Source organism: Mastigoproctus giganteus, chromosome 12 (assembly GCF_048544385.1).
Source record: "Mastigoproctus giganteus isolate SK-2022 chromosome 12, ASM4854438v1, whole genome shotgun sequence".
Classification (NCBI taxonomy): Eukaryota; Metazoa; Arthropoda; class Arachnida; order Uropygi; family Thelyphonidae; genus Mastigoproctus; species Mastigoproctus giganteus.
In genome coordinates, this window is record NC_143586.1 from 29,830,992 (window position 1) to 29,975,170 (window position 144,179).

The 144,179-nt window shown below is 36.5% G+C and overlaps 2 protein-coding genes and 1 non-coding gene across 3 annotated transcripts in view; 1 reads left to right on the forward strand and 2 right to left on the reverse strand.

Moving 5' to 3' along the window:
- DNAlig1 (DNA ligase 1) overlaps nucleotides 1-25,145 on the reverse strand; it is a 75,643-nt gene extending 50,498 nt beyond the window's left edge. Inside the window, exons 1-5 of the mRNA XM_090385696.1 lie at nucleotides 25,004-25,145; nucleotides 19,494-19,589; nucleotides 11,370-11,514; nucleotides 8,999-9,182; nucleotides 82-315 (exon numbers count right to left, since the gene is read on the reverse strand). Coding sequence (XP_090241822.1) covers nucleotides 82-315; nucleotides 8,999-9,182; nucleotides 11,370-11,514; nucleotides 19,494-19,589; nucleotides 25,004-25,122 — 778 coding nt within the window. The 5' untranslated portion in view covers nucleotides 25,123-25,145. The remainder of the gene's footprint in view (nucleotides 1-81; nucleotides 316-8,998; nucleotides 9,183-11,369; nucleotides 11,515-19,493; nucleotides 19,590-25,003) is intronic.
- Nucleotides 25,146-46,113: 20,968 nt separating this feature from the next.
- On the reverse strand, nucleotides 46,114-108,208 carry ENGase (cytosolic endo-beta-N-acetylglucosaminidase). Its single transcript, XM_090385697.1, has 13 exons — nucleotides 108,089-108,208; nucleotides 101,652-101,831; nucleotides 96,782-96,930; nucleotides 93,862-94,016; nucleotides 89,158-89,306; nucleotides 83,024-83,189; nucleotides 79,984-80,087; nucleotides 66,814-66,922; nucleotides 62,562-62,743; nucleotides 62,177-62,464; nucleotides 56,448-56,645; nucleotides 50,642-50,759; nucleotides 46,114-46,422 (listed from the first exon to the last, which is right to left on the reverse strand). The coding sequence occupies exons 2-13, from the start codon at nucleotides 101,816-101,818 to the stop codon at nucleotides 46,114-46,116; spliced, it is 2,094 nt and encodes a 697-aa protein (XP_090241823.1). The 5' UTR covers nucleotides 101,819-101,831; nucleotides 108,089-108,208.
- A 264-nt stretch (nucleotides 108,209-108,472) lies between these two features.
- Nucleotides 108,473-108,554, forward strand: TRNAS-AGA (transfer RNA serine (anticodon AGA)). Its single transcript has one exon. It is a non-coding gene; the product is annotated as a tRNA-Ser (tRNA).
- The last annotated feature ends 35,625 nt before the right edge of the window (nucleotides 108,555-144,179 follow it).

The window sequence follows — 144,179 nt, forward strand, 5'->3', positions numbered from 1 at the left end:
TACAGATAATGTCATACTGTATTTAAATGTTTATTAATTAAAAATTACGTAGTTTATTCTTTTAGAACATTCCAGACTTACCAAAGAAATCATGTGTGGATTCCTTTCTTTCATTTCCATTCTTTGTATCCTCATTTGACACACTGGAATTTTTGGCCACATCCACATTCTGCTCATCATTTTCATTAATTTCCATTTTAGAATTACTCTCCTCTTCTGTATTTTCACATGCAGACTCTAATTTAATTTTCTTTGGGTCACTTGATTCAGCTCTGGGTATTTCTGGACTAATAATTCTTTTCATGTGTTTCCTTGCTAAAAAATAAAATAAAAATGTTTCAAATTTAAATGTAGATCATTCTTAACAGCCAAAGAATTACATCAAAATTGGTTAAAAGAGGAGGGAAAAGGGGAAAAATATTAAAATATTAGAGGTTTACTAAGTTACAGAATACAACATCACTAAAGTAACTAGCCTAGTGTATTTGGAATTGATGAAAATACTGGTGATGCTTGTTGTTATGTTTGTTATTTGGTTTTTAGGAGCATTAGCAACTAAGGCCATTTTGCTCCGGGGATATGCGGTGGTCATTCCCTGAACTTTCCGCATCCTCTGTATTTGGTAGTCACGGGCTCGAACTCCGGTCTAATCAAGAAGCGTGTGCTACGCACTGCTGCTCCTGCCCACCTGGCTACGGAAGTGCCCACTGGTGATGCACACATATACTTAAATCTTGTAAAAACTTATTTAATAAGTTTTGTTATGCTCTTATAAATAAGAAATGCTACAAATGAATACAATCTTTGGCTTAAAGGTCACTACATACAGTTAATCGAGCAGTTACACTTAAATTTATATTACATTTTATCAACAAATTCCACATGTATACATATGCAAACACAACATAAATTTGCAGACTTTGCTAATCTGCTCAGTCAATTACACCAAGTCTGATAACTAAAAGTTGTATAAAAGTAAATTTCAAAGGAGCCATTCACAAATTACATAACATTTTGAACCTTCCCTATAGCATTTTATAATAATAGTTGACATTTGAACTATTATTATGTAACAACATAATAAAATAGCGCATCATTTTTAAACAGAAATAGGAAGAATTAGCAATACAGGTTACACACAAAAATACTGCAAGTGTTTAACTTACCAGTAAACATCAAATAATGCTTATTTACTCCTGTAAATAATGTTAGAAACTGCAGCAGGATGAAAACATCAATTTTTCTGTCCTCAGGTATATCTTGATATAACAAATGGTTGATTTATTTACACCATCTTAAGTGCAACTGAAGTAGCACTATTTTCACTCTTTTGATGATCTTTCTCTTAATGCCATAAATTTTTACTATTTATTACCAGGAGAACCACATGACAGATTTCCTTATATATTGGTAACTTAACCTACTAGTGGCAACAAAAACAGAGAAATGAAATGACAAACAGTTGAAATTATATGTATGCAACTGCTGCAGTCAACCAAATGTTATGAGAAAGTATATATTTACATGCCCATTTAGCTTTGCTATTCACACACACACGCACGCACGATTTTTATATATATTTGTTATTTATCTATATATTGAATATTACTTTTATTCATTTATGAAAGGTATTCCTTTAATGTATGTGGATATAATCCACAAACATAATGAAGCTGTAACTGAATGATTTCATATATACTCACATGCAAACTTTTAACACTTAATGCTAAATTATTTAGTAATCTGAAAAACATTTTAGGCATTTTTCTCATTTTAATTCTTCAACCTACCTACTCTATCCCTCACACTACATCTAAATTTAAAAAAAAAAAAATGCTTTCAGATGCAGACAATGGTATTAACATCAGGAAAACATACAACAAGCAGGTGTAGCAGTCTGTTCAGTGGCTAATCACTCTGGATGAAAGAAAACTTCTTGATATACAGTTTACAGTTACTCTTACTAAGAGTAAGATGACTAGCCTTTCAAGTATATCCTTTCTAGGATGCAGCTTCCAAACCTCTATACAAGAGATAAACAAACCCACCTACCCATTTTCATGTAGTGCTCAGTAATCTGCTGAAAATATTGGTGTTAATCCTTTCCTATTTCAGAATAAAATTGCTGTGTATACTTTCTGTGGCTCATATGACATCTGGCAGATTGCATTGTGATATCCTCCCACATAACTTTTTCTAATTAATCTCGAAAATATGCCTAATTAGGAACACAAGCAGTTGCCACGTTACGATTTCCCGAGGCCCCTCCCCCCAAGTATCAAGGGTCAACAAAATCGAAAATATGAACAATAATTACAAAAATGAATGTTAAGCATTCATAAATACTGCATTTCAAACCACACTCATAGCTATATGATATAGTGTACCCCCACTTTACGATACTAATCGGTTCCAGAGACAACATTGTATCATCAAAATATCATAAATGAACCCAATAACACATTGGGTACCAATTCAAATCTGTTATACGAACCGAATTTGAACACCTTTGTGATATTTTTCTAAAGTACATTTTTGGAGGTCACGACAATAAAACAAGTAAAACAATTTGCACTTTCCAGTTTATTGGGCTTTTCTTTTACTGCAAGCAATTATAAACGGGAGTAAACTCAATGTTATTGCATTTGGTGAAATGTGTTTCCCCTTTACTGAAATCTTCAATCGTATAAAAAACAAATAAATTTTTAGAATCTTCTCTTCATTCCTATTTTTTTAAGCTTAGTAAACTTGTTACTCCATGCAAATCATGTTAGTTGCAATTTGTGCGTTCCATTAAAAAATGCTTATGAATGCTATTGAAATTTATAAAGAAAAGAGAAGATTATCTTGGAAATAAACACCTCTTGAAGCATTTCTGAAGAAGATGACTCCTTGTGGCGAGCCAATAATGAGTGATCAACGAGTGTGCATTTAGTCGATGATGACGAAGAATAAACATTCTTTGTTAACAGTTGTAAGTCATAAATAATTTCTTTATTATTATAATTTGCTTTATTTTACAGGCTAAGTTTTCATTTCTTTGGATAAATCAATCATTGTTTAAACACAAACTAATTAGCTAACTAATTTCATCGTTGATAACGTAACCCCTATTTTTAACATTATGTCTACGGGAAATAAATTTCTGCTTTATGAGTTTTCATATTACGAGCATGCGCTAGGAACGAATTAACTCGTAAAGTCGGGAACTACCTGTACTCACAAAAGTATGCAGCTGTTTTCTAAAAACAAAATCAAGCCTTACACAATGTAAGCATCAAAATAACTTATGAATAATTGTGACAAGCATTCCACTAACACTGACACTCATGCGAAAGATATTTATACTAAAAATTTGTTAAGTTAGTGAACATCCATTTCCATTGTTAGTCACGATAGTGAATAATGGATATTCACTATCATGACTCAACGGTTAGAAATTACCTGTTATTTTATTTAAAAAATCCATGTAAAAAGAATTATAAGGAAAAAAAAACCTAACAATACTGTCGTCAACAGCCACCAGATAAGATGTGTGGCTTAAAAAATTTAAAGTAACAAAATAAAGTCCACTTATATAGAAAAATAAAAGGATAACAAGGAAAGAAAGAAACTGCCAAAACCAGAGAAATGGTATATTTCTTTGTAAGTTTAGGGTTTTAAAACTAGAATGAATGGAAGGAAAAAAAAAAAAAAAAAAAACAGGGGAATGCCACTGAGATATGCCTCTCTGAATGGCTAAAGCTGCCACAAACTGAAATTATAATATAGAGAAAGTAAACTGAATAAAATGAAAGTTGCCTAATGAATAATAAATGAATTAGAAAAAAATAGAAGAGGAATTCAGCCATTAATGCTTCACCTTTTCAAGGGGAAGTTAAAAGCCATTCCAGCAGACTAGGGGCAAATGTATTGTTTACACTAAGTCTGATAACTAAAAGTTGTATAAAAATAACCCCTCGACCTTGTAGCTTCCCCCTGAAAAGACGAGGCATCGGCAGCCAAATTTTTTCTATTATTTTTTAAAGTATTTATATTTATTTTTCACATGACAAGACAACCAATGTAAGAGGGATTTATAAGGATAAAAAATTTGAAATACTGATTACATTCATTGCAATTTTTGAATTTATGCTTTATTTTTCTAATCTGAAGTAATGAATGAAATGTTTAGACGGTTAAATAATGCAAGAAAACAGGCTTCTAAAAAGAAGGGGAAAAAAATATATGAAGGAAAAAATTATAAAATCTCAAACATATTTTTAGACATCTTTAAAGGCATGCTTCAAAATGTATGAGATACATATAAATTATCAGGTGATAGAGAGTCCTATGGAAGATATAAACTAGCCTGCAACCAAGTACCAAAGGTGATTAAGGAAAATTAAGCAAGATTATGAGTAGTTTCTGGCAAAGTATGCAAAAAAACCCAGCAAAGACTTCTTTACTTATGCAAACACTAGAGGGAAGGGCATGACCAACACTGGGTCACTTGACATAAATGGTTTGATTGTTGATGATCCTGCTCGGTTGCTGACAAGGGATACCAGCAGTTTATCAAACTCTAACAGGGAGCAAGATGATTTTCTGATAACTGAAAGGAAAGTGGAACAAAAATTGTTGAAGCTAAACATAAAAAAAAAAAAAAAAAACAGTAGTGGATGGGATCTATCCAATTATATTAAGAGAGGCAACACGGAGGTAAGTAAACCCTTAGCCATAATTATGAGAGCATCTTTCAATTCAACGGTGGTCCATGTGGACTACAGATACATAAATTTATCCCCCAATTCACAAAGGGTGATATGAGTAATTACAGACCTGTTAGCTTAAATTCTGTTCCAGGGGAATAACAGGGTCGTCGATTAAAGAAATAATACAGGACCATCTAGAGATGAGTGCAGTTATACTTGTCACTACATGCATTACAGTTAAGGGGTGACACATCCAAGCAATTTGATTGGATACTATTATGCAGTAACAAAGGAACTGACTGCAAAAATTAATTTCGATACCATATACAGGAGCTCCCCGACTTACGCAAATTCGACTTTACATACGTTTTTGCCAGCTAATACAAACTGAAAAAAATATGGAAATGCATTTTGCATCTGTAGGGATAAATGAAAGTATTGTGAAAATATTGTAATGTGAACCCAATAACAGTTTTTTTTTTTGTAATTCGTTCCAAGACCCCAGAAGTTGAAAATTTCGCTATATTACCGAGCTATTTATCTCTCTAAAAGGTCATATTTATAATAGAAATTGCAATAAACTTTCATCGTTATCATATGTTCCATTATAAGAATAAATTTTGAATGCCTTTGTGATATTTTTCTAAAGCACATTTCTGTAGGTCACAACCAAAAAACAATAAAAACAATTTGCACTTTCCAGTTTATTGGGCTTTTCTGTTATTGCAATCTATTATAAACAGGTAGTAAACTCGATCTTATTGCATTTACGATAATTCTGATAACTGGGAATGTGTGGGTTTTTACGTTAAGGTATTATGGTGAAATGTGTTCCCCTTCACTGAAATCTTCAATTATATAAAAAACAAATAAATTTTTAGAATCTTCTCTTCATTCCTATTTACTTATTATAATGGTGAAGGGAAAGGGACCAACGGAAAGTGCAAGCACTAGGAAACAAAACAAAATTGATTTAGAAATGAAGATGATTAATTAAGAAGTATGAAGCAGGACAAAGTTTGTCATCTATTGCACGGATTTAGGTCTTGCTGCTTCAACAGTGAATACTATTTTAAAGGATAGTGCATGTATAAAAGAACATGTCAAAGGATCAAAACAGCGTTCAGATGCTATATCGAACATGGAAAATCTATTAATAATATGGATGGAAAATCGGATTCAGAAGCAAGTGCCCCCAAGTTCAATGGCCATTCAAGAAAAAGCAAGAAGTATTTATGAATATATTAAGGATAAGTATGGCAAACCCTAAGCCAAGTTCATGGCAAGCAACGGGTGGTTTAATAAGTTCAAGCATTGTGCTGATTTCCAAAACAGTGAAGTATGCGGTGAAGTCGCCAGTGTTGATTCTGCAGCTGCAGAGAAATTTTGTGATATGTTCGAAAAAATTATTGGTGAAGGTGGCTATTCAACGCAGCAAATTTTTAGCGTTGACAAGATTGCTCTGTATTGGAAAAAAATGCCGGATCAACATACATTTCCAAAGAGAAAAATACAATGCCAGGTTTCAAGGCGTCAAAAGATAGAGCCACGCTCTCTTGCTTGAGGCTAATGCAGTGGGAGATTACAGATTAAAACCACTGCTTGTGTACCATTCAGGAAATCCTTGTGCATTTAAGGGCATCAATAACGCCATCCTGCCCGTGCATTTCCAATCAAACCAGAGAGCACGGGTAACAATATCTCTCTTTGAGGATTGGTTTAAATCTTCATTAAATGCTGTTTCATTCCAAAGGTTTAAAAATATTGTAAAGATAACAGCGTTCCTTTCAAGATTTTGCTTCTATTAGATAATGGTCCTGGATATCCTACACATCTAGATGATTTCAATTTGAACATGAGTCATATTTCTACCGCCAAACACGACTTTACTCATCCAACCTATGGATCAGGACGTTATTTTGAATTTAAAAGCATACTATTTACACACAACGTTTGCTCAGGCATTGTCTGCAGTAGATGTTGAGAAAATTTTTACGTTAAGAGTCTTTTGGAAATCTTACAATATTTACCATACCAATTTAAACATTAATAAGTCCTGGGCGGAAATTATTAAAAGTGTTTTAAATGGCGCATGGAAGAAAATATGCCCACGGCACGTAAAAGGCTTCGAAGGGTTTGAAAAAGACGAATCACATGAAGAGATTACAGATAAGATTGTAAAGGTTGCAGAGCTACTTCAGTTGGAGGTTGTTGCCAAAGACATGGAGGAGTTAATAGAGGAAGAAGAGAAGGAATCATCTAAAGAAGAACTTATTGACTTGAGGGAAGCGATAGTGAAAGAAGAAAATGCTAACGAAGCTCAAGATGAACCAAACAAGGAGTCAAGATGCATCACCACCAGAGAGACGGCAATGGCATTTTGTGAAATTGCATTGGCAATGGTGAGGTTTCAGAAGATGGATTCTGACAGCGAATGATTCTTAGAAGTTAACAGAGGGGTGAATGATATGCTTGCTTGCTATAAAGAAATGTACGATGAAAAGAAAAAGCCATCATCCACTCACCCATTAATATGTTCTTTCGTAAGGTCGAGCGGCCTACCCCTTCTATATCTCCACAGCTCTCAACCTCCGCAGCGGCATACTTATCAGCTGAAGACGTCGATTCTGGCAACGATGCTCGAGAGGTAAAACTTACTGACATTATACCCGTCTCCTCTCTTTTTTGGAATTTTATAATTTTGAAATTTTTCCTGCTATGAGATCGCAACCCTTACATTAATTGGGGAGTGGACGTACTTGGATTTCAGGAAAGGTTTTGACACTGTTGCACATAAAATACTTAACACAGATTGAAGTTGTGTGGCATTAAGGGCAAGTTACTACTATGGATAAATGGATGGTTGAGTGTGAGAAGACAGAGTATCAATGGACACGGCTCTTCGTGGCCTAATGTTATTAGTGGAGTCCCCAAGGGTTCAGTGCTGGATCCATTGTTGTTTTCTGTATTTATTAATGATGATGAAGGTTTATTGGGCTTAACGTCTAAGTCTGCAGATGCTACAAAGGTTGACAGGGTGGTTAGACAGTGATCAAGGTATGCTAGTGCAACAAGATCTAGAAAAATTAGGCAGATGGGCTGAGAAATGCCAAATGAAGTTTTAACAATGACAAATGCAAAGTACTACATTATGAATAGCAGTAATCCCAGATTAACATACTGTATGGTACTACATTCAAGGTAGAGGAAAATGAAGGACTGCACTACACAAAGGACTTCAGATATGAAGTCCTTTGTGTAGTGCAGACAGGCTACCAGGGCAGCCCACAGGAAGTTGAAGATGTTATTCAAGAATTTTTCCAGTAGGGATAGGAAGTGATTATCCCATTATATAAAGCAATGGTGAGGCTTCATCTTGAGTACTACAGACAGGTCTGGGGGCCTTATTTTAGGAAGGATGTAGAGCTGCTGGAATGGGGACAGATAAGGGGAACAAATGGAAGTTCTTTACCCCTTTTCAGTTCTGCAAATTTTATCATCTGGAGACTAGGCACCTATGAGGACTAGGTACCTATGGTGATTGAGGACTGAATGGATTGAGAAAACTTGATGATAGCATTCTTTCTCTTGTTCAGACTTCACATGAGGGGACACAAATTCAAATTGGCGATGGATGATTGCAGAATAGATGTGTGTAAGTTCACCGTCATCCAGCATGTGACTGATTGCTGGAACAAACTTTCATCTGTTGTTGTGGATAGTTTGAATAAATTCAAAGAAGGACTAGACAAACTATTGGAGGGGGGATGGACCGGCAATGTGGGAAGTTTTTTTTTGCTGATGCTGTATAAGCTTGCTTTCTTGCCACTACTAATACTGATACTAAATGATTGCATTTGATTCCACAACATACCTGCTCCACCCTTAATTAATCTGAATATGCAATGACTTAATAGACTTAAGGAGTGATGTCTCTCTGTTGTGATAAATGTGGCATTTAACTTATAGTCAATGTGTGTACAACAGGTGCCATTCCAAAGTTTTTCTGTTTTTGTTGTGAAATTGTAGAATGCATGTCTGCTTAGTGGATGAAAACAGTCTTGAAAATTTGTCTGAGATTTCCTCCAGCTGTAGAATTGCCAATGGCAGTAGCATGTAGCAACAGAAGGGAGTATTCTGTAAAACTATTTTTTGATTAAAAATATTAAAGTATAGCTTGAAGTTTAGTTAGTGTCCGATTTTGTAAAGTAAATTCAATACAAATTATACAGTCAAACTCTAATAAAAATCTTTCCTTACATAAAGTATATGTACAAAAAAAAAAAAAAAAAAACCCACAATACCTGTTTTGCGCCTTGGTATAGAAAGCAAAGCATGATTCCGCTCGTTAACTTTCGAATCACCTTTTTCTTCTTCTTCTTTTTCTGCTTTGACATTTTTTGTTGTTTCTTTAACCTCTTTTTTGCAAATTTTACCATTTTTTTGTTCTTCCTGTAATTCTTTGTCTACTGGCTCAGATTTTATTTCCTAATATAAATAAAATTTTAAAATAATAAAAATAAAAGAAAAACTTGGTAGCTTCTAACTCAGAATAGAATATAATAGGTTTCATGCAATTACATTTCCCACATGCACAGCAACTTGGGCCAACCTAAAAGCACCAGCCAAGTAGGCATGTTAATATAACTGCAGAAAGATTCCTACTGATAAACAGAATCAAATATTATTCTTCAAATAACGTAAGAGCAAAATTGTTACTTCATATTGTAAATATATATATGGGAGTAAAACAGGTTTACTATTTGTTGCTCATTTGGATAAATCTGTGTTCAAATTATGTTGGGGACTGGAAGAATTCTTAAGGACCCTTCCATCAAGGCTATAGTTAGCCAATCTCAGGCAGGTGTAGGGGGGGAGAATCCTCCATGCCCCTGCCTGAGTTCTTTTGCATTTTTTCAGCTAGCAGCATGTAAAAAATCACCCTGTGAAACACATTTGTACAGACATAATAATGATAAACCATATGTACTGGAGCACTACAACCAAAACAGTTGATAGTAAAAATTACCAAAATAACACATTGATAGGAGTGACAGTATCATTTCTATGCAGCAACAATTCACTAAGACGTGCACAAATTTAACACACACACTGAGATAATTTCTGTGAACTGCTGCAGCCGAGTCTGTTATAACAGACTCGGCAGCAGTATTCACAGAGAGTTGAGTGCATTAGTATACCCTTGGAATGTATATATCTCAAAAGCTATGCTATGTTTCTCGCATCTTGATAATCATTACAACACAAAGGGGGAAAATGAACAACAGAATCAGCTCCTTTATAAGAGCACATCACATTTTAAACTGCAGTTTAAAAACATGAGTGACAACCCTTGTGATTAACCATTTTTAATTCATTTGTCTCCCAAGGTTTCCAAAAAAAAAAAAAAAAAAAAAAGAAGAAGTCTGTATTTTTAATGCTAAAGAATTAACACACTGACTTTAAATTATATTTTTCCAAAGTACCTTTCTTTCTCTGATAATTAGAATTTGTGTGAAGGTAGACAAAAGATGAATACCACAAATATTGAGAAAAATGAACAAAAGCAAATCTGACTGCAGTAATAAATAGAATTTTCATAATTGTTTCAAAAACCCTGAAAATTTCCCCCCAAAAGTTATGTTGTTGTTTTTGGTTTTTAGGAGCATTAGCAACTAAGGCCATATTGCTCCGGGATATGTGGTGGTCATTCCCCGACCTTTCTGCATCTTCCGTATTTGGTGGTGACGGGCTCGAACCCCGGTCTAATCAAGAAACATGTGCTATGCACTGCTGCTCCTTCCCACCTGGCTACGGAGGCACCACCCAAAAGTTATAATTAGAGGCACATGTGCTGGAAGGTTCTAGGAGGGGGAAGACTCACGCAAGCCCCTTGTTAAATTTTTGAAGATTATCTGAGTCCCTTGTTCAAAAAAAAAAAAAAAAAATTGTTTGATGAAATTTAATATCAACATTACAATACAATGTTTAAAAAAACATCTGCATGTCACTTTGATCCACAACCAACAAAATATGGTTTCCTGTGCTGTGCAAGATGAAGTAAAACAGGAAATATTTTATCTTCATTATTGCATTGAATCTTTCACACACACACACACACACACACACACACACACACACACACACACACACACACACACACACACACACACACACACACACACACACACACACACACACACACGCACGAAATGTAAATGGTAAAATCATTGTTTAAACAAACTAATTAGCTAACTAATTTCATTGACGTCTATGGGAAATAAATTCCCGCTTTATGAGCGTGCACTAGGAATGAATTAACTCGTAAAGTCGGGAACTACCTGTACTCATAAAAGTATGCAGCTGTTTTCCAAAAACAAAATCAAGCCTTACACAACATAAGCTTCAAAATAACTTATGAATAGTTATGACAAGCATTCCACTAAACACTGACATTCATGCGAAAAATATTTATACTAAAGTTTTTTATTTCTTAAATTATTATGTAATAATTTGTTTAGTCATGCTAGTGAACATCCATTTCCATTGTTAGCTAATGGATATTCACTATCATGACTCAACGGTTAGAAATTACCTTTGTTATTTAAAAAATTCCACATAAAAAGAATTATAAGGGGAAAAAAAAAAAAAAAAAAAAAACACACAAAGGTTTACCTTCTCCGATGAGCACTTTTGTTCTTCAGGTTCAGAATCACAACATTCTTCATCACTATCAAGAATGCGGTTTATTCGCTTCTTAGAAAGACTTTTCACCGGAGAACTATCACAAGTTTCTGCTACTCCACTTGTATCTAATTGGCTAAGATAAAAAATATAGCTTATTCAAAAATTCTAAAAATAAATAAAAAAAATAAGGAAAATAACAATGTATTTGGATTTTAATATTTTTAAAATGACATTACTCCAAATTGCAAAATATTATACAGAAAAATAAATAAAATAATAAAAATGAACAATTCTGCTCACTTTGGAGTACATTATCCTCCAAAAACATACCTAGACATTTGAACAAGGCCCTCCTACAAGATCCCAATGTTTACGAGCCTGTAAGTGACCCACCCATTAAATTCTTAGGGCGACTGGAATCAAACATTAACAAGTTGATTTAAAAGTGGTTCAAATCGGGCAAGATCTCAATGTTGAAAACATGGCAGTTGCATGCCACGGGCTGCCAGCTCCCGCAATTCTATGGCCTGCCAAATGTTCATAGTTCTCCCTTCATCCAGTTCACTTTACAGTTGGAAGCGAACGGTCCCTTCCTTTCCTGGATGTTTTGGTGAAACAAGTGGGCCCACACCTGGAAACCTTAGTATACCAAAAGCCAATGTGATGCGGGCAATTCACTAACTACAGATCAGCCCATGCCCCTTGTCATCTAAACAGCACCGCATGCTCTCTACTCTCTTGAGTTTGGAAACATTCCAGCTCAGAGGGAGCCAGACACACTGAGGTTTCCGGAGTAAAAGCTGACCTATCCAACCTGTGTGTTAGACAGGTGCCTGCTACAAGCACAAGAGCTTGCAACTCGCCTGAGGACCTCGTTCCCCGCGACAGTGTGCCTACTGCCTATATTCCTTATTATCCGGGCACCTCAGACCAGATTTCTAAGATCCTGCATGAGAACCACATGAAACACATACAACTCCCTGGTAGGAGTTTACGATCTCTGGTCTCAAGCGTAAAACACCCATCTCTTATGCAGCGGAATTGTATACTGTATAACTTGCCACGATTGCGGCAGTTGCTAAATAGGGGAGAGCTCCAGACGTCTTCAGGATTGCCTCGTGGAACATGATAGATCGATCCACCTGGGTGACACTGATCACTCCGCAATCGCAGAACATTTTTGGTCAACTCATCACGACCTCAAACCCAGACACGATTGTGAGGTGATCGACGAATCTTGGCATTATCGTCACTGCCTATAGTTAGGATCGTTAAATATATCCAGCTATCCAAAAGTCATAAATCGCTGCAGAGGTACAAGGCTACACCCTATTTTAGAGTTAATAGTTTTGAAGCATGACAAACGCTGGCAGAAATCCCATATATGCCCTGTGCACCAACAATAAGCACCCAATCTAGTTAATGAATGTCTGTACAATCTCGCTCACCAAGTCATCTGAGCACGCACAGCCTATTTAGTATTCATTCTATTCTTAACATTTATATTATGTTTGCATTTCTGTATGTATGTATGTATATTTTTACTTTCACTTGTTGAGGAAGGGGTTCGTCACCCTGAAAGCTTCTTGTATTCATTTTAACTTATTAAATTATCTTAGGTACTGCCTCCACTGGCCATGCTGTATTATTTTTCACTTATCCAGACATTTGTTTTTATAGTTAACTCAACCTTCTTGGATAAACATACAACTCAGACTGGTCAATAGGGAAGGCATATGAGCTACGTGATTTCTGTTCTCATTTTGGCATGTACAACTAAGCTGAATGATTTCAAGAGGGATATTATTGTCAGATTTCACGCTGCTGATAGCCTACATAGAAAGTTGTGGATGTAGGTTGTCAGCAATGGTGTTCTTATGGAATGGAAGTGTGGCAGTACCATCACTGTCCAGCACTGCATAGAAAATCTACTGAAGCTCACTACATAGGACCAAAACATAGTCAGAAGGATAACACGTGCTCGTGCTCTCATTAGCATCCCCACAAAACAGGAATTTAAGGCATCAACAGTAGTTGAGATCTATATGAACAAATGACAAAGGGCTCTACAGCCTCAGTTTTCACGGGAAACAAGTGTATAAAGCAGTGTATCACCAACCACATTGCACCACGCAAGGTGGCAGTCTCACTTTGAATGATGCAACGAACACTAACTGAGTTATAGAGCAGTGGAAATCTGTTCTATGCAGTGACAAGTCTTGTTACACCTACACCCTAATCTGATCGGATTGGGGGGGAGTGGATATGAAGGAAATTCGAAAAATGTTTGCTGTAGGGTGCATTATTCCACCAATGAAATTCAGAGGGGGTAGAGTTATGATGCACTACTCATTTTCAAGGTATGGCTTAAGACCTTACTTGTACAAAGAATCATGAATGCTGATGCCCACCTTAACATTTTGGACAAATTCATGCTCTTTACAGGTGTGACAGTTGTTTGGTACAGACCCATGTTTGTTTCAATGTGATAATTGCCCATGTCATAACAGCCAGTGCTGTGTGAAAATGGTTCCTGGACACAACAACTGTACAAAAGTTGGAAAGGACAATGCAGAGTACTAATTCAAACCTTATAGGATGAACTGGAATGTTGGGCAAGGATGACTGGTCACTGAACAGCAAATCAATGTAAAATTGATGTATCAAGATACTTTATGAAGGGCAGTGCAACTGATATTCTTTCCAAGATAATTTTTTGCACAGTTTTTCTATTAAAAATTCAGTCTTCACTGAACAAGGGAAAAAATTTATTTGAATAAAACTGAAATTTACCAAAATTTTCCCCCTGATATAGCATGATGGAGTGAAGAGCATAATAAGCAAATTCAGGAAACAGTTATGAAAAATTTAGTATGTAGAACAAAAGTCTACAAGTCAGTAAAGCTAATGCTTAGAGGGTAATGAATCTGTACTTTTAGATGGATGATGAGTGCATAACAATGATTCCTTGAATATGGGCTCTGTGGAATTGATCTTCATATAGCAGTTCACTGCTGGCTTCTGCAGAGTTAAAGAGACTTGAGAGCACTGCAAGGGAATACAGCACGCATACAGCATGCCATAAGTTCTTAAGGTATGAAATCTTGAATGTATTGAGGCTGAAGGTCTATAAGAATACTTTTTAAGCTGTGATAAGATAATTTGGACGCTGAAGCTAAGTGTATCTAGTTTTCTAGCCAGGAGATTTTCAAGCATCAGGATATTTCTTGTGTCAAGTGTGCTGCCAAGGCATAATTCTGAGAAGGGATACCTCAGGATATAGTGAAAAGATTTCTTGCTGTTTTATCTTATTTTTATATTAGGCTGATAAAGTTGACATGACAGGGGTGCTGATGCCTAGTTAAAAGTTAGCAATACAGGCACTCCTCTACTTATGTACAAACGATTTATGTACAACTCGCAGATACATACAAAGCACAAAGCTGTGCTATGTTTGGTTATAAGAATCAATTTTGAACACCTTTGTGATATTTTTCTAAAGTAGATTTCTGGAGGTCACTATCATAAAACAATAAAAACAATTCTGGTTTATTAGGCTTTTCTGTTAGTGCAATGTAATTATAAATGGGTAGTAAACTCGATCTTATTGCATATGCGATGTTACTGATAGCTGGAATTCTGTGGAATTTTACGTTATTATGGTGAAATGTGCTACCCCTTCACTGAAATCTTCAATCATATAAAAAATATAAATAAATTTTCAGAATCTTCCTTCTTCATTTCTATTTTTTCAGCTTAGTAAAATTGTTACTTCCTAACTCAACTGCATGCATTGTGTTAGTTGTAATTTGTGTGTTCCATATTCTTTGTTACTGATTGCTTATTTTCTTACTGTTTTAAATTTTACGGCAAAAAAAAAAAAAAAAAAAGTCAGTGAACAGAAATATCAATTAGTTACACTATTAATTAAGCTATGTACATAAGGGTAAATTTATTTTTATTTTGCTAACCTGTGGGAAATATTCTTCCGATTTTCACGCCTCATTTAATTTTGTTAATTAAAGGATGTAAAGTGTAAATTTGCACTCTATATCTTTACTTTTATAGCCTGTGGATTATATTTCTCCTATTTTCACTTATTAGAATACAATTAAAATTCAGTTCGCAAACATGATCACAATGACCGGCCCCAACTACATATTGTATCGTATAGTGAACAGCATTTTATTTTGGAGAGTCCATCGTAAAATTATTTGATCGTAGATTAAATTAGTTTTGAATAAATACTGTAGTACTCTACATTATTATTCATTATATGTTTTTTCAGCCTCATTTAACTCGGTTACAAATCATAAAATGCTGTACATGATGAAGTTGAATGAGATTAGCTTGGTGCAGGCAAAGTTTTTATGGATCCAGCAAATAGAAAAGTTTTTCTTAAATTTTTACCATTTTATTGACTAAATTGGCATATTAATTTATTTTCTAGAAGTAGCTTTATATTCCTAGTTACAATACTTAGTTTATTTTGAACTTAGATAGAGATTTTGTGGGTTATTACTTAGTATCAGTAAAACTTGTACCATTCGAAACTTGCCGCCACCGTGTAGTAGATGGCCGGGCTAGCCAGGTGGGTAAAGTGCCTGCCTGACAACCCAAATGTCATGGGTTCGAATCCCACCTCAGGTTTGGATCACAGTAAAATGCAAAAACTTTTATATGATCTCAAGGTTAAAAGGAGCTTGTTCTATAATTCTATAAGTCATATATTAAAAGTGTCAAGCAAATTTATTATTCTTCAGTTAAACAAAAGTAACAAAATATACTGTTTTGGGTACAGCTCCTTATTTAATTAATTTTTTTTTTTAAATTTACCAATAAAGGAATTTAGTTATGTATATATAAAAGGTGCATTTTTCATAGTTCCTTTTGATTTGAATATAAAAGGGGTATATGTAAAATCAGAGCAGTAACTGGGTATGTGCCACCTCTTATCTGCCAAATCATCAGAACATTCCATGTTTCTACCATTAAATTAAATATTCTGCTGAAGCCTGTTCTAGCATCTCATCAGTTACACATGGCTTCCTGGACTGTTTTTCATATTCTTTTAAGGGCTTGAAAAGATGACAGTAGTTCTCCACTCAATGTCAGATGTATAGGATGATTTTTTTTCCCCAATTTTTCTTCCTTTACTTTTTTATTTATTACTTATTTAATTAAAGTTAATTAATTTATATATATATATTCACATTACAGTCTGAGTGTCTGAAGACAGTAAATTACATTGATGGTTCCAGTCACTGCAAGAATAATGATGCAGACTATGTAGCTGGCTGAATGGTGCTATAATGGGCTTCTAAAACAATAGGATATTTAATTAATAAACCTTAATTAAAAACAACAGGATTGTTTTTAATTAAGGTTTTCTCCATACCGGAGAAAATCTTAATTAAAAACTTTGGTGGCACTGGAGTGCAGTGTTGAATTAGTGCAGAGAAACTGGAATGACTTTGGTATGTATTCTATTGAATGAATTTGTTTTGGCGAAGATAAAGAAAGCCAACACGAGAACCACGGTAAACTCACCGGACAAACTTGTTTCCTGCCACTGCAGTTTCTCCCTGCATTCTCAGTAAACAGATGATGATGGTAGTGGCAGCAGAAGTTGATAACAAAGTATTGATTAGTTTTTTCTCGTTATTAAAAGAAGATTAGAGTTCATGAGTGTCAACTACAAATACTTTGCAGCTGAAATTTACTCATGGGTACATCCTCTAGACTGCCTCAGTCTTGGGGTGTTTATCCCCCTTCATGCTGTTTTAAAATAGGAAAATGACTTCTACAAACAATGAGTGCTATCGGTAGTGGCAGTAGAAGTCGTTTTCCTATTTCAAAACATTGGGAAGGGGGCTTAAACACCATAAGACTGACTGAGGCAGTCTGGAGGGTGTGCCATAAGTAAATTTCAACCCACCCACGAACTCCAATAATCTGCTTTTAATAACGAGAAAAAACTAATCAATACATCGTTATTGACTTCTACTGCCACTACTGATAAAGCACCACCTGTTTACTGAGAATGCAGGGAGAAATTGCAGTAGCAGGAAACAAGTTTGTCCAGTAAATTTCCCAAAGATTGCCATGGTTCTCGCATTATCTTTCTTTACCCTAGCCTTTCCTTTTTTCTAAAGGAAAAATAGAAGCCTATAGAAGCCTCGGTTGAATGCTAGGATTCTTGAGAGTTATGATATAATATTCATTTAACACCTGTTAAATTAATATTATACTACAGAAACATTGATTTTAAAACTTTCACTGCCTTTACACATATAAACAAACAGAACTAGAAGTGATGTGACAATTTTCAGAATGCTGAAGATGTTGGAATGTTGATGTTTTTCAAAATTCTGAAAACTACGGCACACTGGATGCACTCTTTCAAATATAGGGTGGCAGCAAACATGTTAGTAACCCAACACTTACTTTACTTACTTTAAACTATATGTAGATTATAAATAATTAAATTTTATTATAAAATTGAATTTATCCACATCATATAATTTTTCAGTCTCTTTCTGAGAAGAAAATTAAAAAGAAAAAGCATTATTTCTGCGCTACTTTTCAACATTTAAGGAATATCATTTAAATTAGAATGAAATCATGCTAGAAAGCTAAATGAAGACTTCAGCTTAATTATCTTGAATTTTGTTCCTGGCTTCATTACCATATACAGATAACCAACCTTTTCTAATTTTTTACTAATTTTATTTGACAAAAGTTTATTATAATGCTAACCAGCATCATATAGTTGGTGGTAGCAGCAGCTGGCAGTGGAAGTGGCACATTAGTACCACCTCCACAGCCAGCCTGTGTTGTAATTTTATATCTAACAACTTTTAGAAATCGAAATTTTTAAAACTTTTTTTTTTTTTTGGCTGATGCTCTATAAGCTTGCTTTCTTGCATCATATGCCTCAACTAATGCTAATGATGGGAAAATCATGTTACTATGAAATGCAATGACTTAAAATGAGTTGTTTCTTCCACAGGTTAAATGCTATTTAAGGCAATTAAGTATTCCATTATAATTACCATTATTAACAAAGTAAAACATGTAACCTCTGTACATTTGTTGAAATCTGCAGAGGTTATATAATGTACACTAAACACAATGAACTGAATATCAAACTGAACATGGAGAAGGCTGACGAAATCAAGAGCAACTGATCATTCAATGGATAAGCAGACAGGTCAAACATAAGCTCAACAGTAACAACTGAAAACTAGTAGTGTTATATTTAATTTTATTAACTTCGACCGAATGTACCTGAGACTGGCTTTATTATTCTAAGTGTTTTGTTTGTTTCGTTATTTGGTTTTTAGGAGCATTAGCAACTAAGGCCATATTGCTCCGGGATATGCGGTGGTCATTCCCTGACCTTTCCGCATCCTCCGTATTTGGTGGTGACGGGCTCGAATCCCAGTCTAATCAAGAAGCGTGTGCTACGCACTGCTGCTCCTTCCCACCTGGCTATGGAGGCGCCTTATTATTCTAAGTGGAGAGAGAGTTATCATCCTTCACTCAAGTGGAGGAAAAAATATATATATTTATGATTTTTCTTCTTCTAAATATTTAAAGAATAGCCCATAAGTTATCCTTTAAAAACGAAAGGTATATCTTCCACAAAACTTCACATTTAGCTTAAAACTTTTTTTCCTTGTTGTACTTACAGTTTATAGTTATGAAAATATTCAATATCCATATTATGAAAATATTCAAAATATGGTTATAAACTTCAATTTATAAATGCAATTTCCATTATAAACTTGTTTGTTATTTCGTTTTTGGTTTTTAGGAGCATTAGCAACTAAGGCCATATTGCTCAGAGATATGCGGTGGTCATTCCCTGACCTTTCCGCATCTTCCGTATTTGGTGGTGACGGGCTCGAACCCCGGTCTAATCAAGAAGTGGGTGCTACGCACTGCTGCTCCTTCCCACCTGGCTACGGAGGCGCCTTTATAAACTTGTATTTGTAGTCCTGAAAAGTTTAATACACAATTAAAATCATAAAATGAACAGAAAAAAAAAAAAAAAAAACAACAACAAATATTTTCATTCTTTTAATATATTATGATTATATAACTTGCCTTTTTGAACTTGGAGCATCCTCATTACTACTGCGTAATGATTTTACACTGGTTATCTTATTTATTTTTGGTGAAGACGCACGGCTAAAAAATGCTCTGTAAAAAAATATACTATTGTTAAATGATTAATCTTATCTTAAATAAATATTCTTTCTGTTTATCCTCTAGACAGCAAAGTTTACAAATTCATCATGACTGTATACATACTGATTATAAATGGCAGCCATATTTTCATTGCCACAGCTATAATGGGCTGTGGTACTGAAAATATGGCTGTATGTATTTTTTGTGGAAGCATATGGGCTTGAACTTGAAACTCCTTACTTGTCGCTGGGAATTCTGACCACTGGGCCATGGCCGACACCTTAAACATTCTGTTTATACTCTAGCACAACCACTAGGTCAGAGGAGTTTACAATCAATCATTTTGATATTGAATTATTAACCGTATATTGAGAAGTTGTGGGTTGAACCATAGTCCATGCATATGCATGTGCTCTGCACTCTCATGCTTGACTACTCTGCCAGGATGAGCCAAAATGCATACCTAATTATTCCATTAATCATAAAGGCATCAAATCCTTCACACAAAATAAAGACAAAAGAAAATGTAAAAAAGAAAAAAAAAAAACTTTCATACCTTTCATTCTGTGCTCTGGAGTTGTTGATTTAGCAGATCACTTATCTTTTATGCTGATGTAAAAATTTGAACACTGAAACATACTGTTGCCTACCAGGGTATAAACAGAAAATTTTTCTGTTTGCACTCTGGGAGTCAACATAGGGACAGGGGAGTTTACAACTACAGTGAATTACAATATTCACATGGATCTGAACATTGAATGTAAAGACTTCTGTCATTGCATGGCTACTTGGGTATGCTTACACATTCTAAAATTATGTATTGGCACTTTTTATATCAGAGTAAATACCAAATAACTCAAACAGAAATAAATCAAATATCTCATTGGAACAAAGACAATTTTTTATTATTTAGTATTAAATCTGGTGGTTTAAGACAGTGTAATGTTCTCCTCCAGGATTCTTTCAATTTCTCTCAAATACAGCCCACTGTTTGATATGCTGAGCCAGCAGCAAGTACTTTCCACTTTCTAACGAGCGGGCAAGTGGAATAATGGCACTGTCATCCTTTAAAAACTTTAGAGGGTACAGTAATTTATAAATATTTCTCATTAACGTACCTGATCAATCAATGTTCTCTTGCAATAATGCATATTGGTTTGCATACTGTGAGACTGAGTTGACATATTGTCCCAAAAATTCATAGCAAATTGTTAACTATCACTCTAATACACTGTCTGCAATAAAAGTGTTACAGTGAAGTTATAAATTCCTTTGGCCACAGAAGAATTTAAGTAATGACTCAAAGAATTTTTATTCTGTGAGTCATTACTTCTTGTTCTAAATTAGTATGGGAATTTCAATATTCCTAAAGGAATATTGAAATTCCTTTAGGAATCTAGTTATCACATATTTTCCACTCAAATAGAATTCATTAATAGTGTGTCCCTGTAACTAGCCAACCAATCCAATATATTTGAAAAATACTGAAAGGTTTAATATCACAGGCAATTTGGTTTCTACACGAGAATTTCTCTTGGCATCAAGAGATTTTTGGCAATAATATTTTATATATCTGCTAGGTTAAACATAATTACAGGTGGCATCACAAAGATTGCTAAAATACAGTGGTTCTTCTAAACTCCTCTGACCTATGTGATCATCCCAGAGTATAAAAAGAAAACTTATTTAAATGGCAGTATCTGCCATGACAGCACAGATATAAGGGTTATTCAATAAAGAATGATCATAATTTTTCATGAACTGTACTGCTTGCTATTTCTAGCTGAGATGAGAATTTAAGACCAAACCGATTTGCATCACACAGCAAATGCAAAGTTGACTCATGTGCATGGCGTGACCTTGGCGGTAGGTCAAGTTCATGCCTGTTCAGTTTCACCTGGCTCAGCTGGACAGGTATTTCGAATGAACAGAGGGGTGAAGTGGAAGTGGTTTTTTTTTTTTTGTTTGTTTTTTTGGCTGATGCTGCATAAGCTTGCTTTCTTGCATCAAATGCCTCTACTAATGCTAACCTACATAACAATGGACATAACATGCAAGGAACAATATGCTGTGCTCAAATTTTATTTCTGTCTCAAGAAAACATCAACTGAAACATATGAAATGTTAAAAGGGGCTTATGGTGGATCTACACTTCCATATAGCACAGCTCACAAGTGGTTTAGAATGTTTAAAGATGGATGTGATTCAATCACAAAAAATCAGCAGTAAAGCAACTGGCAGAGATGTTGTGGATATCAATAGGAAGCACACTTGGTATTCCCCATGATGATTTGCATATGACATGTTCGTGTACACTGGGTTCATGACCACTTGCACATGAGCAACAGCAAGTTCACATGAAGGTCTGTCAGGAGCTTCAACAGATGGTTACTAAAGATGGTGAGGTTCAGCACAAGGTGATAATGGCAGATGAGACATAGCTTCATCATTTTGACCCAAAGAGTATGCAACAAGGCTCTGTTTGGAAGTCTACGTCATTGCCAACATTGAAAAAACCAAAAGTTGTCGTTTCTGCAGGAAAGGTTATGGTCGTCACTTTTTTTGACATTCAAGATGGTTTAAGCATGTGCCACATCACACAACTATCATGAGACCTTACTACAGAACCATACTGCACACTTTGCATGATCACATTTGTGGCAAACCACCACAACTGCAGACAACACAGGTGGGTGGATGCTCATGACAATGCAAGACCTCACAATGATCATAGTATCATTGAGTACTTAGCCAGCATTAATGCCAAATGTGTTCCTCATCTGCCCTAGAGCCCTGACCTTATATTCTGTGATTTTTTTTATTTTATTTAAAGGAGGAGCTGCGAGGAAAATGTTTCCAACAGTCAGAAGTTGTAAAGAAATTAGAGACAATTCTCAAATGCACGTCAAAAATTGGCTTCTATTGTGTTTTGAAGAATGGCAGAAATGTCGGAGTAAGTGCATTTCATCAAATGGGGACTACTCTGAAAAGGTCTCAAAATATGGATGATTAATTAAAGGTATGATTTTAAAAAAACATTATGATCATTCTTTACTGAACAGCCTCGTACATTATGTTAATTGGAACTTAATTGGAATACAAGTATGATATGATACAATAAAGCTGAACTAAATGAAGAATTAAACAAAATACTACATTAGGTACATGTCAAATTTTAATGTTCCATTTCAAGAATTATAATACAAATTCTCACCATAAAGAACCACTGATCATAATAAACATCAGAATAGAAATTTGTATTGCAATTCTTGAAATGTCAATACATTAAATTTTATGTACTCAACTATGCTCAGCTTTCTCATTTATAAATACATAACAGCAAAGAAAAACTTGGTTACCAAGGATAAAGTGGATGTGATCCACCTGGGTATGTGTTCAAATTTGAACTACAGCTTGATTTTTTTACAGAAACCACAACTGACTGACTTGGGGTGGGGTGGGGGGGATGTGTAATGTGTCAATTCTTATTTTAAGATAATTACATTAATCAAGACTGTTTTGGGATGGAAGTGACAACATCCAACTGGCAAAATGAATGATATCAGTGTTTTTTTTTTACATGAAAACCCCTAGAACAAGAGGTATCAGAACCATAGTACTTAAGTACTATTATGTATGGGTTGAAGGTTGAAAAGATTAAAGAAAATACTCTTTGATGTTAGACTTGAATTTCTGTAGATTATAATCTTCATGAAATATGTACGAAGCAAGGTTGTTACAGAAACAAGAAGTTGAATGAATAAATAAGGAAGAAGAAGAGCTGATTCTGTGAGTTTGAAGTTGGACAGTAAAAGGCTATTGACTGTTTGTAGCACATGTTTGGACTGCTTTGGAAGAGAGAGCAGAAATTATAGAAGCCAATCCAGAAGAACAGTGCCCATATAGAAAAGGCATACAGCAGAAATGGAACATCTATGAGACAGAGAGTAGAGGGACTTTGTTAGAGATGAGTCAATAATTAACCTAACTGCCCTCTTTTGAATGGAACCTAGAAGTCCTAGAGAGGTTTGGTGGAACTGCCCCAAGTACATTTTCAATGTACTTGGGGCGGTTCTAACCGGTGGGTGGGGGGGCAACCTTTAACAGGGCATTTTCACGTAGTGGCACTTTCTTGACGATGTTAGCATACAATGCAATTATTATCATTCTATTTATGTAAACCCACTCTATCTTGATCGTACTGGGGTACTGTCCTTTACTGGACGGCAATAAATGATTATATATATATATATATATATATATATAAATATTTTAAAATAAAATATATAAAAAAATATTTTATACCCATGCATATATACACTGGTAACCCACTGACAGTCTTTTCTGTCAGTCTGGCCTGCAGCAGTAAGTTCTTGTCATTCGGATTTTCCTTGCCTTTGTCTTTGCTTTTTTCTACTTTCATAGCGTTACGCTTACTTCTGTAAGGTCATCCATGTTCTGTATGCAATACCTTATTAACACATTATGTAATTGCAAACCTGGTATGATATTATTAAAATTTTTATTCAAAATTTAAAATTGATTTTACCACGTGGACTTTCACACATGTACTTTGACCTACAGAACATGTCGGAAACAGAAGTAAGGGCATTGCTGGCTTTTTCGTGATTTTGGTGGATGACCTCTGACAAAGACACAAAAATTATGAAAGACTCTGCAATGCTATCTCTACCTAGGTCGTCTCTTCAAAAAATTCTTTTGGTTTACTTTTCTATAGTTACAATTATTTTTTCTGGTTCCTTTCTTTCCCCCTTCATTCACAACGTATATCACTCCCAGGGTACACCGTATTTTCATTAGTTCATTTCTATGCATATAAACATCTACTTAGTGTATTTTATACTAATAATATTTTTTATATATACATTATGGCTGTAGGGTACTTTTTGTGATAGCAGTGACCCTGATCCATAATTCATGTTATTGTAATTCAGTCATATCTAATCTTATTTAATCTAATTCTTAATTTTTCTTCCCCCCTATAGCATATAACTTCTCTATTGTATTCTTGATGATTATATATATATATATATATATATATATATACGGGTATTAAGTGAAAACAATTCGGGGGAATTTCTGAAAAACCGTAGGTCATCACCCTGGACAATGCAGTTAAATTAATCTTAAGGGGAAAGTTCGATTAACCAGCCGATCGCCTCCTGATGCTATCTGTGTATCAACATCATTATTAAAAATGTCGGGCGATACTCGACATTTTGAAAGATAAAGAGTGCTAATTTTTGCTAAAATATCTGTAGGAAGGAACTAAACTTCTCAGAAGTGTCTCATATTAAAACAAGAATTTGGTCTTATGTAAGTGAATCTATCATGGGAACATATGTCAACATCAGGATGTTTACATAAATAAAAAAACCACGCGTTTTTTTTTTTTTTTTTTTTACCTGCATATATGATGGAGGGAAAGTCGAGCGGTGATTATCCGCTGTATATCCACACCACTTTTACATATTAACACAGATCTAACAAAAATAAGGTTAGAAGGCATGAAAAGTTTAAACATTTCGACTTCATAATGCGCAATCAAACGTGTACAACCTGTGCTTTCTATGTTGCACTTGCGAAAGCATTTTCGCGCCAATTTTAATACACGAAACAATATTTGGCCCACTTACGTTAAGGTTACTTGTGGCATATTCTTTACAGGATATAGCTGATACAAAACACTCTAAAACGAATTATATGTTCATATATATAGAATACGCTAGCAACAATAGCATTACACACTAATCGTTATTTCTCAAACGACCACACGTAGAGAACTCTTTTCCAATGACTAGTGAAGGAGGATGACAGTTGCGCCACTCAAGGTTGTTACAGGATTAACATTAAGAGAGGATTAGCATTTCATGCAAGAAAGCAAGCTTAGACAGCATCAACCAAAAAAAAAAAAAAAAAAAACCACCCTTCCCATTTTAGCCATCCATTCGCTCCAAAAGTTTGTCCAGTTCTTCCTTGAATCTATTTAAACTATCAACTTCCATAATGACAGATGGAAATTTGTCCCAGCAATCAACTACCCTTTTGCTAAAGGCAAATTTCCGCACATCTATTCTGGAACTGTCTTATCTCAATTTCAATTTATGTTTGGTCAGCTGCATAATCTGAGCAAGAGGGAGAATCTCATCAGCATTGAGCTTGCCGAAACAGTTCAAGGCCTTATACACCTCAATCAGATCGTCTCCAGAACTTAAGCCTTTCTTGGTAAGAGCAACCCTTTGTTCTTCTCACAAATCTCGTTGCTATTCTCTGTACTCGTACCAACAGCTCTACATCCTTCCTAAAATAAGTCCTCGAGACCTACACGTAGTACTCAATGTGTAACCTAATACTGCCTTATACAATGGGATTATCACATCCTTATCCCCGCTAGCAAAATTCCTGTATATCATTGACAATGTCCCATGAGTTGCTCTGGTAGCCTGTCTGCTACCAGAGCAACCAAAAAATTAAATCCAAACGGGAAAGAATAAAACTTTGTTCTGTGGAATCATAAAGACGTTTTAAAAATGAAATAATTGAAGCAGTAGCAAGGTTATTCCAGGTCTAACACCACTTGGGGTGAATGGGGAGGAGCGTTTTTGCAAAAATTCGCGAAGGGATGATCTGTCTTTCCTCAAATTGAGGAAAGACAGCTGTAGAACTGATATGTGAAATTTGCCTTTAGCCAGCGGGTGGTTGATTGCTGGAAAAAACTTCCATCTGTCATTGTGGAAGTTGATAGAGTAAATAAATTGAAGGAAGAACTGGACAAACTTTTAGAGAGAATGGATGTGCGAAATGGAATTTTTTTTTTTTTTTGACTGATGCTGTATAAGCTTGCTTTCTTGCATCATATGCCTCTACTAATGCTAATTAGAAGTTACACCACTGAATTCAAGCCTGCACAGATGCTAATATAGTACCAGACACGCTGTTGATGGGGACCTCCGTAGCCAAGTGGGCAGGAGGAGAAGTGCGTAGCATACGTTTCTTGATTATGTTCTGTGGTTCGAGTCCGTGGCCACCAAATACGGAGGATAAGGAAAGGTCAGGGAACGACCACCGCATATCCCTGGAGCAATATGGTCTTAGTTGCTAATGCTCTTAAAATTCAAAAAACAACAAACAAACAACACTGATATGATTGGCTATGCAAATCAGAAAATAGTTAATTTAATTAACTCCTCGTATTTATCCAGTGAGCCCTTTTACATTTTTACTTTAGCCAAAGCAGAAAAAATGCTGGTGCATTTTTTATGCTGCACTAGCCAAATTTTTTTTTGCTGGTGCAGCATAAGTCTCAGGCTGCCTTGCACCATATGGCTGAAAGCTATTAAACATAAAGCAAAAATTCGTTTTGAAAGCTCGGTTTAAGGCAAACATCAAATTTGCTACGTGAGAATCAAATACAAGTTCATTCAGAATAACAAAATATGCTTATTCAACTTACTTTACAGTTAACTGTGTCATGTTTTTACCTAGGACATCACTCTGATTTGTTAATTAATTAATCTATAAAATACTACAACGGATTTGTGTTTGGAAAAACGTGTCAGTGTTCTAAAAGAACATATTGGTTAATAACACTGCGCATGCATTTCATTATTGATATGTTCATCTTATTAAAGTAAAAATATAGTAGGGAAAAATAAACAATAACATAACATTTAACAAGTTAAAAATAACAAAACACAAATTATAAAATTGCAGTTATTTCCTTTGCATTTCATTTGTTATTTCCTAAAAGTCCATCAAGCACAACGCTGAAAAATAAAGGTATAGTATAGTAATTTTCTTTACAAGAAAAATAGTGCCACCCCCCCAACTTAAATTCAGAGTCTGCTGCAAGATATTCGATCTAACCAGTGTGACTCTGGTATTAAATTTGTTCAGGAATCGATATTATTTCATAGCCATCATAGTCATATTATTTTAACATAGCCATCTGTCAAAGTAGTTAAATTAATTAATTAAATTGGCATCGTTTTGGTTATATCTCATACTGTGAATGCCTTCACAACAAGTTGCCACGGTATCGTACTACTTCGAATAAATAACACTTCACCAGTGGAGAAGACTGCTGTTATTTATTCTCAGCGGATACCACACCACCCAGACGGCAAAGACGTTTCAAAACTTGTTGGTTTCTCTTCGGTGGGTGGGCAGGTAACCCAATACCTTTGCTCTTAAATATTTTATAGTTTATTGTGACTTAATTTAACTTAATTGTTAAAATTGCATTCTATAATCTGATACTCTCCGTAGCTGAGTTAGTCGGTCTCAGGCGTAGATAGCAAGGTGTTTTCCCACAGAAACTAAGCGGCAGATGAATTTAATTATTCGGGTCGTCTAAAAATAATAGTTTGGTTTATGACCTGATACTTAGGGGAAGTTGGGAGTAGGTTCCAAAGCCAGAAAGTACAGTAAATTATCTAAAATAGTTGTGATATAATAATGATCTTATTTATGATATGTCAATCATATTAATTATATAATAACTGGCTTTCATTGCTGTATTAATTCATCATGGTTGAATATAGTTTGGTTAAATTTGTGCTGAAGCAACTCAGGTTGTGGTACCTTAATATGCAGGGCTGTGCAAAGGTAGATGGAGACCGGATTTATGTTGAGATTTTTATGGTTCATGGTTCCCTTGATTGGGGTCCCCTTTGATGGGAGCTCTAGTGCAGCGCATCCAATGCACCCCCTATTTGCACGGTCCTATTAAAATGTTATCCCTGAAAACTATCTTGCTAGTTTTAGGGGATGGAAACCCGAATTTCGTATAGGGAATCCTTGCCCTAGATGAGCTAACTCAGCCACAGTTAAAAAAAAAAAAAGAAAAAAAAAACCCAATAATTATTTAATGATAATGGTTACCAGGGGACTTTTCCCCCTTCCCTCGCTTCTTTTAATAAAATAAAATACTTAGAGAAGCTTTCGACACTGCGTGTGTCTCTTCCTCAGCTATGAATACATAAATATCTTACTGTAAAAATTATATAAATGCAGGAGGCATAATAGAATATGAGCGTGAATTATCTATAAAATATCAGTGTAGATACAACATAGTTTGTTAATAAAAAAAGAACTACATTCGTAGTGTAAAGGCATTGATTTAATTGTATCTCATATTGTGACTACCTTCAACAACGAGTTACCGTGTATTGCACTACCTCGAATATGTAGCTCTTTACTAATAGTGAAGTCTATTGTTACTTATTCTCTGTGGGCACCACCATCCAGACAGCACCGTGTCAAGGCTTGTTGGCCTATCGTCGGGGGGTGGGTGGGCAGGTACCCTTGTGTAGCAATCACGCCAACCAAGTTTTTGAAGTAATTCCACAATACGAGAGATGACAAAAGGTGTACGAATCCTTTTGGCATCTCTCATATTGTGGAATCACTTTTCTGGACGAAAATCCGGAGTTTATAGGAGAAAAAAAAAAAAAAAAAACCTACCACCCTCACCTGATTAACTCAACCAAGTTGTAAAAAGGCCCATGAAAATTCCTCGCATCATCAACGGGACTCGAATTCAGGTGTTTTGTACCCCGTGTGGGATGGTCATTCTACCAACTGTACTAAACACAAGGGCTATTTTTTAGTAATAATTCATAAACAAGCAGAACACAAATAGTTCAGTACAATTAACGATAAAAAGAATTCATGTTTTTTTCCCCCTAGAATTTTTACTTACAGGATATGGATCTTTTAAAGAAAAGCTGTCAATTTAATTTAGAATAAGATCCTTTCTGTATTTGTAGTGGAGTGGAAAACTGATTGCATATTCTTCTTTATTGTCCCATAGATGTGGTGGATAGATCTTTGTTGTTTACTGCCCTACCTGATTTATGTGAAGACAGAGCCGGAACTAGGCAATCCTACGCCTCGGGCAAAAGTCTTATAAGTACGCCTCCATTAATATGCAGGTAGTCAATCTTTCAGTAGCGTAGCTAGGGTTGTCGACGCCCGGGGAAACCATATCTTCCTGGCGCCCCTGGGTGTGATAATGTGATATGAATGTGATAGATAATTCCTTCAGTTTGAGCCCCTGAAGCTCGGCGCCCGGGGAAAATTTCTCCCCTCTGCACCCCCAGCAGCACGCTTCTGCAATCTTTATGACTTAATAAAAATTATTATTGCAACGGTCTGCGATTTGCATATATTTATTAATAAAATAACTTAAATAATACAATGAATATAACAAAACACTGAACCCTGAGCAACTCCACTAATAATATTAGTCCAGGTTGAGCAGTGTCCATTGATTACCACTCTCTGTCTTCTGCCACTCAACCATCCCTTTATCCAGAGCAGCAATTTGCCACCAATGCCACACTGCTCCAATTTGTGCAGCAGTTTTCCATGTGCAACAGTATCAAAAGCCTTTGGAAGATCCAAGTATACAATGTCAAAGTTATTCCCTGCATCCAGTTCTTTTGTGTATACATCATAGTATCCAATCAAATTGGTCAGGCAAGACCTTCCCTTAACAAAACCATGCTGTGTCTGAGCTATAACAGAATTCTTGTCTAGATGATCCTGCAGTGCTTCTTTAACCAGTGCCTCCATTAATTTTCCTGGAACAGAAGTTAACTAACAGGTCTATAATTACTTGTTTCAACCTTTGATCCTCCTTTGTGAATTGGGGTTACATTTGCACATTCCCAGTCTATGGGTACCTCCCCTGAGTCCAAAGAAGCTCTCATAATTATGGCTAGTGGTTTGCTTACTTCCTTTGCTGCCTCCTTTAATATAACTGGATAGATCCCATCCACCCTGGGTGCCTTTTTTATGTTTATCCTCAACAATTTCTCCTCCAATTTCCTCTCAGTTATTACAAAATCATCTAGCTCACTGCCACTGTTTACCTCACCCACGCATTCCCCCTCCTGAATAACTCCTCATGTGTGAATGTAGATGCAAAATACTTGATTAGTTTGTTAGCCACCTGAGCAGGATCCTCAATTGTTGAACCATCAATATTCAGTGGACCAATCTGATTCATCACTTCCCTTCTTGAGTTTAAATAGGTAAAGAACTCTTTTCTGTTTTTCTTTGCATCCTTTGCCAAGGATTTCTCATAATCTGCCTTTGCCTGCCTAATCTCATTTGTGACTTGGTTACAGACCAGCTTATATCTATCATAGGCTTCCATGTCACCCATTAATTTGTATGTATCCCATGAATTTTTCTTCTCTGTCATATGTCTCATTAGTTCATCTGACATCCATTTAGGCCTGAACCTGGAACAATATTTCTTAGTTGGTATGTAAAGCCTGGTAGCTTCCAAGATACGTTCTTTGAATGCTTCCCATTTCGAATTTGCTGTTGGTAACATCATCAGTTGGTCCCATTGTATAGAATTTAAATACTGTCTCAGACCATCGTAGTCGCCTTTACGAAAGCAAAAATCCTTCCCTTTACCACTGATGGTAGTTACCTCCTTGAGTAAATCCCACTTGAGCCCACTGTGTTCACTGCCACCTAGTAGTTCCTTTATCTGCAGGTTCTTAATGCATTAAGAATCACTACTGATAATCAGATCAAGAGTATTGCTCCCTCTAGTTGCCTCCCGAACATGCTGATGTAGAAAACAATCATCCAATAAATCCACAAAAGCCTTGCTAGTGTGCGAGTGACCAACCCACAAATTCCAGTCAATATCTGGGAAATTAAAATCCCCCATTATAAGACTCTCTGATTTACTGGCCCACTCTATTTCTCTGCATAATTGCTCATTATACTCATCAGAGTCATTAAGCCTATAGCACAATCCTACTCTCAATTTTGATTTCCTTATGCTTATGTCACACCAAACTGACTCGACACTGCCCTGTCCATTGATGTCGACTGGCTTCACTTCCTTGGATTTTATGTTTCTTAACTAATAGCATGACCCCTCCTCCCTTCCTGTCAATCCTTTCTATACACATAGTGTTCCCCAAATTCCAGTTCTGCACTCCTTATATCTGTGTGACAACATGTCTCTGATATCCCAACAATATCTGCGTTTGATGTTTTGAGCAATATCTTAAATTCATCAAAATTATTTACCAAACTCCTAGCATTGGTGTACACGCAAGTATTTAGCATTAGCATTAGTAGAGGCATTTGATGCAAGAAAGCAAGCTTATGCAGCATCAGCCAAAAAAAAAAAAAAAAAACCCACTTCCACTTCACCCCTCTGTTCGTTCAAAATACCTGTCCAGCTGAGCCTTAAACTTATTTAGGCTATCAACTTCAACAACAAGTGATGGAAGTCGGTTCCACCAACCAACCACCCGCTGGCCAAAGGCAAATTTCCGCACATCTATCCGACATCCGTCCTTCCTCAATTTGAATTTATGCCCTCTGAGGTGATTATTCTGAGAAAGATGAAGAATCCCATTGGCATTGAGCATGCTCAAACCATTCAAAGCCTTATACACCTCTATAAGATCACCTCGCCGGTGCCTAGTCTCCAAACTCTGTAATTTGCAAAACTTAAGCCTTTCTTCGTAAGAGCAACCCTTTGTTCCATTTACTAATCTTGTTGCCCTTCTCTGTACCCGTTCCAGCAGCTCTACATCCTTCTTGAAATGAGGCCTCCAGACCTGTATACAGTACTCTAGGTGTGGCCTGACCATTGCCTTATACAATGGAATAATCACCTCCTTATCCCTGCTGGAAAAATTCCTGTATATCATTGACAATACTCCATGAGCTACTCTTGCAGCCCGTCTGCACTGCTCAGAGAACTTCATATCTGCCTGCACAATCACCCCCAAGTCCCTTTCATTCTCTACCACTGTCAGTGTAGTACTACAGAGTTGATACGTTGCTCTGGGGTTGCTGTTTCCCATGTGTATTTACATTTGTCAATGTTAAACTGCATTTGCCACCTCTCAGCCCATCTGCTCAACCTTTCCAGATCCTGTTGCAGCAGCATAGTGTCAGTAGTGTCCTTGACAACCCTGCCAACCTTTGTATCGTCTGCAAACTTGGACATTAAGCTTGATATACCATCATCAATATCATTTATAAATACAGAAAACAACAATGGACCCAACACTGAGCCCTGAGGGACTCCACTAATAACATCAGTCCACGATGAGCAGTGTCCATTGATTACCACTCTCTGTCTTCTCCCCCTCAACCACCCCTTTATCCATAGCAGCAATTTGTCTCCAATGTCACACTGCTCCAATTTGTGTAGCAGTCTTCCATGTGCAACAGTATCAAAAGCCTTTCTAAGATCCAAGTATATAATATCAAAGTTATTCCCTGCATCCAGCTCTTTAGTGACTGCATCATAGTATCCAATCAAGTTGGTCAGGCAAGACTTCCCCTTAACAAAACCATGCTGTGTCTGAGCTATAACTGAAGTCTTGTCTAAATGATCCTGCAGTGCTTCTTTAACCAGTGCCTCCATTAATTTTCCTGGAACAGAAGTTAAGCTCACAGGTCTATAATTACTTGTTTCAGCCTGTGATCCTCCTTTGTGAATTGGGGTCACATTTGCACATTTCCAGTCCATGGGTACCTCCCCTGAGTCCAAGGAAGCTCTCATAACTATCGCTAAGGGTTTGCTTACTTCCTTTGCTGCCTCCTTTAATATAACTGGATAGATCCCATCCACCCCGGGTGCCTTTCTTGTGTTTATCTTCAACAGTTTCTCCTCCACTTTACTCCCAGTTATTTCAAGATTCTGTAGCTTACTGCTAGAGCTGAATACACCTCTGGCATTCCCCTTGCTGAATAACTCCTCATGTGTGAATGTCGATGCAAAATATTCATTTAGTTTGTTAGCTACCTGAGCAGGATCATCAACAGTTGACCCATCCATATCAAGTGGACCAATCTGATTCATCCCCTTCCTTCTAGAGTTTACATAAGTAAACAACTCTTTGCTGTTTTTCTTTGTATCCCTTGCCAAGGATTTCTCGTAATCTGCCTTCGCCTGCCTAACCTCCTTTGTAACTTGGTTGTATATCAACTTGTATCTATCATAGGCTTCTGTGTCATGTGTTAATTTGTAAGTATTCCATGCATTTTTCTTCTCTGCCATATGCCTCATTAGTTCATCTGACATCCATTTTGGCCTAAACCTTGAACAATATTTCTTAGTTGGTATGTAAAGCCTAGTAGCTTCCAAGATAAGTTCTTTGAATGCTTCCCATTTTGAATTTGCTGTTGGTAACATCATCAGTTGGTCCCACTGTATAGAATTTAAATACTGTCTCAGTCCATCGTAGTCGCCTTTACGGAAGCAATAACCCTTCCCTTTACCCCTAATGGTAGTTACCTCTTTCAGTAAATCCCACTTCAGCACACTGTGATCACTGCCACCTAGTGGTTCATTTATCTGCAGATTCTTAATGCATGAAGAATCACTGCTGATAATCAAATCAAGAGTATTTCTCCCTCTAGTTGCCTCCCGAACATGCTGATGTAGAAAACAATCATCCAATAAATCCACAAAAGCCCTGCTAGTGTGTGAGTAACCAGCCCCCAAATTCCAGTCAATATCTGGGAAATTAAAATCTCCCATTATAAGACTCTCTGATTTACTGGCCCACTCTATTTCCCTGTACAGTTCCTTATTATACTCATCAGAGTCATTAGGCCTATAGCACACTCCTACTCTCAATTTTGATCTCCCAATGCTTATGTCACACCATACTGACTGCACTGTCCAGCGATGTCGACTGGCTTCACTTCCTTGGTTTTTATGTGTTTCTTAACTAATAGCATAATCCCTCCCCCTTCCTATCCTGTCTATCCTTTCTGTAGACGTTGTACTCCTCAAATTGCAGTTCTGCATCCCTTATATCTGTGTCACACCACGTCTCTGATATCCCAACAATATCTGCCTTTGATGTTTTGAGCAATACCTCAAATTCATCAAATTTATTTACCAAACTCCTAGCATTGGTGTACACGCAGGTATACATGCACCTGTTTCTATTCTTAGCTACCCTAACACAACCCATGTGTTTACTTGTACCGCAATGGCTCCCAGCAGTCTCTGAAATACCATGCATCTTGTTTTTCAGGCTTCTGGTCATTCTAATAGAAGCAGTGCAAGAATCTCTTTCACCTCTGCCAGTGGCTACTGTTAATCTATTGGTCTTTGTCTCCCCCCAAGCTAGCAGTTTTCCGACCCACCTAACACTGCCTCGATAGCATCAGCAAATATTCTTGCACCCTTTCTATTTAAGTGTATCCCATCCCTGTAGAAGCAATCTCTCCTGTTAACAAGTACAGTCCAGGCTGAAAAAAATTCTACCCCTTGAGCCTTGCACAATCTTTCCAGGGCCGAATTGATCGACAAGGCTCTCATCATATACTCCCTCCTATCGTGTCTGGGCAGAATTGCAGACACTTTCAAATTCAACCCTAATTCTCGGCTTTTGTTCAGCAGTGACCTGTACTTGTTAAGTAATTCTGCCGGTCTCCTACTCTTAATATTATTAGTGCCAACGTGTACAACTATATCACCTTTTGGGCCCTTAAAAGATGATATTCGCTCTACAACGTCATCAACCTTTGCCCCTGGCAGACATACCCTGGTCCTGTTCCACCTATCTTTTTTACAAAGCATGTTCCCCTTTTTTTTACATGTTCCCCTTTTTTTGCATGTTCCCCTTTTTTCCTTTTTTACAAAGCATGTATACATGCTTTTTTACAAAGCATGTATACATGCACCTATTCTTATTCTTAGCTGCCCTAACACAACCCATGTGTTTACTTGTTCCACGATGACTCCCAGCAGTCTCTGAAATATCCTGCATCTTGTTTTCCAGGCTGCTGCTCATTTCAATAAAAGCAGTGCCAGAATCACTTTCACCTCTGCCAGTGGCTACTATTAATCTTTTAGTCCTTGTATTTCCCCAAGCTAGCAGTTTTCCGACCCATCTAAAACTGCCTCGACAGCATCAGCAAATATTCTTGCACCCTTTCTATTTAAGTGTATCCCATCTCTGTAGAAGCAGTCTGGCCGGTTAACAAGTACAGACCAGGCTGAAAAAATTCTACCCCTTGAGCCTTGCACAATCTTTCCAGGGCCGAATTGATCGACAGGGCTCTCATCATATACTCCCTCCTATCGTGTGTGGGCAGAATTGCAGACACTTTCAAATTCAACCCTAATTCACGGCGTTTTTTCAACAGTGACCTGTACTTGTTAAGTAATTCCGCCGGTCTCCTACTCTTCATATCATTAGTGCCAACGTGTACAACTATATCACCTTTTGTGCCCTTAAAAGATGATATCCGCTCGACAGCATCATCAACCCTTGCCCCCGGCAGACATACCCTGGTCCTGTTCCACCTATCCTTTTTACAAAGTATGTTCCCCGTTTCCCTGACAAGAGTCACCAAGAACTACTAGTTCCTGTGGGACCAGCGCATTCTGCCTTGGGGGTTGCCGCTGTGTTGCGTGATGACCAATGCAAGCTCTAGCAATGATGTGGGCAGCTGAGAGCTTGATGAGCCCCTCAATTTATATCCTTCGAGGGCATCCACCCTGTCCTTCAAGCTCTCATATAGGCCCATAACAACGCTGAGTTGTCGCCTGATCTCCTTACACTCCTTACATCGCGCACACACAAAGGCATCTCCCATGGCAGTGTCATGTTCCATACCCGATTGCTCCACAAACATCAAACAAGCAGTGCATTTTAAAAGGCTGTGATTCAGAGGGCAAGTGCCCCCCCCTCAGTTCTCCCCTGAGCCACAGCACTCCCATTAGCTTGAGCCTTTTTCTTTGCTGCTCTGGTCTGAGTCATGATTTCGATTTAATTTCAATAAAATTTCAATTTCAGTACAAAATTAAAACCCTAAACTTGTATCCCAACAGTTATAACGCTATATTTATTTTTCAGTATCGAGTGTTATCTACGAGTTCCCTTTATATAACTTCCGTATCAAGTTATGTATTAATTATTTATGTTATGTTTGTAATCTAAGTCGTTATATGTATATAGTTAAAAGTACAATTTAATTGACAATGAAGTTTAACAAGATTAATAGATTTACTGATTAACTGACAATATTATGTTATGCACTATACTATACTAAGCTTATGCTATCTAGTTCGGGGTATGTTGTAACAATGGCGGTAATTACGAACGGTAAATCTACGGACACTTAAGTATTAATTAACTTCCAAATCTCGCTGTCTCAATTCAGAATAAACTAAGGATCCTGACTAGATATATAAGCTACTAATAGAAAATAATTTGATATAACAATTTGTTAATAAATCGGCTAAATATGGTTAAAAAAACCCCTCGTTCAACGGAGCTGCAACTTGTAACACGTGGATTTGATACGCTTACCGATACTAAGGAATAAAAGCAGAATTCAAGCAGAATACAACTGCCAACTGGCTAGTATGGAGGATAAACCACAGGAGGACAAACCAAAAAGCTCAGAGGTGTGATGTCACAAAACAGGCCATACTTTATAGAAATTTGTAATTGGAATTTCTCTGTTATTTTCGTAATTTTAGCATTAGCATTAGCATTAGCAGAGGCATATGATGCAAGAAAGCAAGCTTATTCAGCATCAGCCAAAAAAAAAAAAAAAAAAAAAAAACCCACTCCCATTTCACCCCTCCGTTCGTTCGAAATACCTGTCCAGTTGAGCTTTAAATTTGTTTAGGCTATCAACTTCAACAACAAGTGATGGAAGTCGGTTCCACCAACCAACCACCCGCTGGCCAAAGGCAAATTTCCGCACATCTATCCGACATCCGTCCTTCCTCAATTTGAATTTATGCCCTCTGAGGTGATTATTCTGAGAAAGATGAAGAATCCCATTGGCATTGAGCATGCTCAAACCATTCAAAGCCTTATACACCTCTATCAGATCACCTCGCCGGTGCCTAGTCTCCAAACTCTGTAATTTGCAAAACTTAAGCCTTTCTTCGTAAGAGCAACCCTTTGTTCCATTTACTAATCTTGTTGCCCTTCTCTGTACCCGTTCCAGCAGCTCTACATCCTTCTTGAAATGAGGCCTCCAGACCTGTATACAGTACTCAAGATGTGGCCTTACCATTGCCTTATACAAGGGAATAATCACCTCCTTATCCCTGCTAGAAAAACTCCTGTATATCATTGACAAGACACCATGAGCTACTCTTGCAGCTCGTCTGCACTGCTCAGAGAACTTCATATCTGCCTGCACAATTACCCCCAGGTCCTTTTCATTCTCCACCACTGTCAGTGTAGTACCGCAGAGTTGATACGTTGCTCTGGGGTTACTGTTTCCCATATGGAACACTTTACATTTGTCGATGTTAAACCTCATTTGCCACCTCTCAGCCCATCTGTTCAACCTTTCCAGATCCTGTTGCAGCAGCATAGCGTCAGTATTGTCCTTAACGACCCTGCCAACCTTTGTATCATCTGCAAACTTGGACATTAAACTTGATATCCCATCATCAATATCATTCATAAACACCGAAAACAACAACGGACCCAACACTGAACCTTGAGGAACTCCACTAATAACATTAGTCCACGTTGAGCAGTGTCCATTGATTACCACTCTCTGTCTTCTGCCACTCAACCATCCCCTTATCCATAGCAGCAATTTGCCTCCAATGCCACACTGTTCCAATTTGTGCAGCAGTCTTCCATGTGCAACAGTATCAAAAGCCTTTCTAAGATCCAAATATATAATATCAAAGTTATTCCCTGCATCCAGTTCTTTTGTGACTACATCATAGTATCCAATCAAATTGGTCAGGCAAGACCTGCCCTTAACAAAACCATGCTGCGTCTGAGCTATAACTGAATTCTTGTCTAGATGATCCTGCAGTGCTTCTTTAACCAGTGCCTCCATTAATTTACCTGGAACAGAAGTTAAACTAACAGGTCTATAATTACTTGTGTCAGCCTTTGATCCTCCTTTGTGAATTGGGGTTACATTTGCACATCTCCAGTCTATGGGTACCTCCCCTGAGTCCAAAGAAGCTCTCATAATTATGGCTAGGGGTTTGCATACTTCATTTGCTGCCTCCTTTAATATAACTGGATAGATCCCATCCACCCCAGGTGCCTTTTTTATGTTTATCCTCAACAATCTCTCCTCCACTTTCCTCTCAGTTATTACAAAATCATCCAGCTCACTGCCAATGTTTACTTTACCTGCATCATTCTCCTTCCTGAATAACTCCTCATGTGTGAATGTAGATGCAAAATACTCGTTTAGATTGTTAGCCACCTGAGCAGGATCCTCAACTGTTGAACAATCAATATCCAGTGGACCAATCTGATTCATCCCTTTCCTTTTCGAGTTCAAGTATGTAAAGAACTCTTTTCTGTTTTTCTTTGCATCCTTTGCCAAGGATTTTTCATAGTCTGCCTTTGCCTGCTTAATCTCCTTTTTGACTTGGTTACAGACCAACTTATATCTATCATAGGCTTCCATGTCACCCATTAATTTGTATGTATCCCATGCATTTTTCTTCTCTGCCACATGTCTCATTAGTTCATCTGACAACCATTTAGGCCTAAACCTTGAACAATATTTCTTAGTTGGTATGTAAAGCCTGGTAGCCTCCAAGATTAGTTCCTTGAATGCTTCCCATTTTGAGTTTGCTGTTGGTAACATCATCAGTTGGTCCCACTGTATAGAATTTAAATACTGTCTCAGACCATCATAGTCGCCTTTACGAAAACAAAAACCCTTCCCTTTACCTCTGATGGTAGTTACCTCCTTGAGTAAATCCCACTTCAACACACTGTGATCACTGCCACCTAGTGGTTCATTTATCTGCAGGTTCTTAATGCATGAAGAATCACTACTGATAATCAGATCAAGAGTATTGCTCCCTCTTGTTGCCTCACGAACATGCTGATGTAGAAAACAATCATCCAATAAATCCACAAAAGCCTTGCTAGTGTGCGAGAGACCAACCCACAAATTCCAGTCAATATCTGGGAAATTAAAATCCCCCATTATAAGACTCTCTGATTTACTGGCCCACTCTAATTCCCTGTACAATATCTTATTATACTCATCAGAGTCATTAGGCCTATAGCACACTCCTACTCTCAATTTTGATTTCCCTATGCTTATGTCACACCAAACTGACTCGACACTGCCCTGTCCATCGATGTCGACTGGCTTCACTTCCTTGGACTTTATGTGTTTCTTAATTAATAGCATAACCCCTCCTCCCCTCCTGTCCTGTCTATCCTTTCTATACACATTGTATTCCCCAAATTCCAGTTCCGCATTACTTATATCTGTGTGACACCACGTCTCTGATATCCCAACAATATCTGCCTTTGATGTTTTGAGCAATACCTCAAATTCATCAAATTTATTTACCAAACTCCTAGCATTGGTGTACACGCAGGTATGCATGCACCTGTTTCTATTCTTAGCTACCCTAACACAACCCATGTGTTTACTTGTACCGCAATGACTACCAGCAGTCTCTGAAATATCCTGCATCTTGTTTTTCAGACTTCTGCTCATTTCAATAGAAGCAGTGCAAGAATCACTTCCACCTCTGCCACTGGCTACTGTTAATCTATTAGTCCTTGTATCCCCCCAAACTAGCAGTTTTCCGACCCACCTGACACTGCCTCGACAGCATCAGCAAAAATTCTTGCACCCTTTCTATTTAAGTGTATCCCATCCCTGTAGAAGCAATCTCTCATGTTAACAAGTACAGTCCAGGCTGAAAAAAATTCTACCCCTTGAGCCTTGCACAATCCCTCCAGGGCCGAATTGATCGACAAGGCTCTCATCATATACTCCCTCCTATCGTGTCTGGGCAGAATTGCAGACACTTTCAAGTTCAACCCTATTTCACGGCTTTTTTTCAACAGTGACCTGTACTTGCTAAGTAATTCCGCCGGTCTCCTACTCTTAATATCATTAGTGCCAACGTGTACAACTATATCACCTTTTGTGCCCTTAAAAGATGATATCCGCTCTACAACGTCATCAACCTTTGCCCCTGGCAGACATACCCTGGTCCTATTCCACCTCTCCTTTTTACAAAGTATGTTCCCCGTTTCCCTGACAATAGAGTCACCAACAACTACTAGTTCCTGTGGGACCAGCGCATTCTGCCTAGGGGGCTGCTTCTGTGTTGCCTGATGACCAAGTGCAAGCTCTGGCGTTGATGTGGGCAGCTGAGAGCTTGATGGGCCCCTCAATTTATTTCCTTCGAGGGCATCCACCCTGTCCTTCAAGGTCTCATAAAGGCCCATAACAACGCTGAGTTGTCGCCTGATTTCCTTGCACTCCTTACATCGTGCACACACAAAGACATCCCCCTTGGCAGTATCATGTCCCGTACCCGACTGCTCCGCAAACATCAAGCAAACAGTGCATTTTAATAGACTGTGATTCAGAGGGCAACTGCCCCCCTCAGTTCTCCCCTGAACTACAGCACTCCCATTAGCTTGAGCCTTTTGCTTTGCTGCTCTGGTCAGAGTCATGATTCCGATTTAATTCAATAAAATTCAAAACAAAAATTAAATCCTTAAGTTATATCCCAAAACAGTTATGTTATACATATATTTTTTTCGGTATCTAGTGTTTTCTACGAGTTCCCTTTATACAACTTCCGTATCACGTGCACCACTATAGTTATGTATTAATTATTTGTTACGATTAAGTCGTTATATATATATATATATATATAGAGTTAAAAGTACAATTTAATTGACAATAAAGTTTATCAAGATTAATAGATTTACTGATTAATTGACAATATTATATTATGCACTATACGACACTAAGCTTATGCTATCATGTAAAAATGGCGGGAATTCACGAACGGTATTTCTACGGACTCGTAAGTATTGATTAGCTTCCAAATCTCGCTATCTCAATTTAGAATAAACTAAGGATCCTGACTAGGTCTATAATCTACTTATAGAAGATAATTTGATGTAGAATCTTTGATAGAAGATTTTTAAAACACTGTTCCTCCCTGATGTTTTTCCGTAAGTATTTAATTTTTTTCGCTCACAAAAATTTCTGGAATCATAAGTAAAAATATGATGCAGTATTTCTTTTAATAAAAATTTTATTTTTATTAAAAGAAAGAAAGAGGATTTTCATATACCTTTTTCAGTGTGGCTTAGTTAAACAGACAAATGCATCACAGAACACACACACAATTTACAGAGAAAATACGAAGAGGCAGAGGGTTTGAAAAGTTTTAGCCCAATATAAATTGTAGTTTTTCATGAAATATTGCCCTCTGTACTGTAACTCTTCTTGTGTATTCACAGAAAATTTCAGGTTTGTAAATCTGTTCTCCTTTACAGAGGATGTTGAAGTGTGGAAGGTGAAGTTGCCGATTGCTGAGAGAATCAAGCACCATACAGCCATTAAATATCTTCAACTAAAGAGAATGTCGCTGAAAGAAATTCAAGACATGCAGCAAACATTAGGGGAATCCTGTTCTTCATACACCATGATCAAAAATTGGGTTACAGAATTTAAGCATGGACGAGACAGTGTTGATTATGTACCCACTATTGGGTGCATCTTCAACACTGTTACTATGTCGACACTTGCAAATGTGGATGCCATTCATGACCTGATCATGCAAGACTGCAGAATAACATTGAAGCACATTGAGGCAACATTCAATACCTTCCATGAGCGAGCTCACAATATTGTGGTGAATGTTTCAGGAATGGAGGTTTCTTCTAGGTGGGTCACGAAAGCACCAAATGCGGGTCAGAAATGGGAAAGATGTCACGAGATTGTGCAGCAACTTGAAGCTAATTAAACTGTTTTAGGAGTGCTACGTCACTATGGATGAAACATGAGTGAACCACTTCGACTGTGAAACAAAACAATTGAAACAATGGAAGCATCCCTCTTCACCACCACCTAAAAAGTTTCAATACAGAAGTCGGCTGGAAGTCATAGCATCCGTCTTTTGGGATGCAGGAATGATCATGGTTGATTTCCTAGAACCAGGTGCCACTATCAATGCAGAGTATTATTATAACTTACTGAGACATTTCTGCAACTAATTGAAGCTCAAGAAGCATGAAAAAATTGGCCAACAGAGTAATCTTGCAACAAGGCAATGCACTGAACTTTCTGTGAACTTTCCACTGCAACCAGTTAAGGCCGCAGTTTGGGAACTGCGGCCTTAACTGGTTGCAGTGGAAAGTTCACAGAAAGCCCAGCAGAAATGGCAGATGAGCTGATGTACTTCCCAACAATATTTAGTCAAATGCAAGCTTGAATCTTTGTGGAAAGTTAGGAAGTCAGATTGGTGCAAAATAAGAGATATAATAATCTGAGAAGTTTGTCAGAAAGCTGAGGTTAAATGAGAGTAAGGCTCAAAGGCAGGAGTGTGAACTGAAATTTTTGATAACTATGCATCCAAGGAGAGGTATCTCACTAATGCACCAAAGGGTGGGTGGGCTCAGTAAAATTAATGAGGAAGGTTTGTTCTCCCATATAGATGAGGAGAAAACTAAGGGTCACAAATATAAAATATCAGTAAATAACAGAAATTTGGATTTCAAGAAGTTCACTTACGAGAAGTGGTTGTCAAACATGAAATAAGTCGTTTCCCGACATGGCAGAGGCAGTGACTGACTAAATTCAAAATAGAATTAGTGCAATGGCAATAGTATGAATATTCTGTTTTTATTTATTTATAAAAATTATTATTTTCAGCTGCTGCAGAAAAAAGTCCACTTCCTTACATCATTTGGCCTTACTAATACTAATAATGTTCTCTGAGAAATGTCTGTTGTATAAACTACTAAGATGGAGGGCAGCAGGGGTCCAAAGTTGATCAGTATACATCCAGTTATACCAAACATGATATCTGAGTGTATAAAACTATCAGTAATGTTAATGAGATTATTATTAGACTCTGGATTTATCCTCTTGGAATGAGCAATATGGTTAATTACTATGATGATGTCATAAAACAGTTGGATGCAAGAAACAACTTTATCATGCCTAGATTTTAGTATAACTTTTGATACTGACTTCTATGTAAAAACTGGAACAACTGGGATCATGTTCGTTATTTGGTTTTTAGGAGCATTAGCAACTAAGGCCATATTGCTCTGGGGATATGCGGTGGTCATTCCCTGACCTTTCTGCATCCTCCGTATTTGGTGGGCACGGGCTCGAACCCCGGTCTAATCAAAAAGCGTGTGCTACGCACTGCTGCTCCTGCCCACCTGGCTACGGAGGCACCAACTGGGATCATGTGGGAGCCTTAACTAAACTCGTGTTTGTGCTTTAGTTCTGCATTTCTTCTCGTTTTCTAAATTCAATCCATTGAATAGCATGAGTAAGATTTTTCACCACAACAAAGATATTAATTATGGAGATAACATGTATATGAAAAAAGTAAAAACTTTATTTATAAACTAGTTTTGCATAATGATTTTAAATTTTAAAAATAAGTGAACAAAAAAAATAAATTTTTTTTTATTCAGCTGTCTTATAAATTTCACACAGATGTAAAAATGAATGACAGAAATCACATGATAATTGATTATATTAAGAAATCAACAAAATTAATTTTTATGCTTTCAAAAAATTTAGTCATCACCCTTTTTTATAACTTTTATATGAAATAAATTTTAAATATGTTTACACTGATGAAATAAAATTATAGGGTTGTAAATATGCAATTTCTTTTAAATAAACTGGTAAAATTATTCAAAGTTCATATTAAGGTAACATACAGTCTTATAATACTTTAGTTTCATAATGTGTATAAATATATAACAATTTTATTGTGTTTATTATGGTTTTTACAAAATTACATATTCTCAATTTACATACATGCTACAATAAAAGTAAGTAATAAAGAATAATTTAAAATTACATTAAAATTGATTAAAATTGCACTAACGTTAAACAGAACATTTCCATTTGTTGCCTGTAAGGTCAACAGACCATGACAGAATATCAATAAAAAATTATGAATTAACAGTTGTGCTTTAAACGTGCTGAATTAGTGCAGTTTTATTAAAATAACACAGATGGTTATCTGAACTGGACAACAGAACATGGAAACAGTATGTTTTTTTTTTTTTTTTTGTTTTATACTGACCATTAAGCATTATCAGTAGCAAAATTACAATACTGTCAGGTCTGCTACTGCAAGGGGGACTAAATAGTTGATTTGGTATGTTAACCATCTAACAGGTGTACCCACCCAGTGCTACAGATGCCATTATACACCCCCAGGGAGGGAAGAACAAAGAACAAAAATTCTTCATGGCCTTAGTTTACAACCAGCCTTAGAACAGACCAGTTGCCTCCACAGTATAACAATATAACAATCTGAGAGCAGAATAGCAGGGCAGATCTAAAATGTTGACATCATAGGCAATTTCATGCAAAAGGTAACAATTAATAAACCACTTAATTTAAATTTTTAATTTTTTTAAATTTTACTTTTTTATGTATATTTATACACGGGGTGGGGTCTGTGTTTTTTGTCTTTGAAATTAATTATTAATTTTCACATAATGCCTTTCCAGAATGTTTTTGATCTTATTTACAGTATAAGTAAAATTTACAAAAGCCTAATAATATAGCAAACTCAGGCAATTGATAACAATTGCAAACATTACATATAAACATTATATATAAGCGGGAAACACGAGTTAACACACACTAACAAACAGTTTTCCAAGACAATCAGTTAGAATATCAGAAATAAGAAACTGAATTTATTGAAACAGCAGATTGTAGGAAATACCTCAAGAAAAATCTTCAGGTGCTTATAATACAGCTGGTAAGAATATTTCCTATTGGGATTTTCTTTCTTTTTAGTCAAATAAAACTCAGGTGTCATCTCAAGGATTTGTCCTGTTGTCTCTTTAAATATCAACTGATAGAACAGTTTTTCTGTAAAAGCTGCTTAAAAGTCTCAGTGCTGATTGACTATCCATTTATGGGCAGTAACTGATTTTAGATTAAGAGATGAAGTCTTGAAGTAATCTGGAGACAGTACAAATTAGTAAGTCTCCCTCCTTCCCAAAAGATGGAACAGAAAGATGCATATTTTGTTCTGAGATCTCTGACATTATAGCCATCCCATTATTGAGCAATAACTGGCTTTAGGCTATTGGGAATAATAATATCCTCAAATGCCTAATGATAGGCTGACTTGCAGAAAGTGTTAGTTGTTCAACTGTTTTAACTCTGGGAAGCAATAATACAACAACAAAAATCATATATTGGATACAACATATGATTCAGAAAAAATCATTAAAGTACATACTACTTTTCAGGCTTTGAACATGATATTTAAAGTTGTATCAGAATATAGAAAACTAGCAAAAACAGTTTCATAATAATGATTAAAGATATTACACTAAAATCTCTTCAGATCATACAAAAAATTTTAAAATAATTTTTTTAATTGTTTATATGTATAAAGATAAAATTATTATTATACCAATTTCTATTACCAATTTAATAGTTACAGTGCAACTTATATTCCTATCAAAATTATAACACTAAAATTACTATTTTTCCTGCTTTAGAAATTCACAGTAACTGAAAGCCAATCTTTTGTTATGTGTAAAGTACTGCCAGACTGAACTCGAAATGTAACTGAATTAGTGGAATTAACTGAGAGGTTTTCAATATTATGAAAACTTTGTACTGTTGTTCCTATATATATACTTTTATCTTGATCAAGACAGAAAATATCCCAGCATTCAGACAAATAAGTCTGAGGCAAAGTCCATTCAAGTGTGCAACTGAGCAAAATTTTTTCATCGGGCTGAATTTTCTTCATCAAATTTTTACACACAAGCTTCACATTTTCAGTTTTAACAGGTAAAATCTAAAAGAAAAATAAATTAAAAAAATAAATGTTATTGGTTTCACACAAATTTTAGTACATTTTTTAAAAAACAGACAAGAAATAAACATGAAAACTGCAAATGTTCATTTACACATACATCAATCCTTATTAATCTTTAATAATTAAATTAAAAAGAGATTTAACAAAACAGATTTACTGCAAGGCTTTGAGAAAAACAATCTTCAAATTGAAGAATTAAAATCATATTATATATACAATCAGATTATATATACAATTATATATATAATCAAAGTATATATACAATGAAAACCTATCTCTCATCATTAGCAGCAAATTTGTTGTAGAAAAGTGATCCACACTACCGTCCGGTACATTGACATCACTGCCACACACTTCAATGGTGTGCTGGTTCCTCTTTGGCCTGTGATACATTCCACCCTTTTGGGTAGGTTTCCCACAAAAAAATGAGACTACAGTGGGTACAGTCTTCTATTCCTTCTACAGAACAGTGACCAGCCGAGCTACTGTTGTGGGATGTGTTGGTCTGGTCCTCACTTGATTTTCCAGTTCTTCAAAATAAGGACTCCGAACCAGCCATTACAACTTTTGTACATTCATGTCCATGAAACATTCTTGAACAGAACCAACAGTATAACATGGAGAATTATTCTGTTGAAACAAACATGGGTTTGTGCTAAAGAATATTGTATGGAGCATCGAACTGTCAAAAAGGTTAAAGGTAGAAATCAGTGTTCATGCTTTTCCATGTAACCACAAAAGGCCATACAATGAGAAACAGTTCAATGTATGACATTGAAATTCAATGCCTCTACCTGAATTTCAATGTTGGCACAATGCACTCTGACAATAACATCACTAACAGTCAACTTTGGATGGTGAAGAATGTCAGAAATCGCACGAATCAACAAGCTAGCAATGTTACATCTGACAATAACACTCCTCTTGAAACAAGTCAGCTTAGCTCTACATGCTATGATGAGAACAACTAACTTGTTTGGCTCATATGCGTTTCTTATATATTAGCCTGAGTCACTTGTTTACATAGAAATTTCCAAGGGGCTGTGAAAAGGGGCTCTGATAGAGCATTATCGTGAATGATGAAAAGTTTCTGATCATTGTTAATTATTCCAGTTTTATGATCCTACTGTATTGTATCCTTAATCATTGTCTTCATAATTTTCCCTACTACTGAAGTCAGATTGACTATTCTTTGAACCACCTTTGTGAATTGAAGGGACATTAGTGTTTCTCCAATTCAAGGGAATCACCCCAGATTCTAACAAAGCCCTCAAAACTAACCTTAATGGTTTTATGCATTCCCTTATGACTTACTTCAAAATAACTGGTTATAAGTAATCTACCTCAGGGGCCCTTATTTGCCATCAGGCTGAAAGGTTTTTCTAGTAAACAGTCCTCTATAATTTCTATATCACTGATTTTACATTGGTCAAGTTCGTTATCAGAGCTTCTTGTTGTTGTGAAGAGGCTTTTATTTTTAAAGATTGATGCAAAGTAGCCATTCAATTCACCAGAGCTACATCAGTTAAATTGTCAATTCCTTTTCCATGTATAGGAGGAAGGCACTGATAATCTACATATGGGGCAAATCTGACTGGATCTTTTTTTTTTTTTCTCCTTTATATTTACACACATGTAAATCTCTTTTTCCTCTTTCTTCGTTCTTTTATCCAGTGATTTCTCATATTCAGTTTTGCCAACCTAACCATTTTTGATACATTTCAGATCAACTTATAATTCTTATATGTGGCAGTGTTTTTCATCACTTTATTAACTGTTTCATTTTCTCAATTCTATTAAACTAGTCATTTCCTTATTCATCTGTCTCAGCATCTTCCTTATGATATATTTACTTAATGGTATACAGCAAATTCTCACTTTAATGAACTTTGGAAACAATGGATAGTGGCCATGGAACCAGGCTTTTTTGCCATTCAGGACTGCACATATGACTGTATGATGGTAAATAAAGTTAAATTTGCTTTAACCCACAGCTAACAAGAAGGCTAGCCTTACTTCTGTTTATCAATACCAGACAACCAGAGAAAAATCAAAATACTGTATGAAGGCACTTCTGTCCTCTGAAGTAATTTGTTCTTGAAATAATGAACCTAACTGGTCACTGGATACAGTCATAAACTTCATTAGCTTATTTCACACTGAAATGCAGCCTTAGTACTATCACCTAAAGACTCTCAGGAGAGTGTCAGCGGCAACTTAAAAAAAAAAACCCAACCCTCATCCAGCTAAATCTTGTAAGCTTCAAGCCCTTTACGAGATTCACATCAAGCGCCAGGCAGGCAGAATTTTCCTTGCCATCACCTCCACACCAGCCTGCAGAGCATGTCAGGCATCAGCAGGGTGCCATCTAAACCTCTAAAGTCATCACTATGCAAATTTCAAACTCTTCTTCTCTTACCTCACAGAGCTGGTAAATGCAATAAAATAGTATTATATGTTTTAATTGTTTTTTTATTTCCCAGTGCAGCAGTTTCTCATGACCTTCTAGTGACTTCAGACATGATTGTTATGAATTTCTTTTGAATTTCAAATGGACTGGACAATTGGCATTAGCAAACAGGCTTTACTCCATATAGTCTCTAGATGCAGTTGTAGTTTCCATTATGGTGGCTTAAAGTTACTTCATAATTCATTTTGTTCTTTTCGAGACGATTTGTCTCGAAAGCTAAAGTATCTATTTGTAATTAAATTGTTTTACTGGTTAACACTTAATCTTCTTTCACCATGTAGTGCATCTTAGACTGTCATAGTCCCTTACTTGAAATTAACCCTCCTTCCCTCTTCAATTGAAACCTTGTGCATTGTGTACCTTAGCACTCCATTGTTCCTCCCTGTTAAGGGTTCCTGTACTGTTAACCTTATGATACTATCATAAAGTTAACAGTACAGTTTCCAGGCAATCCTCTAGTTGATTTAAAAATTTTGACCTCCATGAGAGTTATCCCTCACAACTGCTGCAACCAGAAAGAGACAGAATGAAATGTCCCATAATTATACATTCTGTTAATTGTTATATTCTTTCATTTTATATAGATATAAGTATATTGTAAGCATTGAAGTTTTAAGGTTACATAGTGTAAACTAGTAATGTTAAATAGTGTAGACTAGTAATGTTAAACAGTGTAGACTTGTAATGTTGCACCTTTTCCAGTCTGCATGCCAAAAATAAGCTGAAACAAAAGATTTAACAATTTTTGTGTACCAGCGAGGGGGAAAAAAACATGCCTAAAATTGATTGCCTTTATTGATATTATGAAATGATGATAATACTTGAAAGTTCTAATGAGAACCTTGTTGCAGAATAACTTTGTACACAATTATACTTATGGCTTTCACCACTAGATGTAACCATAAAACAAATTTGTCTTTAAATAAAAAATACTTGTCATTAAGTCACAGAGATACTTGTTTTTATAATACATTGATTTTGAAAGAATATTCTGGAAGAAATATCCTGCATTCAAAGTGTGCAAAAATTTGTAAGATAAAATGGCACAGAACCACAACCTTTCAGCTGGTTCTATGGCGAGGTTCAGAAGTTGTTGAAATAAAATGTCCTTTGTTTATTTCACTCACCAAGGTTTTATGGTCCCTGAAGATAAGGACCACTTGGTGGATAAAATTGTGCTTTATATAATTTTTGGGAAATTATTCAGTTTTATTAATTTATATTAATTTTGGCACTAGGATTTCCTAAGTGACTGTCAGGGAAGATTATAAATGACTTGACAAGTTCATAGAATCTTGTGATAGTATTTTTTTCATTTCATTTTATTTATTTTACAAATTTTTGCATTCTTTAATTGAGCTAACCGGAAGAGGAAACAAGCTAGTCCCAGAAAGCATATGTGCCCTTTCAATTGGTGCTTTCCAAATAGTTTTTCAAAATCGATACACAGTTTAGTATTCAGGAGTATACTATTTAGGAGTTACAGATGTATATTTTGTGTAAAAAATATACATCTGTAACTCCTGCATTTATTGCCCTTCACCACTGTATCTCCAACCATCCTCATGATCTTGCCAGTAATCCAAAAATATTTTTGTCCAACACGGCAATCCAACAGGCTTTTTTAAGCTATCCATGGATAAGAAGCTGATAAACAAAGTTCACATGTTCATTCAGAACCATATTGACAGTTCCTACTAATAAAAATAGATCACTGGATAAGCTTACCTGTAAATGGCCTAACAGAACTTCGTATGGACTATTTGGGCATTCACAGTTGAAAGACACTAAGGCACTGATCTTATTAATAACGTGGTTATGAAAATCAGAATTAAGAAAGTAGGTCCTGTAAAATAAACACCAGTTAGTTAATAATCCACTGTATTACATATCAGGCATGTTTGATATTTTCTTAAATTAATACATTTTTTGCAATTACTTTACTTTTCAGAATTTAGCATTCAGAATTTATGCATTATGACAACCTACTGAATAACCTGAGGTATGTTCCTTCAGCTGTATCCCACCTTGAATAGCTTATATAATGGTTATTATTTTCCAAGTGTAGACCCCAACATTTGGCATGATTCAAATGTAACTGCCATTTCTCCAACCATTCAGGAAGCCTGTCCACTGTTGGCCATCCTCTCAACTTTTGTATAATCTGAAAATTTTAACGTCATACTCTTTATTCCATAATAGATATTATGCAAGAAAGCTAGAACATGATTTGTCCTAACACTGTATCTTGAAGAACTCCACTTATATTAATAGCTCACTTTTAAGAATGACCACTTATAACAATCCTTTGTCCCATGTCTATTAACCAGCCTTCAATCAATCACCTCATGACTTTGCCAATAATCCAAACAACACTCTAGCTCATACAGAAACCTCCAATGTGGAATGGTATCATATGCTTTGCTAAAGTCTAAGTATATAAGGTCAAATTTATTTCTTACACTCAGCTCTTGTGTGAGCATGTCATAGTAGTTTATCAGGTTGTCCAAACAAGATCATCCCTTCACAAAGTTGGGTGGCAACTCATTTAGGATATTATATTTTTACTCTTAGGAATATAGCCAAGAGGCTTCTAGTTACTATATTTATATAAATTAATATCAACAGCAAAACTTCTTCAATATTGAAGTTTTGCTGTTGATATTAATTGATATTATACTTCTCAAGATCATCCTGTAGTGCACCTTTTGCCTACATGACCTTCTCTGCCACCTAGGTCAAAATGATTAGTCTAAATATACCTCTTGTCCTCATCCTCCTCCCCGGACTGGAAAGTTGTTGGTTTCTTCAGCTGGGGGGGAAGAGAGAGATTATTCCTGAGTCCAACAATGCCTTCATGATTAACCCTATAAATCTGGCACACTCCTTCATAGTCTCTTTTAATATGAACATGTAAACTGCACTAGTACCTATGACAATATAAGCTCAGCTGTTTTTCAGTTAAACTCTTCACTATAACTTTTTGTTTTGAACAGAGGCTTCTACAGTAAACTTGTAACCTGCTTAAACCTTCAAAGCTATTGTTACTGATTTTCATCCAAATAAGCATTCCTCCTAGTACAACAACTTAAAAGTTAATGTCTAGGTTAAATGAAAAGTCTAATGGTTGAAGTTGACTGCACATTGGTTTGAGAAAAATCTTTTGTATTTGAGTATCTTAGTACTGTCTGACCAATTTATTATATATGCTGAGATCATTCCAATATGCGGCGCCTCTGTAGCCAGGTGGGCAAGGAACAGCAGTGCGTAGCACACGCTTCTTGATTAGACCGGGGTTCGAGCCCGTGCCCACCAAATACGGAGGATGCGGAAAGGTCAGGGAATAACCACCGCATATCCCCGGAGCAATATGGCCTTAGTTGCTAATGCACCTAAAAACCAAATAACAAATAGCAACAAACATTCTAATATGCATATAAGTATGGTAGAGTACATTTTGATGATTTTGCACATGAAATGTAACTTATATTTTCCCACTAATATGTATATACAGGATGTCTCAAAAATACATGGCATAACTTCAGGAATGAGTTCCTCATATGTTTGTTGTTTGTTGTTTGGTTTTTTAGGAGCATTAGCAACTAAGGCTATATTGCTCCGGGATATGCGGTGGTCATTCCCTGACCTTTCCGTATCCTCCGTATTTGGTGGTGACGGGCTCGAACCCCGGTCTAATCAAGAAGCGTGTGCTACGCACTGCTGCTCCTTCCCACCTGGCTACGGAGGCGCCCAGTTCCTCATATGTAGACAATAAAAATATTTTATATCAACATAGTTCCGGATAAGCTTGGTTTCCGAGTTTTGAAGGTCTGTCTATGACACTTAACTGTTCACATCATCTTACAGTAATTGTTCAAAATGTCCACCTTCTGCCTGAATACCACTGACAGAACCTTACTCGCACAGGGTAATCTGATGGTGACAACGCCTGTACCCGTTGCAGATGGTAAGGATACAGTTGGTGTTCTTGCAACACTCTCCAAATAGTCGAACGTTGAACAGCCAGTTGCATTGCTATTCTGCGTGTGCTGATTCCAGGAGTGGCATGCACAACATCCAAAATCTCCTCCTCTACTTCAGGAGTCGTAGATCTTGGTCGTCCTCTGTCGGCAGCACGAGGTGTAAAGATCCCATATTCACAAAGGGGGCGATGGATACCTTCAAATGATTTCCTGTCTGGACACCTTCGTTCTGGGAACCTTTCGTGGTACAAATGACGAGCCTCCAGAGCATTTCCGTCTGCCAAACCGTACATAAAGTGCATATCTGCTTGCTCCTGATTTGAGTACGTGGTCGGAATGGAAAACCACCAGATTCTGTCAGTACCTTGTGATGAAGGAAATCACCTGCGGGAGATAAGACATTCCGGTTAATCACTCGGGAACCAAGCATTTCCGGAACTATATTGATATAAAATATTTTTATTGTCTACATATGAGGAACTCATTCCTGAAGTTATGCCATGTATTTTTGAGACACCATGTATATGTGTGTATGTTCATTGTATATGTATATACAGGGTGATTCAGGAGGAATAGTAAATACTTTGGGAGGTTATAATATTGATTATTCTGAGTAGTTTTCTAACTGCAGAATACTGGATTCAAGGGTGTTTACTAATGTTTACTCCAAACTGCATGAGACTGGTACAGTTTCCAGCACTCATATTTCTTCTGAACATGCAAATGAACAAAATGTGGATGAAACAGAACACATTCTTCAGTCGGCAGAATGTAGTCCTACTATTAGCACACAAAGAATTTCGACACATATCTGTGTTCCACAGACAAGAGTATGGTGAACGTTACGTGAGCATGGCTTGCATCCATTTCACATACAGTGGGTGCAACACCTTTAACCAGGAGACGATGCCCAGCAATTGGAATTTTGTCCAGCAGTGGGTAAATGCTAATCATCGATTAATTCCACTAATACTGTTCAGCGATGAAGCTACTTTCACCTATGACGGTATCAACAACACCTGTAACTCTCATAGGTGGTCAGACGAAAATCCACATGCTACTGTAGAAACAAATTTTCAACATCACTTCTCTGTGGTGCAGTATCATTGACAAGCAGTTGATTGGGCCAGTTGTGTTACAAAATTGTCTTACAAGGCCCATTTACCTAGAATTTCTACAAAACGAACTTCCATTACTATTGGAGGATGTTCCCTTGGCTACAAGGATTGGTATGTACTTCCAGCATGACGGAGCTCTTGCACATTATTCCCATCTGGCGATACAATATCTAAATTGAACCTTCCCTGAATGATGGATTGGCCGCGGTCATTGGTCACCAAGATCTTCAGATCTAAAGCGCAGTATACAAAGAAAAGGTGACTACAAGAGACAAATTTCTCGCTCACATTTTGAATACTGCTATCCTCATAAAGGAATGCCAAGACGACCTCAGAAGAACAACATGTCATATTACCACAAGAGTTGCAAAGTGCATTGAGGTTGGTGATGGGATTTTTGAATGTTTATTGTGAACTGTAAAAAATTTGTCAATTATTTGTTTTGTATCATTCAAAAAGTCAATAAATACAAACAATACGTCATTTATCGTTCTTTAATACCTGTCATAATGGCTTTGTGTGTGCTAGTTTCAAACAGCTGTATCTCCGTATCCATTGATAATTGGACACATGTTTATATGAACTTTTTTACTCAGAATAATTGATACTATAACCTCCCAAAATATTTACTATTCCTCCTGAATCACCCTGTATATATACAATGAACTTCAAGAAACTTTATGATTAAAACCATGTTACTTAAGATAATTTGCAATAGCAATAACCACTACAATAACTAGTTTTCTTCTGAAAGATAAGGATATCTTTACTTTTGCCAATTTTTGTTGTGAAATTAGTGTTTTGCCATAAACTGTATTATCTTTTTCAGACCTATTTTTGGGGGAAATGATAACTCTAGCAATATATCTGAAAGAGCAGTATAACCAAGTATAGTATAGTATGTTAAGGTTATACTATATGAATATAAAATAACAAAATCTTATTATTATTATAATCACGAACCCAACATGTTTAAAATCAAAATCAAGTGAACTGGTGGGCTATCCTGCACATATACTTATTTTAAGAAGATATTTTAGGTCTGTTGCTTGATTCCATTCTAATCCCCCCCCCATGATTTTCATTAAAGTCAGGAAAAAATTTTCCTTCACTTTGAAATTTCCAGGAGATGTTGTTGTTATTTGGTTTTTAGGAGCATTAGTAACTAAGGCCATATTGCTCCGGGGATATGTGGTGGTCATTCCCTGACCTTTCCGCATCCTCCGTATTTGGTGGGCACGGGCTCGAACCCCGGTCTAATCAAGAAGCGTGTGCTACGCACTGCCGCTCCTGCCCACCTGGCTACGGAGGCGCCATTTCCAGGAGAGGATCATCTTATATTCAGGAAAACAGAAAGTGGAGTGAGTACACGTATGCATGCTCTGGCATTTGCTTCTTCCCATGAGATTTTTTTATAGTTAGGTGGGATTTTACTTCTGACAGTAAAGAAGAAGTTCGGTTATACAAATTCAGGTAAGTATTTTCTTGTCTATACAATTTGCCAATTAAAACTGTAAAAACTTTTATAAGCAGTCAGCAATAAAAATAACCTCTATATTTCTTCTTTTATTTGAAAATATTCTTTTCAGAAGCAGTGTATAAACAAGGTCAGTCAGAAGGAAAATTATTTGACCAGGGTTTCAAATAATAGTTTTTAAATAGATTTTTTCTCAATAATTAGTGCATTTGCATAGAAAAAGGCTAGAAAAGTTTTATTTAACAGAAGTATTTTTGTTAAATAAAAAAACCATTAAAATTATGTCATTATTTTTTGTTCCCTAATTTGTTTTCATGTATCTTCATTTTTTTCTTTTATTATAAAAACAACAGGGATTACCTTTATTTTAGATATAGGAAGCTTCTTTTTCAGCCAACTCTCCTAGTCCAACGTGCTAATAATTCTTTGGGAAGGCAATATCATTATACTTAGAGATCTCAAAAACTGGAAGTGGAGGGATTGCAGCTGAGTAACTTCATTAATCTGTTACTCAGCTACACCCATTTGGAAAGGACCGGGTTCTAATTCAATCAATGAAGAAATTAACTGAAGCATTGTGAACTGTGTCTAAACCAACTGTCTTAGGAGGATGGGGTGCAAAGTTTCTCCCATGATTTCTATGAAGTATTCCATTTTTTTCAAGACAAACTTGTAGAACACAAGCAATTTGTAATAAATCAATACCTCATGGCCCGAGTTGCCAAAACAATTCAAGCCATGAGGTGCCAAATTACTGTGTCCAAACGAATAAACAAAATGAAAGGAAAATAAACAAAACACATGAGCTGTGCAAATAAATCCAATTTCATAGCTACAGAAATGGTACTTATTTCAAGCACAACTAAAATCCTATACTTAGGATAATAACATATTTTTCAATTTTTTATATTCTGAAGATGTTCTGCTAAAATACCGATTCAGTTCCTGATAATTACCTGGTAATCCAATCTTCACCTTCCAAATGACTACTTCCACTTTCAGTTGTTTCCATAGCAAAAATTACATTATTTTTCTCTTCTATTTTCTCCTTACACCCTTCTGAGACATCAGGTTTATCCATTTTCTGTTCTGAATTAAGAGACTGAATACACTTCTTGTATGGATACAAGGTTTTCCAATCACTTCGCTTGATACTGTTAAAAAAATAAAAATAAATAAAAAATAATATATATATATCATTAGAATATCTTGAGATGTTTATATAAAAATATAAAAGAAGAAAGAGGTGTGTATGAGGGGGAATTCACATATATATATATCATCAACAATTAATCATTCAGAAAAATACCAAAGACAACAATAACAATATTATAAAAATTTAATGCAATACATTGGTGCTACTTAGCATTAGCATTAGTAGAGGCATATGATGCAAGAAAGCAAGCTTATTCAGCATCAGCCAAAAAAAAAAAAAAAAAAAAAAACCCTCTCCCATTTCACCCCTCCGTTCGTTCGAAATACCTGTCCAGTTGAGCTTTAAATTTGTTTAGGCTATCAACTTCAACAACAAGTGATGGAAGTCGGTTCCACCAACCAACCACCCGCTGGCCAAAGGCAAATTTCCGCACATCTATCCGACATCCGTCCTTCCTCAATTTGAATTTATGCCCTCTGAGGTGATTATTCTGAGAAAGATGAAGAATCCCATTGGCATTGAGCATGCTCAAACCATTCAAAGCCTTATACACCTCTATCAGATCACCTCGCCGGTGCCTAGTCTCCAGACTCTGTAATTTGCAAAACTTAAGCCTTTCTTCGTAAGAGCAACCCTTTGTTCCATTTACTAATCTTGTTGCCCTTCTCTGTACCCGTTCCAGCAGCTCTACATCCTTCTTGAAATGAGGCCTCCAGACCTGTATACAGTACTCAAGATGTGGCCTAACCATTGCCTTATACAAGGGAATAATCACCTCCTTATCCCTGCTAGAAAAATTCCTGTATATCATTGACAAGACACCATGAGCTACTCTTGCAGCTCGTCTGCACTGCTCAGAGAACTTCATATCTGCCTGCACAATTACCCCCAGGTCCTTTTCATTCTCCACCACTGTCAGTGTAGTACCGCAGAGTTGATACATTGCTCTGGGGTTACTGTTACCCATATGTAGTACTTTACATTTGTCAATGTTAAACTTCATTTGCCACCTCTCAGCCCATCTGTTCAACCTTTCCAGATCCTGTTGCAGCAGCATAGCGTCAGTAGTGTCCTTAACGACCCTGCCAACCTTTGTATCATCTGCAAACTTAGACATTAAACTTGATATCCCATCATCAATATCATTCATAAACACCGAAAACAACAATGGACCCAACACTGAACCTTGAGGAACTCCACTAATAACATTAGTCCACGTTGAGCAGTGTCCATTGATTACCACTCTCTGTCTTCTGCCACTCAACCATCCCCTTATCCATAGCAGCAATTTGCCTCCAATGCCACACTGCTCCAATTTGTGCAGCAGTCTTCCATGTGCAACAGTATCAAAAGCCTTTCTAAGATCCAAATATATAATATCAAAGTTATTCCCTGCATCCAGTTCTTTTGTGACTACATCATAGTATCCAATAAAATTGGTCAGGCAAGACCTGCCCTTAACAAAACCATGCTGCGTCTGAGCTATAACTGAATTCTTGTCTAGATGATCCTGCAGTGCTTCTTTAACCAGTGCCTCCATTAATTTACCTGGAACAGAAGTTAAACTAACAGGTCTATAATTACTTGTGTCAGCCTTTGATCCTCCTTTGTGAATTGGGGTTACATTTGCACATCTCCAGTCTATGGGTACCTCCCCTGAGTCCAAAGAAGCTCTCATAATTATGGCTAGGGGTTTACATACTTCCTTTGCTGCCTCCTTTAATATAACTGGATAGATCCCATCCACCCCAGGTGCCTTTTTTATGTTTATCCTCAACAATCTCTCCTCCACTTTCCTCTCAGTTATTACAAAATCATCCAGCTCACTGCCAATGTTTACTTTACCTACATCATTCTCCTTCCTGAATAACTCCTCATGCGTGAATGTAGATGCAAAATACTCGTTTAGATTGTTAGCCACCTGAGCAGGATCCTCAACTGTTGAACCATCAATATCCAGTGGACCAATCTGATTCATCCCTTTCCTTCTCGAGTTCAAGTATGTAAAGAACTCCTTTCTGTTTTTCTTTGCATCCTTTGCCAAGGATTTTTCGTAGTCTGCCTTTGCCTGCCTAATCTCCTTTGTGACTTGGTTACAGACCAACTTATATCTATCATAGGCTTCCATATCACCCATTAATTTGTATGTATCCCATGCAATTTTTCTTCTCTGCCACATGTCTCATTAGTCCATCTGACAACCATTTAGGCCTAAACCTTGAACAATATTTCTTAGTTCGTATGTAAAGCCTGGTAGCCACCAAGATTAGTTCCTTGAATGCTTCCCATTTTGAGTTTACTTTTGAAAATGTACTTATTTATTATTTAAATGAGAACTATATGGTACTCTAATTCCTGCTGGAATGGATAGATAGCAGACCTAAATACACCAACAGTAATAATTAAATGGCACATATTAATCAATGAAAAAAGTCTATATATAATATAATATCAAAATTTCAACATTCTGCAATGTCACTTCATTGTTCATCAAGGTTCAAATACCTATTTATCGATTAGTTAATTTATATATGAATTAAACTTGTGGTATATTATTCTTAACTAAAGGTGTTTGTAATTTCTTTTAATTTTTCCTCCATATTTTCATATTTGCAAATTTTAATTGCCCTATGAATCAAGAATTTGACATTTCCTGATAATTCCTTTTATTTGATAAGGATGACTCAAAAGGTAATTTAAATATCAGCTTAACTCTATTGATTTTGTAAGGACCTTTGCAATGAATTTTTATGGAAGCGGAAAAAATATAAGTTTGCAACTCCTAGATATTAACATGAAAGGGAAAAGGAACAAAATGATTTTTCAACGGAATCAAGCAAAACTTCAAATTGCCCTTCAAATTATCGTTTTTAAAATAATGATAAGAATCATCACACATCATTCACACCCAGGCAATCAAAATTCATAACAATGAAAAACAAAAAAAAAAAAAAAGAAGTACAACTGATCCCAGTTATTAATAGCTAGTGATACAAAAATATTCCAAAAATAGTAGCAGGGAAATACATCCTACAATACTGATTCCAAATTTTAAAGGATTAAACAACGTATCAGGAAAGTATTGGGTCGTAAAGAAAGTCTTTATTTTGATGTACTTTGGTGTCAATGCACATGCTAAGAAATGGAAGATTTCATACCAGTATGTGATGCACCGTAGCAGAAAAGTCTGTTGAAAATAAGGCAGAGTATGCTACTAAGCAGCATGTTCCTTGTGTGAAATTTTTTTTTATCCAACATGCAGTTTTTGCACAGTGAAACATGAGTTAAGCTACAGAAAAAGTTCTGAAAGATCAACAATTCTGAGGTTAGTAGAGAAATTTGAATAGTAAAATGATTGCTGCTGTTGCAACAATCATTTTACACTGGGATTTTGCATTTAAAATGGTCTCTTGTAATTTGCAGATATTCTAAGCAGCCTACTTTTATGGTGTAAACTTCATTTAGTGGTTATCCAGTTTATTTTCCACCTTTGTTTTCAGTACCTTTTAAAAGAATGAAACAGTGTGTGGCATCTAAAATTATTTTCTGAAGTTTTTCAGAAATATTTCCCATTTAGCATTCATTCCCTAAGGAATTTCAGCTGCACCCACTGAATAAATTCCAACAATGTCTACTTATGGCCAACATAACCTCCTTTAAGAAAATTAAGACTCTGCCCTTTACTCATAAAAACTGCTGTAATTTCCTTGTGCACTTTCCATACCAAAATATTACAGTCACTGCTCGCTATTGACTTCTTAACTCAACCTTAAAACAAGAGCTAAAAGAAAACAATTTGTTAGCAACATGAAATTAAAATCAACCAATATCACTATATTAAAAAGAATGTCAGCGAATGACTTCTCAAAGTTATGCAGCACGTTGCATAACTTTGAGAAGTGAGTTCTACGTCAGGCTATTATTTCAAAAGGAAAATGTAATACACTGACCAGTTCCAATTCTAAATAACGGGTATAGTCTCAGACTCTTCATAAATATAATTTTATAAGTATATATTTTATTTTGCAAAAAAACATTATTCAGTTTTTGAAAAACTGAATAGTAATTCATTTCTGTTTTCTGAGTGCTTGACTGAGCACATCCAAAGAATAACCACTTAAGTGTTTACATATAACCACACTTTAGTTAAGCCACTTTATTTTTTATTAAAATCAAATGTTATGAATTATTGGAATTTAATAATTTTCTGACTATCATAAATTAATCCCCAGGCTTGTTCAGTGCCAACCATGGAAATATTAGGATTCAGCACTGCAAATATTTACATAAGTAATATCTTCATATTAGTACTAAATAAGGATATCAAGAACATGTCACTGTATCTCAAAGAATGGGAGAAAATTAAGGGCAAATGTCTGCCCTTAATAATGTAATGTATAAAAAAAAAAACTGCAGCCATTATCAAATCCACTGCAGGAGAAGCCTCCTCAACAATTCATGTTGAAGGAAATAGACCATAATCTGCCATAATCCAGCGCAGGTAGGCAAATAGACCATATTTAGCAGTCAGGGGCTTGAACCCCAGTCTACTCAAAGAGCATGTGCTACTTCCCGCTCCTGACCACTCAGCTATGGAGGCATATTTAACAACAAATACCAGACTAAAGACTTCCTTAGTTCTGATAAACAGAATTTTTGATCTTGATATATTTTCCTTGTTTGATAAAAATGCTTGATACCAATGAAGCTATAATCTTAAAGATAAAAAAAACTATAATTAGTGTAATTAAAATGGACTAATTTCCCAAACAAAATGGTATTAATAGACATTGACGTTGAGTGACTGTAGTTCAAGCTCATGTAACTACTAAATATGGTTTCTTGTATTCTCTCTATCTTGTGAATTCCTCTGACCATGTGGTCGTTCCAGAGTACAATCAGGAAATTTATTTAATTATACCTTTGTGTTATATCACTGTGACTATATTTTTGTGCACTGAATATTACTTTTGAAATCACTGTTCCTTATTATTATATCAGTATATATATCAGTATTATATCATATTATATCAGTACAGTGGACCCCCGCTTTATGATTGGGTCACTATACAATCAAATCACTTTACGATGGACTCTCCATGATAAAATACAGCTTACTATACGATATGTGGTAAGCACCAGTCATTGTTGCGCATATAATTAAAAATCAAAATGGCCTTTTGATTTTTAATTATATGCATTGTAATTTCTTATTTTCTGTATCAGCCTCTGTGATCCTTATACCATGTGGGGAAAATGTCTGAGATTGCTTTTGTAAGAATTAAAATTAATAAATGAATATTTGTTTATTTATTTATTTTTCATTTAACTATTTTCAAATGGTGAAAATTAGTAAATATGGACATTTCATTTTTATTCGCAGCACGTCTCATTACATATCTTTTGAAACTGGACAATAATATTATGTGTGCATGAATAACAAAAGTGATACTGCATTTTACTACTTTAAAGGCAATTAAACTATATAGAAAGAATAATATTTATAATAATATTAGACCAAATACTCACGTTTTATCTGAGATTTCCTGCATATCATTTGATATCATTTCTGACATATTATTAGTATCACATGTAGTACTGGGAATATATGCAACTTTACTGATTACTTCTGATTTTCTCTCGAATTTTACAGGGCTTCTTACTTTTATAATTTCACTGGACAGGTGCAAATTATAACTTTCCAGATCTTCACTCATGCCTAACAACAAAGTTAAGTCCATTAATGGAGGAGTCAGTGGCTTGAATGTATAAGTAATGCAAGTAGCCTTTGGCAAGATAAATTCTGTTAACAACAATCTGAAATAAATTTTAAAAATTACAATAATGTAACAACTGATTTTTACAAAAATTGCATACACTTGTTAAATTACTTTTCACAAAATCTACTACATACTTAAATTGTTGAAATTGCAAATCCTGCTTCCGTACGCCAGTTAGCTTAAGACATCCACCTCCACTGTAAGCATCATCAGTATGAATAACAAGGACTTCATTTGTTGAACCACTCTGTTTATAATGGTAGGTTGTTTGGGGCTGCTGAAGACTAAGGTTGGTCCATGGATTACTGCTTATAACCTATGATTGTTTCAAAATAAACATTTTAAAATTCTATATCTGAATATTTAGAATTTAAGGTTATTATTATTAACAAACACCAAAGTAACAATTAGGTAAGTTACACATTTTTTATAACATTTCATATTATCAATGTATAAAACCTCCTACATGAAAAAATAAAGATGACAAAATAAACACATATTTTTCTTAAGAAAAACTCAAGTTATAAGCTTCACTAATAAATACTGTCGTCATCATCATCATCATCAGCCATTTTCAATCCACTGCAGGATGAAGGCCTCTCCAGCAACTTTCCAGTTCCTTCTGTTTTGAGCACTGGCCATTCTTTTACTACCCACAAACTCATGAATTTCATATATCCATCTCCACCTTTGTCTTCCAGGTTTTCTTCTAGCTCCTCTTGGGTACCATTCTGTTATTTTTTTAGTCCATCTGTCATCATGTCTCCGAGCTATGTGTCCTGCCCAAGACCATTTTAGTTCTTTAGTTTTGATAAGAATGTCCTTCACTTGAGTTTGCTGCCTAATCCACGTGTTTCTCTTCTTATCTAACAGTCTGATTCCCAATATAATTTGTTCCATTCTTCACTGTGTCGTTCTCAGCTTCTCTTCCATTCTTTTGGTGAGTGCCCAAGTTTCACTTCCATAAGTGATGGTGGGTAGTATACATTGGTTCATTATTTTACGTTTCAGACAAATCGAGATATTGCTCCTCAGTATGTGACTATATTTCCTGAATGCTATCCATCCAAAATTTATTCTTCTCTTGACTTCCAGCCATTTATCATTATTACAGCTAATAACTTGTCCCAGATAAGTATATGACTCCACCTTTTCAATTACTGCTCCTTCAATCATCATTTCCCTTTCTGTGGCATACTTGTTCATCATTACTTTTGTTTTAGCCCTATTCATCTTTAGTCCAAAATCTTTACTAACTGTGCATAACTGATTAAGATTTTCCTCTAATTCTTTGGGATTGTGGCTTATGACCACAATGTCATCTGCAAATCGTAAATGGTTTAGGTACTCTCCGTTCACATTGACTCCTTTCTGCGACCAGTCTAATCTTCTGAAAGCTTCCTCAAGGGCAGCAGCAAAACAGCTTCGGAGATATGTCTCCTTGTCGAACTCCTTTCTCAATTTTAACTCCTTTCTCAATTTTCTCAATAAATACTGCTGTCATAATGTCACTTGTCTAAAAATATCTTACTTTATATCTGATGACATAAGGTACACAACATTGACCAATGGGCTGCATGATAAATATTATTCTGTAATAACTCAGCTGAAATGCAACTTACAAAATAGGAAGCATTTTAGTAACAAATATTACGTGGGACTTATTTGAAGTTGTCATTGGTTTTTAGGTGACTTATAACATATTGTGCTATTGTACATCTGAAAGTATGCATTCACGGGCTTATTTGCATATTGTGTAGGCTGAAAAACCCAGAATGACTTGTGGGGAAAATCATTATTTTCTCTGCCCGAGATTGGCTAACTGCAACCTTGAATGAAGAGGAGTAGATATTCTTCCGGTCATAAGTTGGAATCAAACCCAGACCTCTACAAAGGAGTGACAAGTGGTAAAAACCACTACACTGTCATGGAATTATTTGAAGTGAAAAGATATAGAGGTCCAAAATTTAGCTATCCAAAACTGGAACTGTCCAAAATCCAAACATTTTTAAGAGAGTTTTTTTTTTTTTTTTTTTTGTAAAAACAAGTTATTTCAGGTTGACACAAAACTGTATCAAACAAGTTTTGATTGTTTGAAACAATCAAATTTCAATACAATCGATTTAGAGAATTTGATTATATTAAAGCAAAGTTAAATAACATTTAACAGTTCCAAAAACTTCACTTAGACAAATACTTCACTTTAAACACAAATACACAGATACAAAGCTACTGCTTTGTATCTATGTATTTGTGTTTGGTAATCAGCACTTTCAACTGCTGTACTGAATTATGTTTACTTACAGCAATTGATAAAGTGCCTCATGACAGAAAACGTATTGGCTAGTAAATGAAATAAAAATTTATCAATTTTATTTATTTTCTGAAAACTTACATATAAATATACCCATAATTTTACCTGAGTAAAAACACAAAAACATTAAATTTGTTATGAAACATTGGACTACAATTAGTGCATTACCTATCAACTTATGTGACATTTGTGTTGATTGTATTGATATGTTTCAGTACTTGTCTTTCATTAGTCTTTAATAATTGTTATTAACAAATAAGGTTGCCTTTACTAATTTATTAACAAGGGAGGACAGTGTTTTAGTTAATATTTTTGAATTTCCAACACTTATCAGCACTGCAAGTTAGAGTTGTCATTAAATAAAATCAAAACTTGTATGTATTACTTACATTTGATTTCGGTACTGGAGGGAGGTTCTGCTTGCTTTCAGAAGATCAAGTGCTGTGTTCTTGGCTCTAAGGCTTGGGCTTATGCCTGACTTAAGACAAATACCATTGTCAGTTCTACCAGGTTGCTAATACCTTTTTAAATTTTATAACGTCATCCGAATAGGCGAATCAGTTATACACTTAAAAATCGATACATTGTCCAAGACAGCTTTTTTAATTTTGGGATAAAAAAAAAAAAAAAAAAACAAAACAAAACTCTAAATCTAAAAAAGGCCACTGATAGATGGTAGACAAAAGCAAAAAGTTTGAGAACAAAAAAGAGGAGACAGACATGAGAGGAGAAATAGTTGTCGGAAACAGAAGAGGCCAAACTCTATCACTCTCACAAACCCAGCACATTTCAAACTTACTTGCTTCTCATCAGCTGATAGATGATTTCTATTAGAAATACCTGTGCTAAACTGTGAATAATGTATTTTGCCCAAGTAGACAGCTAAGTAATATGTAGAAAGAAAAGTTACATTTTTAAAACATAAAACTCTTATGTTTAGCATTAACCCTTAGATAGTAAATTCACCTATTTGGGTGATCCTACACAATATAACAACTTTAACAGAGCTGTGCATAATGGTATCTGCCTTAAGTCAGACATAAGTGCAAGCCACAAGAACAGTTTCTCTAGGATAAAAACTGAACACAGGTAACACACATGAATTTTGTGGCGCACTATGGCCATAGATGCTGATGCGCCAAAATCCTCAACAACCAACCAACCAACCATGAATTTTGACTTTATTTAAATTACGGTGTTGAAAATCCTATGGTAGTCATTATGCATTTTTTAAACAAATCTTTTTATTAGTTAAATCTTTATTGCTTTAAGTGAGGGACAGTATTATCTCTGAGCCATATCATTTGTGCATTGGAAATAAAAATAACCAACAGAACAAAATTTGCTTGATGGCTCATGGCAAGCTATTTCCAGATGTTTATTATGGTTGTATTCATTAACTTTTGTCTTTTTAATTACATACTATATAGCTCTGTTCAATATTTCAGTAAGTAAACAGATGATTTCTACTTTTATCTGATGTTTAAGAGTACATTCAGCTAACAGTAAAGTACAGGTATATGCAACATTCAGAAAATTGGCTTGCCTCCTATCTTAAAAGTTTATCTGGATATATCACAATGTGTTTTCTTCTCTGAAGTGACTCTTTTCTTGTGTTGATTTCAAGGCAGTTGAAGGTATTCTGATAGTTCCATAGGTGTTCTGCAGCAGGAAAGTGTTTAGTGTCAATCACAAAAGGAGGCATTTGCTTTTAAAGGCCTAGAGATTCCTCATATGCATTATTTTGTTTATTTTTTCCTTTCTCATTTCCAAATTTTGATCAATGGTCCAAGGTATAAAAGAATAAAATAATTTAGTTAATAAAGATAACTTAATCATATAGAAGAATTATCAAAAAGTAGATGGCTGTGCATTCTCTCTTTACTTGTGCTCGAATTTTGAAATTTCACATTTGGTTATATTTATTGTCCAAAAACCAGAAAAATCCAGAATTGGCAATCTCCAGGTCTTGAGGTTGATGGATTTTGGATGTTACACCTGTACTGAAGTTCTGTGACACAACTTCAAACATTACTAAAACATATTTTCAACAAAAGAAAATGATTTTGTACCTTTCCTCTCCTGTAGAGTTTTTCACCAAATCCTTGGCAAAAAGAAGTTATAAATGGCAGTTCTGCAGGACCATGTGGGGGACAGAGACGACATAACAGATCCCAGAAGCTAGAATATGAAAAAAACTTTTGAATTTTTTTTTTTCTTGTTAAAGATCTAAATAGATCAGAATGTCCACTCTTAAAAAATTATAATATTTCTAAGTATTCAAGACTATAACCATTCTCTTGCTGACTTTACTTGAATTATAGTTTTCTGCAATAATAGTCATAATGTTCCAAAGAAAGGGTGTTTCTTCCTCCACTCTCTTCTTTTAATTAGCCATGGACCTTCTTGTTTGCCAGCCTTCATTCTGTTACCCAATAATTTACCTATAAAGCATTAGCACATCATGTAGCTTTATATCTCTCAATTACCTTTTCATAATAAGTGTCAAAGTGGAAAATGATATACAGTTAAAAGTACAGACAACAGCTAAAATCTAAGTGGTGGAAGAATTTTCTTAGCTTATATTCTTTAAATAAACATATTTCTTTATGGACCAGTGGATAAAAATCAAATTGTAATCTAAAGTAGGTAGTTATTATGTGGATAATTATAGCATAATTAGCAGTTAATACTGAAAGCAGTATCATTTTGCATAAAGCAATACTATAACAGATATACAAAAGTTTATTCCTTGGATATAGCTCAATCAATTTGCATGCACTGGAAAGCATCATGTGACCGGTGCTTTGAAGGTGCTATTGCAGTGGTAGCAATGAAAAATTCAAGCACTCTTCCTATTCTGGGGACATGAGTCCTTATGAATTTTTCTTGTTCCACAAGTTGATAGAACCACTTAGTCACTGATATCTGATGACATAATGCATAATACAAGCAGCAGATCATTTCCACCACTAACAAAATCATGCTTCTGATGATTAGCATTAGCATTAGTAGAGGCATTTGATGCAAGAAAGCAAGCTTATGCAGCATCAGCCAAAAAAAAAAAAAAAAAAAAAACCCACTTCTACTTCACCCCTCTGTTCGTTCAAAATACCTGTCCAGCTGAGCCTTAAACTTATTTAGGCTATCAACCTCCACCACAAGGGATGGCAGTCTGTTCCACCAACCAACCACCCGCTGGCTAAAGGCAAATTTCCGCACGTCTATCCTACATCTGTCTTTCCTCAATTTGAATTTATGCCCTCTCAGGTGATTTTTCTGAGCTAGAGGAAGAATCCCATCAGCATTGAGCATGCTTAAACCATTCAAGGCTTTATACACCTCTATCAGATCACCTCGCTGGTGCCTAGTCTCCAGACACTGTAATTTGCAAAACTTAAGCCTTTCTTCGTAAGAGCACCCCTTTGTTCCATTCACTAATCTTGTTGCCCTTCTCTGTACTCGTTCCAGTAGCTCTACATCCTTCTTGAAATGAGGCCTCCAGACCTGTATACAGTACTCTAGGTGTGGCCTGACCATTGCCTTATACAATGGAATAATCACCTCCTTATCCCTGCTGGAAAAATTCCTGTATATCATTGAAAATACTCCATGAGCTACTCTTGCAGCCCATCTGCACTGCTCAGAGAACTTCATATCTGCCTGCACAATCACCCCCAAGTCCCTTTCATTCTTTACCACTGTCAGTGTAGTACCACAGAGTTGATACGTTGCTCTGGGGTTGCTGTTTCCCATGTGTAGTACTTTACATTTGTCAATGTTAAACTTCATTTGCCACCTCTCAGCCCACCTGCTCAACCTTTCCAGATCCTGTTGCAGCAGCATAGTGTCAGTAGTGTCCTTGACAACCCTGCCAACCTTTGTATCATCTGCAAACTTGGACATTAAGCTTGATATACCATCATCAATATCATTTATAAATACAGAAAACAATAATGGACCCAACACTGAGCCCTGAGGGACTCCAATAATAACATTAGTCCACGATGAGCAGTGTCCATTGATTACCACTCTCTGTCTTCTCCCCCTCAACCACCCCTTTATCCATAGCAGCAATTTGCCTCCAATGTCACACTGCTCCAATTTGTGTAGCAGTCTTCCATGTGCAACAGTATCAAAAGCCTTTCTAAGATCCAAGTATATAATATCAAAGTTATTCCCTGCATCCAGTTCTTTTGTGACTGCATCATAGTATCCAATCAAGTTGGTCAGGCAAGACTTTCCCTTAACAAAACCATGCTGTGTCTGAGCTATAACTGAAGTCTTATCTAAATGATCCTGCAGTGCTTCTTTAACCAGTGCCTCCATTAATTTTCCTGGAACAGAAGTTAAGCTCACAGGTCTATAATTACTTGTGTCAGCCTTTGATCCTCCTTTGTGAATTGGGGTCACATTTGCACATTTCCAGTCTATGGGTACCTCCCCTGAGTCCAAGGAAGCTCTCATAATTATGGCTAAGGGTTTGCTTACTTCCTTTGCTGCCTCCTTTAATATAACTGGATAGATCCCATCCACCCCGGGTGCCTTTCTTGTGTTTATTTTCAACAGTTTCTCCTCCACTTTACTCCCAGTTATTTCAAGATTCTGTAGCTTACTGCTAGAGTTGAATACACCTCTGGCATTCCCCTTGCTGAATAACTCCTCATGTGTGAATGTCGATGCAAAATATTCATTTAGTTTGTTAGCTACCTGAGCAGGATCATCAACAGTTGACCCATCCATATCAAGTGGACCAATCTGATTCATCCCCTTCCTTCTAGAGTTTACATAAGTAAAGAACTCTTTGCTGTTTTTCTTTGCATCCCTTGCCAAGGATTTCTCGTAATCTGCCTTCGCCTGCCTAACCTCCTTTGTAACTTGGTTGCATATCAACTTGTATCTATCATAGGCTTCTGTGATGTGTTAATTTGTAAGTATCCCATGCATTTTTCTTCTCTGCCATATGCCTCATTAGTTCATCTGACATCCATTTTGGCCTAAACCTTGAACAATATTTCTTAGTTGGTATGTAAAGCCTAGTAGCTTCCAAGATAAGTTCTTTGAATGCTTCCCATTTTGAATTTGCTGTTGGTAACATCATCAGTTGGTCCCACTGTATAGAATTTAAATACTGTCTCAGTCCATCGTAGTCGCCTTTACGGAAGCAATAACCCTTCCCTTTACCCCTAATGGTAGTTACCTCTTTCAGTAAATCCCACTTCAGCACACTGTGATCACTGCCACCTAGTGGTTCATTTATCTGCAGATTCTTAATGCATGAAGAATCACTGCTGATAATCAAATCAAGAGTATTACTCCCTCTAGTTGCCTCCCGAACATGCTGATGTAGAAAACAATCATCCAATAAATCCACAAAAGCCCTGCTAGTGTGTGAGTAACCAGCCCCCAAATTCCAGTCAATATCTGGGAAATTAAAATCTCCCATTATAAGACTCTCTGATTTACTGGCCCACTCTATTTCCCTGTACAGTTCCTTATTATACTCATCAGAGTCATTAGGCCTATAGCACACTCCTACTCTCAATTTTGATCTCCCAATGCTTATGTCACACCATACTGACTGCACTGTCCAGCGATGTCGACTGGCTTCACTTCCTTGGTTTTTATGTGTTTCTTAACTAATAGCATAACCCCTCCCCCCTTCCTATCCTGTCTATCCTTTCTGTAGACGTTGTACTCCCCAAATTGCAGTTCTGCATCCCTTATATCTGTGTCACACCACGTCTCTGATATCCCAACAATATCTGCCTTTGATGTTTTGAGCAATACCTCAAATTCATCAAATTTATTTACTAAACTCCTAGCATTGGTGTACACGCAAGTATACCTGCACCTGTTTCTATTCTTAGCTACCCTAACACAACCCATGTGTTTACTTGTACCGCAATGGCTCCCAGCAGTCTCTGAAATACCATGCATCTTGTTTTTCAGGCTTCTGCTCATTCTAATAGAAGCAGTGCAAGAATCTGTTTCACCTCTGCCAGTGGCTACTGTCAATCTATTGGTCTTTGTCTCCCCCCAAGCTAGCAGTTTTCCGACCCACCTAACACTGCCTCGATAGCATCAGCAAATATTCTTGCACTCTTTCTATTTAAGTGTATCCCATCCCTGTAGAAGCAATCTCTCCTCTTAACAAGTACAGTCCAGGCTGAAAAAAATTCTACCCCTTGAGCCTTGCACAATCTTTCCAGGGCCGAATTGATCGACAATTGATGATGTCAGATTCCACTTGTATGTTCTTTAAGAATGCAGTCACCTCTGTCAAAAAGTTGGTGGTTAAATTACAATTCAGTTTAAAATAAATATAGGCACTCCCTGGCTTACATAATACTTGACTTATGGAAATTTAATTTTAAGTAAGTTTTTGCCAGCTGGTGCAAACTTAAAAAAATCATGGAAATGTATTTTGCATTCTGTAGGAATAAATGGAGGTATCGTGAAAATATCACAATGTGAACCCAATAACACATTGTTTTTTTGGTAATTCATTCCAAGACCTCGGAAGTTGAAATTTTTGCTATATAACTAAGCTATTTATCTGTCTAAAAGGTCATTTTCATAATGGAAATTACACTACCCTTTCATCGTTATCATATGTTCCATTATAAGAATAAATTCTGAATGCCTTGGTGATATTTTTCTAAAACATTTCTGGAGGTCACTACCATAAAACAATAAAAACAATTTGCACTTCCTGGTTTATTGGGCGTTTCTGTTAGCGCAATCTATTATAAACGGATAGTAAACTCGATCTTATTGCATCTTTGATAATACCGATAGCTGGAATTCTGTGGGTTTTTACGTTCTTGTATTATGGTGAAATGAGTTCCCTTCACTGAAATCTTCAATCATATAAAAAACAAATAAGTTTTCAGAATCTTCTCTTCATTCCTATTTACTTATTACAATGGTGAAGGGAAAGGGACCAACAGAAAGTTCAAGTGCTAGGAAACGAAACAAAATTGATTTAGAAATGAAGATGATTTATTAAGAGGTATGAAGCAGGACAAAGTTTGTCATCTATTACATGGAATTAGGTCTTGCTGCTTTAACAGTGAATACTATTTTAAGGGACAGTGCGTGTATAAAAGAACATGTCAAAGGATCAAAGAATTTAAGATCAACAAGTGATAACAAAGCAGCATTCAGGTGCTATATCGAAAATGGAAAAGCTATTAATAATATGGATGGAAAATCAGATTCAGAAGCAAGTGCCCCTGAGTCCAATGGCCATTCAAGCAAAAGCAAGACGTATTTATGAAGATATTAAGGATAAGTATGGCGAACCCCAAGCCAAGTTCGTGACAAGCAATGGATGGTTTAATAGGCTCAAGCATTGCGCTAGTTTCCAAAACATTAAAGTATGCAGCGAAGTCACCAGTGCCAATTCTGCAGCGAAATTTTATGATGTATTGGAAAAAACCCATTCTAAATCTCCACAGCCCTCAACTTCCGTAGTGCGCGTACTTATCAGCTGGAGAATTAATTCTGGCAATGATATTCGAAAGATAAATCTTGCTGATGTTATGCCTATCTCCTCTCTCTTTTTGTAATTTTATAATTTTGAAATTTTTGCAATTTTGTACACTTTTGTAACTTTTCCTGTGCATGAGATAAAAAAATTTAATAAATAATTCTATTTGTGGAACATTTCTTTTTTGCTTCAATCAAGTTCAGCATGCATAGTTGCAAGTGCTGCATAAGCATTTAGGGAAATTCCAACTTACGTAGAGTTCTGCAGAACACAACCCTTAAGTAAGTAGGGGAGTGGCTGTAAATAACTTTTTTGTTTATTTTCCAAGACAACCATATAAGGTCAGGAGTTCACCAGATAGAGAGAATACATTTTGTATAAGAACATTACACAGTATTTAGTAGTCATGTGAGCTTGAACCATGGTCACTCAAAGCATATGTACTTTTGTACTCTTGCACTTGACCTCAGTCATAGAGGCCTAGCAGTTCACTATTCAAAGCATTCTTTAAGTTAAATCACTTAAAGGCATAAAACAGACAAGCAGAAAGGAAACATTCTACAAACATGCATACCAAATTGATGTTAACTAAATGTTTTGAATTTTCATATATGAAGGGAAAATGTGGATAATTTAAATGATATAAATTTCTTCAGAGTAAGCTAAAAATTTTCAGGAATAAGTCTCCCCACAATTCAAACTAGTGCATTCTGTGGACACAGCAGTAGGATGTGTCTTCTTGTCGAACATTAACATCTTTGACACCTATTGTGCACATACTTTTCTGATCAACTTCCCAACATTTAAGCACAGTATGAATGCTATATCACATATTTTATAACCTTCTGCATACTTGAACTGGTCAAATCTCTTGTATTTGACAGATTCTCTTTATCATACTATGAACATAAACTGTTTAGAATTTCAGCGGGTTTCATATTCAAGACTCAAGAGCTGGACTTTGGGAATAATTTCGACATTGTTTATTTGGATTTCAGCAAAGCATTTGACTCAGTCCCACATGAGCGGTTGCTTTATAAGCTCGAACAGGGTGGAATCACAGAGAAAATCCTTAGATGGATAGCCGGATGGCTTCAGGGCAGGAGGCAGAGGGTTGTGATAAATGGTTATTCTTCAGATTGGGTTGATGTAAGAAGTGGGGTTCCCCAAGGATCAGTATTAGGGTCCTGTTGTTTTTGATTTTCATAAATGACATCGATGAAGGGATAGAGGGTGTGATGTCTAAATTTGCAGATGATGTAAAGATTGGTAGAGTAGTTAATGATCACCACCAAGCAGAATGATCTAGATAGACTTCAGGGATGGTCAGAAAAATGGCAGCTATGCTTTAATCCAGCAGAGTGTAAGATATTGCACCTTGGGAACAGTAACCCCAAAATAACTCATACACTTGGTGGAGTTGAACTAAAGTTGGTATTCAAGAAAAGGGACTTGGGTGTTACAATACAGTCAGAAGACTTTAAGTTCTCTGAGCATTGTAGACAGGTTGCAAGGAAGGCCCATGGTGTCCTATCGATGATGTATTTAACAATTGCTAGTAGAGATAAGGATGTCATAATCCTATTGTATAAGGCTATTGTTAGGTCACACTTGGAATACTGTGTTCAGGTATGGAAATGCAACTAAAGAAAGATATTGTACTTCTTGAAAGGGTCCAGAGACGGGTAACTCGCCTGGTGAGATCGGCAAAAGGCATACATATGAGGAAAGACTTCGAATATGTGGGTTGCAGAGCTTGAAAACTAAGCACCTTAGAGAAGACTTGATTATTTAAGGCTCTGAGAGGCACAAGCAAAATGAATGAGGACGAAATTTTCACAGTTATAAATGAGTCTAGAACAAGGGGCCATAATTTCAAGTTATGGGGGAGATGTTTAGACTGGATTGCAGGAAGTTTTATTTTAGCCAGCGAGTTATAAATTACTGGAATAAGTTGCCTACATTGGTGGTAGAGGCTGACAGTTTGGGGAAATTCAAAGGTCAGCTGGATAATTACCTACAGGAGGAGGAAAATGCTTGGGTTGTCCATTTCCTTTTCTCTTATTTATTAATTATTATAATTGTTATTTTTTTTTTATTCTTATCATTTTATTTTATTTATTTTTTGTTATTTTATTATTATTGTTATTTATTTATTATTTTTATTATTTTTTTATTATTATTATTTAATTTTTTTTTTTTGGTTGGTGCAGCATAAGCCACAGGCTTCCTTGTACCATGTGGCCAAATATTACAAATGGTAATATTTGTAATACCATTGCTAATACTAATATTCTGTTCAGAAATTTGAAAATAAAGTGCTGTTTTGCATAATCAGAGTGACAGTGTGTGATGCAATCTTTCACTGTATCTACTGGGAAGAAATAAAACTAATATCAAAAATGGTTTTGTCATATGGGGCAAGTGATTAAAGTGATTCTGAAAATGGTTTTGTCATGCCAGTATTGGACTCTTAAAAAATAAAGTATAGGTCACTTCAAAACATCGTAGGAGCTTAATCTCAGACTAGATTAAGCTCCTACGATGTTTTCAACCTTTAGACAGAATAGTCTGATAAACTGACTATTCCTTCTCAGCTTCTCAAGAGTAACAATTTTAATATATACACTCTATCTGAACATGTTTCTCATTTTCTGGGAGTAATACATTAACTTTACTTATATGTAGGTGGAAAGAAAGTGAGTTTTATAAAATCCTGAAAATACTCTTCAATTAACACACAAATTCAGTTTAAATTCTAGACAATAGCAGGTGAATAATCTTCAACAAGTATTACACATTCAAATTTTACCAATTCTCTTATCTGTATGCCCTACCAATATGTTGGGGAGAACGGTTCTTGCAAGAAAGATAAATGAAATCCTGTTTGCCATCCAAATGGACATTATAGACATTTATAGGGGAGCTGTACCAAAATGGACCTCATGGAGCTAAGGTAGGCACCTGAATATCATGGTAGTGACTAAGAAAGTACTGTTAGAATACACAGATGGAAGAAATGACCTTCTGCCATGATATAACCCGCAGGCATTACAGGGGTGTGAATTTCCACCCAATTTTGAAAAAGTGGTTATGCAATGTGATTGAGTGTCAGTGTGGCAGTGACAAGCATAGTTGCTGAGCACTTTTGTAGTCATATCACAGAGAAGTGTGCATCACTATGTAGCATTGTTGTGCAGAAGATATCCTTGTGATTTCATAGCTTTATAAGGAGGCCAGCATTACACACAAAACTGTAGAATTCTCACTGAAAAAGAAAATAAATTCTATATTGTGCTGACAACTTACCAATATATATTTTTGGTACTTCTTTTAATTCCAGTGTATTTTTAAAAAATTTAAATTACTGCAATTTTTATCAGAGTTTAAATTTACTATAATGATCTAATAAAAGTAGTTTGCTTGCTTATTATGAATTCAATAATAAATTTACTATCCCCATTTTATTAGCAAGACAAGACATTAAACAAAAGTTTTCGTATGTAAGAATTGAGAAAAATTCTCTTATTGTGCCATGTTTTAAATTATATACTTTTTTATTAAATATTTAGTTTATGTAATCTGCTGTACTACTACCTATTGGTATGCTACTTCATACGGCATTTAGTATTATTTCTGTAGTGTATGTGTGTGTTCACAGGCATATTTGCATGTCAAAAAAACCCAGAATAACTCATGGACAAAACCAAACCTCTTCAATCTGAAATTAGCTAACTACAGCTTTGATTGCAAAGGCCTTTAGGAATTCCTCCCATCCCCATTCCAATGGAACCCAGATCATTTTTCACTAAATGAGTGAAAAGTGATAAATCCACTATACTATCATGGAGGATCTTGTTCATCACAAAAAATGGATTAGATTATTTTTATTAATAATTGAGGTTTTGTCATAAGCTATGCATATGAGTACTTGAAAAAACAGTGGATAAGCTGTGTTTTGAATCAAGCAAAAGTTATGTACTTTTAAATATAACACAGCAAAACCTCAATATATTACACTTCTTTATAATACAGGTATAATCACATCCTACAGGATGTATGTAAAAAAATATTATGTGTTCAAGAACCATTAATTTCACACAACACTCAAGTTAAACATTCATCTCTGAGGTAGAAGCTAGTGTATCCTTGTAATTTGTAACTGCTCCTTACCTCACCTTAACTATAGATAGAACAAAAAATGTATACAAGAGGTGCAAATTTAATATGCAACACTTCCAAAATTAAAGATCTACTTCTCAGATGGAATACTAGCTACTGCATTCATCAAATATAGTACATTTGATGTACTTCCCCTTGTATAAGGCAATGGTCAGGCCACACCTTGAGTACTGTATACAGGTCTGGAGGCCTCATTTTAAGAAGGATGTAGAGCTGTTGGAACGAGTGCAGAGAAGGACAGCAAGGTTAGTGAATGGAACAAAGGGTTCCATTCACCAAGGAACAAAGGATTATTCTGAGCAAGAGGAAGAATCCCATCCGCATTGAGTATGCTCAAACCATTCAAGGCTTTATACACCTCAATCAGATCAATCGCCTGAGAGGGTATAAATTCAAATTGAGGAAAGACGGTTGTAGGATGGATATGCGGAAGTTTGCCTTTAGCCAGCAGGTGGTTGATTGGTGGAACAAACTTCCATCTGTCGTTGTAGAAGTTGATAGCTTAAATAGATTCAAGGCTGAACTTGACAAACATTTGGAGGCGATTGGATGGGTGAAATAAGGATTTTTTTTTTTTTTTTAAGTTGATGCTATAAAAGCTTGCTTTCTTGCATCATGTGCCTTTGCTAATGCTAATTTGTTTATAGAGTAAATTTTTGTAAACAGTATGTGATATGATATTTTTTTCTAAGCTATGACATATTTAGAATAACAAGAAACTGCAAATGGTTAAACATGAAGACACATGAACTGATAAACAGCTTGCACGCTGTTACAGTTTGTTACAGGCCACAGTTAGCATTACCTGTAATTAGTATATTGTTTATAACCCAAAGAGAAAAAAAATAACATTAATAAAAAATAATATAAATAATAATAATAAATTTAAAAAATAATAAATTCTGATAATCTGATTCAGAATTTAACTCACATTTGTTTCTGTGGAAAAGAGATTTTCAAGATAAGGGGTTTTTTGCCTTAAGGAAAAATCCCTTATCTTGGAAAAAAAAAAAAAAAATCATCACTTAAGTGATTATTCCCCCTCCCCTGTAATGGCATGGAGCAGTATACTTCTGTTCTTTCTTTTAAAGTTAAAAGTGCAATGTAACTGTTGGTTACTTTATACAGTTCTGCATTTGAAAAATGTTTCCAAAAGTACCAACAATTAACATTTAACAATTATGTGTTTCTGAAAAGAACTGCATGGTGTGAAGCTGAGACTGATAAGGGAGATAAATGTTTGCGTTCAGATATGCTAAACGTAAACAACTCCCTGCAGCATACATTAGAAATCCCCCTTGATTTACAGTGCATCATTTTTAACAGCACTATACAATATTCTGTAAAAACAGTGATAGGTAGTTACCATACTTCTGAAGCTCATGGAAACCAAAACTTACAGGACCATAACCATTTTCTATCATTCTTATTAATATTATATATGTACATGTGAGGCTTGTAGTTCTGTGCTCTAAACTGGTTTCTCTGTAAACATTTCTAAATTTGAAAGCATGGGACTACTAAGAGACTGATAATTTCAAATTTTATTTTTTAATACATGCAGTATTGCTGCTAATATTTTTTATGTTAAAGTATAAGATTATTATTTTTTTTAAATAATTATAATAATATTGCATTTTTCGTTTAAAAAATTAACCCATTTAGCCCACTGGCAAAATAATGAAAAAAAAAAAAAAAAGAAGAAGCAGCACAGTGAAATCTGCTTAAAATCAAAAATGCTTGTTTAATAGTTAATGTCTTTTATTTAAATTTTAGTTTAGTTCATTTAAAAAAAAAAGTAGGTAAATTTTATTATAAGCTATAATGCAATTAATCTATAATAAAGGAAAGTTATCTCTTGATAACTTTCCTCTATTATAGATTAATACAGGAAAGTGATGCCTGAATTATATCAAGGTTGCACTGAAGTTTTTGTCGTCAGCAGTAGTGTAGGAATGCCTTGGCATTGGGGCAGGTGCCAAGGGTACCAGTATCAGAAGGGCACCACTTTAGATCTGAGCCAAGCTATTTTGACACCTGAGGCTAGCTGATGAAATGGCGTCCCTAGGTGATCGCATCAAGATGAGAGCAGAGGTGAAAATTAATTTTTGCCAAAGGGTGTGTTTTCAGAGGGCGATTCAAGCCTGCATACATCCTTACATAGCAGCACAGATCTATATGTCATCCAGAACGTAACTTTGAAGGGACCAATCAGGTGGTGAATGCTTCCCCAGTGTATGCTCAAATGCATAGCAGTCTGCAATTCATATGTTCTACGACACTGAATAAGTTAGAAGTTATAAATAATGTGTGTATGATAGTGTTTTTGTGCTTTAAACAAGTAATCACGAATACTGTGATTTGTAATTTAAATAAATCAAATGATGATGCCACTGAAATGGAAGTCCAAGAAAAGGCCCAGCCGATGTTTAAATAATTCATAGAAATACAAATATGAAGGTACTGAAAAAAAAAACAAAGAGGGAAAATGTTTATTTTATTGAAAAAACAAAGATAAAATATATTGTTTTCCGTGCCTCTTATTTGAATCTGGCACGAATAATGTTCCATTTTGCAGCTCAGATGGATTTAGGGACCAAAAACATATAAATCCAAATGCTCTATTTCATGAGAATTCATTACAGCACATAAACAATTTCACAAAATGGAAATTATTAGAATCTTCAAAAAGGTGGATTAATTTACTACGTTGCACAAGCAGCAATAAGAAGTGAAATTTTGAAATTAGCATTAGTAATGATGCAAGAAAACAAGCTTATAAAGAATCAGCCAAAAAAAAAAAAAAAAAAAAAAACACTTCCCATTTCACCTATTCATTCCCTTCAACAGTTTGTCTACTTCTTCATTAAATTTATTTATGCTGTCAACTTCCACAACAACAACAGATGGAAGTTTGTTCCAACTATCAACCACCCACTGGCTAAAGGCAAATTTCTGCACATCTATTCTACAACCGCACAGTATATTCTCAACTTATTATTATTTATTATGATTTTACCAATTATCGAAAAAAGGCATGTAGCTATGAATTTGCCAAGGGTGCCAAAAATCTAGCTATGCCTCTGGTGGTCAGGATCTTCCATTAACCTTTTATATAATATATATTTTCTTGATATTCAACTAGAGAATTTTTTTTCCTAAGAACTTCCTTGATCCTCATTTACTGGCATTTGGTAAATATTGGAAAAAATGCAAATCCCTTTTCCAAAACCAACTCTCTAAAGAAGTATCATTATTTGGAAATCCTTGAACGCATCCCTCCCCCAATGGTGAACTATATATCATAGTGCAAAAAATATCACACTAAACTAAGATTATGACATGGAATCAAAAGTTTAATTTAAAATACTTGAATGAAATTAAAGTAGTGGTTAAAAACAACAGCAAAACTATAGTGACTGTTTATCATGAAAATAATCAAATTATATTAGAAGTCATCAAAATTACATCATAAGTATACACATTAAAATTTCATTATATATTAATAGTTCACAAATTTAGCCATTTTACTAGGGAAAAAACTGTGTATTATTTGTAAACTTACTTGTACTGATTTTCAGTGAATGAATCTTTATCCAGACATTCATAAATCCAGCCTGGAGCAAAAATAGCAACAGAAAGGTGATAACTTCTTGCTACTTTAACTGCCTAAGAAAACAGAAAGAGAAAAGAAGCACAGGATTACATTCACTCTAATTTTAAAACTTAAAATAGTACATCTGCATTATGACTATTATAATTCATTTCCTTATAAATTTTTTTTTTTTGAATGGCAGTTGTTTTTTAAAATTACCTTAAAAATTACCAACCAGTTCCAGTACATGAACTCCTAAAATAATTAAGGAAGAGTGTAATTTAACTGAAAACAGATTTCTAAAACAGCTATAATAATCAAAATTTCACATACAATATTTGCAAATTAATCCACTGGCAGCCACTCCATTCAAACATAGCTTTACAATTTTTAATAGCAAATAACTGTGGCAAAAAAGTTACCTTCTGTGAGTTATTACAGGGTAAGTCACAGCAGATAACTAAAATACATAAATAACAAATTAAAATTAAAGAGAACCAGTAGAGTAATAACGAAAAAACAACTTCCAAGAAGTTCCTTACATAAAAATCAGTATTTATAAGCTATTTAGCTGGATTAATAAAATGCACTAATGAAGCCTTCCCTTGGAATAAAACTGCACATTAGACACTAAAAAAACAAGCAGATTGTATTAAATACACAATTCAGCAAGATAAAAGAATTAAAGAGGATCAAGCTGCTATCCCCTCTTCTATATTTCTTAATACAGGAGAGAATAACATTTCAGAGAGGATTTAATATAATTTTTTTTTTTAACATTACTTCAGTGATACAGGCAACCCCCGTATAACAAGGTACTTCTACAACATGGTACTTATATAATACAGTTTCGCTCTAACATGGTTTGAGAATTGCAGGAAATCTCACATAACACGGTATTTTTGAGCGTTTGTGCTGGGAAAACTCTTCTATTGTTAGATGTAATTTTCAACATTTCCATTCCTTTTTGTGAATCCCTGCTGTTGACTCGCTAGTCGTTATCGCCTTCATGATATTTTTCTAAAGCACATTTCTGGAGGTCACTACCATAAACAATAAAAACAATTTGCAGTTTCTGACTTGTTGGACTTTTCTGTTAGTGTAATCAGAAAAATTATAAAAGGGTAGTCAAGTCGATCTTCTTGCATTTGCTATAGTACTGACAGCTGGAATTCTATGGGTTTTCATGTTATTGTGGTGAAATGTGTTTCCCCTTCCATAAAATATTTGATCATATAAAAAACATAAATAAATTTTCAGAAACTCATTACGCTGTATCTCACTTGTGTCTGTGTATTGTGTTTGTTGCAACTTGTGCATGCTGTGTTCTCTGTTATTAATTGCTTATAATTTTTACTGTTTAAATTTTATAACCAAAAAAAAAAAAAAAAAAAAGCCAATGAACAGAAATATCAATTAGTACGTATTTTTTTAAGTATGTAAGCATAAATTTCTTTTTATTTTGCTAACTGGAAAATATTCTTCTGATTTTCACATATCATTTAAAGCGGGGGTCCACTGTATTTTGTGCTATTGAGCTTGAGACCATAAAAAATAAATGTGACTTCAAAGAGTGTAGCTCGTGACTTTTAAAAAGAGCAGAAGGTACACGAAATCTAGATGCTATAGAAGAGATTGTGCTTAGCAGCGATGAAGAGGAAGAAAATTAAATGAACATACATTATCTAACATATATGAAACTCTTTTCTGACATAAAAGTATCACAGTTTGTAAGTTAAGATGATTGTTCAGTTATTACTAAGTTACTACTAAGTTACTCAGTTATTACTAAGTTACTCAGTTATTACTAAGTTACTATTATAAAAATAAAGTTAAAATATTAGGTTATTACTAATAACCTAACCTAACCTAACCTAACCATAAGAATAAACAAAAGTTTCCAGATGGCTTTGAACACAACTGAGGATTTTAAAAACCTACATATAGTAATGTTTTATACTCTTGTATCCCTGAAGCTTTTGCTCTAAATTTGCATGGGTTTTAAACTCTAAACACCATTTAATATCTCTCATGTTGTTGAAATACTACATCAATAGATAACCATTGTGTTGACTATGGTTATCTACTGATGAGGTGCCAATAAGCACTAAATCAGCTGTCTGGTTGATAGCATGCTATTCAAATAAACAACAATATAATTATCCTTGAAAATAATTCATTTTATCTGAAATGCAAATGCAATACTGAAAAAGTCATGGTGATTATTTTGCAAAGTGCCATCAATGCATTTTATGGCTAACTTAGTTTGTTCATTGCTATTCACACAACTAAGGCTTTTGCTTTAAATTTACTTGAATCCAGAAAGTAAATTTTTTCTAAGTTGTGAAAAGTGAAGTTGTGCCTTTTGTTAGAGAGAATTCATTTTTAAGTAGAGATAAATCTTTTGACATTAATAGATGTAACTAGCCAGTATGGGTAGCATGATGCCAACAATGGAAACACACCAGAAGGAAGAACTGTACTGATGCTGTCCATGTGATTGACATCACTTTATAGAAACCCAGATTATTGAAAATGAACTTCCCCATCCCTTGCAAGGGCAGGGATTTTAATCACAAGAAAGGGAGACTAAGATGGCCTTTATCAGCCTGGAAGCCAGCGTCAGTAAGGAAAATACATGCAAACTATGGAATGACTTTAAAGCCATTATAACAGAAGTCATGAGTAAACATATTCCATTAAGAAATATACAACCTTAGCATACCGAACAGATGAACTTAGTTAATTCCTTCTCAAATGGTAACCAAGAACATGCCATCCATATTAAATAGCATATACTGCTATCAAAGGTCATGCATCAATCCTGAAAATCACAGTATTCCCAATTTTTAAAGGATTACTCACAAGTTTTATGTATGTTTATGTAAACTTGATGCTAATTTTCAATCCTAAAAATAATCAATAATCAATCCTGAAAATTATGGTATTATTAATTTTAAAAGATTATTCATAAGCTTTATAGTAATATCAGGTGAGTAAACTTACTTACAGTATTGGTAGAGAAGCCTCCACCACCAAGACAACCTCTTCCAAATACATCTATTCCTACATAGACATCTAAGTATCGAGATCCTGCCTCTCTTAATGTCATCCTCAGATGTTCCTCTTTCCATGTGTAATTAAGAAATATTCCATCACAACTATTGAAAAATCTCCTGAAAAACAATTTTAAAATTAGCCACAGACATCATGACATACAATATTTCAAAACAATATTTTTGACATATCATGTTCCACAGGGAATTTAAATATTTTAAGAATTGTCAATTAAAACATTTGATAGTTATAACTTAGTACAATATCATTCTCCCTTTAAAATATGTATAATAATATGAAATGAAAGATTATTTCATATGTTACTTTTGTTCTTAGGAATTTCTAGCACATTAACTGTATCAGGCCATAGTGTGTTATCTTATATGATCTGAATAGGGCATTGTTATTATAAGCAAATATATAACCATTATTAAAACACGCTTTGTTGTATAGCTTGAGGAAGACATTTAATGAAATTTAAATCTTCAAACCATTATGGGATTGGATATACAAGCATATGGTGACTACATTATGCTGCACCACATCTTATATGCTGCTTCAGCACATTAGAAAGAGTTCAGCACATTCTGACAGACCAGGCTCATTGATGTTTGTCTACGTTTGGAGATGTCATAATTGGGTAGTCATGCTTGTCTAAGTAGGAGGAGGTGTCAAAATCTGGGATATCATAATATGATTACTTCTTGACTCAAATACTTTTTGAGCAAAGTCAGAGAGGGCTATGTAGTGCATTTCATCAAAGATTAATAGATGCTCGTCACTGTGATCCTTGGACATTAGTTTACATCTGTGAGGTACAATCTTGGACATTAGTTTACATCTGTGAGGTACAATCTTGGACATTAGTTTACATCTGTTGGGATGGTAATTGGGACAGTCATATAGGAAATAGGCCCAATCCTAATCAGCTCAGGTACATTTAGGATCCTAAGTAAGTCCGGGGGGGAGATTGAGGGGAAACTAGGGTTACCTAAGTAGGAGGAGGTGTCACAATCTGGAATATCATACCATGATTACTTCTTGACTCAAATACTTTTTGAGCAAAGTCAGAGAAGGCCATCTAATGCCTTTCATCAAAGATTAATAGCTGCCGTTACTGTGATTTATGGGTCTAATCTTGGACATTAGTCTACATCTATGGGGATGGTAATTGGGGCAGTTATACAGGAAATGGGCCCAATCCTCATCAGTTCCACAGGTATATTTAGGATCCTGAGTGAGTCCCAGCTGACACAACTTTGCATTCAGGGAACCATGCCCTGTAAGCAAAAACGTTGGACAGAGTCCTGGGGCAAACTGGGGAAGGGGAAACTAGGGTTACCTGAGGCAGGAACCTCCTAGTGACTTCCCCTTTGGGTGTTGTTTCATCTACTCTGCCATTGCTGGTAGAGTGTGGTTAGAATTCTTTTTCTCTCTTGCTTTGGGTCAATTTCCAGATTTATGGTAATCCCTAGGATGCTTATTGGGATGGCTTCTAAATCAAGTGGCAGTGCACCTGCTAGGACCTGAAAAGCACGCATGCTAACCATGCAGCATGCCCTGTTATGGTTAACAATATGATACGTTGAGTGGAAATCTAGTTCTGCCCTGTTTCTAACTAGAACAGCCCTGGAGAACCATGTGCCTGCACCATAGGTTATAATTGGGAGGAAGACTGCCTTATAAATAAGTGCAAGCATCCTCCTTTTTAGTCCCTAGCCGGCACAGCTGATTCCTGCAATCATGCCAGAGCATAGTTTCTTCCTTTTTTAGGCAATGTAGGTATAGTGTGGCTAAAATGTCAGTTTGTTATCAAACATAACACCTATGTATTTCAAATTTTGTTACTAGGGCTATTTTTTTTTATCTGAAATTTTGATTTGTGGTCCTTTGGTTAGGTTTCCTTTAGCAGTACTGATTTGGTTTTAGTATTGGATATTACCAGTTTGTGAGTTTTAGCTGAGTTCTGTAGGATAATGAGAGCATGATTTGCCTGTTGTTCTAGGCTGGCTCTTGTATTGGCCTTTACAAGAAGAAAAAAGCGATCTTGTCTGTGCAGCCAGGAATTCGTTCAGAACTAGGTTCCAAAAATAGGGACCTAGTACTGAACCCTGGGGGCATCCTCTGGTAACTGTTCAGGTGAGGCTTTGGTAATGGGTTTTTAATGTTACCTGTCTATTACTAAAATAATTTTTTATGCAGTTATACAGATTCTGTGGGATTCCAGTGTGACGCCATCTCCTGAGTATGCTGGGAAACCATATGGTATCAGATACACCAACAAAGTCAACTGATATGGCCAGCAGATACTTTTCCTGGGTGTTTTCTGCAGCGTTTATGAGGCAATTCATGGCATACTCAGTCCGGCAACCAGGCCTGAAGCCAAATTGTTTGTACAACTGAAGGATGGTATATGGGTAGTAAGTTTCAAGGTGTAGGAGAATTAGTCTTTCCAATATCTTGCCCAGTACTGGCAGCAAGACAATTGGTCTGTATGATTTAGAATCTTCTGGTGGTTTCTCTGGGTTTTTTTTTTTAGTATGAGCTGGAGGTTGGCCAGTTTCCGGGTTGTGGAGGAAATCTCCTTATCCAGGCAGTTATTATAAAATTGTAACAGGTGATGGGAAAGTTTTTCACTAGTTCTTTTATCATCTCTATTTCTATTTGATCATGTCCTGGGCATTTTTTATTGAGTTCTATTAATTGCGGCAGTTAGTTCCTCAAAGTTGAAGGGTGGTTTGTTGGTTATATCTGAGTATTTTCCATTTTCTTCACAAATTTCAGTCTGTTCCTGAGAGAGAGGTTGAGTATCCTCTGGAAACAGTATATTCAAGATGTTATTAATGTCTATCCTCCCAAGTGTATGTAGTTTGTCCAGTAAGGGTGTCTGTGATGTTTAAGTCTCCCTTTGGCAGCTTTGGTAACTATGTGGTAACTCATAGCCCATGGGTCAGCATTACCAGAGGTACCAACAAGAGATTGCCATAATTCATTTTTCTTTTGTGTAATAATGCTTATATAAGAATTTCTCAGGTAGCAATAGTTCTCCCTCAGGGCATTTATCTCAGCTGTTGGCCAATTTGTTCTGGATCACCAGAAATTTTTTCCTTACCTGGTTTACCCTTCGCCAGACATTCTCCAGCTCAGGACACCATCAGAGGACTGCATTCATTCTTGGTTGCATTCTTCTCATTGAGGCTGCAGCTTTTCTGATAGCAACTGTTATTTTTAAAACCTATTCACTTCACTTGGATGAAGGTGATTATTATCCTGTGGGAAAATCCCCATAAGTATGTCAGATATGATTTCTGTATATTTTTCCCAGTTTTCCTTTTTTATATTATACCTGGTTATGTCATAGACAGGAAGTGGGATCTGATCCAGTTGGTGAACCAGCTGAAAGGTGATTGCAACACAGTGGTTGGACATAGTCCAGGCATCCTGTACTTTCCAGTTTGTAAATTTGTAGGCAATGGCATGGGTGGCCATTGTCAAATCAATCATACTCTCATGCAACACACTGTTATACGTTGCAAGATTGTGCAGCTGGTTGATAACAGTGAATGGTGAGGTGTGGGAAAAACGAGAAGAAAAGAGAAAAGAATTTAGTATTAGTATTAGCCATATAGTGCAAGGAAGCTAGAGGCTTTTGCTGCACTGGCCAAAAAAAAAAAAAAAAAAAAGTAATTTTTTAAATTATTATTTTTTTAATTTAAAGTAATTTAGGAGAAGAGAGAACAGTTTAGGAAATATAGACAACAAGGGAAAATTTAATCTACAGACAAGTTGGGAAAATGGATTAGTGAAACAGAATTAACAGATCCTATAAACTAATAAATTATGCCAACTTTTGATCTCTTGTCAAATGCATAAAACTGGTAGAGAGCAGTTATTCATGTATAAAATGAAAGTTGTGCAGAATTCATTATTACAACACAGAATAATAAATAATGTTTACTCTTCTGATGGAATCTCAAACCTATGATAGGATAAAGTAAATCACATTATAACTAGATATAGTTTATGTGGAACTTCATTCTACTATTTGGGATTTCGAATTCAGTTGATATTTCTGGAATAACTCTGAGAATTAAATCTGAGGATACAGGAAGCAACCAGAATTTAACAAGATACCTTGTAAATTTGAACTGGATATTCAAATATGAAAAATGCAATTTTTCTTTTATCACTAAATAGGCCTACAAGGCTGGGACAATTCATGTTGATGATTAAGCTTCACACCAGCCAGAAGAAAAATAAATTTAATACTGTAACTAAAAACACTTTATTTACAATAAAATAAGTATAAAATAAAATAGATATATTTACAATAAAAATATAAATAACACTGATAAAATATACTAAAAACTTAGAAATTAAAAGTGATAAAATTTGCTGTAGCTTTCAGAGGCAGCAGTCTCCTTCCTCAGCAGCATAAGTCTACTGTGCAGCAAATCCTTAAATAGCAGATCCACAGCACACATCACATGGTTCCACGGTTGGAATTTTCCATTTGTGCACTGGGACCGGAAATAGCTCGGGAGCGCACTAGCTGAAACCGTTCATCACGTCCAAGCATGACAGTTTCCAGGAGGGGGGTGTAGACGTACACCCCCTATCCCTATTAATAGTATTGCTAGCTGCCCCAATACGTAAGCTCTCAAGCCATTTACTGTCCCAGAATCCTTGTGCATGATCTGTGATGACAGCATCCTCCGGGGAAATTTGATGTTATTTCTCCCAGAAATGTTCTGCCACAGCAGACTTCCCATAATTTGCGGACTTTATTGCATTTGCATGCTCCCCCAGCCGGTCTTTCAATTGCCGCCCCGTCTCACCCACAATCCGGGCATTTAATTTCGTACACTACCCCGCTGCTGGCTTCTTTGGATATGGGGTCTTTGACTCGAGATATCGCGTTGTGTAACCTCAGACCTGGGAATTGCACACAGCGTATCTGACACTCCCGAATTATACGTGCAATGTGGTCTGACAGGCCCGGATAGTAGGGAATATATGCGGTGCTCACAGGGGCAAACTGCTCATTATGGGTGGACTCTCCTCTAATGGCTCTGTCCAACACCCTCTGGGGGTAGCCGCACTTCTTGAGGTCTGCTGTGACCCGAACAATTTCATTATCTTTATCCTCGGAGGTGCTGCAGTGGGACCCCACCCTGTCTATTAGAGCCTTGACCACACTGTTTTTGTGTTGGCTGGCCTATGCCGAGGTATAATGGGTATACTGACCCCGACACATCGGCTTTCTAAATACCTTGGACTTAAGCCTGTCACCTTCCCTAATTACCAACACGTCAAGGAATGGCAAGGTTCCCCCATTAGTGCCATAGTGGCCAATTTAGCTATGGAAGAGTTAGAAGCCAGGATTTTTGGGGATTTGGAATTTCCCATGCGCAGTTGGAGGAGATATGCTGATGACACATTCTCCATTATACAAAGAGGGAGGGAGGATCAGGTACTTAATGTACTTAATAGTTTCTCCCCTTTTATCAAATTTACTTCGGAGGTGGAAGCAGAGGGAACCTTGCCATTCCTTGACGTGTTGGTAATTATCTTAGTTATATTATCCTTTAAAAAATGCAAATAATATCCTGTTCAATATATCTAAAGGGGTCATCCAAGCCTTACCAGTACTGCAGCTGCAATAAACCTTTCTCCAAATCTGTATGATTAGATAAACTCTAGTGGGATGGTCAACAGAACACACAGGATTTAATTTAGCTCATAACAATCAATATAAAACTCTGAAAAATAAGTTATATAAGTAAAAAAAAGATGGGGGAACAACACAATGGCCACTATAATCACAAAGAATAAAAGCAAAGCATGTCTGTGCTTAGATTTGTAATAAAGACTAAAAAAGCTTGTCCTAAATGTAAAAGAAATGTTAATTAACAGATATTTATAATTAATTAAAATATATTTAATATACATAATTATATATAATTAATAATATGAATATAAAGTTATATAGCAAGAGCTTCCTTATTGTTAATAAATTAGTGGTTTGATCAGTAATGCTGATAAAAACCACTTTCATGTGGATTATGATAACTAACTATTACTCACTTATTAAGTTCATTGAGGGCATTTTGCCACTTCAACTCCCCAGTTTCAATGATGCTGTCATACCAGATAACAAGAGAGTTAGGGATGGTTGTATGCATCATGTCTGTCAAAACACATATAAATTCTTCAAGAAGACAGATGAATTCAGGCTAAAGAAAAAAACACTCGTTGATGCTGATTGATTTATCAAATATTTTTAGACCAGTGTTATTCCAAAAGTAATGCATACTGATCATGCTCATTCCATATGCTTGACTGACCAACATTTATCAGAATAATAATTTGCAGTTTAATCTCAACATTAGTGTGTTTAAAACAGCATTCCTACATTTGAATGTTTGTGCAGAGAGCAAGTTATTACTATAAATAAAGGAATGGTTGTTCACAAAAATTACACATGTACACCAACCGTTGCTGAAATAATTACTTTTAATTTACTTTAATACTGTAAAATATACATAGAACTAAAATAACAAAACTTTTCTTTAAATTAATGTAGAATGAAAATAAAATCTATTTACAATAAATATAAAAATATATATAAAATTTATAAGAATTTATGAAAATAAAGGATAAAATGATGAAATTAAAACCACTAAAATACCGATAAAACAATGAGACTAAAACCGCTAAAATCCTGAAGCTTCAGAGGCATCCGCCTCCTTTCTCAACAGTAAGATTTTTATGGTACAACACATCCTTAAATAACAGCAGGCTCACGGCTCTCAGCACGTGGTTCCACAGGAGCATGGGCAGTATTCTCTTCATGTGCACTGGAATCAGAAATAGCTCGGGAGCGTGCCAGGCGCAACCGATCATCCCGCCCGAGAATCACCGCCTCAAAGAGGGGATGAATACGAATTCCCATCTCTGTTAATGGTATTGTTCTCAGAAGAACAAATCCGCAAGCTCTCAAGCCACTTGTGGTCCCAAAACCTATGTGCCTGGTTGACGATGACAGCTTCGTCTGGGGAGATCTGATGATGCTTCTCCCAAAAATGTTCTGCTACAGCGGACTTCCCATAATCCGCAGATTTTATAGCATTCATGTGTTCCCCCAGACAATCTTTGAACCGCTGCCTCGTTTCACCAACATAACACTCCTCACAATCCGAGCATCTAATCTCATAAACAACCCCACTACTAACATCCCTTGGTATGGGGGTCCTTAACCTGAGACACAACTGTGTGCAGCCTCCGTCTGGAAGTTGCACACAGCGTGCCTGACAGTCACGTAATACAAGTGCTATACGTTCTGCTAGGCCTGGATAGTAAGGAATGTATGCGGTGGCAACCGGTGTGAACGGCTCTCTTTGCTCAACTTCCACTCCTCTAATAAATTTGTCCAAGATCCTCTAGGGGTAACCACATTTCCTGAGGTACGCTGTAACTCATATAATTTCTTCATTTCTATCGTCGGTGGTGCTGCAATGGGACCCAACCCTATCCAACAATGCTTTAACGACACTGTTCTTATGATGGTTGATTTGGGCCGTGATTAATTAAACCATTGCTGAAATAATTAAAAGTAATTATTTCAGCAATGGTTGGTGTACGTGTGTAATTTTTGTGAATATGAATTTTCCCAACCCCAGAGGCCTATTTGAAGAAAGGAATGGTTGAGTGGAAGAAGACAGGGTGGTCATCAATGGGCACTGTTCTTTGCGGAGTTTGCTGGGTCCACTGTTTTCTCTATTTTTATTAATGACAGTAATCAGGTTATGCTACTACAACAAGAACTAGAAAAATTAGGCAGATGGGCTGAGACTAGTAATCGAAGTTTAATATTAGAAAATGCAAGGTACTGCAACAAACTGCTATGTGGGTAGAAGTAATCTCAGATTAATGTAACAAATGCATGGTACCATACTCAGGTTAGTGGAAAATGAAACAGGCCAGGGGTCAGATATGAAGTTCTCTGAGCAGTGCAGACAGGCTGCCAGGATAGTTCATGGGATTTGGAGGTCATTATCTCATTGTATAGAGCAATGGTTAGGCCACATCTTGAGTAGCGAATACAGATCTGGAGGCCTCATTTTAGGAAGGATGTAGATCTGCTGGAATGGGTGCAGAGAAGGGCAAAGTAATTGGCGAGGGGAACAGAAGGGTGCTCTTACAAAGAAAGGCTTCAGTTCTGCAAACTGTAGCATCTGGAGACTAGGCAACTGCAAGGTGATCTTAATTGAGGTGTTTAAGAATAGAGTGAGCAAGTTTGCTGATGGCATTTTTCACTTTGCTCAGACTACACATATGAGGGGGCATAAATTCAAATTGAAGAAGGATGGTTGTAGAAGAGTTGTGCATTAGTTTGCCTTCAGTTAGCAAGCAGTTGACTGTTGGAACAAACTTCCATCTGTGTTGCTGTGGAAGTGGATAGTTTGAATAAATTCAAAGAACTAAACAAACTACTGAAGGGGATGGACAGGTGATGTGGGAAAGTTTTTTTTGGTTGATGCTGTTTAAGCTTGCTTTCTTGCATCATTTGCCACTACTAATACTAAATAGCAGTCAAAAATTACCTGAACATTGGGAAAAAATTAAATGGCGTGAAGGAGACTGCATTGGAGGTTTTTAATGTAAATTATGTTATAAAATAAATTAATTTTAAATTAACTGCTTTTGTGCATTACTTTTGGAATAACCATATTAGCATATACTTCTTATCTTAAAATGTCTACAAAACTTATGGTAAAAACTAATAAACTAATGTCATTGCAAGGATGGAAAGTCGCAAACCAAGCTAACCATTTGAAGTGAAAGGGCCAGGTTTGAATCCTGTCAACAAGAGAAACTTATTTAGGCCTTTGTAGGTGGGACTGAGTTAGCCCAACTGACAGAGGCGTGTCTAGTTTTTTAAAGACCTTTTCAGTCTTAGTCGTTCTTGTGTCAGAACGACTCAGGTTGAGAACGACACAGAGGAGCAACAATATCAGTCAGAGGCACAAAAGGGTATATGGGTGCTCCCCAACTTATGGAAATCTGACTTTACATAAAAAAAATTCTAAACAAAAAAACCTACAAGCACTTTTGTATGGAATCAGCTGTAATTGGCAACTTCAAAGATGCCTACAGTCCTAGTTGCCAGTGGGAACTTTCCAAGGATCCCAGACAATAACATTTCCAATGTACATAGCTCACCACGACTTATCACTTGATGTGCAATGACTTGTATGTATCTAAAAAGGAAGCTTCTTGACAAACTATTTCTAATTTTGTCTTATTTTACACCCCGTTATTTATACTGTTGTTGCCTTGCAGATAACTGTTTCTGTTTTTATTATTATTGTGTGTTATCCCAGTCAGTAGAAAAGCATGTAAGTGGGCTTGGCAATGATAGTTGCTGTTGTAATAGGGTTTTAGGAGCATCAGTGTTAAGGCCTTATTGCTCCATATATATACTGTCTGTAAATGTGTGTTCTCTGGTCAATATTCTGTTTGCTGGATGAAAAACTTGCATTTCCAGGAGAAAAAATCATGTAATATATAATTACGTTACAGAAAAAATTTGAAATTGCAAAAATGTATGAAGGTGGAAAGACAATAAAGACCATTTCACATATTTTAAGGCTGGACACATCCACTGTGCATAAAACGGTGAAAGACAAAGAACGAATAAAAGAACATGCAAAACGTTCTGTGCCTTCAAAGTTTACTATGAGAAAAAGAAGGCACTGTGCATAAAACGGTGAAAGACAAAGAACGAATAAAAGAACATGCAAAAAGTTCTGTGCCTTCAAAGTCTACTGTGAGAAAAAGAAGGCATTTGTTCAACCCTCCCTACTTAAATTCATTAGAAAGACTGAGCGACTTCCTCAACTTGCAAATTCTCCGACTCTAACTTCAGCACCATACTTCTAAGGGCTTTCCACTTCTTCAGCTATTTCAGAGCCAGAAGAGGTGGCTGATACTCATGATGTGATAGCTTTCTCTTTGAACCTTATCCTCCTCCAACTAATACCAGTGTCACATATACCTTCCCCCCATACACACTGGAAATAAGTTGTATGTATACATACTTTAAAAGTTTTATTTTTTAAATAATATTTTAATGCATATGTTATGAATATATAATTGTAATATAAAATTTCTATATAAAAAATGATTTTTTAAATTGCAGACTTATGTTTATTTATATAAAAATTTTGGATAGTTTCTGAGTTACGTAAAATTTTGACTTATGGACAGGTTTCTGAAATGGAACCCTTACATAAGTCGTGGAGCACCTGTATTTGCCAAAAAAAAAAAAAAAAAAAAAAAGACCAATTCTGTAAATTTTGTATCGTATAGCAGGTAGATAAGAAGGAAGGGTTATTTGGTTTTTTTTAGGAGCATTAGCAACTAAGGCCATATTGCTCCGGGATATGCGGTGGTCATTCCCTGAATGACCTTTCCGCATCCTCCGTATTTGGTGGTGACGGGCTCGAACCCCGGTCTAATCAAGAAGCGTGTGCTACGCACTGCTGCTCCTTCCCACCTGGCTACGGAGGCGCCAGAAGGAAGGGACAGAAAACTAAGGTATTGTGAGAAAAGATGAAGAATGAGGTTATGGCAGAATAATTAAGATCGAATGTAGTATAATTACAAGAGAAGTTTGAAACTGGAAATTTTAAGCTAAAATTCATATCCTCTTAATAAAGTTGTAGTAATTCAAGTTTAGATGATTAACTTAAATATGATGTTTTTATATAAAGGCATGATATATACCTGAATTTTATTCTCAATATTTAACAACCATCCATCAAATCCATAGAACTGAGCAATTTTTACTAACTGAGATGATAACTGAGAGATAGATTTTCTAGACTTCAGAAAATTTTGGCATATGACTTCTCCTTTTTTCCATTCTGTTATGATAGTTCCTAAAAGTACAATAACAGCCATACTATACATCAAAGAAACAATTAAAAATATAAAATTTTCTATTGAAACATTTGTTAGGAACAGTTATACAAGTGCATGATGGTAGAAGAAAAGAAAAATGAAAACTAATATATTTTTCCTTACACAATATGCACCTCAAAATAACTGTTCCCTTGTATGGTCTATTTTAATATTCATAGGTTCAACAGCATTTTTCTGAGTAGTAGAAATCCAAATGCATTTATTGTGAAATTAAGAATTTGCACATTGCAATAATTTATATTAAAAGAAAAAAGTCACAATAATTTAGTTAGCAGTAGATTGGTAGGTAAGCAAACAGGAATAGAAGCAAGTCCTAAATCAAGATGTCTGGATCATTTATGCTTTTCCTTGGCAAGATACAAAGGCAGTTCAAATTAGATCCAGACAAATGTTGGACCCAAGCTGCCAATTAAGATATTGTAGAGGTGTTATTAAAATTAAGATCCTAGAGTGGCATACTATCAATGCTGCTCACTGTTATGATATCCTAAATAATTGTCTCAAAGCTGTATATCATAATTGGTTAAATGATGAGCATGTTTTCTCCAGAACAACTCATCCTCAAATGGCAGCTGTGACTGCTATAACATTGAAAGAGACCGGATGGGAAGTATTTCCACATCCTCCCCATTATGTATACCGGGCTATGCTTGATTATAACTTTTTATTTATAACTCTGAGAGAACCTCGGATGCCACATATTTCACACATAGCAAAATAAAGTATGAGATGCACATGACTAACTACAATTTTAAAGTATACTTCCTTCAAGACTGGCATTAAGAAGCTTCCATACTGTCAGTAGCTTGGTATAATTAAAAAAAAACAGAATTCTGGTCAGCACTGAGCATAACATCACACTCATAATGTGTCTACATTTGAATGTTTAGGTAAAATCTGAACTACCCTCATCAAAAACTGGTTAAAAAAAAAAACAGAAGATAAATTTAGTATAAAGGTTATTATATCTATATGGAATTGGTAAAACTTATCCATTTCAAGATTTATCTTTTTATCTGTGTGGTGTGCTGAACTAAAAATGAATTAAAACAAAATGAAAATTAAAAATTGATACGATTATCCTTTGAGAAAAGTGTTCCAATATGTCAGAAAAAGTACAAGGAACAGAAATATCCTTGATCTGGCTATCACCAAGGAGCTAAGCAAAATCAACAATACATAACAGTGCGGGAACTGATAATGGAGAGTGACCATAATGCCATAAAATGACATTAGAATTTTGCTACCCAATGGAAAATGTGAATGTTTCAATTTCAAGATGGGAACTACAGCAGACTGCAGTATCTCTTCAGCACTGTTAACTGGGGTGGCAACCATATGCTGTTGGAAATGAAGACATCAGGAAAAATGTTTAAAAGATTTATACTATAAACCACAAACATATTCATTCTGTTGGTAAGTACTACAAAAGAAATATGACAAAATGGATGAAAAGAGGAACCAAAAGGTTTACAGGGTTCTGAGCTGGATATCATCATTCTTCTCTTTCTTGGTGATTTCCTTCTACCTCTCTCTCTCTCTCTCTCTCTCTCTCTCTCTCTCCCCTTTGGGTAATTCAGAATTTTTTTTTTTTTTTGCCTGGTGCAGCATAAGCCTCAGGCTTCCTTGCACCATATGGCTAATAATAATAATAATAAAGAAAATAAAAAAAAAGCAGGAGACAGTTACAGATTATCATGAGAGATTGAATCATATTACAATTATAAGTATGTATGTAACAAAATCACTGATGAGCATATCCAAAAGTTGATTACAAGAAATTACTGATGAGTAATACAGCCAAAAATTGAGCACAAGAAATCATTGATTAGAAGTGCAGCTAAAAGTTGAGTACTGTACAAGAAATCACTGAAGGTATCTATAGCAATAATTTCAGCCACAAATGCAAAAAAGAAGAGAGCAAATCACAGTTAAGGACCAAGATTATGTATAGATCTCTAACCTGCACATTATATCTGAACAGTATTGCAGTCTTTGATGAATATCTACTGATTTAGGCCTTCCTTCAATAAATATCCGATTATTGCTTTACCTTCTCATTGATTCTATGGATACTATCTTGCAGTATGAATAAACATATGCACAAGCAGTTAATATACAGCAGGGCAAAAATGACACCAACCATTATTGTTGTTTATAAGACACTGAAATTACCTGTCAAATTTGAATTACTCTTGCATTATAAAATATAATTAACACAAACTTAGTTTTTTAACTTTCACTAGCAGACAACTCCACTTGTTTGAAGTGAAAATAGAGTATGCAAATTACTAGACTCCTTTGTTATACTATTTCAATATTTAAAAAATAAAAAAGGTTTTAAATTATCCATCCAATTTGTGCTGCAAAATACTTCAATCTTCTGTCACAGAAATTTCTTACTATTAGAGATTCTACATTACACAATATCAGGAAGGTTAAAAACAGACAAGCACTTTGATAATCTCTGACTTGCAAAATGAAAATAGGAAATTAAGCAAGCTAAAATAAGAAAATGATTGTTTTTTTCCAATCCCAAATGCTAAGCTGTATAACCAAATTTATGCATTTTTGGAAGATATGTATAACAAATATTTCAATTCAGCCAAGACACCTAATAACTGTGACTAGGTCTAAATTTTTAGTAAATAATAATAAAAAAACAAAAAAAAAAAAATGATACTTCAGGAGAGATCCATATAAATACAGATGCAAAACATACCTAGCACACGAGTGCCATTCCTGTGTGCAGCATTTATCCATCCATAAGGAGGAATGGTAACAAAATAATGACTAAAGTATACAAAACTATCAACATTGGCCCAGTGAAAAAATCTATAACATCCAGTCTTTTGCACTCCTTGTTGGAACCTAAACATAAAAGTTTAGCATGAGAAATGTATGCAAAAAAGAGAATATACAGATTCAATAAAAATATAGATTTGTGTGATCAGTTTAAACATTTATGTATGCAATTATATATAATTGCACATATATTATGTTAATATATTATCATATATAAATACATTATATATAGCCTTAACACCAATTTCAACTATTTTATTAATAATTAATATAAATTAGTACAAATTCCAACTATTTAATATTATTAATACAAATTAATGCTAATACTAATTTCAAGGTGAGGTTACTATTATAATTTATTAAATCAAAATTAAAATTTTTAGATAATCACCTTTATCAAAAAAAATATATTGGGGGACACGGACATATTCTTTTAGCATGCATTTCAATTCTTGCACAGCATTTGTTTGGCAGCTACTAATCGGTAAGCACATACGGTTAGTTCTGCTATAACGCACATTTTTGAAATGCGAATTTGCTCCAATGCGACTGATATATTAGGGAACCATGCGAATATAACGCGATTTTAGCATTGGCTCATGTGCGATTCTGTCTGCGAGTAATACCAGGTCAATGCAAAATGCAGCACCAAGCTGAACATAGTGACCTGCACAGCAATACCTACAAGTTTATGAAGCTTAAAAAATGTCAAATCTGTGAGGGCTATATTTCCCATTTACTGTAGTTGTATCGGTCGGAGACACACTGTTGTCATTTGCTGTATTCACAAGATAACACGTGATACTGTAGGCCAACTCATGTTTTCAGGAGCTCATATTTTTCTGTTCAAACAGAAATTCATGAGGTGCAACAGCGTGAGTGGAGGAGCACATTTCTGGAGGTCACTATCATAAAACAATAAAAACAATTTTCAGTTCAGTGCAATCTAATTATAAAATCTAATTATTTTTATGTTATTATAGTGAAATGTGTTTCCCCTTGCACGAAATCATCAATCATGTAAAAAACATAAATTTTCAGAATCTTCTCTTCATTCCTATGTTTTAAACTTCGTAAACTTGTTACTCCGTATCTCACTTGTGAAATTTGTGCATGCCGTGTTCATCATTATTGATTGCTTATCTTTTTTACTGTTTTAAATTTTACAATCCAAAAAAAAAAAAAAAAAATGTCAGTGAACAGAAATATCAATTAGTATGTATATATTACAGTACTATATTTACTGTAATATTTATTTATTTTTTAGAAATCTAAAATGCTTAAATCTGTGTCAGAAAATTTTATTGGGTTTCTAACTTTTTTTAGTGTTTCACTTATCACACTGAACATTTTTTTTGAGTGCTCTGCCCCTATCCCTATTTTTCCCATAAGCCTGTTGTTTTTAATGTGCGAAATACCATAATGCGGAGATTTTTAGGAACACATGTACCACGTTATAGCAGAACTGACTGTACATTACAATCTTCTTTATTTAAATTATGTTACTATCTGGGCCAACAGTCCCTTTATACTAGGCTACATCAAAATGAATCCTTTCATAGTGTAAAATAAATTATTTAAAGATTTATGTGCACAGAAAAACAGCTAGTAATTAAGCTAATTACTTATTATTTGTGTAATGGTGGGTGCTGACCCCAGACAAAGTGCTTATTAATGTGCCAAGATGGCAATTACCATTAGTTTTAAATTTAGTTTTAAAAATTTTGTCGTCTTCTCCCTTATTCAGTGCACATAAATTTCTGTATCACACACTGTTGTTTTACATTACAGTGTTGGGTATTACTAACTAATATCAACTATCATCATTTTACTGTAAAAATAGCTGGTGCTGTTCTGCTTTATGGATGGCAAAGCTTGAAAATGTAATTTTAAATTTATATAAAAAATACTCTAGCTTACCAAAAGTATTTATATATTTAATTATATATATTATTACAAGTATATTATATATATAAGGTGATATATGGTATTAATTATAAGACCAAAAAAGAGGGGAATACTCCATCCATGCAATGGATGAATATTAGAATTTTGACAAATAAAGGGTTATGGAACTTACATCTTAAAGTTCTAAGCAGTTTAAAAAGAATGTAAAGGTATAATTTCATCAATGTATTGAGAAATGGGTGCTGTGCTGTGCTGTTAGTTTAGGTTGCCAAGCCCAGAAGATGCTAGAAAAGCAGGAAGGAAAAAATAGAATGCAATAAAGAACCCATACCAAAAATAAAAAAATTAATTTGAGATCAATATTAACATTTCAAAAATTAGAATTAACTATAAAAAGACGTTCAGTAGCATTAACGTATAGATAAGACCAAAAGTTTTTATCCATCACAATAAGCAACTGGCAAGGTCTAGAAATAAAATCTATCATAAAATACTAATACTACTAACAATCCTAAGGATAGACTATCACAGCTATACTAATGCTACAGCACCTATTTCTCAGCATCCTTGATAAAGATATATATATATATTCTTTGTTCTGTGATATCATTGATCTTTCAATGATGTCACAGACCTTGGTTTGTTGATGAGTCCATGCATATATTTTTTTAACAGTCTTTTGGTTATGTTCAAAATTTGGCACTCCATACTTCGCTGTGTGACCTTCAGTCTCAGTAAAGCTTTGACAGTCAATATCTATGTTTCACAACCATATGTTAGGACAGGGAGATACATTATCAAAAACTTTTTGTTTGAGACAGAGTGGCAAGTTTGTCTTCAAGGCTATATTAAGTTTTCCAAATGCTTACCATACCAATTTTATGTGCCATTCAATTTTCCTCATGATATTACCATCTGTTAAAATTTCTTGTCCAAGGTAAACAAACCTTCCACTTCTTCTAGTTCTTGTCCACTAGCCATGATTTTCTTTGGTCTGGTGAATTTGTTGAACATAACCTGTGTTTTCTTGAAATTCGTCTTCAAACTGAACTTCTTGCTTTCATACTGCAATTCAATGTTTTGTGCAATTCTTCCAGTTCATTGGAAAAGAATGAAAATGAATGAGAATCTGCAAATTGTAGGTGATTTAGGTAATCTCCATTTATCCGAAGTCCTTTATTATTCTAATTTAGCTTGAAAAAATTTCTTCTAAACAGGCAGAAAATAGTTTTGGGAAGATTGTGTCTCCTTATTGGATGCCTTTTTCTATGTTGATTTGAACTTTATTATTGTTGACCCATACTGATGCAATCGCCTTTTCATATATTAATTGGAGAATATCGATGGCAGCTCTGTCTACACCTTGGTTGATTATTGCTTGTTTGTAACCGAGTTGAATGCTTTTTCATAGTTGATGAAGGCTACACATAATGGAAGGTTGTATTCATTATGCCGCCTATAACTTGTGCATTGTTTGGATGTGATTCATTGTACTAAAGCCACTTCTGAACCCTGCTTGCTCTTTGGTTGTGTTGCATCAAGTATTGTGCCTATTCTTCTTAAAAGTATCTTTGTGAAAACCTTGTAGACAACTGTCAACAGGCTTATTGGTCAATATTTTTTTAAATCTGCTTTGTCACAAGCTTATAGGATTATGTGTGATCCTTTACATCTGCAAAATAAACATCTCTAGGAGTATGTGATCTGATGATGTTACCAATTTTTGCAGGGGCCAACAGATCTGTCAGTAAGGAAATCCTTATTGAAATGTCTATTGTTTAACACAGTATCACCTTCATTCTTTTATTTTTTAAAATAAATACTGCATGACCAATAAACAAAATGCATTTTTATATATTGCTGACCACAAAAATATATTTAATGAGAAATATTCACACATAGCCACATTACTAGAGTTTTCAATGGTGATGTGTTCTGAACACACTGTGTACCTATTCATGTTATAAAACTACAATAAGAAAATGCCATTTTGTAAAGCAATACTGATAATACCTTAAACATTTTTCTTACAAGTAGAAAATTTCTTCTGCATCATGATATCTGTATCCACAAATATTAAGGATAAGCTATTGTAAATGCTTTTCAGTTATTCTAGGAATTAGCCTGCTCGCAAATAGGACAATAAATATTTTGACTATAATCCCTGTCTGTTTCAGATATCTTCATAAAGACCAAGAAATTATTACATGCAATAAAACTATTTTTTGAAAAGACACTATGAATCATTTCGATATGGAGAATACAAAATTCACATCATGGCAATAATAGTTATTCAATAATAGCTGGCAATAAAACATCATTAAAATTGATAAAATTGACAGGCATCAATTTATTGCTCAAATTATAATATGAAATGAATTATATTTTTGCCAAAAATTTTTGAGTTCCCCTGAGAGAGAGAGAGAGAGAGAGAGAGAGAACTAGAAGGGAATCACCGAGAAAGAAGAATGACGATCCACACCCAGGGTCCTGATCCAGCTCAGGACCCTAGGTGTGCCAAGCCCATACTCACCAGATGTGAGCCCCTGGGGTTTAAACAAAATACAAATTTATATTACAATTTAATTAAAAAGAATATGCATTCATTTTTAATGAACAGCAGGGGAAAGAATATACCATATCCTTAAGTAAGCAAACCCTTATGCTTTCTGATAGTGTTCAAACTTTGAAACACACCTTTCATATTATCTGAACAGTAAAATTATAAAAATTAAACAGTCACTATTTTAAATAACATATTTATTTTAAAATGCAAAAATGTACACTTCTTTTTGTCATCCATCAAACTCAAAACAGCAAATAAAACACTTTGAGAAACCTTAAATCTATTCTGTGCTAAATGAAGGGAAAAAAGTTACCTGTCATCTAGGTATCCTCCCATCATATCATGACACACTATAGTCCGTGGAAGGCCCTTTCGAAATGCACATTTCCTAATGGGCTCTGCCTTATATATGACATCTTTTGGTTGCCATGATAACACTTCTTCTAATGTTTTGAGTGGGCAACATTCAGTGAAAGACATGGTTTAAGTTATTCTAAAATAAAAAAAATAACAAAACAGCAAAAACTTTTGTAAATGAACACAATTCATTATATGAAAAATTTCATCATTGCATACACAAATACTGAATACCAAGGAAAACACTATTCCCAGCTGTGGGGCATCATGTTCCTCAGAAAAGGCTGTGAATGAGAAATCTACATTTGAAGGGTTTATTGTATAATAGCAGAATTGGAAGGGGTTACTTTTCTTAATCACCCAAATTTCACCCTTAAAAACTTATAACCAAACTACAAAGAAGCATTTTCCCAAACGGATGTCAGATGAACTAATGAGACTCGTGGCAGAGAAGAAAAATGCATGGGATGCACATAAATTGTCAGGCCACACAGAAGCCTATGGTATATACAAGCTAGTCTGTAATCAAGTCACAAAGGAGGTTAGGCAAGCAAAGGCAGATTATGAAAAATCTTTCACAAAGGATGCAAAGACTCCTTCACTTATATAAACTCTAAAAGGAAGGGGATGAATCAGATTGGTCCATTTGATATCAATGGTTTGACTGTAGATGATCATTCTAAGATAGCTGCCGAACTAAATGAGTATTTTGCATCTACATTCACATGAGGAGTTATTCAAGGAGGAGAGGGCCAAATGTTTATCAAACTCTTAACAGGGAGTTAAATGATTTTATAATAACTGAGAGCAAAGTGGAGGAGAAATTGTTGAAGTTAAACATAAGCAAGGCACCTGGGGTGGATGGGATCTATCCAGATATATTAAAGGAGGCAGCAAAGGAAGTAAGCAAACCCTTAGCCATAATTATGAGAGCATCCTCAGACTTGGGGGAAGTCCCCGTGGACTGGAGATATGCAAATGTATCTCCAATTCACAAAAGGGAATCAAAGGGTGACACAAGTAATTACAGACCTGTTAGTCTGACATCTGTTCAAGGGAAAATAATGGAGTCACTGGTTAAAGAAGCATTGCAGGATCATTTAGACAAGACTGCAGCAATAATTCAGACACAGCATGGGTTTGTCAAGGGGAAGTCTTGTCTGACCAATTTGACTGGATACTCTGATGTGGTCATTATTAGCCATATGGTGCAAGGAAGCCTGAGGCTTATGCTGCACCAACCAAAAAAAAATTTCTGAATTACCCTGAGAGAGAGAGAGAGAGAGAGAGAGAGAGAGAGAGAGAGAGAGAGAGAGAGAGAGGTAGAAGGGAATCACCAAGAAATAGAAGAATGATGATATCCGGCTCGGAACCCTGGGTGTGCTAAGCCATGGAAGACCACTGTACAAATTGGAGCAGTATGGCATTAAGGGCAAGTTGCTACGATGGATAAATGGATGGTTGAGTGGAAGAGAGAGAGTGGTGGTCAATGAGAACTGCTCTTCGTGGACAAATGTTATTAGTGGTGTCCCTCAGGCTTCAGTGTTGGGCCCATTGTTGCTTTGTATATTTATCAATGATATTGATGAAGCTTAATGTCAAAGTGTGCAGATGATACAAAGGTTGGCAGGGTTGTTAAAAACAGTAATGACAGTATGCTGCTGCAACAGATCTGGAAACGTTGGATAGATGGGTTGAGAAGTGGCAACTGAAGTTTAACATTGACAAATGCAAAATACTGCATATGGGTAGCAGTAACCCCAGAGAAATGTACCAAATATGTGGTGTTACACTCAAGGTAGTGGAGAATGAAAGAGACCTTGGGGTAATTGTGCAGTCAGATATGAAGTTTTCTGATCGGTGCAGACAGGCTGCCAGAGTAGGTCATGGGGGGTCTTGTCAATGATATACAGGAATTTTGCGAGCAGGGATAAGGAGGTGATTATACCCTTGTATAAGGCAATGGTTAGGCCAATCATTGAGTACTGCATACAGATCTGGAAGCCTCATTTTAGGAAGAACATAGAGTTGCTAGAACGAGTACAGAGAAGGGCAACAAGACTGATGAAGGGAACAGTGGGGTGCACTTATGAAGAAAGGCTTAAGTTCTGCAAATTGCAGCTTCTGGAGACTAGGCACCTGCGAGGTGATCTGATTGAGGTGTATAAGGCCTTGAATGGATTGAGCAGGCTTAATGCAGAGGGGATTCTTCCTCTTGCTCAGATTACAAACCTGAGGGAACATAGATTCAAACTGAGGAAAGACAGTTATAGAATAGATGTGTGGAAGTTTGCCTTTAGCCAGCGGGTGGTTGATTGCTGAACAAGCTTCCGTCTGTTGTTGTGGAGGTTGATGGTTTGAATGGATCAGTGTGATAGGAAGAATTTTTTTTGATTTTTTTGGCTGATGCTGTATAAGCTTGCTTTCTTGCATCATGTGCCTCTACTAATGCTAAACTCTTTTACAAGAACCCAGCAATGTCCTTTTAGAAATCTAACCTCTATATAAACCACAGAAACTGATCAGATAAATGAATAAAAAAATAACAATAAATTCAAAACTGAGATGTCTGTCCAGGTCTATCATACCTATAAAATTCCTCCAATAACCCCTAGCCCAAATGTAAATTACCATTCATGCCAAAGATACAATATAAAACTGTAAAATAAAAAGATAAATAAGAACTTCTTGAACTGCAGGTTTCAATTAGATTTGGAATTCCAGTAAAGGAATTAAGTGCTGATCCTGAGAAGTTTCTCATCTGATATTTTATTGTTTTAGCCACTACAACAAAAAATAAAATAATAATAAAATAACAAGCAGGTAAAAATGTATGGATGTATGTATGTATGTTTCCCAGAATAATTATTTTTCATTTCTTCAGTGTGGCTTACAAAATAATCATAAGTAACTAATTAAATATTCCAGCATGGGTTACATTTCACAAACTGTTACAATGACCATATTAAAAAAAAAAAAAAAAAAATTAAAGCATGTGTACTCTGTATGCACAAAAGACGTTTTATGTGAAAACATCCTTGGCCTGGAAGAGGTTAGCAAAATCCATTTGCAGAATAGTATGATTGTGACATTGAGACTACACTGGCACAATCATAAGGAAGTATGAATGTTCCTGTTCTTTAAGCTCTCATAAAGGCCCATAACAACACTGAGATGACACCTAATATCCTCCCACATCTGATATCGAGTACACTAAAAGACATTTCCCTTGGCAATATCATGTCCCATTCCTGATAGCTCTGCAAACATTAAACAAGCCATGCATTCCATAAGGCTGTGATTCAGAGGATAACTACCCCCGCCCCACTCAGTTCTCTCCAGAGTCATGGCACTCCCTAGCTTGGGCCCGTTGCTTTGCTGCTCAGGTCTGAGGCATGATTTTCATTCAAATTTAATTAAATTAAAGATACTACACTAAACAAATATACTTAATACAGTAATAATAATAACACTATGCACCAATTATGCTATGAAGTTCACATTATTAATTATATATAATTAAAATTCGAATACAAAACAATGGCAGCTGAAGTTGAATGTGGTTCCTTAAGCGCAGCTAAAATGGTATAACTAAGATGCAACCACCATCTCCAAAGTACTTTAAGAGTTTTCATAACCATATCTTACATAAGCTATGTAAGATATGGTTAACCATACTTTCATAACCATATCTGCGAGGTGACCTGATTGAGGTGTATAAAGCCTTGAATGGTTTGAGCATGCTCAATGCTGATGGGAGTCTTCCTCTTGCTCAGAATAATCACTTGAGAGGGCATAAATTCAAATTGAGGAAAGACAGTTGTAGGATAGATGTGCGGAAGTTTGCCTTTAGCCAGTGGGTAGTTGGTTGGTGGAACAGACTTCCATCTTTTGTTGTGGAAGTTGATAGCCTAAATAAATTTAAGGCTGAGCTGGACAGGTACTTGGAACGAACGGAGGGATGAAATGGAGGGACTTAAGGGGGATACTCCACACACACAAGAATAAAAGTTAATTTCATAAAGAAATTAAAACATTTAATCTTTATTTATAAATGTTGGTAGTATAAACTAGAGCTATAATGCTCAATGCGTTCTAAGTTAATATCAATATTTGTAGAAGAATAAGAGAAGTTTACCTCAATATGATATGTAGAACACTTGCATATGAAACTCTCCAGAAATTAAAACAAATAAAACATTAACGCAAAATGATTACAGTAAAAAAATAAATTGACTAAAATTTATTTTTTTACTGTAATCATTTTGCGTTAATGTTTTATTCGTTTTAATTTCTGGAGAGTATCATATGCAAGCGTTCTACATATCATATTGAGGTAAACTTCTCTTATTCTTCTGCAAATTATAAATGTTGGGTATCTCTTTGGGCAACTGGTAAAAATTTGGCTTGCTACATGGAAGAAATGAGAAACTGATAATCAAGAAATCAAAGGAGGGCATGGAAAACTGACTGATGTTAAGCACCAAAGCAACTAGGATTAAGAGGCATCAGTATACTATATTTGTAATAGTGGATATTCTTAGTTTGTGAACAAATTTCTGGGAGAAAAAAACCAACAGCATAGCAAACTATAAATCAATTATGCTTTTATATCATAAATTATTGAAGATCTAAACTCACACTCTTCAATACTTGTAAGTACATTACATAGGGCACATATGTGAGACACATTGAAAGACAACTGCCTCCATAACGTTTACCAACCTCGTGAACTTTATAGAGAACATTATGGCATCATTTGATGTTCTATTGTAATATTATCTGATGAGGGGACCCGATATAGTTTGTATATTTGTAAATAGTTTAGTATTTTGCAAATATCCATATAGTTTGTAAATAATTTAGTTAAATATTTTAGTCCTGCTCTTTTGGATGCAACAATATTCCTCATGCATTATGGAACCTGAAGCAAAAGGCCTTTTCCTAAGTGACCTACTGCATAGTGATATTTATTCAACCTTGAGAATGATGGAGGTAGCCAATGGGAGAAGAGGAATGCAGGTCACATGGTACAAGTGGGAGGGGCAATTACATTACTACAAATGCATAGGTAAATAATTACATAACTCATTTCCTGATTAGATATCGAATTGTGCGTTTCAGCAGGGGTGTCTTTTATGTAGAAAAGATTCGACTTACTCCATCATACATCCGCGGTGGTTGATGAACAAAGTGTGCAAAGTGGGCAGAGCCCCTAGTAAATATTAAAACATAAATAAAAAAAGTATACTTTTCTATGCCATGAAGAGAAAAATGTTCCAATTTAAGCTTCAAGCTGCATCAATGTTTACAAATTACAGAATGTCCTTCAAAATATTATTATTTTTTTTTCCAGGCCAGACACATACCTTATGCTCTATTTATTATAGAAAATCCTACTTCTGGTGTTTTTTTTTTTTTTTTTTTTATCATTACATAACTGTACAGTATATTCTGTATAGAGCTTTATAAAGTCAGAGTCCAAATTTCGGGAATAAACTGTAACAGCTTGACAATAAGAATATTTTTTGTGGCAGGACTGCCTAACTGTACAATTATCCTGTTACCACTGTAGGTTCTTTCAAGGGTAACTGAACCCTAAAGCAGTGACACAATAACAAAATAAAAAAAAATAATAATAATAAAAAATATTTCCTGGATTACCTTATGGGTGAATTGGAAGTGTTGCCTAAAAAGTCAGGGATCTCTTACAGACGCCTGTTGCACCCTTTTCCCAAAAAACGCAATTAAAATTAATAAATAACACACATAAATCAGCGATATTCTCCCAAGAGAAAAAGCAAAATATGCACTCTTTTCAACAGTAAGCTCTAAAGTCGTGAACACTACTTCACTTTTCTACTGCACCTTATCAACTCTTCTTTTTTTGATTTCATTTTCCAATTTTGCATTTAACAGAATCTACAAAACATACACAAGTGTTGTAATATCATTGCGGTAATACATGGATGGGTTTTGACATTCCGCCCTTGTAATCATATGTTGAAGTGATGACCTCAAAAAGTGTAAAATAGCAAAATAGTTTATTGGCAGCATACAGTAGGTTAATAAAGTGTTTTTTTTTTTTTTATTCTAAGAAATGACATCAAATATTTTCCTTTGAAAAAAACTGAAAATTCGAAAAATTCCCTTCATATTAATATATTTTTGAATTTTATATCTAGCCTGAAATGTTTTTTTTTTTTAACTAGCCTGAAACGAATGAAGCTTGTTGTGCTTTAAAGTACGTCTGAGCAAAGGTCAAGAAACGAATTAAGAAAATTATAAGCAATTTTTTTAAAAATAGGTAGTTATATATGGGAAACAACACATATGGGTTACTCATGAACTATTTTTTTTATATGAAATATCCCAAACAACTGTTTTTCTTACTTGTGCGATAGATCGATTCTGAACAAGATTTCATTCCATAAGGGTTTCTGTTTTAGTTTATTTGGTTGGACGTTCATTGAAAGTCTTGATCATTTTGTTTTCCTGACAAGAAACCAATATTTCATATAACTAAACATGAAAAAACACTTCAGACCAAACAAATGTCACTTGAAAATCAAGTTGACATACCGAAACTAAATGAATTAAAGTACTTTTTTATATTTTTAAAGTTTCATGTGACAACACGAATATTTTTAAGATGCAATCTTTTCAATAAATTTATGCATGTTCAATTAAATTTATTATACTTAATTTTTTAATATTTTCAAGAAAAAGAAACATCTAATGTGTTTATATAATACTTAAAACATCAACAAAACATGTGCAGTCGTGGCCGAGTGGTTAAGGCGACGGACTAGAAATCCGTTGGGGTCTCCCCGCACAGGTTCGAATCCTGTCGACTGCGTAACTTTTTTTTTTTTTTACCTTCTTTCATTATCGACTTAGATGATTTGCTCCTCTAATTTTGAAAACAATACTTTTCATATTTCCAACTGAAGATTTTAAAAAGAAATTTTTCAATTTTTATAGCAATTTAGGTAGTAAACCTAATGGGAATTATAAGTCCGATAACTTATAAGAGGAATACAGAAAAATCTTGTTACAACGACCATCTTAAGGAACATGATCATATTACTGTACATAAATTTAGTTCTAATGAACACCACTCAAAATTATTCGAAAAGAAAAACGTCTTTGTTCTTGTTTCCATTTTGGCTTAAGTATTTATGTTAAAAGAAAGAGAACTTAAGATAGGGCTGTATATCGAAAATACTAGTATTTACGGCTGGGGTATTTTCCGTTAGGTACCGTGCCTAGGGACTAAGAAAAAAAAAAAATAAAAAATTCCCAAAAAAAACCTCCTATAATTCAAATAGAATTCAACAATAATATTTGCAAACTAATTTTTAAACACAAATTTCTAAGATAAATTCTTTCTTTGGCTCTTTCTGTTACTACAAGGTGGAGCTTATTTCAAAGATGGATTCCATCTTGTATATTAATCAGAAAAGTATATATATGAAAACAGAATGTGCATTTCTAACGTATACATACTTAATTTATAATTTACAGACAGTTGAAGTCATGCAGTGGCCAATTCAAAGTAGGGAGGGAGATGATCGCTGTCCATAAAAGTTAAAAATAAAATAATATACTACGCATTCAATTTTGATTTGTTTGTGTAAAATTTATTGTGAAGCAGGGGTAAAATGTATTACTATACTGCAGGGACGAAACACTACTATACCGCCAAGTATGCCACCTGAGTTGTGGCCCAGATGGCAGTTTGGATTGGACACAGAGTAGTAACATATCTTATTTCTCTGTGGGATTGTATGTGCAAGATTGTTGTTGTAGGGTTTTTGAAGCATCAGCAACTTACACCCCTTCGCACTCTATGCCCTTGCGTAAAAACGAGTAGCGAAGGTCGTGATTAAACACTGTTACTGAAAAACAATCTAAACCACAGAAATGCGCCAACTTGGTACAAAATGGACCTGTTTTCAATGCGAGTCCTTTTCTCTTCACCAATATCAATCTGTCTGTCCGTCCGTCTTCCGTGCGCATGTAATAAATTAAATCCTAATGGATAGAGTTTCATAAAATTTTACATTTGGCTCTGTTAGAAAAGTTTGGTTCTATTAAAATTGGAAGAATAGAAATCTGGAAATTATTATTATTATTATTTTTTTTTTTTTTTGTCTGTCCGCATGTAATTACTTTATACAGTACTGTACTTATTTCTAGGACTTTTTCTAGTTATTACATGCGGATGGATTTTTATGAAATTTTTTATTTAGCTCTGTTAGATAGACTTATTCAGCTGTCCAAAATTTGATAAAAAAAAAATTATACCAAGTCATGGTATAATTGGCTCTTTTGGCTTTATCGAGCCTTCCCAAATTTCCTTAAAATTTGGGAAGGCTCGATAAAGGCACGTAGGCTATCCATATACTGAATATTGTAACTGAAACAATGGATAACGTTTGTTGCAGTGCGGTGATTGAAGGAATGAAGGACGATATGACGGATGCGCAGAAACGAAATGCATTCGGGTTTTTCATAAGAGTTGCTGCTTTTTGCTATCTTTCTATACATTAAAATAATTTTCCTTCTAGTGATATTTATTCAGCCAATGGGAGAAGAGAGATGCGAGTTACGTGGTAGTACAAATACTAAAACACGTAACAGAAGCTTGTTTTTCTGTGGTAAAACAACATAGCGCGTGGTCGCGCGCTATGTTTATCTAACATGACCACGTGGTACCATTCTTGATTGCATATGTAACGTATTCATTTAAATAAACTAAGTGCAACAAGGCATAATATTTTAAGAGTTCAAGATTCTATATCTATATAATATCGGTGTATATCAGTAATTTCCCAGTTGAACACCTTTGCTATGTACCTTAGCTCCAATGTAACGTTATTCCAGCTACAGTTTAGACCGGACACCATCATGAATCATTGATAAATATTGAAAACGACAATCGGCCCAACACCGAACCCTGAAGGGCTCCACTAATAACATTAGTCCCGAGCAGCAGTGTCCATTGATTACCACTCTCTGTCTTCTCCCACTCAGCCATCCCTTCATCCATAGCAGCAACTTGCCCGTAATGCTACACTACTCCAATTTGTACAGCAGTCGTTCATGTGCAACAGTATCAAAAGCTTTCCTGAAATCATTATTTCAGGATTATTTGTTGCATCCAGTTCCTTTGTGACTACATCATAGTACCTAATCATATTGGTAAGACCATATTACCCCCTAAAAAACCCACTTTGTATCTGAATTATAATTGCAACGTTGTCTAGATGATCCTGCATAATGTATTTTACTGGTGACTCCATTATTTTCCTGAAACAGACGTTAAACTAACAGCTGTGTAATTACTAATATCACCCTTTGATCCCCCATTTTGAATTGGAGATATATTCACACATCTCCAGTCCAGGGGGATCCCTCCTGAATCCACAGATGCACTCATAATATGGATAAGGGTTTGCTTACTTCCTTTGCTGCCTCCTTTAATATAACTGGATAGATCCCATCCACCCCAGGTGTCTTCCTTGTGTTTAACTTCAATTTCTCTTAGCTCCGTGTTAGAGTTTAATAAGCTTCTGTCCTCCACTTCCCTACAGAATTCCTCATATGTGAATGTATTATGAGATGGACGTGCTACTTACTGCGCACTGAGTCATCTCATGTGTGAATGTAACAACTATTATATATAGTCACTGGAATATTTAAATTCATATGCCGTGCTGTGTGTTCTATAATCGGTTTGTCTGTATTTCTGGACGAAAAACGCCAGATTCCAGGGGGGAACCTTACTATCTACGCTTGAGACCGACTAACTCAGCCACGGAGTGAAATAAGCCCATCAAAATTCCTCGCGTCATCGACGGGATTCGAATCTGGGCCTTTTACATCCGGTGTGGGGAGAACGGTGACGATACCACTGTGCTACATGTGTGAATGTAAAAAAACGAAACTATTATATTAGGAGTTCCACAACCCAGTTTATATGGCCTCCTGTTCTAAACTTAGTCTAGAATTTTGAGGTTATCAAGGTAGCTGGTTCCACTCCCGGATACTCATGCTGAAGATTCCTAGTGTACAGTTCCTCCTGCAGGGCATCTACTGTTAAATCTTTGTCAGTGTTGAAAATGACAATGCTGGGGCCCTTTCTCTTGGGAGGCGCAGTTTCCAAACCGAGTGTCTGAATGTTCAGGTTGTTCAGGATTTGATTGGCACCCTCCGTCGTCTGTGTTTCTATAATAACACCCGTGTTCTTTGTTTCGAATGGATTTAATTTTTGTCGTCTTCAGATCTTGCGAGAGGTTTTTTATAACAGTTTGTTTGACGTCTTCACTGCTCTGGTGCTCCTCCGTAGAGGAGTATCAGATTTGAGTAAAACCAGATGTGGTGTCGGTAGGAGAGATTTGCATTTTGTTACGGTTGTAACGTGTGGCTGTTGAGGTATGGTATCCAGAGCAGAGGTCCTCAGCGCTTGAGCGTATGTGTGTGCGCGCTGTGGCATTTGTTTTGCCCCACATTCGATGTAAGCCTGGAATTTGGCACTGGCCCTCTCACTCTCGAGGTAGGCCTCTACCAGGAGTGTGTCTAGTTTCTTCCATAGTATCACTATCTGTGTCCTTAGTCAGGCGTTAACCCTCTTTGTCTGCTCTTTGAAGATAGTTTTCAGAGCTGTTTTTAGGAACAGGAACTTTTCATATATTGTGCCCTGTGGTAGGATAGGATCCAGGGATGGCTGCTACACTTTGTCGTCGCTTTGTGGTCTCTTTTATCACTGTCACTATGGGGTTTTCTTGCATCTCCTTTAACTCGGTTTGGGAATCCGTTTCCCATTCTGACTTTTGTATCATTGCCTTCCTGGTTTTTTTCTTGCCAGTCTGAGGGGTGTCGGAACGGAGGTCCATTCCCTCATACTGTTGGTTTAGTATGGCAATACATTCGTCGCTTTGGTCTGTTGCAGTCCTTGGTTTTATCCATTTTTCGCCACCATTTCAACGAATATTCAGATAAACGGACTCTGCCGGATTATCGATGTTGTTCTCTCCCAGTGGAGTAGTGTTCAAGAAATTATGCAAATTATGGCAAATGATGCCCGCCACAAGTTCGTAGCTGAATTTGAAGGCTCGAGGCAGGCCTTTAAAGTTTTTGTAGAGGAACCCTCCCCCCCCAACTCAAACGAATGTAGGTGAGAAAATAGGACTAGAGAGACCGGGCTACTTTCTTTAAGGGTTTTCTGTTGCGCAGATGACGATCTGAAGTAAGCTTTTTCACTACACGTTAGGATGCATGATATGATCTGTCCATGTTATCTATGGCAGAGGGATTGGGAGATCACTAAAAACGTATCTCTCAGCTGTTTAAGATAGTAAGATGTACAAATTGTTGGAGCTCTCTTTCAGCCCGATAAAGATACTATTAGGCACCCTCCCCAGTCGAGTACAAAGTGACCTCCCGGTAGTAATCGGTCCCTCTCTATTGCCCTGTTGCCAGCCACATGGTGACCAGTGTAGTCTGGGAAACAAAAGACACAGATAATTACGCTGATAGTTTGCTAAAATCCCAGAGAAATGTGAAAAGTTTCTCACCTAGGGATTCCTCAGGTGAAGTTCTTTCGACAGGTACACTCTTTTTTTTAGCTAGATTGCACATTTTAAACTATTAATTAAGCACAGAAATCAGGAGCACGAAATAGCGTGTCAGCTCACAACGACGGCCATATTGGCGATCTAATGTGTCTTAGGTGGTTGAAGCTTGTTAGGCCTAACAATAATTAATTGAAGGAAAACAGAGAAATATACTTAGCGTGCCCGAATGTACTTTCGATACCGCGCCTATTGCGGGCTATTTAACTAAGACTTATGAACACTATTCGCAAAAAAATCCTGCATATTTCAGTAAAAAATAAAAAATTCACACAATAGCAAAATTCGGCACGAATTGATAACAGCGCTACCAAAGCGATCTTGATGTCACGATGTGGGAATGTAGATACAAAATCTCATTAAGTTTGTAAACAATTAAGGATCATCAATAGCCGAACCATCGATATCAGTTCATTGCATTCTTCGCCAAAGATTTCTCGTAATTTGCCTAACCTTCTTTGTAACTTGATTACAAATTAGTTTATATCTACCATAGACTCCTGTGTCACCTAATTTATATGCGTCCCATGCATTTTTCTTCTCTGGCACGAGTCTCATCAGTTCATCTAACGTCCGTTTAGGCCTATACCTTGAAGATTATTTCTTAGTTTGTATGAAAAGACTAGTATCTTCCTATGATTCACTCCTTGATTACTCCTAATTTCATTTAGAATTTGCTGATGGTAATATCATCAGTTAGTTCCACTGTATAGAATTTAAACTGTCTGAGACCACTGTAGTCACCTTTACGAAAACAAACCCCCCCTCCCTTTACCCATGATGGTAGTTAGATATTTAAGTAAATCTAAAACAATACACTGTGATCACTGCCACCTAATAATACTTTTGTCTCGCATTCCTGTATTTCTCTGTACAGTTGTTCGTTGTACTCATCAGAGTCATTAGGCCTATAACACACTCCTACTCTTATTTTTGCTTTCCCAGTGCTTATGTCACACTAAACTGACTCAACATTGCACTGGCCATGCATGTCAACTGGGTGCACTGCCTTAGATTTTATGTCCTTCTTAACTAATAGCAAACCCCTCCTGTCCTATCCCTCGTTTCTGTATATATTTTAGTTGATCTTAGGTGGGAATAGCAAGATTCATCTTCCCCTGGAAACTCGGGTTATTCGGCTAGCAAAATCAGACAAACTTACCACAAAACACACGCAATTTACAGACATTACATACAACGTAACATGGCCTAAGTTGCTGATGCACCTAAAATCCTACAATAAGCAAGCTAAAGCTTTTCGTTCAGAAAACAGGCAAATCAACCACTATGCTCAATTTACAGACAAAATACATTGAGGCCTCGTTCCTTTGGCGCGTAACACAAACGAAAAAGAAAAAAAAAATCATGGTAATAATACATGGACGCCTCATATCCTTAATTGTTTTGACTCTAAAACAAACAGCTATGAAAAGAAAGAATTGTTGTTAACAGAGCGAATTCCAGTTAATTGTTTTCATCAACACTGAAGTCACAATTCATTTCTCTGCTGTTTAGAAAGGAGGGGTCAAATCCAAAATCGTTCGGTGTCGTGATTTCTTCAACGACCATTTCTTCATCCAACCATGAAGCCCAAGGAAAGTGTAATTAGTGGTCAGGAAGCCTTTATAGAGATTGTATCAACAACTGGCGAACACCTTGGTATGAAAGTTAGTAAAGGTACTGTATTTTTTGAAAGCTCTCACTAAATAATAAATATATTTATTAATAAACATATTTATTGATACGTATTAATATTTATTGGTAATAAACATATTTATTGCTTTTAAGTACTCAGAAAATGTGAAATACAAGGAATTTCTTATCGAATCACTGACGCAAGAGCCACCTACAATACAGGGAAAGTTAAGACAGTTTGCATAATCATCATTTTTATATTTTTATTTTAATAAAATATAACATACATTATAAAGTTTTCCAATTAATAATTCATAGGAAAGAACAATAATTTGATGGGTTGGATTGTTTCAGAATTTTCAGTGCGGCAATATTTAAAGCATCAAACATGAAGCTTCGTTTTAAATTGAATATTAAATTTAGCACAATTAGCAAAATTTAGCAAAATTAATATTAAATTTATCGAGCACGTAATAGCTCTCTAGTATCAAATCTATTAAATTTAGCAGAAACTTCTTTTTTCTTTGATCTACACTTGAGTCAAACATGCAGCTTGTTAATATTATTTAGTTTGTTTTGCTATTTTGGAGGAGTGTAGGAACCTGTTCGTCAGTGTACAGGATGGGACTATATTTTCCCTAGTCTTTTTATCATGTACTTATGTCAGTACAAGAGTGTGTTCAAGGCACTGCAAATTCTGTACCCCCAGTACTCATTCGTGTATTAAGAATTTGCAGATAAAGGAACCACTAGGTGGCAGTGATCACAGTGTGCTGAAGTGGGATTTACTCAAAGAGGTAACTACCGTCAGGGGTAAAGGAAAGGGTTTTTGCTTCCGTAAAGGGGAGTACAGTGGTCTCAGACAGTTTTTAAATTCTGTACAGTGGGATCAACTGACGATGTTACAAACAGTAAATTCTAAGTGGGAAGCATTCAAGGAATTAATCGTGGAAGCTACTAGACTTTATATACCGATTAAGAAATATCGTTCAAGGTTTAGGCCTAAATGGTTATCTAATGAACTAATGAGACTCGTGACAGAGAAGAAAAATGCATGGGATGCATATAAATTATCAGGTGACGCAGAAGCCTGTGGCAGATATAAGCTAGTCTGTAATCAGGTCACAAAGGAGGTTCGGCAGGCGAAGGCGGATTACGAGAAATCTTTGGCAAAAGATGCTAAGAAAAACAGCAAGGATTTCTTTACTTATATAAACTCTAAAAGGAAGGGGATTAATATGATTGGTCCACTTGACATCGATGGTTCGACTGTTGATGATTCTGCTCAGATAGCAAACAAACTGAATGAGTATTTTGCATCTACATTCACACATGAGGAATTATTACAGTTTGAAAATGGAAGAAGGTTATCAAATTGTAGCAGTGTGCTTAATGATTTTATAATAACTGAGAGCAAAGTGGAGGAGAAATTGTTGAAGTTAAACATAAGAAAGGCACCTGGGGTGGATGGGATCTATCCAGTTATTTTAAAGGAGGCTGCAAAGCAACTAAGCAAACCCTTAGCCATAATTATGAGAGCATCCTTGGACTCAGGGGAGGTTCCCACTGACTGGAGATGTGCAAATGTGTTCCCAATTCACAAAGGTGGATCGAAGGGTGACACGAGTAATTACAGACCAGTTAATTTAACTTCTGTTCCAGGTAAAATAATGGAGTCACTGGTTAAAGATGCATTGCAGGATCATCTAGACAAGACTGCAGCAATAATTCAAACACAGCATGGGTTTGTTAAGGGAAAGTCTTGTCTGACAAATTTGATTGGTTATTATGATGTGGTCACAAAGGAACTGGATGCAAAAAATAATTTTGATATTATATACTTGGATTTCAGGAAAGTTTTTGACACTGTTGCGCATGGAAGACTATTGTACAAATTGGAGCAGAATGGTATTAAGGGTAAGTTGCTACAATGGATAAAAGGATGGTTAAGTGGGAGAAGACAGAGGGTGGTAATCAATGGGTGCTGCTCTTCGTGGACTAATGTTATTAGTGGAGTCCCACAGGGTTCGGTGTTGGGTCCGCTGTTGTTTTGTGTATTTATCAATGATATTGATGAAGGTATATCAGGCTGAATGTCGAAGTTTGCAGATGACACAAAGGTTGGCAGGGTTGTAAATGACAGTAATGGCAGTGTGCTACTGCAACAGGATCTAGATAATTTGGGCAGATGGGCTAAGAAGTGGCAACTGAAGTTCAACCTTGACAAATGCAAAGTACTGCATATGGGGAGAAGTAACCCCAGAGAAACGTACCAACTGTGTGGTACTACACTTAAGGTGGTAGAAAATGAAAAATACCTGGGAGTAATTGTGCAGTCGGATATGAAGTTTTCTGAGCAGTGCAGACAGGCTGCTAGGGCGGGTCATGGGGTTTTGTCAATGATATATAGGAATTTTGCTAGCAGGGAAAAGGAGGTGATTGTCCCTCTGTATAAGGCAATGGTCAGGCCACGCCTTGAGTACTGCGTACAGGTCTGGAGGCCTCATTTTAGGAAGGATGTAGATTTTCTTGAGCGTGTACAGAGAAGAGCAACACGATTGGTGAGGGGAATGAAGGGATTCTCTTACCAAGAGAGGCTTAAGTTCTGCAAATTGCAGTGGCTGGAGACTAGGCACCTGCGCGGTGATCTGATTGAGGTCTATAAGGCCTTGAATGGGTTGAGCACGCTGAATTCTGATGGGATCCTTCCACTTGTTCAGATTACCAACCTACGGGGACATAAGTTCAAATTAAGAAAAGACAGATGTAGAATAGATGTGCGGAAATTTGCCTTTAGCCAGCGGGTGGTTAATTGCTGGAACAAACTTCCATCTGTCGTTGTGGAAGTTGATAGGTTAAATAAATTTAAGGAGGAACTGGACAGGCATTTGGAGGGAATGGTGTGATTTTTTTTTTTTTTTTTTTTTTTTTTTTTGGCTGATGCTGCATAAGCTCCTACACTTGCTTTCTTGCATCATGTGCCACTACTACTACTACTACTACTACTACTACTCTAAAAATCATGGCAACCCAGTTGTCCGTGTCCCACTTTGGGCTTTATTGGGACTTTGCCCCAGGTCTGCCAAGAAGTGATAGTAGATCCTGGTACGCCTTCAAGTGGCGGGGATGGGGGTGGGACGTGGTGACCAGATGGGGTCGCTTTCCACCTGCTGAGCTGCCAGGCGCCGGTCATACAACACTACACAAAACTTGCACACAGTACACTACATACACGACACTGGATATGGGAAAACTTCTTCACAAGATGTACAAAAGTGGCTAATGTGGGAAACCTTGGGGTCCGCAACAATAACAATTGAATCCTCTGAATTCCTGTCGCTGTTCTGCGTTTTGGGTGCCTTAATATGACATTTTGCCTATGTCCTTCTGTCTGCGAGGGTAGCACAGTAGTTTTAACCACCATTCGCCCCATATCAGGTGGGAAAAGCACGGGTTCGAGTCTCTTCAATGACGCGAGGAACTTTTATGCTAGTGGCTAGTTAGTCTGCTCAGACCGGGACAGCATGGTTCTCCCCCACCTCTCCTCGGGAAGTCGTGTTTTCGCCCAACAAAAACAGGAACCCCAATTTATGGACATGGTATACAGGGACAGATCAATGGTTTTCGAGTGGCTATAATAGCAGGTTATTATTATTTTTTTTGTGTGTGTTTGTCCTTTGGCGGTGCAGACTTTGGGGTATTTTAGTCGCTGATTCTCATTAAACCCTCTTACTGCTACTAATACTACTACCGATAGAAAAACTAAGGCCATATTGTTCCGTATATATTGTCTGTAAATTGCGTGTGTTCGGTGGTCGATTTTGTCTCCACTAGTACAAGGATCATTTTCATATTTATCGGAAAGAAAAGTCTTCAGTAGCTCATAATGAGAATTCTACTTTTTCCCTCTTCCTTCAACTTGGCTAGCTACAGCCCCAATCATAAAAACCTTTAAAAATCTTCTAGGATCTGATGTGTTAGAACTCGTTTTCAAACAAGTGATAATTTTTAGTTTCATCAGATTCGTTGGTTGCTGAGGCTTATCACGAAAGCACCAATGGGAATGCGATACAGCGAAGTATGTAGGTCCATTATTATGAGTTGATTGAATGCTGTACTTAGGAATGGGGAAATGGGTTACTGCCTTTGATACTGAAAATTTTTCTAAATGTTTCAATGTTAGCTACTGGTTTTATCATACTTGAGGGTCAGTCATCTGCAGTCTTGCTCCTCAACTGTCTTCCTCTTGTGTACTGATCTGTTCTTGTTGCTAGTTTCGTCCGAAAGTCGCCTCTGATTAAGGATCCAAGACACTACCATTGATACATAGGCGAACATCGTTGGTACGTGTAGTGTTCACGTTGCTTGCCTTTATTGACTTTGTCCAGGCGCTGCAACTCAGCACTCATTATTGGTAGACTTACCATATGATTTAATTATTAATTTATTTCTTATACTAAGGATTGTTGAATTTAAAAACTACATGGGAAAATCCTTTTCATATTCTAGAAGTCAACTTTAATCTCTAATGATCGAACTTAGGTGATTATTATACTTTCAATTTCCTTCTTACCTCGGACCATACAAACATCATGGACGAATCATATGTATAATCTAATGGCTTCTTGAGGGCACTACAGAGGTCATTAGACTATATATTTAAAAATTGACTGGCTGCTATATTTATCATATTACATATTCGATAATGATGGAACGATTTATTGTATAGGTAAGGGGAAGGAAATTCATATGAGCAAAAATAACCTTTCATTTTCACACAAAATTATCTTTTCATTTCTACGTAGTGTCAGAGAAGAGAATTAAGCATTTGTTAAAAAAGCAATTAAAAAGGAAAGCATGTGAAAAGAAATTGAAGAAAATTGTTAAGAGGCTGAATAAACTTATGGCACGACAGATTGAAGGTAATTGTACTCAAGCGTCTTTTTGGAAACATGTACAGAATAAACTTGGGACACTTTTCAAGTCTAATTTTGAAAGTGATAAGAATAAGGTACGTCACAGTTTGTTTCCCTTACATCTAAAACTTTTTATAATTTTAAAGTATTTCTTAAAAATATATTTGCCTAAATTTATCATGTAGTTAGGATTTGTCATAAATTGAGTGAGGGCTTTATTAGGTTAACCTACGTAATAGCGAGTATGTCTGCCACCCTCATTTAGCCCTCAGAGCAGCCTGGAATTGTCATAGCATGGACTCAGTTGTCAAAAGCATGACGGGATGTTGGCTCATGGATATAGGACATATTTTAGTATTAGCATTGATGCAAATGATACAAGAAAGCAAGCTTATACAACATCAGCCAAAAAAAAATTAAAGCCACTTTCTATTTCACTCCACTTCCACCACAATGGATGGAAGCACCAATCAACCATCCGTTGAGTGAAGGCAAACTTCCGCCACACTTATTCTGCAACTATCCTTCCTCAATTTGAATTTATGTCCCCTCCTATGCATACTCTGAGAAAGAGGAGTAATCTGATCAGCATTGAGTTTGTTCAAGTCATTCAAAGTCTTATTCCACCTCGATTATATTTTCAAAACCAACAATTTGCATAAATTATTGGTTATTCCTTGTTGTCTCTATACTTTTGGTAATTCGTTGTGCATAAAGGTGTTGCTATCTAACTGCAGCTATGCGAATTGTTGTCTTAAAAATACTCTCAGCTCTCAAGCACCTCTCAGCATCAAGCACCTGACCTTCCATCTGACTAGTGATGAAAAACTACAATGGACAATCCTTTAGTTGGCAACTTGTGTCACCTGATTTCAAACGTTCTCTGAATGATATTGGGCTAAACTGCCACCTTTCACTTTATACGAATGTTTTTAAATGCAAAAGTGCTACGGATGTATAAGATTTAGTGTTTATTTAAAAACAGTGGGAGATTTTGGCATATACCAAATAAGTAATGGCTTCTGGCCAAGCTGTTTCTTCATCTTATGGTAAAAAAAAAATTATTATTAGATATTTTTGGCATCTTCACCTTCTTCGGATTAGAACTTCATGTTTAAATTCCACCCTGATCAAAAGTAATTATAAAATATGGGAAATTTTTGTTCAAGAATCCAAATAATTTTTTCTCTCTTTCAAATTTCAGATGCTAAATGCAGTACCTCGGCCACTCCAAGTTAAAAAATCTAATCGAAAAGCCGTGCTGTCGGTGCTTGATTGTTCAGCACTCCAATACCCGGTACCCTTCTGGTGGGTGGTCCCCAAAAGGTAAGCACATTATTTATAAAAAGAAATGACTTATATTCTTTACTAACAGAGGAGGTCTATGTTTCCACACATTTGCAGAATATAAATTAATATTTGTGACAAAAAATGTTCTCTTTATACTTCACGGACACATAAAGTCAGAAGAACTTAAATAATCATTATCGTATTTAGCAGTCACATAAGCTCGAAGCACTGTCAACTCAAACAAATGTACAACTGCATCCTGTACCCAACTTTGCCACGTGAAATGTTTATTATCTAGCAGTTTTTAAAAAGTTTATATGGAAACGGAAGTGCTAGTTTCAACATTAAAGAACTTAGGCTAAGTTTCGAAAACAGTCTCCATCAAAGAGAGACTCTGATAAGAAACAGAAAGGACTGTACTGCATATGATTGTTAGCAATGCAATATGAAAAATTCGAATTTTCTGCAAAGATTGGTTTTCTTGGTAATGTGACATGCAGCTGCCAGTATCTATTAACAAACAGAAAACACGTTTCGTTGGACTCTAGCAGACAAATAAGGTTTTTGGAGCATTAGCGACTAAGGCTGTATTACTCGGTGTATACCATATTCAAATAGCGTGTGTTCTGTAGTCGATTTTCTGTTTTGCTGGACGAAAAAACCCGAGTTTCTGGAGATAAAACCATGCTACCTTCGCTTCAGAACAACGACTGACTCAGTGAGTTGTGAAAAAGGCCCATAAAAATTCCTCACGTCGTTGACAGGACTCGAATTTAAGTCTTTTCCACCCGAAATAGGGAGGACGACGATTCTACCATCTGTTCTACCCACGAGGGCATTCGATATGGAATGCCCTCGTAAATTTCACAATAAGTATGGTTGTTGCTTTGCGGGTAGAAAAGTTTGACAGATCCTCCTGGAACGATGCAATCTTCTTGAAACGACAGTACCCTTCATTGTACAACAATGTACAGATCTGGTAGTATAATGCTTTAGCCATAAACCCATTTGATTTCATATAAAATTGATATTAACTTCGACTTACTATTCCTTCAATGTTTCCAATGTTTCAATAATAAGTATTTTCAGGTCCATTCCCGGATGCATCGTAGCGGGAGCAATGCATCTGGGTCCCAATCCCAACAAAGGCAGATCTTCTTTCAGTCCCAGAAAGGAGTCCCTGATTGACCCAACAAATTCTTTCAGTCGGAACTTCCTGACTGCTACAACCACCCCTGAATATTGAGATTGTAATATTATACCAAATACTGTGATTTCAATGAAGATCATTTAGTGGTTTTGAAGCATGTCGATTTTAATAACAGGATTATAATGCAGTCATGGTTAAAACGATTTAATTTCTTCATAGACTGGTACACGCAAGTAAATTGGGAGAAGGTGCTTGGGGAGAGGTATATACAGTTCGAGGTGAAGAGCATGAACTCCGGACTGTGAAAATACTGCCTGTGAACAGCGCCTCACGTTCAGTAGGAATTACATTCCGTAACGTTGCAGCTGAAATCACAGCCTCCAGGTAAGTATAAACATATTTCATAAATATATTACTTGAAGCAGTAAACGTGCCAAAAACAGATCTGAAATCAGGTTAATGCAAAATGTAATGTCAAATATCGTCTGACATTATCGTCTGATCAAATATCAACTGATATTAGCATTATTAGAGGCATATGATGCAAGAAAGCAAGCTTATACACCTCAATCAGATCACGTGGCAGGTTCCTAACTTAAGCCTTTCTTGGTAAGAGAACTTCATTCTTCTCACAAATCTTGCTGCCCTTCTCTGTACTCGTTCTAACAACTCTACATCTTGCCTAAAATGAGTCCTCCAGACCTGTACGCAGTACTCAAGGCGTGGGCTTTGGATTCGGCTATTCGGCCAATGTTCTTGCTAGATATTTCAGTCAGAGCCGTGCGAGGGTGAGGCGAACGAGGCTCTTGCCTCAGATTAAAAGCTGAAATGGGCGCCAAAGAATGATTAAATAATTGTCAACGTTGCCATAATTAACAGTAGGGCGCAATTTTTCATTCTTGTCTCAGGTACTAAAATGGCTCAGCACGGTTCTGATTTCAGTAATTAATAAAATATCTAGAGACTTTCCCAGTTTGATCTGGAGTCTCTAACTCCAATTTCAAACATGTAGTTGCCCCTGAATATTACTTCCTCAGTTGGATATTTTATAAATCTAGCATCGAGCCAAGACCATCAGGGTCAAACGTCGTAAATATACAGACTTCCATCAATACATAATTAAAAATAATTTAGTCTCATTCTGCAAAGTTTTTGATTCTGTATTAGACTGCCCTGATTTGGCAATCATCATCACCATGTCCCTGGGAGATTCTACAAACTCAAGTCAATATTCATCCCTCTGTGCAATAGAATATTGTTAAAAATCCGAAACTGATAACCAAATATACCAATCAGTCTACAAAGACAAGAAAAGCAATAAAAAACTCATTCGAAAATTGTATTATTTTTACACTGGTCTGCAAAACTTAAGGACCAGTCAGGTTTTCACCTGTAGCTTCTCATAGGAGTGGCCTGGATATGGGAAAAGCATACCAAAGAAACTTCGTGGGGGTTCAGAAATGATGAAGGAAACAACACAGACACAACAACGGAAACAAAACGGTACAGAGGGACTTTATTCAAAAATGGCAACATTCCATTGGCTGCCATGATACAGGTGCATCACTGCCAAAGATGGAACAAAGGGAAGAGGTGGTCCTCAGTAGGAGATATGGCCACCCCTATTGTCGATGTAGGCTTTGCACCGCCTGTCCATACTTAGAATAATGTTGATAAGTTCTTGCGGTAACATCGTCCATTCCTCTGTCAGCGCCATCTTCAGCTGATGAACATTTTCTGGTGGGTGTGGACCAGTTCAATGGGACCAATCTAAATCCCATTGAACACATATGGGACGTCCCATATGTGTTCAATGGGATTTAGATTGGTGGATCGGGCAGGCCACACTCCTCGCACTTCGACCTTCCTAGAGCTTCTCAATTATTCGACCACGGTTAAAGTCATGCAGATGTTGTCTACTGGCCATTTCGTTGTCTGTAGAAACCAATGTATGAAACCAATCGAACGCCTGTAACAATCGTGCTGACCATTCGGTAATTTGCACTTAACTGCTGAACTGCTGCTTTTATCTGTTTATGTGAGCCCTCTCATCATGATTCAAATTTTTGCATGTGCACCAGCTGTCTACTGAACGATCACAGTTATGCAAATCGCCACAGGCTGTTTCGTTGGATTTTGTGGTTGTAGCCTTTAGAAATAGCGTTGGTCCTTAAGTTTTGCACACCAGTGTACAAACTTGGCAACCTTCATTCCATATAATCATCGCTAACTCTAGAATGGCATATACAAATATATAAATATTTATTATTTAAATATTTTTGTTTATTGTAACTGTTTAATGGAATTTATTGAACATATAATATAATTAAATCGAAATTAAACAGAATTTGTTGAATTTATACTGAAATTATTGTTCACATAATCTAGCTCAATTTTCTATTTAACAGAAAAATAAATTCATTAATTTATGTTTCTTTTTTTAATTTTAGGCTTCTGAGTAAACTGAACGATGGATATGAATTCAGGACCCCCCACTTTCCCAAAATATACAAGTAAGTTTCTTTTTTATTTTGTTTTTTTTATGAAGATCCAAGGCACGAGAGGTGTTAGACCCTATAGTACTTTGTAAAGTGCATGGGTTGAAGGTTGAGATGTTGAAAGAAGATTCTTGTTGATATTAGGCTCGAATTTCTGTAGATTGTAATTTTCAGGAAATACGTATGAAGGAAGGTTGTTCCAGTGAGCGGAAGTTGAATGAATAAATGAGGAAGAAGAAAAGTTGGATCTGTGAGTTTGAAGTTGGACAGTAAATGGATGCTGACGTTGCGGCACGTGTTCGGACTGGTTTGGAAGAAAGAGCAGAAATTATAGAAGCCAATTCAGAAGAACAGTGACCATGGAAGTATCTATAGCAAAGAGATGCAGCAGAAACAGAACGTCTATGAGACAGAGGGTGGAGAGACTTTGTTAGAGATGGGTCATTAATTAACTTAAGTGCCCTCCCTTGAATGGAATCTAGAAGCCTGAGAGGTTTTAGGGGCACTGCCCCAGTTGTGGGAAGAATATTCCATGGTAGGGAGGATTTCCGATTTGTACAGGTGACCAGCTGTTTGGAAGAAAAAGTATCGCCGATAGCGACAGAGAAAACCAAGTTTTTCAGATGCAGAGGAAGCAATATTTGTAACGTGCTTGGGCCAAGAGAGATCAGAAGTCAGAATAATCCCTAATAAAGATATGTGAACTTTTCTAGAAATCTGAATGTCATCGATGATAAGTGTAGGAGCAGAAGAAACATTTTTGTGATATATAAGATAGGACTGAGTTCTAGAAGGATTGAAATCAACTAAGTTTTCCCCATTGGAGAATTCACTGGAGATCAGCATTTAGGGATTTGGCAGTGGATATTCCTGAAGTTGAAGCTGCTTGTGCAGTTCAAGATTTCTCAAAATGGATGGTGGAATGAAATGCGCTGTCATCAGCAAAACTATGGATAGGATTTCCAGTCAATGATTAAATGTTTTCAGTCGAATTTCAAACGATGCAAGGAAGCCTGAGGCTTATGCTGCACCAGCCAAAAGAAATTCCAGAGTTACCCTGAGAGAGAGAGAGAGGAATTACCAAGAAAGAGAAGGATGATGATATCCAGTCCAGGACCCTGGGTTTGTTAAGCCCATACTCACCAGATGTGAGCCCCAAACTGTACGTTTAGTAATGACCCCTCTTATACCATGCGAATATTAAGATAGTTTATTCAGTTAATAACCAAATTCCTATACATTAAGGTGACGTTTCGGGAACCTTGCTGGCACCCATCATCAGACCATATATTTGCTGTTATCAGCCCCCTGCTTGTCTCGATCCCTATTGTGTATTCTGCTACGGTGTTCCCAAGTATATTAAAATTAATAAATTAAGACTGTGGATATAACTGTTATTTGGAAGTTTACGAAATATAAAAATATTTTTATAAAACGGATTATAAATTAAATTTATTAAATGAGATTTTATCTTTCAGAATATGTTGCATAAAGGACAACTTCCCGCAGCCCTTGTTAGCAGCATGGATGGAATATAAGGATAAATATAATTCATGTCATCCCCGTCCAGGTAATTAATGATTAGCAATAGTTATCAGTTTCTTTGATTGCATATAACAATACACAAATCAGATTTTTTGTTTCATGTAAAGCTTTATGATTTTGATGTATCTTTACTCCTTGTCCTGGCTGGTAGAAATGTGGTTTTGATCACTTTCCTTCCACACTGTATGGAAAAGACCCGAGTTTCAACATTGATAATGACGCGAGGAGTTTTTAATGGGTCTTTTTCAAAACGTGGCTAAGTTAACCGGTCTCAAGCGAGGGTGGCATGGATTTTCTCCAAGAAACTCGAGTTTTTCGTCCAGCAAACAGAAAATCGACCACAGAACGCACACAATTTATAGATGCCATACACGGAGCAATATGGCCTTAGTTGCTAATGCTCCTAAAACCCAATAACGCTACAATGGGCACGCGAACACCTGTGAATCTGGGATATGAATAACAAACAGTCATTGATATCGGGAACAGATTCTAATGCAGATTCAAATACAATTCTTGTTGTGTTCACTTTTTGTTCAGTTGGAATGCATTTTCAAAGATGTTTTGAATTTACATCAATAAGGCCACGTCAGTTTCTTGTGGCTTTAAATTGTTTGAATTCCACTGCTAGTTTTCTGTTTTGTGGGATGGAAAACCCAAGTTATCTGCTGAGAAAATCATAAAACCTACATGGTTTTTCTTCCGGTTTTAAAATTGTCTACAGAATTATATCACAAGGTGGATGGTTGTATAATTATTCTTAAGAATTGTGTAGATCAGTAATTCTTTAATTAATTTCTACTTTGGACTAATTTTTTCATGTTTTTCACAAAATCAAAATTTATTTTATAGAAGAGTACACTAAACATCAGACATTTATGGCTATTGAAAGCGACTTTTGTGGGACACCTCTGGACTGCATTGACAAAAGCATAGTAAGCTCCTTGATATTCCAAGTATCTCTGAAGTTTTTTCTAAAAGAACGTTCTTAAACAAAACTTTTGAATAATTAAGTTTTTTAGGATGCAGTTTAGATCTATTTATCTTGTTAAAATTTTCATTTTCTTGTATTTTGTACTTTTATAAATAATCTCCTTTGGTAATTTGGAATACTTGAATTTTTTCTCAATAAATTTCCATTTATATCAATGCATTATGTACTGCCCTACCGTTAATACCTGGTACCACCCGTTGATAGTTAGTCACTTCCTACCCGAGCACCACGTGTCAGACGCTACTTATAAATATGCTCTGCCTTCGAGGAGTAAGTATGATTGTGAATGCAAAATTACCATGCAATCGGTGTGTAAATAACGTTTCAAGGATAAAAAATTTAGCCACAGAAACTGACGAAACGTGACAGGAGAGCCCTGCAAAGAATCGCCTGCTCGGAATGCAGGTCGATGTTGTCGCAACATGCAAAGGCCTTCAATGAGATTATTGGGACACATATGAGCACCTGTACAGTACAGTGCACATAATGTTGCATGATAATTAATTAGTAAATAAATAAATCTTTATTTGTCCTCCCAAAATAAATAAAATGTTATGTTGATGAGTGAGAAATTCCCTGTGTGGGGAAAGGCTCTCCCAGATGGTATGTGGCAACAGAAGGGTGACTGTGGTGCAACTAGCCAGTAATTGGAATGCTGGTGATGGGAGTAATGTGTCACAACACACAATACATCGAACACTGCTGAAAATGGGGCTGCATTGCCGCAGGTCGCTCCGAGTGCCCACGCTGACCACGGTTCACCAGCGACAGCGCCTACAATGGGCATGCGAGCATCGAAATTGGACCTTGGGTGATTAGAAGAAGGTCGTCTGGTCCGATGAATCACTTTTCCTATTGCACCATGTGGACGGCAGTATATGCATCGTTTACTTGGGTAAGTGATGATGTCTGAATGCACTGTGAGACGAAAACGAGCTGGTGGCAGCGGTGTCCTGCACTGGGCGATGTTCTGCTGGGATACCCTGGGTTCAGTCATCCATGGTCGGGCACTCTGACGTCTATCACCTATCTAAACATCATTTACCCTCAGTCTTCAGTCTTACCCCACTCTATCTTTATGCTAACGAAAACCCATGTGCCAAAAAATATAAACATGTCAAAATTACCTTTCTCCCATATTTCGGTCTTAGACGCCAAAATCTCAGGAAATTAAGCGCAAGACCTGCCAGAGTAAATCTAAGTCTACTGGGTTCCTGGTCTGCCTCCACGGGACGAAAGTGGGGCAACGTTGGGCCTCAGCAGGAATCCAGCAGCTAAATGACCAGAAGAACGGCACACGACATTACACATGTACAATGTCCATACACTTTTAATCTCTGGCATTTCCAGCGAACTGATACACCCACACGCGGAGATGGGGAAACCCCTGGTGCTGCTTGACACTAAATACACTTTGCACTTTTATCTAAACATCATTGCTGACCAGGTACACCCTTTCACGACAATGGTCTTCCACTGTGGCAGTGCCGTCTTTCAGCAGGATAATGCGCCATGCCACACCGCCCACGTTGTTCGAGACTGGTTCGCAGAACATGAGGGAAGACTTCAAGGTATTTCCCTGGCCTCCAAATACCCCAGATATTAATCGAGCATCTGTGGTTTGTGTTGGAACAGCAACTCCGATTCGCGGCGTCTCAACCACGGACCTTTCAGGAGTTAAATCTGCTGGTTGGTACCAAATACGACATTTAGAAATCTTGTAGCGTCCATGCCTTGCCGGGTTCGAGCTGTTTTGGCTATCACATGGAGGACCAACATCATATTAGATAGGTGGTCATAATGTTTTGGCTCATCAGTGTACTTATACCGCATTATATATTAATTTTCTATATATTTATTTATTGCCCAAGTAATTGGTAATTTATATATAAATACATTATATATTAATAAAACTATAAAAATAGCTCTAATGTAAAATGTTTAAAAAACAGAACGAAAATGTGGCTGGCCCAAAACAAATCCAAACTCAATTTGTTCTACATGCATTCTATTTTAAGTCAGATAATTATTCTCTTCTTTTCAGCTTCTAGATGAGTGGGGCTGCGTTAGCATTTTCAGGCAAATTATGGTGTCCCTCGCTGTTGCAGAAATCAGTTTGGAGTTCGAACACAGAGATCTACACTGTGGTAATGTTCTCATTTCAGAATGTTCAGAACCTTATCTGGAATATAGGATCCATGGAAATAAGTTTTACTTACCAACGTATGGTGTAAAAGCAGTAATAATTGATTTTACATATGCTCGGGTAAATACCGGTGAGTATCTTTATTTATACAATACTGAAAGTAACTAGCAGATGGCTGTCTTGAATAAGATGACTTAACCCCAATGTACCACTTTTTAAGATGTACTACCATGCATATGGATTTTTTTAAAATAAAGAATACTAAACTTATGACTAACTCCTAACAGGACGGGCAAGTATTCGATCTCCAAAAAATTCTTGTAACATTTCAATGTTGCCAGAATTTTTTGCGGATCGAATCATATCACAAGGACTTTGGCCATTTAGGAGAACAATCCTCGAAGCATTGAGCAGCTCAAAGTGAGCATTGAAAATACAATCAGGAGTATGGACACAAATCGCTCGACACATAATCGAAATGGTGAATTTATGCTTTAAGAATAACGGAGATCATTTCAAGTATTCTTTATTAACTCTTCTGAAAATAAATTGTATGAACTCAGTGCTCCTGTATCGAATTGAGTTGCTCTTGTTTCACCAATCTTCCTGAAAAATTTCGTCTAGCTGCGACAAAGCTGAAGGAAGAGGAATTCGTTGGCGAGTTGGCCAACGAATTCGTTGGCCTTCAGCATATTCGTTGGCCTTCAGCATATCCCACACGTTCTCAATAGGACTGAAATCAGGTGTATATGGAGGCCAGGGAAGATGGTGAAATCATGTTCTCTGAACCATTCTTGCACGATTCTAGTTTGATATGCGGTTGCATTGTCATCCATTAAGTAGCCATCACTTTCGGGATTAAAGTGTAATATTGCAGGGTGCAGAAGATCTGATACAAAATTCAGGTACTCCCTGGTTGACCTTTCCGATCTGTGTCAAGCAAACATTCCCCATACCATGATACCATCTCTAGATGCTTGTGTTGTCTTAACAAGGCAAGCAGGGTCCATCGCTTCGCGCCTCCCTCTCTGCCTACGATCATTGCAAAACAAAAAGTATTCTGAGTCGTCTGACCACATGACTTTCTTCCATTGTCCAATCACGATATCTGGGCACTACTGCATAATGATTTTTCTGTTTTTCTCGGACACAAATAGCTTCCGAAGAGACAGACGACTGTCAATACTCAATTTCTTAATTTCCCTGCGCGCAGTACGGGTTGAAATAGGGCAATTCTGGGCTTGGTTGAATCGGATGTCATTTGCTGCTATAAAAACATTTGAGATGGATGCTTTTGAGAAACAAGTTGTGTCTTTCGCTCCTTGAATTCCGACTCCTGCTAAGCGTGCACTCACGATAAGACCTTTCACAAAGTCTGTTAGATCACGAGTTTTCTCTCATTCTGGCTTCAGATTACCGCAGTCAAACAGTCTGTGCAGGTTTTGTACTCAACGAGCCAACACCTCATCACTCCCAGTTCTGAACTTTTCAACAGTACCTTCTGTTGAAAAGTTCAGAGTTCAGACTTCAATAAATCAATTTCCCAGTATTGCACTATTTTCAAACAGATGGCCTCTCCAAAAGATGAATTGGTCGTTTATTTGAAAGATAAAACTGCTGCGACGGCCAGTTTCAGGGCTAACTGGCCTCTCATTTGATAGCGGTGGTCTCTATTAACAACACGCAGACAAAATAATTGCAAAGAAGTTGATGTCAGCTGCTATGGGGCATATGAAATCAATTTTCTAAGTTGTAATATAATTAATGCTATATGTCTATCTGTTGAAAGTAGTGCGATGCTAGGTCAACTCGTTAAAAAAACACACGTTTGTTGTATTGTATGAAGTAAAACCATTGCATTATCTTTACGGTTTAAGCCCTGCTGCCCTCGTGGGTAGCATAGTCGGTCAAATCACTGTCCTCCCCCACACCGGTGTAAAAGACCTGAGTTCGTGTCCGTCGATGACGTGAGGAATTATAATGAGCCTTTTTCACAATGTGGCTGAGTTAGTCGGTCTCAGGCGAGGGTAGCATGGTTTTTTCTCCCGGAAACTCGGGTTTTTTCATCCTGAAAGTAGAGAATTGACCACAGAACACATGCAATTTCTATGATCGATTTCCTATTTGCTGGATTAAAAAACCCCGAGTTTTCGGGAGAAAAATCATGCTACCCTCGCCTGAGACCGATTAACTCAGATCTTTTCCACCCACAAGGTGGAAAAGATCTGAGTTCGATTCTGTCAATGATGCGAGGAATTTTTATGAGTCTTTTTCAATGAGGGTGAGTTAGTCATTCTCAGGCGAGGATAATAAGGTTTTTCTCCTGGAAACTTGGATTTTTCGTCCAGTAAAATAGCAAATGGGCCACAGAGCACACACCCAGTTTACAGATTATGTATGTCCCAATATGGCCTGAGATGTTCATACGCCTACCACAACGAACAATCCAAATAATTGGACTGTGATCTCTGCTGCGTAGTGGTTCCTTTAATTGCAGATTCTTAATGCACGAAAAGCACTGTTGAATCAGATCAAGAGTATTGATTGCTCTCGTTGCTTCTCTAATACACAAGCCTTTCTTCAATTCTCAGAGTAAAAATGATTTAATCTTATAGATATTCACTTGTTAAAATATGATGCTTTATCCTTATTCAGTGCACTTTTCACGTTCACAAAGAGTTGCCTGGGTATTGCACTACTTCAGATAAGCCATCTTCCATGACACTATTGGTTTTGCTACTTGTTTGGTCTTGGTCGATCTCCGTCGAAGTTTGAGGCTTCAAGCTTCGACAGCTATTTTGCAAAGTTCCTCTTTCAAAACAGTGGTCAGTTCAGCTATCGACTGAGAGCGTTTTGACCTGACATAAAGCCAACGTTCCAGTTCATCCGAAAGGTGTTCAATGGGGTTAAGGTCTGTCGGCGTTCTGGCCAGACCAGTGAAGCTTTTTCACTTTGACGATGTGATTTAGGCTTGGGACATTGGTCCAAGCCCAAATCATATTTTTCCACACGGCTGGAAAGACAGTTTTCCTAACCACTGTGCTACACAAGAAATTGCTACTATGGGGATCAGATGTAAAGAAATTAGGATCTTGGTTTCCCAAACCTTTTACTTCATTGATTATTATTTTAATTTCTGGTCTCTATATGATACTCACCATGTACAATGATTCCCCTGTCCACGGCACACATCTTTTCAAGTTTCTAGGAATCAATTATAATGGGTGGAAAGTCCCGAAAGTCAACGCTATGCATTGTGCGCACAGCTCTTTCAGTGGCGAAGCTACCATACCATATGATCTTCCACCGATGGGGATATATGTGGACATAGGTTGTATCATATGTAAGTTAGCTTCTGGAATGTTAGTTCAACTTCCATGTGGTATTCTAAAGATTTATGCATCATCGTTGTGATGGTACAGAACTCTGTCATCATCGTGTTGTTGTACTTGTAATAGGGTTTTAAGAGCATCAGCAACTAAGGCCATATTGCTCCGTATATACTGTCTGTAAACTGCGTGTGTTCTGAAGTGGATTTTCAGTTTGCTGGATGAAAAACCATGCTATCCTAGCTAGAGATCGAATAACTCAGCCAAATGTGATAAAGGCCCATAAAAATTCCTCACGTCATCGACGGGACTCGGACTGAGGTGTTTTTCACCTGGTGTGGGGGAGGATAGTGATCCTACCAATGGTACTACCCACAAGGGCCTATCACCATCATCTATTTCGAATTCAAATCCCAGTGGTGTTCAGATACTTCTTGCATACAGTGTACGCATAACCTTTGCATTCTTGAGAATATTAATAAAAGAGTCTTGTTTTTGTTTTTTAATGGAAAAATTCTATAAGAAAACTAGTTTATTCTCATAGAAGTACGAAATAACATTAGAATACAGAGGAATTTAAGACCAAAATTCTATAAATCACATGACATTTGTACCATGATAAAAAAATGAAAAAAAAAATATTATCATATATTTGCAATAATATAATTTCAAAAATTGAATTCATCAACTTAAAGGGAATTAATTTAATTTTTAAGGTAACTGCATCGAGTACAGTGATCTCAGCAAGGAACTTGAATCCAATAGCTCAGAAGAAGGTTATTGGACAAACCACCATTACGTATACAAAAAAATGGTCGAGGTGAATCTGTAAGTCTCAATTGATTCTTTAAGTGTCTAGAGCACCCATTACCACTGGGTTTACATAAATCATTTTAATTGTTGCTGTAACAGGGTTCAGGGTCGACTTTAAGGTAAGGCACAAACCTAGGAGTGCCAAGGTTGAGGGTGTCAACGCCCCCTAAACCTTGGTGCAGATTGGTAAAATTAATCATTTTAAAAAATGAAAATCTTCGCATCGGGGGGAAGGGGGTGCCATATACACTTGAGTCGGCCCTGGTAGGGTTTGAGGAGCATCAGCGACTAAGATCATGTTGTTCAGTGTGCACTGTCTGTAAATTGTGTGCATTCTGAGGTCGATTTTCTGTTTTGATGGACGATAAATCTGAGTTTCCGGGAGAAAAAAACAAACTGAGATCGACTAACTCTGCCACGTTGTGAAACAGGCGCATAAAAAGTCCTCACCTGCTTCCCACCGCATTCCATCGTCCCACTATTCTCAAACGAGTAACATTTTTCCTGCATCTAGTGATAAATTGTTCCATGTGCTCTTTCCCCTTTCACCATAGACTTTACATGGTAAGATACAAACCTTTCTCCCAATGCATCTTCTTGCAATTTCGACCTCACCATCGAATCCAGCGCCCCTGAAAACCTAAGGGGAAAGTAGCCCCACCTTCTTATGAGCATTTTTCCACTTGGTAACTCCCCCTCACGTGACTAAGCGGCTAAGCCCAAAACTTTGCCAGCCTGCTGATAGGCACCAAATTACACCACAGACTTGTGGTTGGCGTCTTTCGGCGCCAAATTTCAACGCTCCTAACCCACTGGGTTGAAAGCATCCATTAACCGCTTCACCTAGGTAATCCGGAATTCTGCAAACTTCGTGGAAACTACCATCTATATTGACAATGAGTGAAAAACAAACCGAAATCACGGTCGAGCCGAATGAGCATAGGCAGCCGAGCAGGAAAATGATACGAATAACGTGGAAGACACACCAATTATTCAGAAAAAGGACAAGAAAACGGTGACGTTTTCTTGTCCTTTTTAGAGACTAGATAGAGACTAGGAGCCAAACTGAGCTCAGGGATGCGCAGGATGGAAACAGCGTGCAACCCCCAACAAAGCGAGGACCCAAAGCAACAGGACAAACCCCTGGATCAGGCTCTCCCTGAGGGCACTGTCCTGGAACAAACCCTGATACTTAGAACTGCCCTGGAAGATATTTTCAAAGACCAATCGAACAGGGTCACAACTGGCGTCAGGGGGCAGATAGTGTCCCTCTGGACAAAACTGGAGACCATGCTCCTCCAGACTGACAAGGCAAGGGAAAAAGCTTCGACAAAACTGGAGGCATACATAGAATGTGGGACAAACCAAATGCTACAGCGTGCTCCCACATACGCACAAGCGCTGAAGAATTCAAACACTGCAAAATACTACAATCGTGAGTGCCCAACCAAGGAAACCCCCATTAATAAAAATCCCAAATGTTGTGATAAGACCTACAGAGACCAGCGAAACCTTGACCAGTGAAGAGCTGAAAAACAAAGTTATGTCGAACCTCAAAGATGACTTCAAAACTACCAAGATTAAGGCAATAAGAAAGACAAGAAATGTAGGTATTGTCATAGAAACGGAGACAGAGAAAGACATGGAGAATATCCTGACCAACACCAAGATAACTACCATGGGTCTGACTGCAGAGCCACCAAAGCGGAAAGGACCATCAATTATTATCTTTAATGTAGACAAAGAAGTCACCCCACAAATCCTAATACAGGAAATATATATCAGGAACCTGTCAGAAGCATTGCCAGATCAGGAACCTCAGGCTGTGGTACAGCCAAAGTACTCAACGAAATCGAAGACCGGGACTAACAAAAACTGGGTTGTAGAGATTGCGCCGGCCGCCTGGCAAACACTGAAACATCAATCCAGGGTGTACATAGAATGGGGAAGTCATAGCTTACGGGAGCGTGTGGCCGTGCCCAAATGCTATAGATGCTGTCGGTATGGCCACACCTCCCATACCTGCACCGAGGTTGCTGCCATCTGTGACCACTGCTCAGAAAAAGGGCATGAATATAGCAACTGTCCGGGCTAAACCACCTACCAGCGTAAACTGCAAAGCACTCAAACTGGAGCATAACCACTCAATCAGAGACCCCAAATGCCTTACCTACCTCAAAACAAAGAGTCTTTACCAACAAAGAATAAATTATGGGGGACTAGGCCTAAACACTACAATACAGCTCTTCTAAAAATGATGGAAGTCAATGCACAACGAGCTCGAGCAGTGGTCGAGCAACTTCGAAAGAAAGCCGACGAGGAAAACACAGACATACTGATCCTTCAGGAACCATACACACAAAGCCACCAAGCACAAAACTTGGGAAAATCTTGTTTCCACAGCAGGGAACGCTAACCCCCTGGGGAGTGGTTTATAAAGTAGCCACTAACAGACACCCCCATTGGAGAAGTTGCAGAAGCAACAATGACCCCGCTGGGTATGCTGACGTGGGATCTTCCTGGAACAGGTAACTCCTACCCTCCCGGAACAACTGCGGATCTGTCAAGAAAGTGACTCATACTTCACTGACCAACAAGAAACACCCTTCACTGTGGATGAGCTGCATGCGGCCGCCATGCAAATCAGAAGCAAAAAGTGCCCTGGCCCAGACCTAATTGAACCGGAAATTGTGAAGAAAACGGTGGAATACACCCCGGATCTGTTACTCAGCTATATAACATCTGCCTCCAAGAAGGAACCTCTCCTAATGACTGGAAAATTGCCAACATCAAACTTAAATTGAAAAATCCATCAAAGCAGCCAGAAAAACCAGTCTTACTGTCCGATCACCTTACTCCCAGTTGTAAGCAAACTATTCGAGAGAATGCTGCACAAGAGGCTACTCCACTATTACGAAGGGGCAAACCTAACAAACACAATGCAATTTGGATTCAAACCTGGCCTATCCACGAACGAAGCTCTCAAGACACTGCTGGATAAAGTAGAAGCCTGTACTACCAAATATTTTCTTGTTATCAGTACTGACTTCGCGGGGGCGTTTGACGCCATCTGGTGGCCGAGCGTCCTCGCGAGACAGGCGAGCTGGAGTGCCTCTAAACCTGTATAACACAATCAGGAGTTACCTAAAACAGAGAACGATCGAAGTACATGCACCGTATAGGAAGCTAACCAGACAAATCCACAGGGGGTGCCCGCAGGGCTCTGTCCTAGGACCCCTGTTATGGAACATGATTTTAGATGAATTCCTGGCCCTTGATATTGGCGAAGACGGCGACCAGGCCTTCGCCGATGATTTGATAATAACTGTTGCTGCTGACTCACGAGCGCAGATCGAAGAAAAAGCCAACCACGCGATAGGTATTTTGCAAAACTGGGGTACAATCCATTGCCTGTGGATTTCTCCAAGTAAGACCTGCTCGGTACTCCTGAAGGGCAGACTCGACCTTGTCAGACCACCGCAAGTGAAAATCCAAGGCACCACAATAAACCTTGCTACAGAAATCAAATATCTCGGAATCATCATTGACAAAAATTTGTCTTTTCAGTTGCGGTGGTCTGACAAGGTCGAGTCAGACCACAACAACTGAGTACGGGGTCTGACAAGACCCCGTACCTCTACTACAAATCTATCTTCATCCCGGTCATCAGATATGCTTCACCAGTTTAGTACAAAAAGGTTACCACAGTGGTAAATAGAAGAACCTTGGACAGCATCCAGCGGTCAATAATTCTGACAATCACACAAGCTGTCTCCAAAGTCAGCACACACGCATTCCAGGTTCTGGCTGGAGTCCTCCCGCTGGACTTGGAAATCATCAGATGCGCCCTGACATAATATGGCAAAAGAAATATCGTGTACTATCCTGAACTTCACGGATCTCGTTAACAACAGGAAGCTTGAAAAAACCAGACTGCTCGACCACCTCCAACAGGAATGGCAGGATCGGTGGACAGAATCCACTAAAGGGGACATCACCAAGAAGTTCCTCCGTAGCGTAAAGTCTTTCCAAACCCGCCGAGTTGGTTTCAACTGGGGCTCCACGGCACCTTTCTGCTCACAGGGCACGGGCCATTTAATGCAAAACTATCTAGCTTCCGAATCACTGAGGATCTCCATTGCCTCTGTAGCCACGAGGAGACATGGCAACATCTCGTGTATGATTGCGACCACTATGAGGACCTGCGATGCATGCTCACCACTGCTATCACCTACTTACCGCAGAACATGGAACAGTATCTTCTCGATTTGGAACATTAATACAAAGCCCTTACCATTTTTGCACAGAAGCTCTTTGCTAGAAGGCGAGCACGTATAGCAAACCACCATGCACAGCACTGGAAGCTGATGATGAATCTCAAGACTAGGACTAGAGAAAACTGGAATACACAAGAAAACTGTACCAAATGACCCACAACCACGAAAACATGACCATCATTTAGCCTTGTTCACGAGGGAACTGACAACCAGGAAGATCTACGTCTGAACCAGAGACAAACTGAGACAGGACTTTACATGAACTGGATACAAATTATTTGCACTGCACCACTAACTGGATGATTAAACCAAATGACCAACGCACGAACTAAGAAAATGATATCACCAGGACCCAAGGCCGCATCCTCATAACATGCACAATAGGCGACTTGAACAGGTTACATGACCAACCATAGGACGAGACTGCTCATGTATGACCTTGAGACTGGGATTCGACTCCTACATTGAAAAAGATCACCAAAGAAGATCCGGTTCAGATCGCTTGGACCCCCATGTGCTCACAACTGTCAATGCCTGATGGCGATCTGTACCGGGCTCCCTTGCCTGGTACCTTTCTTCCCTTCCCCTGGTGGGGAGGAGGAGACAGTCTCGTCTCCTCCCCTCCCCTGTCAACCCTTATTCTTCTCCTGGTGCGGCTTGGGCCTGCCTCACTGAAAATCCTGGGGTCGCCTTCCCTATCGTCCCCATACTTCTGTCTTTTCCCCCCAGCCTTCAGTCTCCCCCCCTACTCTGCCTAATACGCCAGCGTATAACCCCACACAAACTGCAAAAACTTAACTTCGTCCAAATTAAACTGCATAAACCTCAATTGGCTTTTCTAATTCCAGCACTCACCCCTACAGAGGGTTTTTTTTTTTTTTAGGCCCTAGTCACTGAAATCTCAGGAAATTAGGTGGCAGAGCCTGCCAGAGTAAAATTTCATTCTGTGTACCTAGTCTGCCTCCACGAAGCCAAGTGTGGGCAACTTTGGGCCTCAGTAGGGGTCCAGCGGCTAAACGGCCAGATGAATGATACACAACACTACACATATACAAAATCCACACACTTTTAAATCTCTGGCCTTCCCAGTGGACTGGTACACCTACAATGAAAGCAACGCGGAGATGGGGGAATCCCCTGGTGCCGTTAGACATCAATACACTTTACACTCTACACCTCATCGGACATGAGGTTTGTTCCTTGAGTTTTGGTTTGATGATGTCTTTTATCATTTTTTAATTTGTTTAGATCTATTTTTTCTACAAATAATAATATTTTATTTTGTTGTTCTGTAGAGGTAGATGGAAGGAATTTACACCCAGAACTAATATTCTGTGGATGAAGCATTTGCTCAAGGTTCTGAGAAATAGCCTAAACTCAGGATGGAATTATTTCGACAGAAATCTCGAATCCTGCATTCGAGCTGCAACCTTACTTAAGAACTGGTATAAGTTGTTGCTTGATTTTGCTTCGGCATCTGAGTTTGTTGAAACCATGGTATGCAACGTATGGAAACGTTAAGAACAAATGGAGGGAGAATTTCAAAAATATAAATTTTTGTTATTCTGTAGTTTCCTTAAAATTGTAACAAATACTATTAATAACAATTTGCATTTTGCAACAATGGCATTATGGTTAATAATTTGGAGTATTTAAATGTTGCATCCTTATTAAACTACACATTATGGTGACTTAATAAACATTTATTGAAATTTTAATCACAGATTTTATAAGAATTCCATACAAGGATTTTATGGACTTTACTCGAGTTTCTGGGGAGAACAAATTATGTTGGCTTCATGAGACCGACTAACTCAGCCACAGAGTGAGAAGCCCATAAAAGTTCCTCAGTCATTGATGGAATTCAAACCAGAGCCACTTCCACTGGTATGGGGAGGTTGATGATTATAATCACTGTGCTTTTCGTGAAGACTAAATGATAGGTAAACAGAATTTTTTAAAATATCGCCATACATGTAATCTCTGTGAGGTAGAGTAGGTTGTTAAAGTGGCAACCTTTACCTAGCTGACTTAGATTGCGATGTATATTTGTAAATTGCTTGTTCTGTGGTGGATTTGCTGGTCAAAAAAACTGTTTCTGAAGACAAAACCATATTATCTGTGCCCAAGGTTCCCCCCAGAAATGGGGGTTTTTCTACCAGCAAAACAGGCAAATCAATCAACCATAGAACACACGCAATTTACAGATCCATTACATAAATGGGTATATAGAAGAAATTCTGGGTGACTCTAATAAAATAATTTGAATATCCTCACTTCAAGCTAACTCAGACATGTTATAAAAAAGGCCCATAAAAATTCCTCCCACCATTGATCTCATGTCTTTTCCACCGGGTGATTGGACTTGACTTACAATGGAGTCATCATATGATTTGCAATCAATCTGTTTGTTACACTGTAGAAAAACTGACATCCTAACTCAATAGTGCATAATGTAATGAACAAATGGCAGTCATTTCTCGACTTTACTAGTCGAGAAACGTTGACGTGCACTGCAGAAATCGGAGGGACGGGATTCTGTACCACTCTTTTGAGTGCACTAAAGTGGTTAGAAGATCCACTCAGGTATCACCTACTGTCAAGCAAACCCTTAGCCATAATTATGAGTATCCTTGGACTCAGAGGAAGTCCACAAGGACTGGAGATGTGCAAATGTATCCCCAATTCACAAATGGAGTTTGTCTCCATTTGTGAATTGGGGATACACAAAGGGTGACACGAGTAATTACAGACCTGATAGTTTAACTTCTATTCCGGGTAAAATAAGGGACTCACTAGTTAAAGAAGCATTGCAGGATCATCTAGACAAGACTGCAGTAATAATTCAGAACACAGTATGGGTTTGTTGAGGGAAAGTCTTGTCTGAAAAATCTGATTGAATACTATGATGTGGTTTGAAGGAACTGGATGCAAAATAATTTTGATATCATATACTTGGATTTCAGGAAAGCTTTTGATACTGTTGCACATGGAAGACAACTGTACAAATTGGAGCAGTATGGAATTAAGGGCAAGTTGCTACAATGGATAAAAGGGTGGCTGAGTGGAAGAAGACAGTGTGGTAATCAATGGATACTGCGCTTCACGGAATAACGTTATTAGTGGAGCCCCTGAGTGTTTGTTCGGTGTTGGGCCCACTGTTGTTTTCTGTATTTATCAATGATATTGATGAAGGTATATCAGGCTTAATGTCCAAGTTTGCAGATGATACAGAGGGTGGTAGGGTTGTTAATGACAGTGTGGTACTGCAACAGGATCTAGAAAAGTTGGGCAGATGGGCTGAGAATTGGCAACTGAAGTTTAATGGCCAAATTGCACTTTTCTTGAAAAGTAATGCTGGTTTTCATTGGCTCAGACCAGTTAATTTTAAATATGCTCACTATAATTAGCAATGATCACCTGAATATTTTGAAAATTATTTTGTGAAGTTTAGCAACCGTGAAACACAGACTAAACTTTCAATCTGGCACAGTGTTAATACACACCACCTTCCAACAAATATTGGTTTACTAAATGAAAAAACATAGAAAATAGATTTTTAATATTGACTATGACTCCCATAGGCAGCTGTTGGCATCAACTCTTTGGGGGGTTCATTCTACAAGTTTTTGGTATGTGGTAACTGAAATCATGCTTCACATTCTTGTAAGGCTACAGCTAGTTCTTTGAATGAACCGGAACATATTTTAGCTCATTTTTGCCCCAGAACATCCAAAAGAAGTTCAATTGGATTGAGAGCTGGGCTTTGGACTGGAAATGTTAGATTAACCTGAGAACCATCCAAGTGTTGTTTACCAATTTTGCTTTGTAAAACACAGAGCACTGCGCTCAAATAAAGTCCCCTCTCCAAAGAATTGTTACAGATCTTTTTATCCTATGAAAACCCACTGGTAAAGTAGAATTGCTTGTCACCATGTTTGGACTAGAGCCACTGATGACAACCAGTGGCTCTAGTCCAAACCACATAAAACAGAACTATACCATTATACAACCACAACCAGACTTCACTGTTAGTGCAAATACAATTTGGAGGAAACCATTCTTTGGACATATACTACATCCTAGTCGGACCACTGATACCCAGACTTAGTAGCATGATTCACCATTCCATATTACATTTTACTACTGTTGTAATGTACATTTCTGTTCTCTGCAGAGGATAAGCGGTGACATATATTGCTGGGAGATGCTTTGGTTAACAGGCAGCTGCATGAACATTGCAACTTAATCTGTCAACTCTCTTTCAAATCAGAAAAGAGTGCTGTTATTTGGTTTTTAGGAGCATTAGCAACAAGGCCATATTTCTCCGGGGATATGCAGTGGTCATTCTCTGACCTTTCCACATCCTCCATATTTGGTGGTCACGGGCTCGAACCCCAGTCTAATCAAGAAGCGTGTGCTATGCACTGCTGCTCCTGCCCACCTGGCTACGGTGGCGCCAAGAAAAGGGTGCCTTTGCGATTTCTTTCCACCTCACCAATAATCAATGGCTTACCTGGTTTGAGTTGAATGGGCAAGTTACTTAATCTTCCATTAGCATATGTTTCCAACAGCTGATTTTGGTGTCCCACTCTTTTGCAATCTGGAAAATGGACTTGTCCTCTACGTGGCAAACTATTATAACACAATACTCCTTGTGAACAAATTTAGATCCTTTTCATATCCCATTCACTTCCATCTGCCTATAATTGCATATGCCATTTATATCCCACTTTTGACAGATACCAAATACCTATCACGTGACCTCTATAATTAACCGTTACTTCTGAGATGCAAGGTATTCCAATACATGTCAGATGATAGCGTGCATTTATATGAGGTATGATAAAAAAATTCTAAGACTTTATTGTAAAAAAAAGTGGTAGAGGGTCAGGATGATGAGTACACATAAGGGGATGAGTCACTATATTACTAATCTGAACTGCTTCCTACTCCACCAAACCAGTAAGGAGAAAAATATGTTGAAGTTCAGACATACCTTAGGTCTCGAATCTTGCAATGCATCAGTTTATAGGAACAATAAGAGCATAAAATATGAAATGCTGGTAGAACACAGAAAAGTCCGGGTTTCAGAATTTTCCTAAAGCTGCGCTAACTTGTTCTTCAACTTTATATCAAATTTTAGTGATACGTGCAAAGGGTACAGAGAATGTTTGATCAGGACATTTAAACAGAGGTGAGATGTAGCTATGATGGGCGACTACATCTGGCATTTAGTTTGAGGTAATCACAAAAGACATTCAAACGTTTATTTTTGACTAGTGTCCTAGTTTATCTTCTTTGGTTGCAAGTGCACTTGAATGATATTTTGTTTTGAGCTTTATGAATTCCTTTTGATAAAAGTTACTCACTTTCTCTAAGTTAGACAAATCTCGATTAAAAATTAACATCAATTAATGAGTGGAATTATAAAAGCATATGGAGACAGATTATGTTCTAAAATAAAGTGTTTATTTACACTTATTTACATTGACACTAAACTGCAGGTACATTTCCAGTAATACATGAAACTGATATTAATAGATGAATAAACAAATAGTAATATGGTTTTTCAGGACAGTCTATACTTTGCTATTACTAAACTGACTCAGATATTTAAAAAAAAAATCATGTAGAACAGTACAAGAACACTTCTCTGTTTCCAATAGATGTCATGGAACTTTTTTGTACAATTATGTGCTTAATTATTTAAAACATAAATGAATATCTTCCACAGCATCTGAGAATTTTAAACACAATACCGATTTTTCTCGTACTTTGTTAGTGGCATACATACGAAAAACAGAAACATGTTACATATATACATTTAAAATGAATATAAAAATGAAATTAAAAATAGATCTGAATCTACTACTGATACTGGATTAATTGTAATTCACAAAATAATACATGATTGATTAATAAAAAAAAATTTTTTTTTGAATGATCAAAAGCGTAGTCAGTTTCAAGACAATCAATCCGTTATTACAAACCTGAAGGGTTAGGGAACCTATTATACTCTGATAACTTAATACCATGGGATAAGAATATTTGCTAATAATGTAATCTAATACTAATATTAAAAAAAAAAAAAAAAAAAAAACTTATTTTCCATACAAATTATTCCTTTTTTTAAAAAAATGCTTTAAGACCAAGCTTTTATCAATATAAATAAAAATTAGTAATAGATAATTTCATTTTTAAGCCCCATACATATAACCATACAAGAAAATTTTTTTCTTCATTAGCACA

Coding starts and splice junctions, on each gene's coding strand:
- ENGase (XM_090385697.1), bottom strand. CDS start 101,818: ATGTCTTTCACTGAATGTTGCCCACTCAAAACATTAGAAGAAGTGTTA. Junction 80,088..83,023: donor GAGGCTTCTCTACCAATACT/GTAAGTAAGTTT, acceptor CTGTTTTCTTAG/GCAGTTAAAGTAGCAAGAAG. Junction 66,923..79,983: donor TTCACTGAAAATCAGTACAA/GTAAGTTTACAA, acceptor TTCATATTCTAG/CTTCTGGGATCTGTTATGTC.